We start from the raw sequence: 139447 nt of genomic DNA, 5'->3' as shown, positions 1-139447 counted from the left end.
GTATATGTGCCACATTTTCTTAATCCAGTCTGTCACTGATGGACATTTGGGTTGATTCCAAGTCTTTGCTATTGTGAATAGTGCTGCAATAAACATACGTGTGCATGTGTCTTTATAGCAGCATGATTTATAATCCTTTGGGTATATACCCAGTAATGGGAGGGGTGGGTCATATGGTACTTCTAGTTCTAGATCCTTGAGGAATCGCCATACTGTTTTCCATAATGGTAGAACTAGTTTACAATCCCACCAACAGTGTAAAAGGGTTCCTATTTCTCCACATCCTCTCCAGCACCTGTTGTTTCCTGACTTTTTAATGATTGCCATTCTAACTGGTGTGAGATGGTATCTCATTGTGGTTTTGATTTGCATTTCTCTGATGGCCAGTGATGATGAGCATTTTTTCATGTGTCTGTTGGCTGTATGAATGTCCTCTTTTGAGAAATGTCTATTCATATCCTTTGCCCACTTTTTGATGGGGTTGTTTGTTTTTTTCTTGTAAATTTGTTTGAGTTCTTTGTAGGTTCTGGATATTAGCCCTTTGTCTGCTGAGTAGATTGCAAAAATTTTCTCCCATTCTGTAGGTTGCCTGTTCACTCTGATGGTAGTTTCTTTTGCTGTGCAGAAGCTCTTTAGTTTAATTAGATCCCATTTGTCAATTTTGGCTTTTGTTGCCCTTGCTTTTGGTGTTTTAGACATGAAGTCCTTGCCCATGCCTATGTCCTAAATGGTATTACCTACGTTTTCTTCTAGGGTTTTTATGGTATTAGGTCTAACATTTAAGTCTCTAATCCATCTTGAATTAATTTTCGTATAAGGAGTAAGGAAAGGATCTAGTGTCAGCTTTCTACTTATGGCTAGCCAATTTTCCCAGCACCATTTGTTAAATAGGGAATCCTTTCCCCATTTCTTGTTTTTCTCAGGTTTATCAAAGCTCAGATGGCTGTAGATGTGTGGTATTATTTCTGAGGACTCTGTTCTGTTCCATTGGTCTATATCTCTGTTTTGGTACCAGTACCATGCTGTTTTGGTTACTGTAGCCTTGTAGTATAGTTTGAAGTCCAGTAGCGTGATGCCTCCAGCTTTGTTCTTTTGACTTAGGATTGTCTTGGAGATGTGGGCTCTTTTTTGGTTCCATGTGAACTTTAGAGCAGTTTTTTCCAATTCTGTGAAGAAACTCATTGGTAGCTTGATGGGGATGGCATTGAATCTATAAATTACCTTGGGCAGTATGGCCATTTTCATGATATTGATTCTTCCTATCCATGAGCATGGTATGTTCTTCCATTTGTTTGTGTCCTCTTTTATTTCACTGAGCAGTGGTTTGTAGTTCTCCTTGAAGAGGTCCTTGACATCCCTTGTAAGTTGGATTCCTAGGTATTTTATTCTCTTTGAAGCAATTGTGAATGGAAGTTCATTCATGATTTGGCTCTCTGTTTGTCTGTTACTGGTGTATAAGATTGCTTGTGATTTTTGCACATTAATTTTGTATCCTGAGACTTTGCTGAAGTTGCTTATCAGCTTAAGGAGATTTTGGACTGAGACAATGGGGTTTTCTAAATACACAATCATGTCATCTGCAAAGAAGGACAATTTGACTTCTTCTTTTCCTAACTGAATACCCTTTATTTCTTTCTCTGTCTGATTGCCCTAGCCAGAACTTCCAACACTATGTTGAATAGGAGTGGTGAGAGAGGGCATCCCTGTCTTGTGCCAGTTTTCAAAGGGAATTTTTCCAGTTTTTGCCCATTCAGTATGATATTGGCTGTGGGTTTGTCATAAATAGCTCTTATGATTTTGAGATACGTTCCATCAATACCGAATTTATTAAGAGTTTTTAGCATGAAGGGCTGTTGAATTTTGTCAAAGGCCTTTTCTGCATCTATTGGGATAATCATGTGGTTTTTGTCTTTGGTTCTGTTTATATGCTGGATTACGTTTATTGATTTGCATATGTTGAACCAGCCTTGCATCCCAGGGATGAAGCCCACTTGATCATGGTGGATAAGCTTTTTGATGTGCTGCTGGATCCGGTTTGCCAGTATTTTATTGAGGATTTTTGCATGGATGTTCATCAGGGATATTGGTCTAAAATTCTCTTTTTTTGTTGTGTCTCTGCCAGGCTTTGGTATCAGGATGATGTTGGCCTCATAAAATGAGTTAGGGAGGATTTCCTCTTTTTCTATTGATTGGAATAGTTTCAGAAGGAATGGTACCAGCTCCTCTTTGTACCTCTGGTAGAATTCAGCTGTGAATCAATCTGGTCCTGTACTTTTTTTGGTTGGTAGGCTATTAATTATTGCCTCAATTTCAGAGCCTGCTATTGGTCTATTCGGGGATTCAGCTTCTTCCTGGTTTTGTCTTGGGAGAGTGTAAGTGTCCAGGAAATTATCCATTTCTTCTAGATTTTCTAGTTTATTTGCGTAGAGGTGTTTATAGTATTTTCTGATGGTAGTTTGTATTTCTGTGGGGTCGGTGGTGATATCCCCTTTATCATTTTTTATTGCATCTGTTTGATTCTTCTCTCTTTTCTTCTTTATTAGTCTTGTTAGCGGTCTATCAATTTTGTTGATCTTTTCAAAAAACCAACTCCTGGATTCATTGATTTTTTGGAGGGTTTTTTGTGTCTCTATCTCCTTCAGTTCTGCTCTGATCTTAGTTATTTTTTGCCTTCTGCTCGCTTTTGAATGTGTTTGCTCTTGCTTCTCTAGTTCTTTTAATTGTGATGTTAGAATGTCAATTTTCGATCTTTCCAGCTTTCTCTTGTGGGCATTTAGTGCTATAAATTTCCCTCTACACACTGCTTTAAATGTGTCCCAGAGATTCTGATGTGTTGTATCTTTGTTCTCATTGGTTTCAAAGAACATCTTTATTTCTGCCTTCATTTCGTTGTATACCCAGTAGTCATTCAAGAGCAGGTTATTCAGTTTCCATGTAGTTGAGCAGTTTTGATTGAGTTTCTTAGTCCTGAGTTCTAGTTTGATTGCATTGTGGTCTGAGAGACAGTTTATTATAATTTCTGTTCTTGTACATTTGCTGAGGAATGCTTTACTTCCAATTATGTGGTCAATTTTGGAATAAGTGTGATGTGGTGCTGAGAAGAACGTATATTCTGTTGATTTGGGATGGAGAGTTCTGTAGATGTCTATTAGGTCTGCTTGCTGCAGAGATGAGTTCAAGTCCTGGATATCCTTGTTAACTTTCTGTCTCGTTGATCTGTCTAATGTCGACAGTGGGGTGTTGAAGTCTCCCATTATTATTGTATGGGAGTCTAAGTCTCTTTGTAAGTCTCTAAGGACTTGTTTTATGAATCTGAGTGCTCCTGTATTGGGTGCATATATATTTAGGATAGTTAGCTCTTCCTGTTGAATTGATCCCTTTACCATTATGTAATGGCCTTCTTTGTCTCTTTTGATCTTTGATGGTTTAAAGTCTGTTTTATCAGAGACTACTATTGCAACCCCTGCTTTTTTTGTTCTCCATTTGCTTGGTAGATCTTCCTCCATCCCTTTATTTTGAACCTATATATGTCTCTACATGTGAGATGGGTCTGCTGAATACAGCAGACTGATGGGTCTTGACTCTTTATCCAGTTTGCCAGTCTGTGTCTTTTAATGGAGCATTTAGTCCATTTACATTTAAGGTTAATATTGTTATGTGTGAACTTGATCCTGCCATTATGATACTAGCTGGTTATTTTGCTCGTTAGTTGATGCAGTTTCTTCCTAGCCTCGATGGTCTTTACATTTTGGCATGTTTTTGCAATGGCTGGTACCGGTTGTTCCTTTCCATGTTGAGTGCTTCCTTCAGGGTCTCTTGTAAGGCAGGCCTGGTGGTGACAAAATCTCTAAGCATTTGCTTATCTGTAAAGGATTTTATTTCTCCTTCACTTATGAAACTTAGTTTGGCTGGATATGAAATTCTGGGTTTAAAATTCTTTTCTTTAAGAATGTTGAATATTGGCCCCCACTCTCTTCTGGCTTGTAGAGTTTCTGTCGAGAGATCTGCTGTTAGTCTGATGGGCTTCCCTTTGTGGGTAACCCGACCTTTCTCTCTGGCTGCCCTTAAGATTTTTTCCTTCATATCAACTTTGGTGAATCTGGCAATTATGTGTCTTGGAGTTGCTCTTCTTGAGGAGTATCTTTGTGGCGTTCTCTGTATTTCCGGAATTTGAATGTTGGCCTGCCCTACTAGGTTGGGGAAGTTCTCCTGGATGATATTCTGAAGAGTGTTTTCCAGCTTTGTTCCATTTTCCCCCTCACTTTCAGGCACCCCAATCAGACGTAGATTTGGTCTTTTTACATAATCCCATACTTCTTGCAGGCTTTGTTCATTTCTTTTTCTTCTTTTTTCTTTAGATTTCTCTTCTCGCTTCATTTCATTCATTTGATCCTCAATCGTTGATACTCTTTCTTCCAGTTGATCGAGTCGGTTACTGAAGCTTGTGCATTTGTCACTTATTTCTCGTGTCATGGTTTTCATCTCTGTCCATTCGTTTATGGCCTTCTCTGCATTAATTATTCTGGTTATCAATTCTTCCACTCTTTTTTCAAGCTTTTTAGTTTCTTTGCGCTGGGTATGTAATTCCTCCTTTAGCTCTGAGAAGTTTGATGGACTGAAGCCTTCTTCTCTCATCTCATCAAAGTCATTCCCCGTCCAGCTTTGATCCGTTGCTGGCGATGAGCTGCGTTCCTTTGGAGGGGGAGATGCGCTCTTGTTTTTTGAATTTCCAGCTTTTCTGCCCTGCTTTTTCCCCATCTTTGTGGTTTTATCTGCCTCTGGTCTTTGATGATGGTGACGTACTGATGGGGTTTTGGTGTGGGTGTCCTTCCTGTTTGTTAGTTTTCCTTCTAACAGTCAGGACTCTCAGCTGTAGGTCTGTTGGAGATTGCTTGAGGTCCACTCCAGACCCTGTTTGCCTGGGTGTCAGCAGCAGAGGCTGCAGAAGATAGAATACTGCTGAACAGCGAGTGTACCTGTCTGATTCTTGCTTTGGAAGCTTCCTCTCAGGGGTGTACTCCACCGTGTGAGGTGTGGGGTGTTGGTCTGCCCCTAGTGGAGGATGTCTCCCAGTTAGGCTACTCAGGGGTCAGGGACTCACTTGAGCAGGCAGTCTGTCTGTTCTCAGATCTCAACCTCCGTGTTGGGAGATCCACCGCTCTCTTCAAAGCTGTCAGACAGAGTTGCTTGCGTCTGCAGAGGTTTCTGCTGCTTTTTTGTTGTTGTTGTTGTTGTTGTTGTTTAGCTGTGCCCTGTCCCCAGAGGTGGAGTCTACAGAGACTGGCAGGCCTCCTTGAGCTGCTGTGAGCTCCACCCAGTTCGATCTTCCCAGGACTTTGTTTACGTACTTAAGCCTCAGCAATGGCAGGCGCTCCTCCCCCAGCCTCGCTGCTGCCTTGCGGTTAGATGGCAGCCTGCTGTGCTAGCAATGAGGAAGGCTCCGTGGGCGTGGGACCCTCCCGGCCAGGTGTGGGATATAATCTCCTGGTGTGCCCGTTTGCTTAAAGCGTAGTATTGGGGTGGGAGTTACCCGATTTTCCAGGTGTTGTGTGTCTCAGTTCCCCTGGCTAGGAAAAGGGATTCCCTTCCCCCTTGCGCTTCCCAGGTGAGGCGATGCCTCGCCCTGCTTCAGCTCTCGCTGGTCGGGCTGCAACAGCTGACCAGCACTGATTGTCCGCACTCCCCAGTGAGATGAACCCAGTACCTCAGTTGATAATGCAGAAATCACCTGTCTTCTGTGTCGCTCGCGCTGGGAGCTGGAGACTGGAGCTGTTCCTATTCAGCCATCTTGCTCCACCCCCTCTGAATTCCCAAACAATATGCTTAGACATGTTATCCCTAAGAAAGATTTTCATTTTATAACTGTGTCATTTGAATTAATGACCTGACAAATCAAGTAGTCAGAAAAATTCTAAGATTACAATTTAAAAGATTAATATCTACCTACCAATTTATGTTTATGTATATCTTGAATGTTAGACCCTAAATGTGATTATTTCTTTTTGACAAAGATCTGTAGAATATGTGCTAAAATTGATAACATTAGGCCATTAAAAACTCAGCATTTAGAAAATAGTCTAAAACTTAGACCACATTCTCTAAAAATAATGAAATACAATAAAAATGAATAACAAATGATTAAACAAGAGGAAAAAAATCAGTCATTTAGAAATTTGGAAAGGAAATTATCCCAAATAAGTTATATGACAAAAAGGAAACAAAATGATAATTATTGCTCCTTTAGAAAAGAAGTATATAAAATAACAAAACAAACGGGATGCATGTGAAGACGAACTCAAACAAACTACATTACTTAAGGAAAAGGAAATAAGAAAAATAAAGACAAAAATTAAATAATTATTAAATAAAAGCCATTAGAGTTATAAGTAGACCAAAAGTTGTGTCTTTGGAGGAAAAAATAATACAAAAATGTCCTGAAGACTGAGGGCAGTGACTCATGCCTGTAATTCCAGCACTTTGTGAGGCCGAAGTGAGAAGTTGCCTGAGCCCAGGAGTTAGAGACCAGCCTAGGCAAAATACTGAGACCCTGTCTCTACAAAAAAAATAAAAATAAATTAGACAGGTATGATGGCGTGCACCTGTGGTCCCCCAGCTACTTGGGAGGCTGAGGTGGGAGGATTGCTTGGGCCTGGGAGGATGAGGCTGCAGTGAGCCATGATTGTGCCACTGCACTCCAGCCTGGATGACAGAGTGAGACCCTGTCTCAAAAGAAAAATGCCCTGGAGATTTCTAATTAAGAAACATACACACACACACACACACAAACACACATACCACAAATACACACACACACACACCACACAAATACCTAATACATTAGGAATGAAAAAGGGGATAGAAACACTTGGATATGCTTTTATAATTACAAAAGAAGACTTCAAAAAGCAACTCACAGACAAAAGTAACCAAGCACCACAAGGAAATAAGTCACTATGCACAAGACCCAGCAAACAACAACAAAGAGCAGAAACAAATATACAATTGATTTAGATATTGTAATATTCCAGTTACAGGAAATAAAATGACTATGCTTTGAAAATGAAAAACCAAGTATTTTCAGGGAATAGGAAACTATTTTTTTAAAAACTTGGGATGGGGGAGGGATTGCATTGGGAGTTATACCTGATGTAAATGACGAGTTGATGGGTGCTGACGAGTTGATGGGTGCAGCACGCCAACATGGTACAGGTATACATATGTAACAAACCTGCACGTTATCCACATGTACCCTAGAACTTAAAGTATAATAAAAAAAATAAAAATTAAAAAAAAAAATAAAAAAAGAAATAAAACAAAGCCAAAACACACACACACACACAAAACTTAGCGCATTTGAAAGAGAACTAAGCAAACTTCTAGAAACAAAAAACGTAACAATTGAAATATAAAGCTCAATGGATAGAAATAACACACAAGAAGCAGTTCAAAAGAGAATTAGTGAATTTGAAGATTGGTAAGAAAAGAACTATTCAGAATACAGAGACAAAAAGAAGTAGGAAGTATAAACCAGAGTTTATGTAACACAGAGCTTAGAGCTTCTTCATTTAAGAGTTTCTTAGGTTAAGAAGATTTATTACACATCTGATAAGAGTTCCAGTTGAAGAGAAAGAAAGATATGGAACAGAGATAATAGCTGAGAATTTTCCAGAACTAATGAAAGAAACCAAAAATAAGTATACATCTTGACACAAACTGAATTGCAGAAAAGCAAGGACTTAACACTTAAAAAGAAGCCATAGGAAAAAGACTGATTATTTTCAAAGGAACCTCACTTAGAGCAACGATAAACATTGGAAGCCAGTGAAATATCTTTAATATGTTGAAAGAAAATAACTACCAATTTAAATCTCATATTCAATAAAATTGTTTTTTAAGAATGAGGGTAGAGACATTTTCAGACCAAAAACATAAATAAATAAAATAGAGTTTACCAGCAGTACACATCTCAAAGAAGAAATGATAAAAGATGTAATTTGAACTGAAGAGAAGTGATTTGAAGGGGAGGGTCTAATATGTAATAGGAAATAAAGGGCAAAGGCCAAGGCGGGTGGGATCACTTGAGGTCAGGAGTTCGAGACCAACCTGGCCAAGATGGTGAAACCTCGTCTCTACTAATAATACAAAACCTAGCCAGGCATGGTGGCACACGCCTGTAATCCCAGCTACTCGGGAGACTGAGGCAGGAGAATCGCTTGAACCTGGGAGGCAGCTGTTGCAGTGAGCCAGGATCGCGCCATTGCACTCCAGCCTGAGCAACAAGAGTGAAACTCCATCTAAAAAAAAAAAAAAAAGAATGCCTGACTCAGAATACCAACAGCAAAAAATTATGAGAAATGTGGCGTCCTAAATAAATGGGGAAAGGAAGCATTATTTCATAAATAGTCTAGGGAAAATTGGTTGATTAGGTGGGGAAATAACAGCAAAGGCATGACATGAAGCTGGGATTGTGACGGAGGCATCTCTTTTCAGGTGCCTTGGTAGAGAATAGGGAAGACAGAAGATTTGAGGGTTTCCGACTTTCATTTTCAAATCTCCTAGTAATGTGATTCCTAGATCTACATCTATCTTTATTTATTTAGATGCTGGAGGAAATGCACAACATGTTAGCAGTGTCTGTCTCCTACTTTCATATTTTAGTTAAATATGCAAAGAGCACTTTTTAATTGTTATGAATAAAAAAACTAACATTTAAAAATGCCCCATGATCTTAATGTGCAAAGTTTAAAAAAGCTAATCATTGTTTTCAGTTGCTTAAGTATTCTCCATTTTACACAAAGCTCCATAAACTGAATACTATAAATTTCCAAAATAATTACCATAATCTAAGTTAATGTCTCTAAACACACTGTCTTAACAATAGTATATGCAATATAGCTAACATGACCACATCATTTTACCGTCAGCCTGTTTTTTTCCTTTTTGCTGCATTTTTTCTACAAATGTTCAAGCTTTCTTTCCTCTTATTCACTAGAAAAATAACCAAAGGTTGTGGTGTAAAAGCAAGCAACAGCTCTTCCCTAGGCTGAGACAAAAAGAAATACAATGTATTTTTAAAATCATATTTGGTAATGTACTTTAATTTCAAAGTAGAAGGAAAGAATTTTTTTAAAAAAAGCTTATATTAAATCTTTTAATATATTAAATATTTATAAATATTGAATTATGCTTCAGGGTAACTGCTCATGCAGGTTGAGACAAAAAGAAATACAATTTATTTTTTAAATCATATTTAGTAATGGACTTTAATTTCAAAGTAGAAGGAAAGAATTTTTTTTTTTAAAAAAAAAAGATTATGTTAAATCTTTTTTAAAAAAGATTTTTTTAAAAGAATTTTCCAGGACAAATGAAAGAAACCAAAAATAAGTATACATCTTGACACAAACTGAATTGCAGAAAAGCAAGGACTTAACACTTAAAAAGAAGCCATAGGAAAAGAGAAGACTGATTATTTTCAAAGGAACCTCACTTAGAGCAATGACAAACATTGGAAGCCAGGACGTAGTGAAATATCTTTAATATGTTGAAAGAAAATAACTGCCAATTAAAATCTTATATTCAATAAAATTGTTTGTTAAGAATGAGGGTAGAGACATTTTCAGACCAAAAAATAAATAAATAAATAAATAAATAAATAAATAAAGAGTTTACCAGCAGTGCAAATCTCAAAGAAGAAATGATAAAAGACGTAATTTGAACTGAAGAGAAGTTCAAGAAATTCTTGAAGTTGATGAAAATTCTTTAAAAAAATCTTTTTTTGAAAAAGATTTAATATAATCTTTTTTTAAAAAAAAAATTCTTTCCTTCTACTTTGAAATTAAAGTCCATTACCAAATACAGTTTTAAAAATACATTGTATTTCTTTTTGTCTCAACCTGCATGAGCATTGCCCTGAAGCATAATTCAATATTTATCAAATTCTTTGTGTATTTTTGCTGAACTGGAAACGAGTAGGTTTGGTCTCAGATGAGTAATATTCAACTGTCTATGATAAATATTCTTAGTCTCCTTTACATCAAATTCAAATGTGCTTATTTTGTTTCTTTTCAGTTTCATAAGAAAGGGAGACAAGACAGAACTGCTGAATGTTTGTTTTTGATCTTACACACTATTTCAGCTGTCAGAATAAAAGAAATGTCTGTGTATTTAATTTATTAATTTATTTGAAAAGAACCCTGTTTACTGCGTTATTCCATCTTCTTCCTTATAGAACAGCAACTGCATTTCTAAAAGGATAAAACGTTGTGAGTTCAATTGCTCCTACATTTTCTAGCCTATTTTGATAGCACTTGGGAATATCAGCCAATCTTTTAAAAATGGTTTTTTTTATGAAACCTTGAAATTACTATTCCTGTCTGACATTCTAAATCATTATTGTCTTTCTAGGGATAGTTAATGAAATATCTCGAAAATATCTCAAGATAATTGATTAATTCAAATTGCTGATTGGAGGGAAAAAAACCCAACCCTAAAGCCAGTAGTCTCAAGGGGAAAGCTGCTTGGCCACCCCAACACAGGCCCTAGGGGTACTACTTGGGGGTGATGGCACTGCACTGAATCCAGAGCCAGTTCCCGGCCTAGCAGGCTCACAGCTTAATTTATAGTCTCCTGAAGTAAAGATTCATGGTAAATACATTCCCAAACACTAATATATGTGACCAAAATGCCAGCAGCATATCCAATTCTTGTTAGTAATTCTCTCTACAGGCAAATTTCTATTTGAGGCCAAATTTCAATCAGAAGAGGAGTAAGGTGATAGTAATGGCTAGTGTCATCAATCTGTACATACCTACTACACCAGCTCCATGTGAGCCTTTATCTTCTACATTGCTGATCACCACTTCTGATTGATATAGGCCTTTTTAAAAAAACAGATTATTAAATATTCAATCTGGTTACAGTCAAGTGTTGTTGGACAAGAGTATATTTCTTTATCCTCACGGTGAACTTCATAAACTTTTTAAATAGTTTACTCCAGAGTTTAGTTATATTTTTCTCTTTCCATATTCTGAGGAGGAACATTTCACCTCTAGAACAAAATCTACATAAGCACAGAAATCTTATCTGTCTTACTCAGGCTGTGCCCCGTCCGCACCGCCCCCGCCCCCAAGTCTAGAACAATGTCTTAATATAGTAAGCACTAAAGAAAAAAGTAAATGAACGAAAAAAAAAAAACATCTTTTATTTCCAGACATTCCTATACTACACAAATGTTATTAGAAAAAGGACATATACTAAGTACCTGTGGATTATTCCTCCGGCGGAGGAGCTCAGAGAAAAGAGCTCACACAGTGCTTGCCTTTGACCCAACAATTTAAATTAGACACCCTTCTTCACTTGATTATTCTCTCTTATCTTTCTTTCCTTCAGCGCTTACTACAATTGGTAGTTTGCAGTTTATTAATGCTTATTTATTTAAGATCTGAATCATGGTCTGGGAAGGCAGGGACTATGTCTATTTTATATGTAGCTCATGTCTATAGTCTGCCTTTAATAGTATAGGCTCCATGATATTCATAAAAATTGCCTTGAGTATTTTTTTAAGACAGAGTTTTGCTATATGTCACCCAGTCTGGAAGGCAGTGGCTATTCATAGGCCCAATCACAGCTCACTGCAGCCCTGAACTCCTGGGCGCAAGTGATCCTCCTGCTTCAATCTCCAGAGTAGCTGGGACGAGTGACGCAATTGGTTCACACAGTACTTACGTGCCCTGAGTTTTATGAGCCAGATCTATCTTGCAGTCACAGGAAGAAAAAAATAACTTGGAGGCTTTAAATAATGAGCTATTTTGGAAGACAGGCAGCCATCCCAATACGCCAAAATCATACCCTATGGGGAAATGCTGATCCCAGGTAGACTATGAGTCATTGGTGTTTCCCAGGCTAGCTATAGGAGGAAATAGCAAGGAAACAATTTAGTTCATGTTTATTCTATAAACTTGAGAGTTAAGATTAACTTACTATGTTTTATAGAAAGCTAGTCACATGCTTAATAATCACTGTGTTTCTTCCTAAAAGTTGTTCATTTCAGCTCATAGTTAATGGTGCACTTTGCGTTGACTATTGAATTTTGTACATTTAAATGTCATTCACATCTGTCAGCTTTAGAATTTTTATTGTGTCATGATAGCCAATTCACAGAAATAAATCAGTTATTTAAAAGTAAAGGATAAAAACAGTGACGAAAATTGTAATAGAACAACACTGTAAATGTAAACAGTGAACAGGAATTCAATGTAAATATCAAATATGAAGCTGTATTTGCTGAAACAAGTGAATCTTGATGAATATGTGAAAATTGGATTTTATCAGACCAGCAATCAATTTGCCTCCAGTTTCTATTGCATTGTCTGTTACAAAACTTTGTTAAAGAATGGCAAGAAGCCACAGGAGCTTTTGCATTGCTTTCAGAGTTCTGTGACCTTTCTGATAAACCAATTGAATTTTTCCTGAACAAGCACAAAATAATGCTTTCTAATATAAAATTGATAAATTTCATCATTTAAAGATGGAGAAGAGACTAAAACTAAATAAACATTATTCAAAGTTATATATCAAAAACAGAAATATCGAAGTCACATTATCACCAACAAATTTCTAAAACCAGTTCTAAGGTTAATGATCATTACCATGCTCAGGAAGAAACTTTAATTAGCTACTGGCAATTTCATAACCCAAGTGAACTGCTGTACATCATATAATATTAATGGCATACAGCACAGAAGAACAATGTGTTATCAGGAGTACATGCTAGCAGATACTTGGCTTGCATGTGGAAAGAATCAGGTGTGCAGAGTATCAGTCAGTGCTTGACAGAAATGTGCAGATATATCTGAAAAAAGTGCTCAATGACTTATTGGCTAGTTTATGGCTCCAACTCCATGCTAGGGGAAGTTTTTCATGTAGTTAACAATTATTCCGTGAACTATGATTTAGGCTAGAAAGACATGAACAGCAGTATATGCTCAACAAGAAAATGTTTACATGGATAAAAATGAATGTCCTTTATGCATTGCTTTGTCCCCAGAAAATAGTTGGTAAAGTAACTAATACATTCAAACTGTGGCCCCAAGTGTTTATCTTTTAAGCATGCTTTGTGAACAAATTGGCAGCAAGCATAAGCCTCCTTTTCTACACAGAAGTAAACTATTTACTGAGGTGAAAAGTTTTTATACAAGTTTTTGAAACCAGGGTTTAGATAAAAACATTTCTTTTCTTCATGACACCAGTAATTCCATTTTTTTAAAAGTAGTTTTTTCAAGTGGCATATCTCAATGATATATTCTACCTTTTAGTAGCCTCATGTCAAAGCGTAAATGTAATCATTTTAAATATTGTGTCTGTCAGGGTTTCTTAAAACCAAACTATGGTATAAATATCCTAATTGACAAGTTCCATTTTAACACTTGATTGTCTCATTCATCATATAGATCAATGATATTACAGGACATATTTATACATCATAGTAAAAAAACAAGATAAATAAAAACAAACAAATCCAAATGCTGTTCACAAACCTTCAGAAACACCTTCCAGAGCCAGATGGAATCGAAGTGGAGCAGGACTGCATTCATCATCAACTCTGAGGCTATAACAGAAGACATTCCAGGTATTAAGTATGATGTTTTCCCCTCTAGTATCTGACTTACTGCTGAGAAAGAAATCATACCATACTTTCTGGGTACATGTTTAAACCATATATTTAGAATGATTAGACAGAGGTCCTGAACAATTCCACCAATCCCGATGACCAATAATTATGATCAGAGCTATTTCAGCAGAAATAGAGTCAAGAAAGAAATGGACTGCATGTGGGCTCTTTATCTTGGAAAAAAATTACAAAGAGCATCATCCCTTTCACTGATATGAAATAGTCATTATTAAGTGAAAAATACTATGTTTTGGATGAACCTTGAGGATATTATGCTAAGTGAAAAGAGTCAGACATAAAATGACACATACTGTATGATTCAAGTTATATGAATACCTAGAATAGCCAAATTCACACAGATAGAAACTAATATAAAGGCTACTAAAGGCTAGGGGGAGATCAGAATGGAGAGTTAATGTTTATTGGGTGCATAATTTCTATTTGGAGTAATGAAAAAGCTATGGTAATGGATGGTGGTGATGGCTGCATAATATGAATGTATATAGTGCCACTTAATTGTATACTTAAAAATGGTCAAAATGGCAAATTTTGTTATAGTTTGCCACATTAAAGTAATTGTTTACAGTTTGCCACATGAAAGTAATTGTGGAGGCATCACATTACCTGACTTCAAACTATACTACAAGGCTACAGTAACCAAAACAGCATGGTACTGGTACCAAAACAGAGATATAGACCAATGGAACAGAACAGCACCCTCAGAAATAATATCACACATCTACAACCATCTGATCTTTGACAAACCTGACAAAAACAAGAAATGGGGAAAGGATTCTCTATTTAATAAATGATGCTGGGAAAACTGGCTAGCCATAAGTAGAAGGCTGAAACTGGATCCCTTCCTTATACCTTATACAAAAATTAATTCAAGATAGATTAAAGACTTAAATGTTAGACGTAAAACCACAAACACCCTAGAAGAAAACCTAGGCAATACCATTCAGGATATAGGTATGGGCAAGGACTTCATGTCTAAAACGCCAAAAGCAGTGGCAGCAAAAACCATAATAGACAAACGGGATCTAATTAAACTAAAGAGCTTCTGCAAAGGGAAGAAACTACCATCAGAGTGAACAGGCAACCTACAGAATGGGAGAAAATTTTTGCAATCTGCTCATCTGACTAAGGGCTAATATCCAGAATCTATAAAGAACTCAAACAAATTTACAAGAAAAAAACAACCCCATCAAAAAGTGGTCAAAGGATATCAACAGACACTTCTCGAAAGAAGACATTTCTGCAGCCAACAGACACATGAAAAGAAGCTCATCATCACTGGCCATCAGAGAAATGCAAATCAAAACCACAATGAGATACCATCTCACACCAGTTAGAATGGCAATCATTAAAAAGTCAGGAAACAACAGATGCTGGAGAGGATGTGGAGAAATAGGAATACTTTTACACTGTTGGTGGGACTGTAAACTAGTTCAACCATTGTGGAAGACAGTGTGACGATTCCTCAAGGATCTAGAACTAGAAATACCATTTGATCCAGCCATTCCATTACTGGGTATATACTCAAAGGACTGTAAATCATGCTGCTATAAAGACACATGCACACGTATGTTTATTGTGGCACTATTCAGAATAGCGAAGACCTGGAACCAACCCAAATGTCCATCAGTGATAGACTGGATGAAGAAAATGTGGCACATATGCACCATGGAATACTATGCAGCCATAAAAAAGGATGAGTTCATGTCCTTTGTAGGGACATGAATGAAGCTGGAAACCATCATTCTCAGCAAACTATCGCAAGGACAGAAAACCAAACACCGCATGTTCTCACTCATAGGTGGGAATTGAACAATGAGAACACTTGGACACAGGAAGGGGAACATGACACACCAAGGCCTCTCGTGGGGTGGGGGGAGGGGGGAGGGATAGCATTAGGAGATATGTCTAATGTAAATGACAAGTTAATGGGTGCAGCACACCAACATGGCACATATAATACATATGTAACAAACCTGCACATTGTGCACATGTACCCTAGAACTTGAAGTATAATTTAAAAAGATAAAGTAATTGTTTTATTATGATTTTAAAATTGTGATTAAAATGTACTTAAAGCCGGGCATGGTTGCATGCACCTGTAGTCCCAGCTACTCAGGAGACTAAGATGAGAAGGTTGCTTGAGCCCAGGAGTTAAAGTCCAGCCTGGGCAACATAGTGAGACCCTATCTCTTAAAAAAAAAAGTACCCCAAATTGTTAGTCTTGTGGGTAACAAACACCCAGTTACTGGTCTGTGAATGCTGGAATCCAGCTCTGGAAATTCTCATTAGGACTTTTGAAGCATCATTTGTATCAACTGGAGAAAGTGAGAGTGGATTGGAAAAGAGCAGTAAGAGGGCTAACCCTGAGAAATTCGGGGTAGGAGGTGAAAATTGAAACTCCTTGTAGTTTGTTGCGGGGTGTCCACTTTTCTCTTGCCTGCAGAGACAGAAGCCAAAGAGAAATGTAATGCAGGGTTTTCTTCTCACCAAGGAAAATTCTGTGGTAGGCAGCAGAAGAACATTTGTTGCTGTTTGATAGTTCTGTAGTTATTTTTGCACTTTTACTCATTAGGTATATTAAAAAGAAAGCATTTGGCCATAGCATCCGTTCTTTAGGCAAAGTCGTCAAAATAACAAGCCTTTGGAACTTCAATGAAAGACAGAAATTCTTCTCAGACTGAAGATGGCGCTATGGTTTCAGTAGTGTCCCCCAAAGTCCATGTGCTGTAAACTAAATCCCCAATGCAACAGTGTTGGAAGGTGGGGCTTAATAAGAGGTAGTTAGGTCACAAGGACTCTGCCTTCATGACTGGATTGATCTTGCTATTGAGGGAGTGGGTCAGTTACCATGAGAGTGGGCTTGCTATAAAAGTGAGTTCAGGCCCCTCTGATCTTGCTTTCTCTGGAGCATCCTTTCTTGACCTTCCACCTTCCACTATGAAATGATGCAGCAGGAAGGCTCTCCCCAGATGCTGGCACTTTGATATTGGACTTTTCAACCTCCAAGACTTAAGAAAGAATTCTTTTTCTTTATAAATTACCTAGTCTGTGGTGATCTTTTATAACAACACAAAAATGAACTAGGATGGCATTTCCTAAAGTGGGGACCATGAAATATTAATAGGTGTTCCATGAAAAAAAATAAGTACAACTGTGGTCAAATAACTACAGTTGACTCTTCAACAACCTGAAAGTCAGAGGCACCAACTCCATAGAGGCAAAAATCTGCATGCAGCTTTTGACTCCCCCAAAACTTAACAACTAATACCCATGTTGTCGGAGGGTCAAAAACTGAAATTGCTGTGGAGGGTTCTCTACTGCAGAACTTTCCAGAGTGCCTTTTGAATTTACGAAAGATTTAGAGCCCTTTTTAAAATGTTGCCGACATAGCTATAGATCTTAAAAATCAACCCTGTTTATGCTTTTCACAGATAATTTTGTGAACGTATGTTCTCAGGAAAACACTTTGGGAAAAGTTGGCCCCAAGGAATTTACTGTTATTTATTTGCTTCTCATGCATGCTTCTGTGATCACTGCAAATATCAGTGGCTCAGTTGCTGACAAGTGATCATAACACATTTTGTTATACAGTATGTTTAATATTTATTTTTCTTATTAAAAAGACAATGCAACCTTATTGAAGAAAAATTGGGAAAAAGGTCAGCAAGAAGAGTAACATAAGATGCCCGTGACCCCACTGTCTAGGGGTAATCACTGTTAACAGCTTCTCTGTATCAACTCAGCTCTCTTCTTTCTAATAAATATGTATACACTTATCCACTACAGTGGCACCATTCACTACAAATTGTTATTTCATCTGACTTTTAAATTATCAGTCTACTACAAAGTTCTTCCCATGTCAGTAAATATTCATCCTCAATATAGTTTTCAATGCTAAAAATATTTTATATGTGTAACTATATATGTAGAATATTAAAATGCAGGTCTGAACTATCAGCACAGATGTTGTAGGTTTAGGAAATTCACACATGCTTTCATTCATTTTTTTTCTTCTGTGTTGCATTTTAATGCAATTTTTAAGAAAGGATTTAGTCAGCCCTTCCTTAATCCCTTCACAACTGCATTTTGACTAATATAGCCACAGCCGATCAAGGCTATGTGTATTGTTAATACATTTGCCTATAAGGTAATGTTGACATGAATACTTGAAAATGACTGTCTTTTTCTGAGACACTTATTAGCAGTTCATGGTATTTATTTATGCATTGACTGCCATCTCATTGCACATTCTGGACTGTAAATGTAAGTTAGCCACTATAACACAAAGTATAATACAGAAAACGGGAAAGACACAAAACTCCTTTTGAAAGGAATTTGGCCTTTGAATTGAAATTTGTTGAGAGCACAACCACTTTCCCAAAGATGATGCTAAGTATTTCCTTGTGCCACCCAACACCCTATTTGTAATTATGTTCATATTTCAAAAGCTCTTGGAGATCAACAGAGATGGACAATTACACTCTGCTGGTGGAACCACTGTTTCTCAGGAAGGAAAGAACATTGGTGAAAGACAGACATTTCTCCTTTAGTCTTTTTCAGTGACCCAGATGAGATTCCTCTCTCAATTGTTAGTCACATCTTACCTTTATTTTCTGTCTCAGTACCACCCAAAGAAATCTAGTGGAGTCAGGTTTTCTGTGAATTTAGCTAAATAAACCATACCTGAGTACCAACTCTTTGTCCACGGGAGAGGGACGTGGACTCACTTAGATTTGAGGACTGAGTGGATCACTGACTTGAAGCTCCTGAAGGTAGAGAGTTTACTCCATATTAGGAGTTAAAACTATGAGTATAATCAAGGATAATTCAAAAATAAATTAAAAGATGGAAGTGCAATTTTATTTCTAAAATACACGAGCATTTAATTCACTTAGAGATATTGTTTCCAAACTATAAACATTTTCAATCAAGCACAAGAATCAGCACAAACTGATAAACAAGGAGTTAAAGACAACATGCTTCAAGAAGCAGAGCTTGCCTAATTCTAAAAACTGTTTTGGGGTACTGACCACATATTACGTTCCTCTTTCAATCTGCCAAATCACTCAGGCAACCTAAAATGTGTTACCATTTCTAGGGACAGTTTCATAGACAAGAAAATCATCTTGTGTTTCCTCAAGGGGGATTTTATTGTCAATAAATACAAATACACACACATACATGCACACAAACTTCCACCCGATTTCATGAAGCATATTTTAAAAGCAATAGTTAACACTATTGCAAATTAACATTTTAGAAACTTTCACAATTTAAAATGAGCCCAGGAGCAAAAATCCCAAAGGAATACTTAATTAATACTCAAAAATAATTGTTGCTTAAAACCCTGTTCTTTAGCCAACACATCTCCCAAAAACAAGACCAATGTATATTTGTCAATATGATGTCGTTTTAAGTGCAAACACAAATATACAAAGATATGAGGTCATTTTATGTGAAAACACAAATATATTTCTGTGTCTTACTCATCATCTAACAGATTATTTTGTCTGATCTCTTCATTTTACAGATGAAAAAATCCTTCCGAAGGAAGCTGAGTTGAGTTGCCCAGGGTCATACAGTCATCTGTTGGCAAATCTGAAACTAAAATGTCTCCCAGGTCTCCTGATGCCTAGGCTGGATTTAACTATCTTTCATGGTTAAACCTATCTGTGCAATAAAAGTATACGTATATATTTATAAAATGTACAGTGGCCATTATTGAAAATTGTGCTCCTCATAAGTCAGATCCTCCCAAAAACCTTCACCTACCCTTCAGACTTGGTCAGCAAAACCCCTTATTCACTCTCACAGATGTATGTATTGTTTCTGGAAAGCAGTAACCACAGATGCAACTTTACATTTAATTATTGTATTAGTCTGTTTTCATGCTGCTGATAAAGACATACCTGAGACTGGGCAATTTACAAAACAAAGAGGTTTATTGGACTTACAGTTCTGCAGAACTGGTGAGGCCTCAAGATTATGGCAGGAGGCAAGGAGGAGCAAATCACATCTTACATGGATGGCAGCAGGCAAAGAGGGAGCTTGTGCATAGAAACTCTCCCTTATCAAACCATAAGATTTTGTGAGATTTATTCACCGTCACAAGAACAGCACGAAGAAGACCCTCCCCCACAATTCAATTACCTACCACCATGTCCCTCCCACAGCACATGGGAATTCAAGATGAGATTTGAGTGGCGACACAGCAAAACCATATTAATTATATAATCATAAGATTGTAAACTCTATGAAGCCAAGAAATATGTCTGATTTTGTTCACCATTATATCTCAAGCACTTGGCACAGTATCTGGCATGAAATAGATGCTTAATGAACTATTTATTGAATGGATGTTGATTATTGGTGTTGGTGACTGAAAAAACCATTTGTGCTAGGTTAACATCTTTTTCCATGTTGACGACATGGGCAAACTGTCCTGTGACTTGTGGCTGTGATGATGCATGTCAGCACTGGGGTGCTTCCAACTGGTCTGCTAAAGACTATTAATAATTTTTGTGTATCTGCCAATAGGAATCTTATGTTATTTTGTCTGTGGCTGTGTTTCCTGTCCTTCAGGGCACAGTCAAGCCCCATTTGCCTCAAGTTGTTTTTCTAATGATTTTCCTTTGCCCATATCCTGAACCAATTTCTGGTGTATCAAATTTCCATAGAAGACTGTACTCAAAATGGCAGACTGAAGCACACATGCTGATCTACAGCTCCAATTGAGAGTCTATTAATATTATAGTAATTTAAAATGTAAAAAAAAATTTACAACAACAATAATAATAATAAAATTATGGATGGCAAGGGACCCATCCACTGATAACAGAGCTCAACACAATTCTGAAATGTGTGAAGAGAATGGCGAGTGTTGGCCATTAAGCAGACAGGAGGCAGGAGCCACCTAGAACATAGGCAGTGAAGACTGCAGCTATGGGAAGGAGACTGGAAATGACAGACATCACAGTACAGAAATGAGAAGTGAGGCAGAGAACAGAAGGACTAATATGGAGTACAGTTCTCCCACCTCCCTCCCAACTCCAGCAGAATTGCTTGCAGAACTGTGACAACCCAGCAATTACTCCAAGACAAAGATTCTTCCCCAACAAACTCTCTGGGAAGAACTAGGGCAACCACCACCGAGCTTAGAACCCTGGAACAAAACCCTGCTCATTTTGGCCTTAGGGATTCCCTAACATAATGGCTGTGCAGGGAAACCTGATGGTCAAAAAGTCCCTCTGCCCATATTCAGAGCTTCTAATCCATCTTTCTATCCCTCATTCTTCAGGATGAATGAACAATTAGAACTCAACACATATTTGAGAAAAGCGAACACAAAGATGTAAAATGTTCAAATTAAAAATAAACAACAGGTTGGGCACAGCGGCTCACGCCTGTACTCCCAGCACTTTGGGAGGCTGCAACAGACAGATTGCTTGAGCCCAGGAGTTTGAGACCAGCCTGGGTCACAGAGCAAGACCCTGTCTCAAAAACAACAACAACAACAACTCAAAAAAATTTATGATGCAGGAAGAAAAATTTTTAAATAAAACATATTACTGGAAAACTTCTCAGAGTGATGATTCAAGAAGCTAGTCTATCCATAAAATAGTAATAGGATGCTATACAAAAAGAATCAAGGAAAATTGTTCTTGGAAATTGAAAACATAATACCTATAATAGTGAAAGGTTGATGATAAAGATGACTAAATCAGCCTGGCTCAGTGGCACAAGCCTCTGATCCCAGCACTTTGGGAGACCAAGGCGGGAAGACTGCTTGAGGCCAGGAGTTCCAGACTAGCTGGGCAACATAACAAGACCCTGTCTCTACAAAGAGTTAAAAAATTAGCTGGGTGTGGCACACACCTGTAGCCTCAGCTACTTGAGAAATTGACTCTAGAAACGTTTTTCCACTGAGGGGCTGAGTTGTTGTGATGTTGGAACCTTAGAGAATGAAGGGTAGTCAGATCTCACCACCTGGTTCCAGATAGACACAGTTAGGATAATGTAAATGGTTATTGGTTTGGAACATTTAGAATCAACCTGTGAACAAATCACAGGAGACTTGGCTATGTATAAGGAATGCAGTGTAAATGTCATATACAAATAAAGGTTCAGGTGACGAGGTTGGTAGGTAAAGTTGAAGCCAAGGTATGAACACTTACGTCTTCATCTCAGTGAGTGGGCAGCCATGGGAAACTGTCTACAATAGATGGAACACAAAATGGAGATTTAAGGTGTGAAGACATGAAGAAGGCCGGTGAAGGAGATGAGAACCATGAAGTTGCTACACTGGGAGGAGGCGGGAAAGGGACGTGGGAGTCATATAAGTTAGCTAAATTCTCTATCACTCGAGGAAATCAATAAATAAGGCCTAAAATCAGTAAATCAAGATATAAAAGTAGAAGCTAATTTTTTACCGCTGTGGAGATGTCAACCGAAAGAAAAACAGACGCCTCTAATCCCAGCACTTTGGGAGGCCAAGGTGGGTGGATCACCTGAGGTCAGGAGGTCGAGATCAGCCTGGCCAACATGGTGAAACCCCATCTCTACTAAAAATACAAACATTAGTTGGGCGTGGTGGTGGGCGCCTGTAATCTCAGCTACTCGGGAGACTGAGGCAGAAGAATCGCTTGAATCTGGGAGGTAGAGATTTCAGTGAGCCGAGATTGTGTCATTGCACTCCAGCCTAGGTGACAGAGCGAGACTCCGTCTCAAAAAAAACACAAAAAAACAAAAAAAAAAAACCAAAAAACTGGCCGGGCGCGGTGGCTCAAGTCTGTAATCCCAGCATTTTGGGAGTCTGAGACGGGCAGATCACGAGGTCAGGAGATCCAGACCATCCTGGCTAACACGGTGAAACCCCGTCTCGAGGTGGCGGGCGCCTGTAGTCCCAGCTACTGGGGAGGCTGATGCAGGAGAATGGCTTAAACCTGGGAGGCGGAGCTTGCAGTGAGCTGAGATCCGGCCACTGCACTCCAGCCTGGGCGACCGTCTCAAAAAAACAAAACAAAACAAACAAACAAAAAAACACAAAAACAAAAAACATTGCCTCAAGACAGCAAAATTAAGATAGGAAAGGGTAGAGTCCAAGATTGTTGCTTTGCAGTTCTAAGATTTTCTGTACTAATTTAACCATAGGCATGTAACATTTATAAAAATTTGAACAATTGTATTTGTAAAAAAAAATCTCAGAAACAAAGAGCTATGTGGGACATGTAAAGGGTGAAAGTGAGACAAAAGAGGACTATAGTAATTCTATTCATTACAAGGGAATCTGGGATTACCACCCACTGTGTGACTGCCTAATTATGGCTGCAGCTAAGCCCCCCAAGATTTGTGATTGAGGGCCAACGTGGCAGTTCAGCATGGAAACACGCAGAGCACACAGACTCTCTGGGAAGAACTAGGGCAGCCACCACGGAGCTCAGAACCCTAGAGCAAAACCCTGCCATTTTGGCCTTAGGGATCCCCTAACAATGGCTGTGCAGGGAAACCTCCTGGTCAGGAAGGCCCTTTGCCCATATTCAGAGCTTCTAATCCACCTTTCCTTTCCTCATTCTTCAGGCTGGCCTGGAGTCTGGGGCAGAATACTAGAGAACAAGTCAAGTGTAATGAGATAGTAACATAACAACCAATCCCTAACTAATGTCAGAGGGTGTATCTCCCACGGCCTGACATCTCAGGCCCCTGCCTCTTGCCCACTTCACCCACAGTCAGTGCACATAGAGCATCAACTTGACTGCTGTGTAAGGGAACCCGGGGAAAATGACCATTTTGCCAGTGACCCCAGTTCTGTTTGAGTGTAACCACACACTGCTGGGGATTGAGGCTGTTGTTGGAACTGTCCCAGGTTTTACTTCCTCACTGCAATTTCCTGGCAGCCCTGCTCCAAGGCTAGCTGAAATCTTTACTCTTGCCAGAGCCATTCTCAATAAAAATTTGCTGAAGAAATGCTCGCCACCTGAATGAATGATCAGAAGCTGGAAAAATCAGTTTTAAAGAGGAGCTTAGGAACAAGCAGGTCAGCAATTAGAGGTTGGGGGAAGACTGGGAACTTGAGGTGGGTACCTTGGGGAAATGGGGACGTACAGATAACAACTGCATTCTCCTCCCAGTCTTTTTCTTTCTTCTTCTCCTCCTCCTCTCTTTAATCCTGCTTCCCTACTTCCCCTTCTCCCCATTGCCTTCTCCTTCTTCTCCTTTTTCTTTTTTTTTTTCTTGTTGTCATTCCTTAACTCTCCTCATTTTTCCCTCCTTTCTTGTCTTCCTTTGCCCCTGGCCTGGGCTGTGAAGCCTCCTTCAAGATCACCCCTCCTGCTCCACTAGTTTTCCTCTGTGTTTGCAATTTACATGCATTTGCCCCTCCTGTGTACATAATGCTAATGCTTTACTGTATTTGCATAATGCTCCTAGACCTTCCTTCTGGTCGTTTCTCCTCCAGACTATCTTTTTTTTTTTTTCCCCGTTTTCTTTTAGGAATTCCCACAGAGGGAGAACTGGTTCCATCCTCCCTTCTCCCCACTAGCTGCTCCCCACAACTCCCTGAGGTTAGATGTTTCATAGTGATAGTAGCATGTGTCACTGAGCTCTTCCGCAACTGGAAGCTTTTTCCCCCTCCCTTACCCCATTTGAACACTCTGAGTGAGATTAGTTCAGCAATAATACCACACGTTAAGCGGAATCACTGTAGACAGTGTGCAACCTGGGAAGAACTTCCTGTTCTCCTTTAGTATTGTAGTTGAACCTCTGAACTATACATGGTTGAACTTCTTCTTAAAAATCTTACAAATAAGAAAACAATGTAGTGTATTTATTTTATAAATTTAAAAATACAGCATAACTATTTACATAGCATTTACATTGTAGTAGGTATATAATTAATCTAGAGATGATTTGGAGTACATAGGAGGATGTGCCTAGGTTATACACAAATACTATCCATTTTATATAAGGGACTTGAGCATCTGGGGATTTTGATGTCTGAGGGTGTCCTGCAACCAATCCTTCTGCTATATGCCTCAGATACGCAGAAATACTATGTTCAAAAGCCAAGAAAATGGTTACAGGAAAGAAAATGGTTACAGGACGATAGGCTGTTTTCATTGATACAGCAATTGCATCAAGGCAGTAACTCTAAAGGGGGGCATATTCCATGAGAAACAGAAACACATAACCTCTTTTTGTTATTCCGAATCAAAAAGCAATGATGTTTTTCTTTCCAAAAGCGTAAAAATGGAGTTGAAACAAGAATTTCCCTGGGGAACTTCTGATTGTCATTTTCTATAGAGAAAACCAAATATTGAAATGCATAGTTCCTTTTAAAGAGTTAAATAGCTTAGCTCGTGTATAAATAAAGCAAATCATCACTATTTTAGAAACTAAGAGCCTATGAAACTACAATTTTAAAAGCTCAAACACAACTCAGTAATTTTATTATAAAATTTGCATTCTGACCTGGTACAAATGTAAAAGGAATTTAAAAGCATCTTCAAATTGTAGAGAGCCAGGGAGAAGGGACAGGGAGATGTAAAGTATCATAGTATAGTTATATAATCTGGTGTCAAACGGAGATCAAACATGATAAGCCTAGTATTTACCCTTAATTTTAAAGTGCTACCCTTTGATATTATATTTAACTTAGGACAAATGGAAACACTGCCATCAATTTATGAAGACTTTCCAACAAAACTGCCAGAGCCTTCAGGCTTCTCTGATAGGACAACGACGTGGCCAAGAAGTGGAAAGATCCCTGGACATTGGGATCTAGACACAGATGTGACACTACAGTGAGTGTGCCATGAGGTCTGGGAGAAATCACCTAATTGCTCAGGCCTCAGTTTCCTCCATAGAGGTGTGAGGAGTGGATATTGTGCTAGATCTTAATGTTTTATCAGTCACAGATGGCTTTGGGAATTTAATGAAAGCTATGGGCCTATCCACCTCCACCCTTTTAGGGAAAATACACCTTGGTACATGCACAGAATATTTTACATGCAATTTCAGGATCTCATTTTCCGGCCATTAATGCCTCACAGGGACCATCAAGGGCTTGTAGAGCTACATCATCTGCCTGGTGCCTCATTCTTGCTCCTATGCTTGTATACTGGGCCTCCTCAGTTTAACTGTGACCCAGACTGGGCCACATCTTTCACTCTTTTGGGAACTCCATGATAGTGTTAAGGTTGAAAATATCCTTGATATAATCTTATGAAGTTTAAGGACCAGGAGTGGTGGTTCACACTTTTGGGAGGCCAAATGAGAGGATCACTTGAGGCAGAAGTTTGAGACCAGCCTGGGCAACATAGCAAGACCCTGTCTCCAAAAAAACAAAAATCTTGTTGAATTTAATGCACATAACTATTCACTTGCTTTCATGTATCTCCTGTTTTTGCTGAACTGTATTCTAAAGAGAGAGAATCTAAGAATCCCAAGGAAGGAAACTTCAGATCTTACATTCAGACTGAGTGAGGCTTCCTTGCAGACAAATTGAGTCATGTTTAACCCTAAAAAAATAAAAATCATATGTGTGTGTGTGTGTGTGTTTATATATATATATATATATTTTTTTTTTTTTTTTTGAGGTGGAATCTCGCTCTGTTGCCCAGGTTGGAGTGCAGTGGTGCGATTTTGGCTCACTGCAACCACCGCCCCCTGGGTTCAAGCAATTCTCGTGCCTCAGCCTCCTGAGTAGCTGGGATTACAGGTGTGTGCCAACATGCCTGGCTAATTTTTGTATTTTTAGTAGAGATGGGATTTCACCATGTTGGCCAGGCTGGTCTCAAGCTCCTGACCTCAAGTGATCCACCTGCCTCAGCCTCCCAAAGTGCTGGGATTACAGGCATGAGCCACTGTGCCCAGCCAAAAATCGTATTTATTTATTTATTTATTTATTTATTTTTATTTATTTTTTAATTAATTTATTATTATTATACTTTAAGTTGTAGGGTACATGTGCATAACGTGCAGGTTTGTTACATATGTATACTTGTGCCATGTTGGTGTGCTGCACCCATCAACTCGTTATTTACATCAGGTATAACTCCCAATGCAATCCCTCCCTCCTCCCCCCTCCCCATGATAGGCCCTGGTGTGTGATGTTCCCCTTCCTGAGTCCAAGTGATCTCATTGTTCAGTTCCCACCTATGAGTGAGAACATGCGGTGTTTGGTTTTCTGTTCTTGTGATAGTTTGCTGAGAATGATGGTTTCCAGCTGCATCCATGTCTCTACAAAGGACACAAACTCATCCTTTTTTATGGCTGCATAGTATTCCATGGTGTATATGTGCCACATTTTCTTAATCCAATCTGTCACTGATGGACATTTGGGTTGATTCCAAGTCTTTGCTATTGTGAATAGTGCTGCAATAAACATACGTGTGCATGTGTCTTTATAGCAGCATAATTTATAATCCTTTGGGTATATACCCAGTAATGGGATGGCTGGGTCATATGGTACATCTAGTTCTAGATCCTTGAGGAATCGCCATACTGTTTTCCATAATGGTTGAACTAGTTTACAATCCCACCAACAGTGTAAAAGTGTTCCTATTTCTCCACATCCTCTCCAGCACCTGTTGTTTCCTGACTTTTTAATGATCGCCATTCTAACGGGTGTGAGATGGTATCTCATTGTGGTTTTGATTTGCATTTCTCTGATGGCCAGTGATGATGAGCATTTTTTCATGTGTCTGTTGGCTGTATGAATGTCTTCTTTTGAGAAATGTCTGTTCATATCCTTTGCCCACTTTTTGATGGGGTTGTTTGTTTTTTTCTTGTAAATTTGTTTGAGTTCTTTGTAGGTTCTGGATATTAGCCCTTTGTCAGATGAGTAGATTGCAAAAATTTTCTCCCATTCTGTAAGTTGCCTGTTCACTCTGATGGTAGTTTCTTTTGCTGTGCAGAAGCTCTTTAGTTTAATTAGATCCCATTTGTCAATTTTGGCTTTTGCTGCTGTTCCTTTTGGTGTTTTAGACATGAAGTCTTTGCCCATGCCTATGTCCTGAATGGTACTACCTAGGTTTTCCTCTAGGATTTTTATGGTATTAGGTCTAACATTTAAGTCTCTAATCCATCTTGAATTAATTTTCATATAAGGAGTAAGGAAAGGATCCAGTTTCAGCTTTCTACTTATGGCTAGCCAATTTTCCCAGCACCATTTATTAAATAGGGAATCCTTTCCCCATTTCTTGTTTTTCTCAGGTTTGTCAAAGATCAGATGGCTGTAGATGTGTGGTATTATTTCTGAGGACTCTGTTCTGTTCCATTGGTCTGTATCTCTGTTTTGGTACCAGTACCATGCTGTTTTGGTTACTGTAGCCTTGTAGTATAGTTTGAAGTCAGGTAGCGTGATGCCTCCAGCTTTGTTCTTTTGCCTTAGGATTGTCTTGGAGATGCGGGCTCTTTTTTGGTTCCATATGAACTTTAAAGTAGTTTTTTCCAATTCTGTGAAGAAACTCATTGGTAGCTTGATGGGGATGGCATTGAATCTATAAATTACCTTGGGCAGTATGGCCATTTTCACGATATTGATTCTTCCTATCCATGAGCATGGTATGTTCTTCCATTTGTTTGTGTCCTCTTTTATTTCACTGAGCAGTGGTTTGTAGTTCTCCTTGAAGAGGTCCTTTACATCCCTTGTAAGTTGGATTCCTAGGTATTTTATTCTCTTTGAAGCAATTGTGAATGGAAGTTCATTCCTGATTTGGCTCTCTGTTTGTCTGTTACTGGTGTATACGAATGCTTGTGAGTTTTGCACATTAATTTTGTATCCTGAGACTTTGCTGAAGTTGCTTATCAGCTTAAGGAGATTTTGGGCTGAGACAATGGGGTTTTCTAAATATACAATCATGTCATCTGCAAAGAAGGACAATTTGACTTCTTCTTTTCCTAACTGAATACCCTTGATTTCTTTCTCTTGCCAATTGCCCTAGCCAGAACTTCCAACACTATGTGGAATAGGAATGGTGAGAGAGGGCATCCCTGTCTTGTGCCAGTTTTCAAAGGGAATTTTTCCAGTTTTTGCCCATTCAGTATGATATTGGCTGTGGGTTTGTCATAAATAGCTCTTATTATTTTGAGGTACGTTCCATCAATACCGAATTTATTGAGCGTTTTTAGCATGAAGGGCTGTTGAATTTTGTCAAAGGCCTTTTCTGCATCTATTGAGATAATCATGTGGTTCTTGTCTTTGGTTCTGTTTATATGCTGGATTATGTTTATTGATTTGTGAATGTTGAACCAGCCTTGCATCCCAGGGATGAAGCCCACTTGATCATGGTGGATAAGCTTTTTGATGTGTTGCTGAATCCGGTTTGCCAGTATTTTATTGAGGATTTTTGCATCGATGTTCATCAGGGATATTGGTCTAAAATTCTCTTTTTTTGTTGTGTCTCTGCCAGGCTTTGGTATCAGGATAATGTTGGCCTCATAAAATGAGTTAGGGAGGATTCCCTCTTTTTCTATTGATTGGAATAGTTTCAGAAGGAATGGTACCAACTCCTCCTTGTACCTCTGGTAGAATTCAGCTGTGAATCCATCTGGTCCTGGACTTTTTTTGGTTGGTAGGCTATTAATTATTGCCTCAATTTCAGAGCCTGCTATTGGTCTATTCAGGGATTCAACTTCTTCCTGGTTTAGTCTTGGAAGAGTGTAAGTGTCCAGGAAATTATCCATTTCTTCTAGATTTTCCAGTTTATTTGTGTAGAGGTGTTTATAGTATTCTCTGATGGTAGTTTGTATTTCTGTGGGGTCGGTGGTGATATCCCCTTTATCATTTTTAATTGCGTCTATTTGATTCTTCTCTCTTTTCTACTTTATTAGTTTTGCTAGTGGTCTATCAATTTTGTTGATCTTTTCAAAAAACCAACTCCTGGATTCATTGATTTTTTGGAGGGTTTTTTGTGTCTCTATCTCCTTCAGTTCTGCTCTGATTTTAGTTATTTCTTGCCTTCTGCTAGCTTTCGAATGTGTTTGCTCTTGCTTCTCTAGTTCTTTTAATTGCGATGTTAGAGTGTCAATTTTAGATCTTTCCAGCTTTCTCTTGTGGGCATTTAGTGCTATAAATTTCCCTCTACACACTGCTTTAAATGTGTCCCGGAGATTCTGGTATGTTGTATCTTTGTTCTCATTGGTTTCAAAGAACATCTTTATTTCTGCCTTCATTTCGTTATGTACCCAGTAGTCATTCAGGAGCAGGTTGTTCACTTTCCATGTAGTTGAGCAGTTTTGATTGAGTTTCTTAGTCCTGAGTTCTAGTTTGATTGCACTGTGGTCTGAGAGACAGTTTGTTATAATTTCTGTTCTTGTACATTTGCTGAGGAATGCTTTACTTCCAATTACGTGGTCAATTTTGGAGTAAGTACGACGTGGTGCTGAGAAGAATGTATATTCTGTTGATTTGGGGTGGAGAGTTCTATAGATGTCTATTAGGTCTGCTTGCTGCAGACCTTGCTGAGTTCAAGTCCTGGATATCCTTGTTAACTTTCTGTCTTGCTGATCTGTCTAATGTTGACAGTGGAGTGTTGAAGTCTCTCATTATTATTGTATGGGAGTCTAAGTCTCTTTGTAAGTCTCTAAGGACTTGTTTTATGAATCTGGGTGCTCCTGTATTGGGTGCATATATATTTAGGATAGTTAGCTCTTCCTGTTGAATTGATCCCTTTACCATTATGTAATGGCCTTCTTTGTCTCTTTTGATCTTTGATGGTTTAAAGTCTGTTTTATCAGAGACTAGTATTGCAACCCCCGCTTTTTTTTGTTCTCCATTTGCTTGGTAAATCTTCCTCCATCCCTTTATTTTGAGCCTATGTATGTCTCTGCGTGTGAGATGGGTCTCCTGAATACAGCAGACTGATGGGTCTTGACTCTTTATCCAGTTTGCCAGTCTGTGTCTTTTAATTGGAGCATTTAGTCCATTTACATTTAAGGTTAAGATTGTTATGTGTGAACTTGATCCTGCCATTATGATATTAGCTGGTTATTTTGCTCGTTAGTTGATGCAGTTTCTTCCTAGCCTCGATGGTCTTTACATTTTGGCATGTTTTTGCAATGGCTGGTACCGATTGTTCCTTTCCATGTTGAGTGCTTCCTTCAGGGTCTCTTGTAAGGCAGGCCTAGTGGTGACAAAATCTCTAAGCATTTGCTTATCTGTAAAGGATTTATTTCTCCTTCACTTATGAAACTTAGTTTGGCTGGATATGAAATTCTGGGTTTAAAATTCTTTTCTTTAAGAATGTTGAATATTGGCCCCCACTCTCTTCTGGCTTGTAGAGTTTCTGCTGAGAGATCTGCTGTTAGTCTGATGGGCTTCCCTTTGTGGGTAACCTGACCTTTCTCTCTGGCTGCCCTTAAGATTTTTTCCTTCATTTCAACTTTGGTGAATCTGGCAATTATGTGTCTTGGAGTTGCTCTTCTCGAGGAGTATCTTTGTGGCATTCTCTGTATTTCCTGGATTTGAATGTTGGCCTGCCCTACTAGGTTGGGGAAGTTCTCCTGGATGATATCCTGAAGAGTGTTTTCCAACTTGGTTCCATTTTCCCCCTCACTTTCAGGCACCCCAATCAGACGTAGATTTGGTCTTTTTACATAATCCCATACTTCTTGCAGGCTTTGTTCATTTCTTTTTCTTCTTTTTCTTTTGGTTTCTCTTCTTGCTTCATTTCATTCATTTGATCCTCAATCGCTGATACCCTTTCTTCCAGTTGATCGAGTCGGTTACTGAAGCTTGTGCATTTGTCACGTATTTCTCGTGTCATGGTTTTCATCTCTTTCATTTCATTTAGGACCTTCTCTGCATTAATTACTCTAGCCATCAATTCTTCCACTTTTTTTTCAAGATTTTTAGTTTATTTGCGCTGGGTACGTAATTCCTCCTTTAGCTCTGAGAAATTTGATGGACTGAAGCCTTCTTCTCTCATCTCGTCAAAGTCATTCTCCGTCCAGCTTTGATCGGTTGCTGGCGATGAGCTGCGCTCCTTTGCTGGGGGAGATGCGCTCTTATTTTTTGAATTTCCAGCTTTTCTGCCCTGCTTTTTCCCCATCTTTGTGGTTTTATCTGCCTCTGGTCTTTGATGATGGTGATGTACTGATGGGGTTTTGGTGTAGGTGTCCTTCCTGTTTGATAGTTTTCCTTCTAACAGTCAGGACCCTCAGCTGTAGGTCTGTTGGAGATTGCTTGAGGTCCACTCCAGACCCTGTTTGCCTGGGTATCAGCAGCAGAGGCTGCAGAAGATAGAATATTTCTGAACAGCGAGTGTACCTGTCTGATTCTTGCTTTGGAAGCTTCCTCTCAGGGGTGTACTCCACCCTGTGAGGTGTGGGGTGTCAGACTGCCCCTAGTGGGGGATGTCTCCCAGTTAGGCTACTCAGGGGTCAGGGATCCACTTGAGCAGGGAGTCTGTCCCTTCTCAGATCTCAACCTCCGTGTTGGGAGATCCACTGCTCTCTTCAAAGCTGTCAGACAGAGTCGTTTGCGTCTGCAGAGGTTTCTGCTGCGTTTGTTATTTTTTACTGTGCCCTGTCCCCAGTGGTGGAGTCTACAGAGACAGGCAGGTTTCCTTGAGCTGCTGTGAGCTCCACCCAGTTCGAGCTTCCCAGCAGCTTTGTTTACCTACTTAAGCCTCAGCAACGGCGGCGCCCCTCCCCCAGCCTTGCTGCTGCCTTGCCGGTAGATCACAGACTGCTGTGCTAGCAATGAGGGAGGCTCCGTGGGTGTGGGACCCTCCCGGCCAGGTGTGGGATATGATCTCCTGGTGTGCCTGTTTGCTTAAAGCACAGTATTGGGGTGGGAGTTACCCGATTTTCCAGGTGTTGTGTGTCTCAGTTCCCCTAGCTAGGAAAAGGGATTCCCTTCCCCCTTGCGCTTCCCAGGTGAGGCAATGCCTCGCCCTGCTTCAGCTCTCGCTGGTCGGGCTGCAGCAGCTGACCAGCACCGATCGTCCGGCACTCCCCAGTGAGATGAACCCAGTACCTCAGTTGAAAATGCAGAAATCACCTGTCTTCTGTGTCGCTCGCACTGGGAGTTGGAGACTGGAGGTGTTCCTATTCGGCCATCTTGCTCCGCCCCCTCCAAAAATCGTATTTATAATAGCTATTTCTGAGAGGCCTGTCTACTCCTGCACAAAGAGTTTATATAGCTTCAGGTGAGTCCACTTTTTCATTCAGATAAGCATTTATTGAGTGCTTATCATATTCTGAGCCCCGGTGCAGCACTGGGAATCCTAAGATAAATGAGATACAGTCCTGGATTCAAACAGCAGCTAGTGGAGTGGGAGAATATGATTAGAAAATTACACAAGGAGTGTTTATTGCTTGAAATGGTGCGTGTGCAACAGAGAGCACCCACCACTGCCTGAGACAGGCATCAGGGAGGCCTCAAATATTTTTTAAAGGATGAGTTAGAATTTTCCAGGCAGCAGGAGAAGCTCTCGGACAGATGGCTGTGTAAGAGCAAGCAGTTGTTAGTACAGAATGGGGGAGGTGTGGCTAGAGCTTAGCCATGTGTGGGGTCGTGCTAGGAGGATGGGAGGACTATAAAGCGTCCTTACATATTTTGCAAGTAAATGGCATTTTTAAAATCTCATTACACATGTCATATAGGGGGACAATAACTTACTGAAGGATTTTCACCAGAGTAGAGTGATCTAATTGGCATTTTGGAAAGATGGTGTGAAGGATGGACTGGAGATGGAGAGGCTGGAGCAGGTTAACACACTTTACACACATCTCTTTGTAGATTCCCTTGAGGAAAATATCCACTTGCCTGAGAACTATGCTTATACTTCAATTTTTGATGCTAACAAGTCTTTTTGTGGTAACTGGTAATCAGGGTTTGCTGGGAGGCATCTGACCTCATATCCATCCACTATGATTGGATGGTTTTTATCCCTGGTTTTGATAAGATATTACATAAGCTTTTATACCCAACATTTGTGGCCATAAATATGTTTTAACTAATTGGAATAAAAGAGCTTGCAAATATATTGTGAATGTCAGCTTCGGTTAGCCTTAATTTGCCACCTCTGAAATGGTGGCCTGGGTGCCACAGATGCTACAGGTTGGCTCAAATGTTTTAACACTGTAAACACTTTATTTCACTGGGCAAAACTTGACAGTTTTCTATCTTATGTAATTGGAAATGCTATTTATATATTACCAAGAGGATGCTCACTACTTTGCCTCACCTTATTTGTTCTTTCATTCCACAAGTATGCACTGGGCCCCTACTATATTCCAGGAAATGTTCAAGGCACAGTGGACACACTGTTGTGTAAGACAAAAAAGGTCCTTTATCAGGTGATAAGTGCCAAAGAGAATTCAAGTAGGTGATGGGATGGAGAGTGCCTCAGGGTGATACTCAAAAAGGAGCCATCCATGCAAACTGTCAGGAGGAGCACTGTAGGAAGAGGGAATAAATAGCTGGTGCAAAGATTTAGACTGCTCCCTTGTGGCTTGCATTCATTCCTGCTTATTTTGTCTTAAGATTGTTATGACAACCATACTCTATGCATCGGGAAATAATCTGTGGCTTCATATAGAAATACATTCATCCCTCAATGGATGAGTATAACTAGTCCAAAATTTTTGCTCATAAGCCTGGACTGGTATTGTCAATCAATCATTAATTATTGTTAAAGGAGTAATTTCATAAAGAAATTTATAATAAAGTGCTTCGTATTGCCACATATCAATGCTCAGACATGTCTCTACTAGAAAGAATGAGAAGCCATTAAATGATTGCCTGTTTAGGTGGAATCACTGTGCACGTGCAGGAACGTTGCAATAGTGGCTCAGATACAGCCAGTAGCTCCTCTAAGGGTGAGGTGATTTTCTGAAATAGTAAACATTTCTAGACAAATTTTGAAACAAAACAAAGCACATCCTTTTCTACATTGACACAGTCATTGCATTCCTGGAAAATTCCGTGTAAGTACTTTGTATTTAATATATAATATTGCATAATGATCCAGGCTCAGATAATAATTGACAGGCAAAATGAAGGACCTTCTCACTATAGTGGGATATCTAGCATTCCTGACTCTGCCTGCTAGATGCCTGTTGCAGTCCCTCTTTCCAACCATATCAACAATAAAAATTTCTTCCATGAAGTTCCAAGCACTCCCCAGGAATGTGAACCACTGAGCCGTTGGAAGGAGTTTGGATTTATTCAAAGTACTATGGGAATCCGCTGAAAGATTTTATTCTGGGAAGTAACAAACTGATGTGCATTTTTCAGAGTGCTCTGGATACCTTGTGAAGAAGTGGTAGCAGGGGCAAGAGTGGTGGCAGGGAGACTTTGGCAACAGATAACTAGCCTCAGGCAAGGCAGCAGGGAAGGAGCAGAGATGGAAAGAAATGCATAGACTATGGATGTTTTCAGGGTGAAGGCAACAGGTTTTACTGATGGTATTGATGTAAGATGAGAAAAGATTTTTGGCTTTAGCAACTGAGTGAATGATACATACCTTTGTGGAACCTAGGAGAAATCTGTGGCTTTTGTCTTCTTAATGTTTTTAAATTTAATGTGGTCTGAACTCATGATCCCCGTGCCACTCCCAAGTTTGAGATGACAGCCGTGTGGAGATGTCAAGTTAGATATATGAGTTCCTGTGAGATGCTCTGGTTGGAGACACATCTGGGAGTCAATGGTACACAGAAGGCATCCAAAGCCCTGGGACTGGAGACGTGAGGTCACCTTGGGAGAGTGGGTGGATGGAGGAGAGAAAGGCGGCCAGGATAGAGCCTTGGGGACCTTCAGCACTATTAAATGAGGCACTCTCTTCTATTAATTACTCCATTAAGAGAAAGACTGAGGTTTTTTAACATTAATTGTAATGGGAATACTCAATGATTGATGACACCAGTTTGGGCTTATGAACAGAAATTTTGAAACGAATGATACTCATTTATCAAAGCATGAGGATGGACTTCTTCATGAATTTCAAATTATTTCCCAATGCATACAGAATGGATATCATAATAATCTTATGATACCAAAGTAGTAATTAGTGTTTGGATTAAGAGCAGGCTACATAAGGGAGGTCTTGGACTTACGTTCTCATGAAAAATTACAGATGAAGTCCATTAATCAGTATTTATTGGTCACCCACAGAATAGGCCGTGACATTTTTCAGTTTAAAAATTACTTTCACATTTTCTAAGGGAATTTGATAGATTCAATTTTCTAAATTAAAAAAATGTAAGAGGCTTATTGAGGTATAACTCTTATACCATACAATTTTCATCTTTAATTTGAAGTGGTTACAGTGCATTTTCAAATAGACATATATAAGTTAGAAACTAAATTACTCTGCCAGGTTAACAAAACATAAAACAGCAATTACTGTTTATTGGGCATCAACTTAGGTGACAGGTATGATAAGCAGCATTTGATTGATCCTAATCATCCCAGCATCCCTGAAGAGTATATCTTCCATTTTACAGAGCGAACATCCCACCTCAAAGGATCTGGAGAACTGGCCAGAGATCACCCCAGAAGAGAGTACAGGAGCCAGGATTTGGACGCAGGTCGCTGGAACTCAAATCCTTTATCTTTCCCTTACTTCATCCTCCCCTTCATCCCCTGAAAAGTGGAAGCTGGAGTCTGGAATACACACAGAAAACCCTCCACCCATTTTAAGGATACATCAAGATCAAAACGCATTGATATTGGAATCTTACTAGTTTGAACTTTAAAGCATTTTACTGCCATATAGGGATTGGCTTCAAAGAAATGTTTTAGTGGTGTTACGTTTAATGCCTTGTGTTTATGTAGAATTACATATCCTATAAATGTTAGGTTGGCTTATCTTGTCTCCCCCCTCTCAAAAGGACCTACGCCAATTTAATTTTCTAAATATATTTAGGCAAGTGTTGGAGGGTGGGTAGGAAAATTAGTAGGGACATGAGTTAATGGATTTTACTAGGTTCAAGTGAGTTAATATATGCTGACTGGTAAGGGTAGAATCTGCTGTGTACTTAGGCAGACATCCAGGGCAAAGTGGCTGCCAGTTCACCCAGTTATGAGTCATACACTTCCAGAAGTGGAAGAGGAGACTTTGATGTCTTGACCAAAGGAGACAAAATTACACTACCAAAATAAATCCTTGCCTGCGAAGGACTAAAGAAGTATATGGGATGTGGAACACTACAGAAAGAGAATGTCCAAAGTCATGGTGAATCCACATACTGACTGAATTCCTGGTGGGGTGAAAGAATGACTGGGATGTGGTTTCAGCAGCAACAGTGGGATGTGGGTGACAGTAAGAACTGAAGAGTAGCTAGAATCTTTTGAGGTCAGCAGTGCTCTGAGGCTGAGGATGGGAGTCACAGGTCTGAGATCAGATGTGGAAATCATTCAAGGTAGTGTAACTGGATGGAAACAAGGATAAAGAAATTATTTTAATATTGGGAATGACAAGGGTAAGGGATGCCCTAAAAAGCAGCTGACTAGTCTATAAATTAAAGGTGTGGTAGGGAATGAAATATATGAAAATTTACATTTGTAAGTACCCTGAGAGTACAATTATCAGCAAATAGGATAAAACTTGCAAAATAGTCACATCATTATCTTCAAGTCAGGAATCTACGGATGAGATTCCTGTTGGAAGCATTAGGGGAAAATTGGCAGGGTCTATTTTATTAACATCAGCTATACACGTACTGAGCACCGCTTTTTTTTTTAATCTAAATTTTTTATTTTTTTTATACTTTAAGTTCTAGGGTACATGTGCACAACGTGCGGGTTTGTTACATAGGTATACATGTGTCATCTTGGTTTGCTGCACCCATCAACTTATCATTAGAAATACATTAGGTATTTCTTCTAATGCTATCCCTCCCACAGCCCTCTACCCCCCAACAGGCCCTGGTGTGTGATGTTCCCCGCCCTGTGTCCAGGTGTTCTCATTGTTCAATTCCCACCTGTGAGTCAGAACATGCAGTGTTTGGTTTTCTGTCCTTGTGATAGTTTGCTGAGAATGATGGTTTCCAGCTTCGTTCATGTCCCTGCAAAGGACATGAACTCATATTTTTTATGGCTGCATACTATTCCATGGTGTACATGTGCTATATTTTGTTAATCCAGTCTATCATTGATGGGCATTTGGGTTGGTTCCAAGTCTTTGCTATTGTGAATAGTGCCACAATAAACATACATGTGCCTGTGTCTTTATAGTAGCATGATTTATAATCCTTTGGGTATATACCCAGTATTGGGATTACTGGGTCAAATAGTATTTCTAGCTCTAGATCCTTGAGGAATCACCACACTGTCTTCCATAATGGTTGAACTAATTTATACTCCCACCAAGAGGGTAAAATCATTTCTACTTCTCCACATCCTCTCCAGCATCTGTTGTTTCCCGACTTTTTAATGATGGCCATTCTAACTGGTATGAGATGGTATCTCATTGTGGTATTGATTTGCATTTCTCTGATGACCAGTGATGATGAGCATTTTTTCATGTGTCTGTTGGCTGTATGAATGTCTTCCTTTGAGAACTGTCTGTTGATATCCTTTGCCCACTTTTTGATGGGGTTGTTTGGTTTTTTTTCTTGTAAATTTGTTTGAGTTCTTTATAGATTCTGGATATTAGCCCTTTGTCAGATGAGCAGATTGCAAAAATTTTCTCCCATTCTGTAGGTTGCTTGTTCACTCTGATGGTAGTTTCTTTCCTGTGCAGAAGCTCTTTAGTTTAGTTAGATCTTGTTTGTCAATTTTGGCTTTTGCTGCCACTGCTTTTGGTGTTTTAGTCATGAAGTCCTTGGCCATGCCTATGTCCTGAGTGGTATTGCCTAGGTTTTCTTCCAGTGTTTTTATGGTTTTAGATCTAACATTTAAATCTTTAAGGCATCCTGAACTAATTTTTGTTTAAGGTGTTAGGAAGGGATCCAGTTTCAACTTTCTACATATGGCTGGCCAGTTTTCCCAGCACCATTTATTAAATAGGGAATCTTTTCCCCATTTCTTGTTTTTGTCAGGTTTGTCAAAGATCAGATGGCTGTAGATGTGTGGTGTTATTTCTGGGACCTCTGTTCTGTTCCATTGTTCTATATCTCTGTTTTGGTACCAGTACCATGCTGTTTTGGTTACTGTAGCCTTGTAGTATAGTTTGAAGTCAGGTAGCATGATGCCTCCAGCTTTGTTCTTTTTGCTTAGGATGGTCTTGGCAATGCGGGCTCTTTTTTGGTTCCATATGAACTTTAAAGTAGTTTTTTTCCAATTCTGTGAAGAAAGTCATTGTTAACTTGGTGGGGATGGCGGTGAATCAATAAATTACCTTGGGCACTATGGCCATTTTCACGATATTGATTCTTCCTATCCATGAGCATGGAATGTTCTTCCATTTGTTTGTGTCCTCTTTTATTTCCTTGAGCAATGGTTTGTAGTTCTCCTTGAAGAGGTCCTTTACATCCCTTGTAAGTTGGATTCCTAGGTATTTTATTCTCTTTGTAGCAATTGTGAACGGCAGTTCACTCATGATTTGACTCTCTGTTTGTCTGTTATTGGTATATAGGAATGCTTGTGATCTTTGCACATTGATTTTGTATCCTGAGACTTTGCTGAAGTTACTTATTAGCTTAAGGAGATTTTGGGCTGAGATGATGGGGTTTTCTGAATATATAATCATGTCATCTGCAAACAGGGACAATTTGACTTCCTCTTTTCCTGATTGAATACCCTTTATTTCTTTCTCTTGCCTGTTGCCCTGGCCAGAACTTCAAACACTGTGTTGAATAGGAGTGCTGAGAGAGGGCATCCTTGTCTTGTACGGGTTTTCAAAGGGAATGCTTCCAGTTTTTACCTGTTCAGTATGATATTGGCTGTTGGTTTGTTGTAAATAGCTCTTATTATTTTGAGATACGTTCCATCAATACCTAGTTTATTGAGAGTTTTTAGCATGAAGGACTGTTGAATTTTGTTGAAGGCCTTTTCTGCATCTATTGAGATAATCATGTGGTTTTTGTCATTGTTTCCATTTATTTGATGGATTATGTTTATTGATTTGCGTATGTTGAAGCAGCCTTGCATCCCAGGGATGAAGCCAACTTGATCATGGTGGATAAGCTTTTTGTTGTGCTGCTGGATTCAGTCTGCCAGTATTTTATTGAGGATTTTCACATTAATGTTCATCAGGGATATTGGTCTAAAATTCTCTTTTTTTGTTGTGCCTCTGCCAGGCTTTGGTACCAGGATGATGCTGGCCTCATCAAATGAGTTAGGGAGGATTCCCTCTTTTTCTATTGATTGGAATAGTTTCAGAAGGAATGCTACCAGCTCCTCTTTGTACCTCTGGTAGAATTCGCTGTGAATCCATCTGGTCCTGGATTTTTTTTGGTTGGTAGTCTGTTAATTATTGCCTCAATTTCAGAGTCTCTTATTGATCTATTCAGAGATTCAACTTCTTCCTAGTTTAGTTTTGGGAGGGTGTATGTGTCCAGGAATGTATCCATTTCTTCCATATTTTCTAGTTTATTTGTGTAAAGGTGTTTATAGTATTCTCTGGTGGTAGTTTGTATTTCTGTGGGATTGGTGGTGATATCCCCTTTATCATTTTTTATTGCATCTATTTGATTCTTCTCTCTTTTCTTCTTTATTAGTCTTGCTAGCAGTCTATTAATTTTGTTGATCATTTCAAAAAACCAGCTCCTGGATTCATTGATTTTTTGAAGGGTTATTGTGTCTCTGTCTCCTTCAGTTCTGCTCTAATCTTAGTTATTTTTTGCCTTCTGCTAGCTTTTGAATGTGTTTGCTCTTGCTTCTCTAGTTCTTTTAATTGTGATGTTAGGGTGTCGATTTTAGGTGTTTCCTGCATTCTCTTGTGGGCATTTAGTGCTATAAATTTCCCTCTACACACTGCTTTAAATGTGTCCCAGAGATTCTGGTGCATTGTGTCTTTGTTCTCATTAGTTTCAAAGAACATCTTTATTTCTGCCTTCTTTTTGTTATTTACCCAGTAGTCATTCAGGAGCAAGTTGTTCAGTTTCCATGTAGTTGTGTGGTTTTGAGTTAGTTTCTTAATCCCGAATTCTAATTTGATTGCACTGTGGTCTGAGAGACAGTTTGTTATAATTTCTGTTCTTATACATTTGCTGAGGAGTGCTTTACTTTCAATTATATGGTCAATTTTAGAATAAGTGCGATGTGGTGCTGAGAGGAATGTATATACTGTTGATTTGGGGTGGAGAGCTCTATAGATGTCTATTAGGTCTGCTTGGTGCAGAGCTGAGTTCAAGTCCTGGATATCCTTGTTAACCTTCTGTCTTATTGATCTGTCTAATATTGACAGTGGGGTGTTAAAGTCTCCCAGTATTATTGTTTGGGAGTCTAAGTCTCTTTATAGGTCTCTAAGGACTTGCTTTATGAATCTGGGTGCTCCTGTATTGCGTGCATATATATTTAGGTTAGTTAGCTCTTCTTGTTGAATTGATCCCTTTACCATTATGTAATGGCCTTCTTTGTCTCTTTTGATTTGTGTTGGTTTAAAGTCTGTTTTATCAGAGACTAGGATTGCAACCCCTGCTTTTTTTTAGTTTTCCATATGCTTGGTAGATCTTCCTCCAACCCTTTATTTTTAGCCTATGTATCTCTGCACTCGAGATGGTTCTCCTGAATACAGCATACTGATGGGTTTTTACTCTTGATCCAATTTGCCAGTCTGTATCTTTTAATTGGAGCATTTAGCCCATTTACATTTAAGGTTAATATTGTTATGTGTGAATTTGATCCTGTCATTATGATGTTAGCTGGTTATTTTGCTCGTTAGTTGATGCAGTTTCTTCCTAGCATTAATGGTCTTTACAATTTGGCATGTTTTTGCAGTGGCTGGTACCAGTTGTTCCTTTCCATATTTAGTGCTTCCTTCAGGAGCTCTTGTAAGGCCTGGTGGTGACAAAATCTCTCAACATTTGCTTGTCTGTAAAGGATTTTATTTCTCCTTCACTTAGGAAACTTAGTTTGGCTGGATATGAAATTCTGGGTTGAAAATTCTTGTCTTTAAGAATGTTGAATATTGGCCCCCACTCTCTTCTGGCTTGTAGGGTTTCTGCCTAGAGATCTGCTGTTAGTCTGATGGGCTTCCCTTTGTGGGTACCCTGACCATTTCCTCTGGCTGCCCTTACCATTTTTTCCTTGATTTCAACCTTGGTAAATCTGACAATTAAGTGTTTTGGGGTTGCTCTTCTCGATGAGTATCTTTGTGGTGATCTCTGTATTTCCTGAATTGAATGTTGGCCTGCCTTGCTAGGTTGGGGAAGTTCTCCTGAATAATATCCTGAAGAGTGTTTTAAAACTTGGTTCCAGTCTCCTTATCACTTTCAGGTATACAAATCAAACATAGATTTTGTCCTTTCACACAGTCACATATTTCCTGGAAGCTTTGTTCATCTATTTTTACTCTTTTTTCTCTAAACCTGTCTTCTCGATGTATTTCATTAATTTGATCTTCAATCACTGATACCCTTTCTTCCATCTGATTGACTCAGCTATTGAAGATTGTGCATGCATCTCAAAGTTCTCGTGCCCTAGTTTTCAGCTCCATCAAGTCATTTAAGGTCTTCTCTACAATGTTTATTCTAATTAGCCATTCGTCTAACCTTTTTTCAAGGTTTTTCGCTTCCTTGTGATGAGTTAGAACATGCTCCTTTAGCTCGGAGAAGTTTGTTACTACCGACCTTCTGAAGCCTCTTTCTGTCAACTCATCAAAGCCATTCTCCGTCCAGCTTTGTTCTGTTGCTTGCAAGGAGCTGCGATCCTTTGGAGGAGAAGAGGCACTCTGGTTTTTAGAATTTTCAGCTTTTCTGCTCTGGTTTCTCCCCATCTTTGTGGTTTTATCTGCCTTTGGTCTTTGATGTTGGTGACCTACAGATGGGGTTTTGGTGTGGATGTCTTTTTTTGTTGATGTTGATACTATTCTTTTCTATTTGTTAGTTTTCCTTCTAACAGTCAGGTCCCTCCACTGCCAGTCCATTGGGGTTTGCTGGAGGTCCACTCCAGATCCTGTTTGCCTGGGTATCACCAGCATAGGCTGCAGAACTGCAAATATTGCAGAACAGCAAATATTGCTGCCTATTTCTTCCTCTGGAAGTTCTATCCTGAGGGGCACCCACTTATATGAGGTGTCTGTCAGCCTCTACTGTGAAGTGTCTCCCAGGTAGGACCCACTTGAAGACACAGTCTGTCTGTTCTCAGAGCTCAAACACCATGCTGGGAGAACCATTGCCCTCTACAGAGCTGTCAGACAGGGCTGTGTAAGTCTGCAGAAGTTGTCTGCTGCCATTTGTTCAGTTATGCCCTGCCAACAGAGGTGGAGTCTACAGAGGCAGTAGGCCTGACTTAGCTGAGGTGGGCTGCACCTGGGCCGCTTTGATTACCTACTCAAGTCTCAGCAATGGCGGATGCCCCTCCCCCCAGCCAGGCTGCTGCCTTGCAGTTCGATCTTACATTGCTGCACTAGCAGTGAGAAAGGCTCCATGGGTGTAGGACCCACCGAGCCAGGCACAGAAGAGAATCTCCTTGTCTGCCGGTTGCTAAGACCTTGGGAAAAGTGCAGTTATTTGGGCGGAAGTGTCCTGATTTTCCAGGTACAGTCTGTTGTCGCTTCCCTTGGCTAGGAAAGGGAAATCCCCCAACTCCTTGCACTTCCTGGGTGAGGCACCGCCCTGCCCTGTTTTGGCTCACCCTCCATGGGCTGCACCCACTGTCCAACCAGTCCCAAAGAGATGAACAATGTACCTCAATTGCAAATGCAGAAATCACCCATTTTCTGCATCAATCATGCTGGGAGTTGAAGACCAGAGCTGTTCCTATTTGGTCATCTTGGATCAGACCTCTTTTTTTCTTCTTTTCTTTACCGTAACGCTTATTATTGTTATGGGGATTTAAAAAATTCTTACTGGGTTTCAAGTCAACTCTCATATCTCAGGAATACTGAAAACCCTACCACCTCCACTTATTTTGTATACACTAGACCTGTATTAATGAACCCCTCTAGGTCACCATGACCATTGCAGCGAAGCCACTATTAAGCACTTACTGTGTGGCTCTGTGCAAGTATTTAATGTGCATCACACCATTACGACCTCACTTATGAGAGAGTGACTGTTATTTTTCCATTTTACAGATAATGAGACTAAAGCTCAGGGATTAATTCACTTGTCTGAGATGACCTAGCTAGAAAATGGTAGAGCTGGGAAGTCTATATAACTCAGTACCCACTCCTAGCCATTATATCTGCAGTATAATTCAAAATCCATGGGATGAAAATTAGGTGTAGGTGACTCTTCTGTAGTCTCTGTCAGACACAAGACCAAAGCAAAGATGAAAATGTTCTCTCTCCAGCTAGGTGTGGTAGCTCACGCCTATAATCCCAGCACTTTGGGAGGCCGAGGCCGGTGGGTCATTTGAGGTCAGGAGTTTGAGACCAGCCTGGGCAACATGGCGAAACCCCATCTCTACTGAGTAATAATAATAATAATAATAATACAAAAATTAGCCGAGCATGGTGGTGCATGCCTGTAATCCTATCTACTCAGGAGGCTGAGGCAGGAAAATCACCTGAACCCAGAAGGTGGAGGCTGTAGTGAGCTGAGATCATGCCACTGCACTGCAGCCTGGGTGACAATGAGACTCCATCTCAAAAATAAATAAATAAATAAATAAATAAATAAGAGGTGTTTTTTGTTTGTTTTTAAAAAGAAAATGTTCTCTCTCATGTTCTCACAGGGTTTGTGATCCTAGAGTAACAAGGAGCACTGTTGAAATTTCTTTTCTTTCTTTCCACTCCATTTAAAAAATTGTCTACGTTTATAGATAAAGAGAGCCATGTTATTTCGATATACTTGTTTTTTGGATCAAGGGGAAATTTACAAATTCTCAGGTTTTCACAAAGTTTTTCTTAAAGACAATGCTCCTAAGCTTTAATTTTATTTTTTTATTTGTATTATTTTCTCTTACTTGTTTTTTTTTTTTTTTTTTTTTTTTTTTTTGAGACGGAATCTCGCTCTGTCACTCAGGCTGGAGTGCAGTGGCATGATCTTGGCTCACTGCAAGCTCCACCTCTTGGGTTCACACCATTCTCCTGCCTCAGCCTCCCGAGTAGCTGGGACTACAGGCACACACCACAACGCCCACCTAATTTTGTCTTTGTATTTTTGGTAAAGACGGAGTTTCACCGTGTTAGCCAGGAAAGGATGGTCTCAATCTCCTGACCTCGTGATCCGCCTGCCTCGGCCTCCCAGAGTGCTGGGATTACAGGCATGAGCCACCGTGCCCAACCTCTCTTACTGTTTTTTAAAAATTTTTGTTTTAGGTTCAGGGTACATGTCCAGGTTTGTTATATGGGTAAACTCATGTCACAGGGGTTTGTTGTACAGATTATTTCATCACCCAGGTACTAAGTCTAATACCCAATAATTATTTTTTCTAATCCTCTTCCTCATCCCCCCTCCACTCAGGTAGGCCCCAGTGTCTGTTGTTCCCCTCTTTGTGTCCATGTGTTCTCATCATTTAGCTTCCACTTATAAGTGAAGACATGTGGTCTTTGGTTTTCTGTTCCTGAGTTATTTTGCTAAGGATAGTGGTCTCCAGCTTCATCCATGTTCCTGAAGAGGATGTGATCTTGTTCTTTTTTATGGCTGCATAGTATTCCATGGGTTATGTAACACATTTTCTTTATCCAGTGATATGGTTTGGCTGTGTCCCCATCCAAATCTTATCTTGACTTCTGGCTCCCATAATTCCCACGTATTGTGGGAGGGACCTGGTGGGAGATAACTGAATCACAAGGGGCGGTTTCCCCCATACTGTTCTCATGGTAGTTAATAAGTTTCACAAGATCTGATGGTTTTATAAGGGGAGACCCATTTTGCTTGGCTTTCATTCTCTCCTGCCTGCCACCATGTAAGACATGCCTTTTGCCTTCTGCCATGATTATGAGGCTTCCCCAGTCACATGGAACTATGAGTCCGTTAATCTCTTTTTCTTTATAAATTACCCATTATTGAGTATGTCTTTATCAGCAGCATGAAAACAGACTAATAACTCCAGTCTATCATTGATGTACATTTAGGCTGATTCTGTGTCTTTGCTATTGTGAATAGTGATGCAGTGAACATATGCATGCATGTCTCTTTATGATAAAATAGTTTATATACTTTTGGATATATACCCCGCAGTAGGATTGCTGGGTTAAATGAGAGTTCTGTTTTTAGCTTTTTGAGGAATTGCCACACTACTTTCCACAATGTTTGAAACTAATTTATAGCCCCACCAATAGTGTATAAGCATTTCATCTTCTCTGTAACCTCACCAGTATCTGTTATTTTTTTTATTTTCTAATAATAGCCATTGTGACTGGTGTGAGATGGTATCTCATTATGGTTTTGATTTGTATTTCTCTAATAATCAGTGATATTGAACTTTTTAAAATATGCTTGTTGGTGGCATGCATGCCTTCTTTTTGAGAAGTGTCTGTTCATGTCCTTTGCCCCACTTTTTAATAGGGTTGTTTGTTATTTTCCCTTGTAAATTTGCTTGTAAAGTTCCACATAGATGCTGGATGTTAGACCATTGTCAGGTGCATAGTTTGCAAATATTTTCTCCCATTCTATAGGTGTCTATTTACTCTGTTGATAGTTTCTTTTGCTATGCAGAAGCATTTTAGTTTAATTAGATCCCATTTGTCAATGCTGTTGTTGCAATTGCTTTTGGCATCTTCATCATGAAATCTTTTCCAGTTCCTATGTTCAGTATTGCCTAGATTGTCTTCCAGCGTTTTTATAGCTTTGAGTTTTGCATTTAAGTTTTTGATCCATCTTGAGTTGATTTTTTTATGGTATAAGAAAGAGCTCCAGTTTCAGTCTTCTGCATATAGCTAGCCAGTTATCCCAGCACCATTTATTGAATCAGAAATCCTTTCCCCATTGCTTATTTTCATCAGCTTTGTCAAAGATCAGATGGTTGTAGGTGTGTGGCTTTATTTCTGGGCCGTTCATTCTGTTCCATTGGTCTATGTGTGTACTTTAGGACCAGTACCATGCTGTTTTGGTTACTGTGGTCCTGTAGTATAGTTTGAAGTTGGGTAATGTGATGCCTCCAGCTTTGTCCTTTTGTTTAGGATTGCCTTGGCTATTCAGGCTCTTTTTTGGTTCCATATGAATTTTAAAATAGGTTTTTCTAGCTCTGTGAACAATGTCATTGGTAGTTTGATAGGAATAATATTGAATCTGTAAATTGCTTTGGGCAGTATGGCCATTTTAACAATATTGATTCTTCTTACCCATGTGCATAGAATGTTTTTCCATTTGTTTGTGTCTTCTCTGATGTCCTTGAGTAGTGTTTTGTAATCCTCACTGTAGGGATCTTTCTCCTTCCTGGCTGGCTGTATTCCTAGGTATTTTATTCTTTTTGTTGTAATTGTAAATGGGATCAGTTCCTGATTTGGATCTCAGCTTGGCTATTGTTGGTATATAGGAATGCTAATGATTTTTTGTATATTGATTTTGTCTATGGAAACTTTGCTGAAGTTGTTTATCAGCTTAAGGAACTTTTGGGCTGAGACTATGTGGTGTTCTAGGTAGAATCATGTTACCTGCAAACAGGGATAGTTTGACTTTCCCTCTTCCTATTTAGATGCACTTTATTTCTTTTCTTGCTTGACTGCTCTGACCAGGACTTCCAATACTATGCTGAATAGGAGTGGTAGAGTGGCTATGGGCATCATTGTCATATGCCAATTTTCAAGGTGAATTTTTCCCAGTTTTTGCCCAATTCAGTATGATGTTGGTTGTGGGTTTGTCATAGATGGCTTTTATTATATTGAGGTATGTTCCTTCAATACCTAGTTTATTGAGATAATCATGTGGTTTTGTCTTTAGTTCTGTTTATGTGATCAATCGTATTTATTGATTTGCATATGTTGAACCAACCTTGCATCTTAGGGATAAAGCCTACTTTATTGTGGTGGTTAAGCTTTTTTGATGTGCCATTAGATTCGGTTTGCTAGTATTTCATTGAGGAATTTTGCATCTATTTTCAAGAATATTGGCCTGAAATTTTCTTTTGTTGTGTCTCTGTCAGGTTTTGCCATCAAGATGGCACCAACTCATAGAATGAGTTGGGGAAGAGTCCCTCCTCCTCAATTTTTTGGAGTAGTTTCAGTAGGAATAGTACTAGCTCTTCTTTATACAGCTGGTAGAATTTTGCTGTGAATCCATCTGGTCCTGGGCTTTTTGGTTGGTAGGCTATTCATTACTGATTCAATTTTGAAGCCCATTATATTCTTTTCAAGGATTCCATTTCTTCCTATTTCAGTCTTGGGAGGGTGTATGTGTCCAGAAATTTATCAATTTCTTCTAGATTTTCTAGTTTGTGTGCATGGTTATTTGTATTTTTGTGGGGTCAATGGTAACATCCCCTTTGCCATTTCTTATTCTGTTTATTTGGATTGTCTCTTTTTTTCTTTTTTATTAGTCCAGCTAGCAGTCTATCTACCTTATTATTATTATTATTATTTTCAAAAAATCAGCTCCTGGATTCATTGATCTTTTGAATGATTTTTCTTGTCTCAATCTCCTTCAGTCCAGCTCTGATTTTGGTTGTTTCTTGTCTTCTGCTAGCTTTGGGGTTGGTGTGCTCTTGCTTCTCTAATTATTTTAATTGTAATGTCAGTTTGTTAATTTGAGATATTTCTAACTTTTTTATGTGGGCATTTAGTGCTACAGATTTTCTGTAGCTATGTCCCAAAGTCTGATATATTGTGTGTTTGTTCTCATTAGTTTGGAAGAACTTCTTGATTTCTGCCTTAATTTCATTATTTACCCAAAAGTCATTCAGGAACAGCTTGTTTAATTTCTAGGTAATAGTATAGTTTTGAACGATTTTCTTAGTCTTGACTTCTTTTTTTATTGCACTGTGGTCCAAAAGAGTAGTCGGTATAACATCAGTGCTTTGCATTTGCTGAGGAGTGTTTTGTGTCCGACTGTGTGATTGATTTTAGAGTAGGTACCATGCGGCAATGAGAAGAATCTATATTCTGTTGTTTTGGGGTAAAGAGTTCTGTAGGTGTCTATCAGGTCCATTTGTTCCAGTGTTGAGTTTACGTCCTGAATATCTTTGTTAAATTTCTATCTTGATTATCTGTCTACTACTGTTAGTGAGGTGTTGAAGTCTCCCACAGTTTTTGTGTGGGAGTCTAAGTCTCTTTGAAGGTCTCTAAGAACGTGCTTTATGAATCTGGGTGCTCCTGTGTTGGATGCATATACATTTAGCATAGTTAGGTCTTGTTGAATTGAACCCTTTACCATTATGCAATGCCATTCTTTGTCTTTGTAAATCATTTGTTGGTTTTAAATGTTTTGTTTGAAATTAGGATCACAATCCCCACTTTTTTCTGTTTACTTGTTAGATTTTTCTCCATCCCTTTATTTTGAACCTACGGATGTCATTGCATATCTTCTCCTGAAGATGGCATATCATTGGGTCTTGTTTCTTTATCCAGCTTGCCACTCTGTGTCTTTTAATTGGGATATTTAATCCATTTATGTTCAAGGTTAGCATTAATACATCTGGATTTGATCTTGTCATTGTGTTGTCAGCTGGTTTTTTTGCAGACTTGTTTGTCTGGTTGCTTTATAGTGTTCCTGGTAAGTGTACTTCCAGTACGTGTTTGTAGTGGTTGGTAATAGTCTTTCATTTCCATATTTAGTGCTTCTTTCAGGAGCTCTTGTAACACAGGTCTGGTGGTAAGGAATTCCATCAGCATTTGCTTGTCTAAAAAGGCTCTTATTTCTCCTTCACTTATGAAGCTTATTTTTGCCAGATATGAAGTTCTTGGTTGGAATTGCTTCTCTTTAATAATGTTGTGTAGTGGCCCCCCAATCTCTTCTGGCTTAGAGGGTTTCTGCTGAGAGGTCCATTGTTAGTCTGATGGGCTTCCCTTTGTAGGTGACCTGACCTTTCTCTCTAACTGCCTTTAACATTTTTCTTTCATTTTGACCTTGGGGAATCTGATGATTATGTGTCTTGGGGATGATCTTCTTGTGAAGTATCACGAGGGAATTCTCTGCATTTCTTGTATTTGAATATTCGCCTCTCTAGCTAGGTTGAGGAAGTTCTCATGGATGATATCCTGAAATATGTTTTCTAAGTTGCTTCCATTCTCCACATCTCTTTCAGTGATGCCAGTGAATCATAGACTTTGTCTCTTTATATAATTCCATGTTTCTTGGAGGTTTTGTTTATTTTCTTTCTTTTTTCTTTATTTTTGTCTGACTGTCTTATTTCAGAAAGCCAGTCTTCAAGCTCTGAGATTCTTTCCTCATCTTTCATCTTGATCTATTCTGCTCTGAATACTTGTGATCACATCATGAAATTCTTGTAGTGTGTTTCTCCAGCTGTCTTGGGTTGGTTACATTCTTTTCTATATAGGTCATTTTGTCTGCCAGCTCCTGTATCGTTTTGTTGTGATTCTTGGCTTCCTTCAATTAGGTTTCAATGTTTTCGGGAATCTCAATCATCTTTGTTCCTATCCATATTCTGAATTCCATTTCTGTCATCTCAGCCAAGTTAGGAACCCTTGCTAGAGAACTAGTGCAGTCATTTGAGGAAAGAAGGCACTCTGGCTTTTTGAACTGTCAGAGTTCTTGTGCTGTTTCTTCCTCATCTTTGTGGGCTGATGTTCCTCAGTATTTAAAGTTGCTGTCCTTTGGATGATCTTTATTTTATTTTATTTATTATTATTTATTTATTTTATGGTATTTTTATTTTATTTTATTTTATTTATCCTATTTAATGACCTTGGGGGTTTGACTGTGGTATAAGGTGGATTCATTTGACTGGCTTCATTCCTGGAAGCTTTTAGGGAGCCAGGCCTCAGCTCAGGACTCCTAGACTGCATGCTGTGACTCTGGGGGATTGGTATTGGGTCCTGGCTTTGTTCTTTGGCTCCTTGAGGTTAGAAACGTGCTGCACTGGAGGGGCTGACATGTTCTCTGGCTGCTAGTCACAAGCTAGTCACAACACTCCAATGGATAGTGCCAGCCAAAGCACTTTGTAGGGCAGTAGCAGTGGTATCTATCCTTGTTTGCACAAGCCAGCAGCAGCAGCAGCAGCATGGCGGGGTACACGCTCATTGGTTGCAGAAGGTTGCTAGTGGATACCAAAGTGCCTGTCTCTGTGTGGGCATTTGCAACATCAGTGGTGGCAGCATGGCTGAGAGGTGCTGGTGTGGGGGACGTGAGGGATTCTGCTGGTGACTGTGCATACATTCCTGCCAGTGGTGGTGGTAGCATGGGGGCAGGACACTGTTGGGCACAGTACTATGTGCCCTCTGTACACGTTCACACCAGCAGTGGTGGCTACCCAGGGTGGGGGCACGTCCACTGTTTTCTGTGCCTAGTTTTGCACCAGTGGCAGTGACAGTGCAGGGATGAGGCACTGGTTGGGGCATGGCTGGCAGGCTGCATGTCTGCCAACACTCTGACAGCAGTGGCCATGTGGTGGGGGAAAGGGGCAGGGTGCATTTGTGCCAGCAGCAGTGGCATGACAGGGTGCACATGCACATGCCTGCTGGTGAGGAAAAGGAAGCAAGGTCTGCTGATGCACACGTGCACTGGCATAGTGATGTTGGGGGTGGCTGTGTGTGAATGCATGCAGGCAAAGCAGTGCAGGGGAGGCTGCAGTGAGGAAAGGGTGTGAATGGGCTGGTGCGTGTCTGTGGGAGCTGCTCTGCTGGAGCTCTCTTCCAGTCAGGTGTGGTCTTCCAGCAAAGGAACCATGATGTGGGTCCCCAGGCTCCCTGGGTACCCAAGGCTGCACTGCAAGTGGGCATGGGCAGGCTGGGGTACCAGGAGAGGCCACCAGACTAAGGGGTGCTCAGGTCAGACTGGCCCCATTTTATGGGGAGGATCACCCTACAGAGTTCAGGCCTGACAGTTCTGTTGGGGTTAAAGTCCCATGTGGGAATGAGTGGAGCCTAGGGTCATGGGCATCCCTGGCTATGCTCAACTACATGTGCTCCTGCACAAAACCCTGTGGGCTCTGCATCAGCTGGAGTTCTGCCCCTACCACTTCTCTGAGCAGCTCTCCTTGTCAATTCAAGTGTCCATGGTGGTCATGGAGTCTCCTGCTGTCAGGATTCTGGAGGCCTATGGTAAGAGTGGGTTGCTCCTTGCCTGTTCAACTCACCCTTTCCCCAGGAGTCACTGGGGGCTAGGACAAAGTCCCAATGTATGGTGGTCCCATGCAGGGTTCCCAGCTTCCTCCCCCTTTAGCCCAGCATCTGTGTCTTCTCATCATTCACTCTCAATGCCTTCCTTCTGAAGATCTGTTAGAAATATGCCAGTCTTCCCAATGTCCTGGTTTCTCAGTGGCAGATATACCTCCTGATTGTGTCTAGTCAACCATCTTGCCATCTTTCCTCAAGCTTTAAATATGGAAATTCCCTGCCTTTTAATTATCAGCCAACATTTAGTCTGAATAGATCATGTCCTTTCAGTTGCAAACACTGAGCTTCCAAATCTGTTGAGGTGGTTTTACAGTCCCAGTGCTTGAAAACTGCAGGCCTGAGGTTTCCCTACAGCACTCTTTGGGGTACCATTGCTTTAGAAACTACTTAAGAATTATGAAACTACACATGGTACACAGTTACCAGACTCAATAAAAAGTAGACTTTTCAGTAAATTGCCTACAATATGTGCAATCCCAATTATCTCAGAAAAAGTTAAAACAAACACATGCACATGTAACAAAGAAACCAATTATTGTGGCCTATAGCCCATCTTTTATGTTGGGTGAAACCTGAATCTGGCTCTTTTCTTTTCTTTTCTTTTTTTTTGGACAGAGTCTTGCTCTGTCGCCCAGGCTGGAGTGCAGTGGCGCAATCTTGGCTCACTGAAACGTCTGCCACCTGGATTCAAGCAATTTTCCTGCTTCAGCCTCCCAAGTAGCTGGGATTACAGGCATGTGCCACCATGCTCAGCTAATGTTTTTTAGTACAGACAGGGTCTCACCACGTTGGCCAAGCTGGTCTTGAACTCCGGGCCTCAAGTGATCCACCTGCCTTGGGTTACAAGTACTGGGATTACAGGCATGAGCCACTATGCTTGGCCAAATCTGGCACACTTTTAAGACACCCAGCAAATTATTTCTTTTTAATAAGTCCTGGTAGTATACAAAAATGCAGGCATAAAATGAAACATTCTTTTAAGAAATATCTGCTGTTTTAAATGATTATATCAGCCCAGGAAATACCAAATGTCCTATGCCCATGGTCCCTAGAGTTGGCAATAGACAATGAGCTTTTCAGAGATTCACTATTGTTTCACTTGTGGCTAGAAATACAGTGTGCTTTGGGAAGAAGAGAGGTTTGGCTGAGATGAAAAGATCTTATATCCCCATCACCATATTCCTTTCCTGCTATTCTCTCTATGACCTTCTCACTACATTCCATTCATTCCACTTGCTGGGTGTGCTCTTAATCTGCATATTATTACTGACATAGTAACACATGGGGAAGCAACTAGTACATACCTGAAATATGAGAAAGAAGGAGACTCTCAAGAGCCTGGGAATTCTCAGCCAGTGTGCTTCACCAACCTAATTTTCTTCACCCCACACTTGTTTCCTCTTTCTTGAGTTCCTACTTTATTTAACAGTACCACAACCTCTGTGACGTCAGTTAGAAATTCTTCAGAAATGCTTCTACAACCTCAGGTATAGGGAATCTTTAAAAGATACACAAGACAGAAGATGAATGTCTGCTGAGCTCTGGTATAATACCTGCCTCTGCCAAGCATGGGGAAGACCATTCTGATCCCAGGATGACAGATGTTGCTGATTTGCCCTGGTTTTCTTTCTCATTTATCTTCCTTTTCAGACCCTTGTTCTGAATTGTTGATGGTTTAACTTTTGTTTCTTTACTACAGTGGCTCTGCCCCTCCCTTTCCCTAATTCACTGTAACCTTCACAGTGCCTCCTGTATCACCATAGATAACTCAAAAGTCTATGAGGCTAGACAATATCATTCACTCATTCTTTACTGAAAGCCTACTGTGAGTTAGGCACTACCTGGTGATGCAAGGAGGAGCAAAAACACTTCACTCCTCTCAGTCTACTTCTTGGTTCCTTGATTTTCCTCTCCTCCAATGACTTTCACAACTCTGATCTATATTAGCAACCCTTGTGAAATGGCCTTGGTTCAGGATTCATTATTTCTGAGAATTTCAAGATGCTTGTCTTCTCAAATTTCTCTGGGAGGAAGTAATGACTGAAGACTGTGGACACTCACACTGAATGCACTCTTTGCTGTCATCTCAGCTTCCCAGCAACTCCCTTTGGCTTCTTGTTCCTAGTTTGATTCTTAGCCTGCTCCACATAGGCCATCACTCCAATGATGGTCATTAGTCTGACAGAATTTCCCCAGGACCGCTTTGCCGATCCTCAACTCTAAGCACTTTACCATTCTTTTTCTCTGATTTAGTCCCCAAATTCCAGAGACTTTGTATGATTATGTGGACTGAATGCACCTCAAGGTCCTATCATCCAACCTTTGCCATGCACACTGATACTTCTTGACAGTGCTTTGGTTTATTACTAGTGGACTCCTCTCTTCATAGTGGCTGCTCTGACCTTTCTGTTCTTCAACCAGTCTTAGTCCCCTTTGAGTGGATGACCTCACCAAGGAGGCAGACATCATCGAACAGGCACGTCCATAGCTCCTTGTTCTAACAGAGTCTCTCTCCACAACTACTTATCTCTCCAGTCACCTCATTCTATTCTCTTTGCGTCCTTCTTACCAATAAACTTTTCTAGAATCAAAATGCTTTTGAGCTGGGCACAGTGGCTCATGCCTGTAATCTCACCACTTTGGGAGGCTGAGGTGGGAGGATCACTTGAGCCTAGGAATTTGAGACCAGCCTGGGCAACATAGTGAGACCTCATCTTCACAAAAGAAAAAAACTCTTTCCTTCTTTTTTTTTTTTTATTATACTTTAAGTTCTAGGGTACATGTGCACAACGTGTAGGTTTGTTACATATATATACATGTACCATGTTGGTGTGCTGCACCCATTAACTCATCATTTACATTAGGTATATCTCCTAATGCTATCCCTTCCCCCCCTACCCCCTCCCCACAATAGGACCCGGTGTGTGATGCTCCCTTTCCTTTTAGTCCTTTGTAATTTGGCTTTGTGCCCCACTCCTACAAAACTTTAAGGTTATCAAAGACTTCCTAGTTACTAAGTGTAAACTTCTTCTAAGTTCCATCCTTCTCTATATTGTAAATCAAGCCCTGCTTGTTGAAATGCCTCCCTTGGCTTCTATGATTATTTCCCACTCTTTGTTAGCTCCTTTCTCCTCCTTACGTGTATGGTTGGCTGTTGGTTTTCTCCTGGCCCCTGTTCTATTTGATCCTTGGGTTGAGATCCCGAGGAACTAAAATCTTTGGGGAACATCCCATTTCTTAGCAGAACATACACAAGATTGTTAATGGCTTGGCCCCTTCCTACCTCTCCATTCTCTTACTTAACATTGCATAGAATTGTCCTACATTCCAGCTACCCAGAATTACTGGTGGTTCCCAACAGTCTTGCCTTATTTTCTGCCTGGTACACATTTCCCTCTTCCCATCCCTTGCTGTGTAATACCTATTAGCACAGCAAGACTCAGCTCTGAGGCACTGTCTCCTCTGAGAATTTCCCCCTTACTCCTGTCTGGGTTATGTACCGTTCTGTGCTCCTTGCTATCATGGCACTGTGCCATCAGTCTATTTATTTGTCTGTCTTTCCCAATAGAGTTCAGGCCCCTTGAGGGCAGGGCTGAGATTTGTTCACTTTTATCACCCACCACAGTGGCTGACACAGGATTGGTACTCAGTAACTGCTTAAAAAATGGAGTCAATCATCATCTCTTTACTAAGCAGGTGATCCAACTAACCTCTAGATTTGCATTTCCTATAGCGTGCTACCTCTATGACCTCGTTCAAGGATAAACTAATTTAATTATCATGGGTTAATACAGGTGATTTTAGGTTTCTTCTTTTTGTTCATCCCTTACTTTATGGGTCCAGCACGCTTCCGCTGCGTGACTCCGCTTTTTTATCCCATACTTTAAAAATCTTTTGTGAACAAGTATTATTTTGGTTAAAAGAAAATGATCTATTTAAAAAAGGATCTTTTTTTTTTTTTTTAAACAATCAAATAGTTACATACAGTATTACTTAATCCTCATTTGCTTCTAAGGAACAAAAATCCAAATGAAACCACATTAAGCAAAAGGGAGGTGGGGTAGGATAGCAAAGAACAGAAATGTGGCAGGTCTTGGTAAATCCTAGACCCAGGACGCTGGATGCCCTGAGAATTCTCTCTTCTTTCTTGTCTCCAGCCCATATAGCAGGTGAGAGGACAGGGGACAATTCACAAGGTTTACTGTATCTTCAGCCACACAGAGACTTTATTTCCAGCTCCAGAATTCCCAAAGAGCAGGTTCCATCCAACACTGGCCAGAGGTGATATGTCATGCAGTATGATAAATCCCAGTCACCCTGAGGCTGGAAGGCACATCTTTAAAAACTGGGGGGTAGATGCTGGGGCATGGCAAACAACAGGTATCTATCTTGGAGTCTTCTCCTGCCCACGAGTTCCTCCAATTATCAAAATGCTTCCCATGATTAAAGCTCAATCTTAAATGACACTTCCGCTGTAAAAACTCCACTGATCTCCAGCTAACCAAGTCTTAACTACTTCGTCCCTCTGTGCTCTTCATTCTACTTTATTTTATAGTAAGTACATATGACTGTAAACTCACAAGAAAAAGAATATAGTATTTAATAGAATTAACTCTAGATTTTAAAGTCAGATCTGAATTGAAGCTCTGATTTCCACACCAACTAGCTAGGTGACTTTGGGCAACTTCCTTAGCTTCTGAGTTAAATTTCCTCATTTGTAAGAAAAATGGTGGCCGGGTGCAGTGGCTCACACCTGTAATCTCAGCACTTTGGGAGGCTGAGGCGGCCTGATCACCTGAGGTCAGGAATTCAAGACCAGCCTGACCAACATGGGAAAATCCCATCTCTACTAAAAATACAAAATTAACTGGGCATAGTGGCACATGCCTGTAATCCCAGCCACTTGGGAGGCTGAGGCAGGAGAATCACTTGAATCTGGGAGGTGGAGGTTGCGGTGAGCTGAGATCGCACCATTGCAACCCAGCCAGAGCAGCAAGAGTGAAACTCCATCTCGAAAGAAAGAAAGAAAAATGCCATAAGGAGTTGGGGACAGAGTAGTATCTCATATGTCCTTGGGAGGATGACAGACAATGTTTGGGAACCCCTTGCAGAGTCCTGGAAAACAACAGGCTAGGCACTCAAGCATTGCTAGTTTTCTCCAGGTTTCTCTCTCTAGACTCTGAGTTCCTCAAAGATAAATCTTCCACTGTGTTTATTAAATACTTCAAAGGTAAGTAGGTCTTCATCAAACGCTCTTGAATAAAATTCCTTTCAGGTGTCTTCCCAGCCAGATTTAGCTGGCTGTATTAACACTTATTGAGAGGTTCTAACTGCTTTGCATGTATCAGCTTAATCTTCATGATAATCCCAGGAGGTAGGCTTGTCTCCATTTTACAGATAAGGAAACAGGTGAAGAAAAACTAAAAAACTTGATGGAAGTCAAATACTATTAAATGAAGAATGACGCAAGAGCTCTAGGGCCCCCCACTTCTAATAGTTGATTTTTTTCATTCCTTTAATATAAACCTTTCCAAGAGACTTATAGCCTCCTATGGCTGATGACAATGGTCTTCCTAAGATTTCACCAAAAATACATAGAGTTGCACTTAACCATGAAGGACCTACTTATGCACCATGTTGCAAACACCACAGGTCCCAACCAGGAGATTTCAATCTACTGGATGATCCTGATGTTTTATCTGATAGAACTTCAAGCTGGCTACCAGCATTGCTACACCCAACTAACAACTTGCATAACTGTCCCACCAGGCAACCATGGGAACTCAAAAATGGCTTTTCACTAGGAAAAGGATGAGGAATCCTAGCCTGAGCTCTTTATCTCTTTACTTCATTGTTAAGGCTAATAGTTTAAATATCAACTTTGATTTTATCTCACCAATCACTATTATCTAGATCGCCTGTGCTTGAAATGACTTAGGTAAGTGGAAAATAGAGCGTATGGGAGAGTTCAACTGATTCCCACACTTGCATGGCAGATGCGTTTTTAAGGCATCTGCACCTCAATTTTGTGACAAGTCACAACTATATTATTTGACAAATGAAGAAACAGAGATTCACAGAAGTTAAGTGACCCAGCAAAGATGTGCGTGAATTTGTGTTACAATGTAGGACTTCTGTCTGGGGATTTCTCTACTTGTATCATTGTTTTTTGGACACAAAAAGCAGCTGTAGAAATTTTTGCTTGGTCATAGTTTAGGGAATAAATGTTGTATTTTGGGGGTGAAAAAGGCATTCTTTTCTTTGAAACCAGGTTTAAAAAGGGAGGGTCCTTAAATTTCAGGTCTCATAAACACACTCCAGGAAAGATACACAAAAATGTAAAGGAGAAAGAATGGCATCTATTGGGGCAGGAAATAATCTAAGTGTCCTTCAATCTGTGTCCCTCATTGGGAAACTTTTTTGTGGGGGAATGGGTAGTATTGGGATCATCCCAGCCTTAAGTAGACTGACTGCAAAGGTAGTCGTCATCTGCTGCACTGTGAGTTCTTATCCCTCCCCCTTTATTACCTCCTCCCAGTCACGCTTGTATCTTCATCTGAAGTTTAGAAATTGCTGCTTTGGTTGACTGCCTGGTACTAACCAACAAGTGCTGTTGCTGTAATTTCTAAAATTAAAAAGTTCATACACGTAAGATTTTTGTAGTTTTTCTTAATTTTTAAAGGTGTACATCTCCTGTGTTTTGTGACTGAAATTGGCTCCAGTCTCTTCATGCTGCTGTGTCCAGTCTCTGAAATAGTAATTTCACTCATGTTTGGTGGAGGATATTTAAGAAAAAAACTCTCAGAAGGGTAGCAAACTTTACTGATCCTAAAATCTAGTAGGTGAACAAAGGAAATGACAAATTTTTAATCAAAGTAAGCAATAATGACAGGTTTATTGAAAATTTCCAGTAGAGAAAACCCACTAGTTTTGGAATAAAAGTACTCAATGTACGAGAGCATAAGTGAATACAAAAGATTAACAGAAGAAAGATAAAACCAAACATAGTACAAAAAAATTTAAAAAGTTTGAAATGAATTCAAACTGGGATGTTCTTTAAATCTTCCAAATATTTAACAGAGGTACTAAGTTTGGCAAAAAATTCACCTGAAAATTAAAGCCTATTTCTGTACTGTAAACTCCGTAAAAACTGCTTATGAAATTCAAGCACTCCATATAACTGGTATTGAAACAGGTAAGCAATTTCAGAATAGCAGGAATTATTCATTTGTTCTCACAGTTACATGAATTAACCAGCTGCAGAACTGCCTTCTGAAGAGCATGAGATAAAAGAATGCCAAAAGAGAGAGAAAAAAATGATAAAAATCTCTAAAAAATGGAAACACAGCAAAATTCAGATATCAGTTTGTTTCTTTAAAGCAACAAACTGAATTTTTACAGTATAGTCTACATTTGCAGTTGTCATTTCCCTCTTCCCCCCACCCACCTCAAATACTCCTAAATTCACTAGTCTAATCAATTCTTAACTTCCAAATACTCTGTACATACATATTTAGCAAAGAGCATATGCCTAGCATTATTCTGACAGCAAGTATGGTCAGTATACAATTTTAGAAAGATTATTATGTATATCATCAAGACTAACCTTTACTTAAAACAAACAAACAAAACCATCGCTAAACAAATAGTTTTAAAATATTACAAAAACCCATGAAAAGAAGACTCAACATGGGCTCTAAACCTGATAAAACACGTTTCAGAACAACTATTAATGCTAAACTTCTGCCCAACGATGACCTTAAAGTGCCAAACACCAAAGAATCTCTTAGGACCATTTTCTAATAGACAATTTGTCCCTGGCTTGGCCATTTCTCCTTTAACTATACACAAAGTCCTGCTAAAAGTCTGCATTTTAGTTTGATTTTACAATAGAATGTTACCATGTAAACTAAACAGGTTCTTGATATCAACAGTATGTTACCAAGGTGGTTTTTTTTGTTTTGTTTTGTTGTTTAAATTTCTGAATCCAACAGTTGGTCACAGAGGTCAAGTATTATCAAGGCTCCTTTGTCAGTTCTCAATCGTGTCTGACTTATCCATCCTTCAAGTACATGCAAGGCTCAATAGTTTTCAAGAGGCAGATGCCTGGGGCCATTTAAGACACAGATGAAATAGGATTATGAGGTGAACCCATTTGAGTAAGAACTTTATCCAGCCACTGGAGGGGGCCGTGCAGATGTATCTCAATCCAGCAGGGGGTGCTGGTAACATCCTGGCGGTGGTATTCTGCTCCCCAGCCCTAGGAAAAACATACTGGAGGTCATTTAACTTGTTTTAACTCAGTGGTTAAACTTATTAAGTAAGAAGGGTTCACATAACCAAGACTCTGATTAAAGCTATGCATCTTTCCTCCCTGCCCCCCGCCGCCGGGGAGAAAAAAACACACATATACAAACACACATATAATTTGGCAGGCAATTTCAAAGGATGGATGTTAGCTCCCCAGGGTCCATCCATGGATTCCAATAAGAATTACCAGTCTTGAGGAATGAAGATTTTAAAATACATTATAAAGTTGTCTTAATAAAGGCACTGTAAAACTTTTATTTTAATTGCCCATTTCTGATAGTAATGTAATAGCTATTATTAAATTCTCATTTTATCAATAAAATAAAACAAAAAAGCTATGCTAAACAGACTGACATTCAATTTCTTCCTTATTCGGCCACTGAATCAGCCTCCTATCAATACACAGCTCTTGATCTTTCAATCTCTAAGCAAAACGGGCAGGAGTACATTTAAGTATCCAAAAAGCTATTATTGACACCTAGCCATTGCCATGAATCAATACATTCTATCATTCATTTGTACAAGAAGGTAGCTTGTCAGACCTACTGCATTAAGACAGTAGAGTTCCACAGAATAAAGTCACTATGAAAAAGAGAAAAGTAACTGCTACTGCAAAGATCAAAAACTCACTGGTGGGGATGGACAATGATTAATCCTTTAGTCACTGTTTCATGAGGAGTATCAGAGAAGGTTGGGTTCCATTTATTTCTGCTACCTATCTACTCCAGTAGTTTTAAGAAATAGATCTGGGGCCAGGTGCGGTGGCTCACACCTGTAATCCCAGCACTTTGGGAGTCCGAGACGGGCAGATCACCTGAGGTCGGGAGCTCCAGACCAGCCTGGCCAACATGGTGAAACCCCATCTCTACTAAAAATATAAAAAGTAGCCAGGTGTGGTGGTGTATCCCTGTAATCCCCGCTACTTGGGAAGCTTAGGCATGAGAATCACTTGAATCCAGGAGGCGGAGGTTACCATGAGTCAAGATCACACCACTGCACTCCGGCCTGGGTGACAGAGCAAGACTCTGTCTTAAAAAAAAAAAAAAAAAAAAGAAAGAAAGAAAAGGAAATGTATCCGAACATCAAAACTTGTATAAACTACATCTATATAGATATATGTATCTACATAGATGTACGTACACTTATGCGTTTGTAAATATAAGCAAACTCCTAAATTTAATTTACAGGCTTATGTGCAGGTTTCCTCCATCAGATATCAACATCTTTGAAGGCAGGAATTTATCTTTACCTCCGATATATAGCATAACGACAGAAGGCAGAAGCTCTATAAATATGTGTTCAGCTGAGCTGACTTGGACTTTTCAGACATAGAGTTTAAAGTACAAATAATTTATAAAATATGTTTTATGTTAACATCCAAAAATGATCATTTTGAAAACAGCTCAAGATTGGCTACTGTTAGTAAAATGTTCTGTTATAATTTCTTTAAAATGTTGAGTGGGAGAGGATAAAGTGTGCAGTCCATATTAATAAAGAACAGTTCTGTAAAAACAGTGTGCACATATTTTGTTGCTAATATATGATAAACAGTTTCTCTTTAACATTCAGCAGGATTTTAAAATATTATTTACCTTCGGCTCTCTAAATCCAACTTCCAGGCTAAGTTCATTATATCTTGTATAATTCTCCATTCTAATGCTTATCAGATTATAATTAAAGATATACTAGAGCATAAGGATCTTGATAATAGAGACTTTAGGTGCTTTTTCATCTTTGTATTACTTCTCTGAAATAGTGCTAAAATATCTGCTGAACGAATAAAATCTAATAAATTTTGAATGCATAACTTTGCATTATAAATACTTTTATTAGTGTAAAAGTTGTTTTTACTTGTGTAAAAGTAAATTATTAAAACTGTACAAAAGTAAAATAATGAACATTGATTGGATAAACAATAAGAAATGAGTTTCAGCAGGAAGCTAATTGGAACATTAAAGTCATAAATTCTCCTAGAGTGGTCCTTCAATAATAGACTCACTAAGGGACCTAATAATAATTACCACAGTTCTCAACTCCATCCACCCCCATTTCAAAGATAATAAACATGAGAACCAGAGAAGAAATCTGCCTTAATCACACAGTTAAAATGGCAGAAAAAAACTGGAAACTGCACCTCGACTCTCAAGAGTTGTTCTTTCCTCCATACCAATAAAAACAATAAACGAAAACACTTCTGGCAGGTCACTAATGACCTGCCATTTTTAAAATTTTAAAATTTTAAATTTAAAAATTTTAAAAACCATTTGAGCCAAATGCTAAGTCAAAAATTAAACAGCACATGTTAATAATGAATAAGATAGGTCTTTGTAGCCCCATATGTACATAGCATATAGGTCAACCTCTTCAAAGGGTAAAAAAATTTTCTTAATACTAACAAGGTACCAGACTCAGCTACAAATAACTGTTGAGGTACACTGCAAAAAGGAAGCAAGCAAGCAAACAAACAAAAACAAACACTAAGGGAACACACTGAAAATCGAAGATGCTTTAAATAAGTAGGAAAAGTAATTATATTCAGGAAAAGGTATCTTTGATCTAAGGGATGATTAACAAGTAAGGCTCCAAAATTATCCTCAGTAATAAATACATTACAAAACAGGTTAAGCAACAAGTTTGGTGAGCTTCTGAACAGAAGACATAAAAGGTAATTGCCTCACTCAAATATATAATTAGTTCAGTTTCTCAAACTACAAGAGGATGAAACTTATTTTTGAGAATTCAGAGACAGGTCAGTTACTAGAATAAGTCACTGACTCATGAAATCTAATCAGACATTTAAGGTTTTTTAGATTTCAATGGCATCCTAAAAATTTTTATTTCTCAGAGGCAGAAGATGAGACAGCAAAAAGATCAATTATTATGAGCAATGTGTTTAACCTTCTCCCTCATCAAACCTTACAATGCAATCTTTGAGCTAAGGCATCTATTTATCTTGGGCAAGGGCCTTATTAACTTTTGAATTGTTAAGAAAATCATGAGGCTTACTGAAACCACTAAAAAAACCTGACCAAACACAATTTCCAATGTGATGAACTTTAATTTTTACAAAAAGATCACTTCCTTACTCTTGAAACAAAAACAAGCATTACCATCATAAAAGTACTAAAAACAAAGAACGAAAAGTAAGGAAGGTATGTTTACTCAACTGATCTTGTAAAACAACCATGTATTTAAATTATATTTTAAATATGTAACATAACATATTCTACTGGTAATACAATAGCTAAAGCGGTGCTATCTGAATAAGGAAAAGGCTATTAAAACCCACAGCTATTGATATTTAATACAAGTACTCCTATATTCCTATGATATTTTCCTAATAATTGACACTCTTGTTACAGTTTAAAAATGCCTAGATAATAAGTCAGCTAATATGAACATATTAGCAAGAAGATATAGATTCACATATTGCCAAAAAAAAAAAAAAGCACAGCAAAAGTATATGAGACCCTAAATGGAGGAGTCAGAGTTCACTTACCTTCACAAAGCTCATACGTATAGTACACATTTTTGTAAGCTCATAGACTGTCTCAAATCCATGGTTCACAGACTGTGCCAATAACTGAGCAAATTCTTGGTTGTTAAAAATTTTCAGACTACACCCACTAGGGATCTTGCAAACAGTAGTAGGATGAAATCCATGATGGTAGTTGCAGTTCCGACTTTGCACAAAGATGCTACTGTCACTAAGGCATTCAGCATATACCTCCCCTCCAACATAATAAAGATGAACTCCTATGGGAAGACAAAGCATATAATTTAGTTATTATTAATTTTTATAGCTCAAAGGCACCTGTGCAGCTTCAACACAGAAACTTAAATTTACATGGATTTAAACTTTGGCTAGTTAGATAGCTATTCTCTAAGTCCTGTACAACAGGGGTCCCCAACCCCCGAGGCCATGGACCCGTATCAGTCCGTGGCCTGTTACACAGCAGGAGGTGAGTGAGCAAGCATTACAGCCCGAGCTCCACCTCCTGTCAGATCAGTGGCAGCATTAGATGCTCATAGAAGCATGAACCCTATTGTGAACTGTGCATGTGAGGGATCTAGGTTGCGTGCTCCTTATGAGAATCTAATGCCTGATGATCTGAGTGGAACAGTTTCATCCTGAAACTATCCCTTCCCCATCCCCTGTGGAAAAATTGTCTTCCATGAAATTGGTCCCTGGTGCCAAAAGATTGGGGATGGCTGATGTATGATTGATAAAATCTTAGTTAACTGTATTAGTTAACACAGTATCTAGGAGGTTTCTAGAAAAATAACAAAATGTTTAAAAAAATACTAATAGGCCAGGCACAGTGGTTCAGACGTGTAATCTCGGCACTTTGGGAAGCCAAGGTGGACAGATTGCTTGAGTTCAGGAGTTCAAGACTAGCCTGGGCAGCACGGCGAAACCCCATCTCCACCAAAAAAAAAAAAAAAAAAAAAAGAAAGAAAGAAAAAAAAGAAAAAACATCAGCTAGGCACAGTGGTGCATGCCTGTAGTCCCAATTACACAGAGGCTGAGGTGGCAGGATTGCCTGAGGCAAGGAGGTCAAGGCTGCAGTGAGCTGTGATCAAGCCACTGCACTCCAGATTGGGTGACAGAGTGAGACCCTGTCTCAAATAACAACAACAACAACAACAAAATGAAGCAATTTCATTTTGGTAAGTAATTAATGTCCTACTTGGCCAGACATGGAAAGTATATTTTCACTCTAAAAATACAACATAATAAAACCTGGATGCTATGTATTTACTATAAAGCACTCTTGCATTTATTGTACAGCTAAGATGTTTGGAAAATTTTAGAAAGGGAAGAGAGGAGAAAGAGAAGAGAGGAACTGTAAAGTCACAGGTGGAAGAAGTATTGCCAAGAGCTGTAAGATATAAGATCCAGTAAAAAAACCATGAAAATGAAACTAGAAAAGTCGTACGGTGTATGTAAAATTAGATCTCACTAAACTATCACCTGCTCCGAACTTCTTCCTTTGAGACCCAGACTGCTTAAAGTGTAGCAAATTGGTCTTACCCTGCCTTTAAAAAAAGGAAAGTAGGGGTAAAAAACTCATTCTCACAAAGCCCCACACCACTGTGGGAGATGACTTTATATAGGTCCCCCAGCAGCGTTAGATCCTATGTGGGTTTAAATGATCCACCTTGTAGGTAACTCTGGTATGGCTTAGTCAAGGCTATACTGTGTCTCATAGAAAATGTTACATGTTGTGTTTATATGTATACACAACAGTTAGGATTTCTGTAACAATTAAATAGCTGCTGGAGCAGAAGCCCATTTGTTTGGCCTGATGTAGATAAAACAATTTAAGAGTGTGTGTGCTACTAATTTTTCCTGATAAAAATGACAAATTTTCATCCTGAAAAATCAGAAAGTAAATCAAAATATAAAGAGGTAGAAAATATTATCACTCTTTTAGTGACTCAGAGGCAATAATTATTAATAGTTTGATACACTGTATTTGGTTTTGGCTATCATTAAAATGTCTTTGCAAACATTTAAAATATCTGTATGATTGTATGAGTGTTTTTAAAATGATTTTCCCATTAGTGGACCACTGGGCTGATAGCAATTTTCTGCTTTTATAGTAATGCCATGATAAATGTCTCTGGACAATTTTTGATAATATCCTTAGGAGAGATTCCTGGAAGTTAAATTATTGGATCGAAGGCTGCTGATTAACTCTGCCAAATGACTTTCCAGAATGCATCAATTTACACTGTCACCAGCAGTGTAGGAATGCTTTTCTCATTTCACCCGTGCCAGTACTGAATCTGCGTGTAGAGCAAAAATAAAATTTCCCTAATTTATAGTTGACAAATAATTGTTTAATTTGCCTGTGAGGCTGGATATGTTCTCAAAGTTTATCAGCCATCTGTGTTTCTCTTGTGAATTCACTGTTCATATTTCTTACCTATTTATCTCACTGGGGTCCTATTTTTACTTTTTTTTTTATGAACTGTTCATGTAAGAAGGATATAAATACTTTCTTATTTGTTTCCCTGTTAGTCCTTTGTCTTTTATTTGTGACATATTTTTAGCCTACAGAAGTATGCAATCTCTTAGTCAAACCTTTTACAATCCTTTGTTGCTTTTTATGCTTAGAAAATTTCTACTTCTCTGATCAAGCATATTTTCTTCTAGCTTTTTAATTGTTTGCCTTTTGAAAAACATTCAACTCATTAATCTGTTTGCATATATAGTATGAGGTCAGGGTTTCTCTTTTCCAGCCTCACCCAAAAGTTAACTTGGTTTTGTAGAACCATTAGAAGACTCTACTGATTTGCTATGCTTCACTTAACATACATTATATTTTTATGTACAGAATAGTCTGAGTTTAACTCATTCTACTGTTTTGTCTACACACTGGTTTACTTATAGTTTTACAATGTTTTATTAACCCTAATGCCAATAATTTTTTTCTTTATTTTTCCATTTACAAAGTTAGCTAGCCTTACTTGCTTATTCTTCCAGGTAATATTCAGAATACATTTTCCAATTTTCAAAAAAATCACACTGTGATTCTGAAAAGAGTTGCTTTGACCTATAAGTTAAATTAGATGGAATTAATACGCTTAAAATGTTCTCACAATATTAAGCCTTCCCTTTAAGGAACACGGACTGCCTATTTATTCAAATTTTCCTTCTCTCAGTTAAATTTGGTTTCTTCATGTAATTCTCACATATTGCAGGTTCAGATTATTTCGAAGAAACTGATGTGGCTATTGGGAAGGGGATTTCCCCTTTCATTATATTTTCTAACTGGTTATTACCAGATTAAAGGAAACTGACTTACATAATTTTTAAAAGATAGATTCTTTGGAGGTTTCTAGATAAATAATCATATCATTTGAATAGGCACAATGCCCAACCATAATACTGGCATGGATGAAGGGAGAAAGGCACTCATATATTTCTGGTAGGAATGCAAATTCCTTTTATGTATGTATGTATGTATTTATTTATTTTATTTTAATTAATTTATTTATTTTGAGACAGTCTCCCTCTGTCACCCAGGCTAGAGAGCAGTGACTTGATCTCAGCTCACGGCAACCTCCGCCTCCCAAATTCAAGTGATAACTTTTCCTCTGCCTCCCAAGTAGCTGGGATTAGAGGCATGTGCCACCACATCTGGCTAATTTCTGTATTTTTAGTAGAGACCCGGTTTCACCATGTTGCCCAGGCTGGTCTCGAACTCCTGACCTCAACTGATCCACCTGCCTTAGCCTCCCAAAGTGCTGGAATTTCTTTTTGGAAAGTAATTGGGTGAAATATATCAATAGATTTTGATCTACTAATTTCACTTCAAGAATCTATTCTGAGAATATTGTCAATCACACATATCATCTACACATAATAATCTGGCCTTATTTCCATTATCTATAATTGTATATTTGAGTACACTATTCAGGGCATCTGGAACAATTTTAAATAACAGCATTCCAAGAATCCTTATTTTCTTAATAATGTTTTAGGAGGAAATGTCCCATAGTACAATTTTTTTTTTTTTTTTTTTTGCTACTTTGGGATAAGAGTCATCTTTAGAATTTAATGAAAAGTATGTCCTTTCCTCCCAAATGTATGCAAAATGTTGTTTATATACAATTTCAGAGGTTTACAGACCATAGAGAGATATCTATGTATGTTATGAACCTAGGTTCTAGCATTTCATTATTAAATTTATAGTCAGAGTTTTTTCCTTTAGTTATATAAGAAAGTATCTACCAATTCCTGATTTAAGAGTTGGAGTTTTCTTCCTGTCAGGATTAAATGTTACACTTTATCTTGAGTGCTTTTAAAGCATCTAATAAATAACCTTTTAATCTGGTCCACTGTTCTAAATTTCACAGGTCACTGTTTCATACTTTTACCCCGGAAATAATTTCAGATTTGTAGAAAAGTTTGAAAGGGAACACAGAAAAACAGAACAAAGAATACCCGTATAACCATTATCCAGATGCATCTACTGTGACAATTTACTCCATTTGCTTGATTGCTTGGGCCCTCTCTCCCCACTGCTGCTGCACACGCACCATGCATGTGTGTGTGTGTGTCTGTCTGTCTGTATTGTAACACAGGTTTTAGGTAGATAGATGGTGAGTAGACAGGTATCTTTATATACTAATTTATTCCTGAACCACTTCCTTACTTAAGTATTTCCTAAGAATAGGGATAGTCTCTTATATAGCCATAGTATAGTTGGCAATGCTAATACATTTAACATTGGTCTAATCCACCATTCATATTTCGGTTTTGCCTGCTGACCTCAACAATGTCCTTTACAACATTAATATTTTTCTCCGGTTCAGTACAGGATCATATCCAGGGCTAGATACTGCATGCAGGTGTCATATCTCTTTAACTACTTTTAATCTGGAACATTTCCATACCTTTGTCTTTTGACACTGATATCTTGGAAAAATTAGTCCCCCTTCTTCACCCTTTTTAATAGAATGTTTTGAGTCTGTCTGATATTTCCTCAGGATTAGATTAGGATTTGCATTCTCAGCTGGAATCCTGCGTAGGTGATGTTATGGCCTTCTCAGGGTATGACATCTGGAGGTATATGATACCCATCTGTCTCTCATTGGTGATGATAATTTGATCTCCCAGTCAAAACTGGGCATCCATCAATTATACAATTACAATTAAAATACAAATGATACAGTTTCTCCACTGTTTAGTTAATGCTTTTTATTCTCCCTCATACTAAAAGGCAGTTTGAGGGTAAACACTCTTAAGACCATGCAAATATACTGATTCTCATACACATTTTCTTTATATTTAGCATCCATTGATGATTCTTGCCTGATCATTACTATGATGGTTGCAAAATGATGATATTCGAACTTTAGCACTCACTCTGTATTTATCAACCAGCCTTCCCCATTCACTTATTTATCTATTTATTATGAGTATGGACTTACAAATTCATATTGTTTTTCAATGGTGTAAAATTCAATGCCATACTGAGGCCAGGCACAGTGGCTCACAACCTGTAACTCCAGAACTTTGGGAGGCCAAGGCAGGCTGATCATTTGAGGTTAGGAGTTCGAGACCAGCCTAGCCAATAAGGTAAAACTCAACGACTCTACTAAATATACAAAAATTAGCCGAGCATGGTGGTGCACACCTGTAATCTCCCAGTTACTGAGGAGGCTGAGACACAAGAATCACTCGAACCTGGGAGGTGGAGGTTGCAGTGAGCCAAGATCACACCACTGGACTCCAGCCTGGGTGACAGGGGGAGACTCCATTTCAAAAAAATATAAATAAATAAAATGAAGTAAAATTCATCACTGTAATTATTTTGGGGCTCAAATTGTCTGAGAGTTGGCTCCTGAGGCATGCCCCATGATTTCCATCAGCATTTCTTTACTTTCTGCCATAACAAGATGCTCTAGGGTCCTCCTGTGCCTACCTATCCCAGCCTAGGGGTCAGCCATTTCTTCAAGGAGCCCTAGCTCCTTTTAGTGGGACATAGTATTAGTGATGATGATCTGAACACTAGACATGCTTATTGCTACTGGGTATGGAAGCTTCTGGGCCCTTTCAGCAGGCAGATCAGAAACCATACGCACGTAAAAACGCATATACATACGCATACACACGCACATATGTAATACATGAGAACATAAACATACATACACACACACACATAAGTATTATTAAAATCAGAATTTTGCATTGATACCTCTATTCTCCTTCATAGGGTTTAGTTTTTGCTCCCCTCTGCATTTATATGTCTGTCTTCCACAGTGGAAACCCAGGCTCCCAACAATATCCACACATTTAGTCATTTGCTTCATCTTTACATATGAAAGTTTCAGAATGGTTTCACTCATACTGCTATGAAATAATCAAGTTTACTAAAAAGAATTTGGGATTTATTTGAAATCCTACCCCTACTCTATCTATTCCACTCAGCCTAGGCTGAGGATATGGACAGTTGTTCTTATATGGACAGTTGTTCAATTTGGTGTCCCTGTGAAGGTACATTCACTGCAGGGTTCTATTGTGCCACCTTGCACGATGTTTGTGCTAGAATCTAGTTCTTTCTTTTCTATTTACTGAGTTATGGTATTCATCTGAAATATAATTAAGCAATTAATTTAATTTGCTTTTAATTTTAGGTTGTAATTCATTTTTTAACAGCCAATTTATTCTGTAGCAAAATATCATACAGAATAGTGTCTTAAAATGGCAAATCATAATTTCAAGTAATAGAGTTGATCGACCACAAAAATCACTGACTGCAAGAGCTTCCAGATAGCAGAAACTGGAAAAATATTTACAAACTGCAGCAAGTGAACATTACCTGGTCTTTGCTACACTAGTTTGTTACAGGAATGATTTTAAGTCAGCTCTGGAGGAACAGGGATACAACAGATAAACATCCGAAAGAGGTTAAAGCAAAAACTCACCTTTTCCAATATGCCGCCTGGTGTTTTCAATAGTGGAATTCCGGTTAACATTGGAGAGCAGCCCAAGGCAGAAACGGTTCTTATTGTTGGAAGGATCAGTGAAACCATCCACCAACACACTTGTGGAGGAGGCATGGAAAGCTTCACCCACACGATTGTTGAGCTCATAGTAGACAATAGAGCACCAGTGTTTTGGTTCCTCATAAGCAACTGCCTGAACATCTATAGGAAAGAAAACATTATATCAACCAAGGTTAGTGCCTCAGGCTCTCAAAAACTGAAACCGTGTGGTTGAATTGGCTTAGGATCATGGAATGAAGACATTGGAAAAGCAATTGCTATTATAATGTATACAGTTTTTCTATGATGTTTAAAGCAGGTACTTCTTAACTAAATATGACATTCTCCTTACTCTAATTGGAGAAAATTGGAAAACCATTTTCTCCAGTTACTATCAGATAACCAAAACACCAGCTAAGGAAGCACAGCAAAAACTTTTGTTGAATATTAACAATATGCTAATTGCTTTGTAATATGCAGAAATGGAAATCGCCCCTACCACAGACTTTGGCTCACCATCTAAAGAAACACAACAAATGACAAGTGAAAAAATAAGTGGGAAGAGAACAATAGAAGATAGGAAATATGCCAAAGGTATTGGCATAAAAATGAATTACTTTTGGCAAGGCTAAGTATGCCTATGCTAATTCAAAGCAATGAAAATCAGTTTCTAATTATTGATAAAAAGTTACTTTACCTCATATTAAGTTGCCAATAACTATCACAGCTACAGTGTTGCTCCAGTTCTCAAACTCAGGAAGAAATCTTGCCAGCTGGCCATTCTTACAGAATGAATCATATCTTTCTCATCCAGATTTCATGCTAACTTCCTTATATTTGCTTTAAGTCATGCAGAGCAGGTGTGTTTTGTCTCTCCATTCCCAGAATGGGCCAACAATGGAAATTACCCAACTTTACTGACAGGATGCAGCTTGTTAAGTCAAATCTCTTAAGACTAACAAATCTCCAAACAGAACATGGTTCTAAACATTTGCAACTAAAAGGCTTTAAAGATGAATTCCTTCTGTAGTAAAACCTCTAGTACCACTGCTTTAGAGATTCCAGGAATACAAACCATATATTTCCAGCATACCAATAATATAATGATCTGAGGTTTTGAAGTCTTGGGTGTACAATAATAAGAGAAAGAAAAGAAAGAAAGTCCACATCAGAAGCCCAGACTATAACTGCTACGGGAGAAACACCTCTGTGTTCTTAACATCAAATTCCACAAATACTAAAATGGACTTTTAGAAATTGGTAAAAAACAAAACAAAACAAAAACAACAACACACACCACACACACACAAGAAAAAAAAAAAAAACCAAGGAAAATACTCATTAAAAAACCCACACGTAAGTTAGCTGCTTTATATATGTAAGTAGTTAGCTAAAAACATACACTATCTTCCCTGCTTGCTAAGCAACTCTACCACGTCAATTTGCCATAATCCAAAGAGCAAAACTTTAGTGATTTAAAAGTGCCAAATCTTAAAGCAGACTGCAACATTATTAACAGAAGGCTTTTATCAGCTATCAGGATACTTCAAAATACTATTCATCTAGGTCAGAGGTTGATACATTTTTTCTGTGAAAGGCCAGAAAGATTTTGTGGGCTGTATAATCTTTATCACAACTATCCAGTTCTCCCCTTGTAACACAGAAGCATAGACAATATGTAATGAATGAATACAGCTGTGGCCCGATAACGCTTTATTCACAAAAACAGATAGCAGGCCGAACTGGCCTGTGGGCTGTAGTTTGTTGATCCCTGCTCTAGGAAAATCACCAAAGGTTAAAAAGAAGTAAAAAAAAAAAAAAAAAAAAAGGCAGGGAAGAAAAAAAATGGCCAACATTCCTTCCTCGTGAAAATATTGACTATAAACTATAAAGAAAAAAATATTTAAAGCTATTTAAATGAAAAAAATCTTAAAGCAATTTAAAGATCTGTTTCCTGAAATCAGACATTTTGGGTTTAGCAATAATAGTTACTGGGTCCACATGCTCCTAATAGTGTGGTACTGTGCCTATTCTCCCCTGGTATCCTGGTCTCCAAATATAAATTCCACAGATGTGTGAAATAAGGGTTATTTCCCCCAACCAGAGTGTTCATTGACAAAGAATTATGTTTGATAAGATGTTTAAGAGATAATCAGGAACCATAAAACACAGAGGTAATAAAAAAGATTTAAAAATCATATTGATTAAAACGGTGTACATTCCAATTGATGACACTGTATATCCAAGAAAGGTCCTTTGAGTTCATCACCAATTTTTTTTTTTTTTTGGGTGGGGGGGACTGAGTTTTACTCTTGTTGCCCAGGCTGGAGTGTAACGGTGTGATCTCGGCTCACTGCAACCTCTGCCTCCTGGGTTCACGTGATTCTCCTGCCTCAGCCTCCCAAGTAGCTAGGACAACAGGCACCCGCCACCACACCCAGCTAATTTTTGTATCTGTAGTAGAGATAGGGTTTCACCATGTTGGCCAGGCTGGTCTCAAACTCCTGACCTCAGGTGATCCACCTGCCTCAGCCTCTCAAAGTGCTAGGGATTACAGGCGTGAGCCACCACACCCAGCCTTCATCACCAATTTTTAAATCGATGTTTAGAGCAGTTTTACATTCACAGCAAAATTGAGTATATGATAGAGTGATTTTCCATATGTCCCCCACCCCCACACCTTCCTAGCCTCCCCCATTATTAATATCCCCCACCAGAGTGGCACATTTGTTGTAACTGATGAACCAACATTCATGCTACAGACCTACACCCGAAGTCTACAGTTTACATCAGGGTTCACTCACAGTGGTGTACATCCTATGGGTTTGGATAAATGTATAATGACAGGCAGTTACCACTGTATAATGTATCATAGAGACAAAATCAATTTTAAGTACTTAAAAATATAAGCAACTCCTATTTTAATAAGTATCTCCTATTTTAATAAAAAAGCACTAAGAATGAAGTAAGACATACCTAGTAACCAAACTGCACTTTAACTTCAATTTGCATAAACATTATATAAACTGCATGACCCATGCCATGTGTTGAGTGCAGCAGTGAAGCACTTTCCTTCATGAGATGTTACTTAGGAACAGTTTTATTTGCTAGTGTGGCTGTGGATTCTAACAGATTCTCAGAGAGTCTACCAAACTCATTTACCTGAGTTCTCTGCTCACTTAAGTCTATGCCACTTGCCTATGCAGGGCTGAAAGAGTGACGGTGTCCTCCACCCTGTCACTGCTAAGGACAATACAGTGCTGGAATCAAAGACCCGCCTGTTACTAGAGGGGGAAGAAATTTTCATTTCTGCCTGCAAGTTCTTCAGGCTGAGAAGGGGAAAAACTTGTGCCTCAATTTCTTTCAGTAACAAAGTTAGAAACAAACAGCAAGAAAGAAATTCTATTAGTTTGTTCCAGTTGTAGTTACAGACATAAAAGGGCTGAAAAATAGATGGGGTTTATGAGTATCTATCCTAATTACAGAAGAAGGCCTTTGGACAGCCCAGTTATACCAACTTCCAACTTTGGAAATCACCAGTGAAAACTCTACTTTAGTTCTGTTATACTTATGGTTTCTAAATACCATTTTGTTCATTTAAAAATACTCTTTTTGGCTAGGTGTGGTGGCTCACGCCTATAATCACATCACTTTGGGAGGCCAAGGTGGGCGGATCACCTGAGGTCAGGAGTTCATGACCAGCCTGGCCAACATGGTGAAACCCCATCTCTACTAAAAATACAAAAATTAGCTGGGTGTGGTGGTGTGCACCTGTAATCCCAGCAACTCAGGAGGCTGAGGCAGGAGAATCATTTGAACCCAGAGGTGGAGGTTGCAGTGAGCCAAGATTGCGCCATTACACTCCAGCCTGAGCGACCTGAACAAAACTCCATCTCAAAAAAAAAAAAAAAAAAAATTCATCATCAGTTAAAAATGATTAAGTATTAAAGATCTAAACAGATAACTGCAAAATTATTCTCAGGTCTTCATTAGTTAAGTCAGTATATTTTTGTTCTTTAAATGAAAGACTTACTTGTTATCCAGGAATTCTACTGAGCTTCTCTTATCATTGGGCTCTATTTTTCTCAAATAGCTCTCTTTTTAAAGACTAACAACAATTTGTGAGAGAAACAAACTTTAGACTCTAAGAAAGGGAACAGGTAGCAATCAGTTTTACCTCCTCTGTTGATTTCTGAGGGCAGGGGAGGCGCCATCATGTTTGTGTCCATCGGCTGGGAGCCATCCTGGGTCATGGGGTCTTCAGGAGGCAGGTAAGCAGGTGGGGGCGTATCAGCTACGAAGTTTTTAAAGAAGTTATTTCTTAACCCTTAGTAAACATACACGCTCAAAACACATATCCTCTTCTGTACTGAAATTCTTAAGAGATCAAGTTGCCATTTCAATCTCCCCATTAAAAGGCTAACAGCTACAGGCACTGGCCTTGATGTACAATTTCTGAAAAGTATTAACCATGCCACAATCATACACATTTTTGTCAAAATTCAGTGGGAGGAAAAGTATTATACTATATGCCAGTTCTAGAAGCTGTTTGCCTATCCAGGATCATGCTTTTTAAAAGCAATCAGAAGAGTATTTTAAGCATACTTTAATATAATCTGCTTTGAGAGAACCTCTGCATTTCAGTTTCACTGGTAGATGGAAAACCTCTGAAAGCTTCAATGGACTTCTTAAGAAAAGGAGCTTCAGGGTCTTTTGCATTAAATCTCTAGACTTTTAGAAAATTTACCAACTGAGTTTCATTACAGCCTACTGATTTGAACTGTTAATTTTCCAGGACTTTAGGGAATCTGTTAGGACCACATTCTCCCTACCCATTTAAATGATCACTAGCTTTAAAACCTCTAGCAACAGAGTAATAGAAAATGAATCAGTTTGTCACAGCTATCTTCTATTTCAGAATTTACATATATGTTTCTTCTGGTAAATAAGAGGCAAACATGATTTTTTAATTTAAACAAAGAACACTAACACAAGTCTTGTATTTTCTTAATATAAAACAAAGGGTATAGGCTTCTCACAAATAATCCTCTTCCATCCAAAAGCAAGTTCCTCACTAGCTATCACGAGACCGTCTAGCATACGTGACAGTCTTGGAGACAAAATTTTACCTGAGGGAATCGCGAATGCTTGGATAAGTAATTGAGACCACTCAGAGCAACTGTCAAATACACGTAACTCATGCTGTTCCTTCAGAAAGCCCCAGTGATTTCCAAGACTCACTCTCCAGCTGAATCATAACCCAGTAACTTCACATCCAGCTGCTAACAAGTAACGACTCATAGTACTGAGACAGGACCACTGGGATCTTCTCTGGATGCCTCTTTTGCCCTTTCTCCAGCTTCTTTTAATTCAGCCTCTTCCCTGCAGCTGTAAGCCTGACTCGGCTTTATCTCAAGCCAGGAACAAAGACAAAGAGCCTCCTCTGAGCCCAAGTCAATGAATTTCTGCCAAGAAGCTGGTGAAAATTTCACTGGCAACCTGTGGCATCAGCACAACCAAGAGGGACCCGATAATTCTTGATACTATTCTTCTATTCCTACAAACACCTCCTCCCGTCCCTTGCAACTGTTTTCCATATTTCTGTTACTTGGCCTGTGCCTTAATCTCTGACATCTAGGGACAAAGTGTAAATTCAAGCAATAACCTTTAATTCAATCTTGTGGCCACTCTGGGCTGCCGTCACTGCTCAAAAGTCTTCTGAAATGTATCTCTTCGCCACTAACCTGCCCATCATACAGGTTAGTGGTGAGGGGGAAGGGAGTGAGGTAGACGGGAAGTCACCAGTTACTTTAATTTTTAAACTAGTCTATCTCCCAACTCTCATCCCAAACAGCTTTGGAGTGAAAACCAGACAAAGCAATGTGAAATAAACAAGATTTAAATAAAAGAAAGTAATAAATACATAAATAAAAGGAAGCAATATAAATGTGGACTACTTTTCAATTTTTGAAGGCCTAGCACTGATGCTGAATTCAAATTTACTTAAAAACATTTCAAGGAGCCCAATAAATACACTTGCCCAGTCCTTTTCCCTTCCAAAAACATTAATAGATATTAAGTATATTTTTGTTTAGGGTATCCTTCTTAAGGTCTACTGGCAAGAAATCTGCCACTCTTTTTTTTTTTTTTTTTTTTGGAGATGCTTGCTCATTAACCTGCAACTTCAAAATATATAACGTCCTTATTAATCACGTATTTTGATAACTATTACACCATCAGTTATGTCTAAAAAAAGAGGATAATTGTTTTTTGTCTTTGCTAAGTTGAACAAGCAGATGGTTTCCAGTACTTCTGTCGTAATTCCTTTGTTGTTAAAGTATACATTTCTTGGGATTACATCATCATTTAAATGAATTTAATTAAGTAGGGGGTGGGATCATCCTTCAGGAAATACTTTTTCTGAGGTTGCACTTACAACAGGAATTTTTTCCATGTATGAAAACGATGCTAATTGAACTTGTGCTCTCATAACAGCAAATGTGTGTAACACACTATTTTTCTTTTTATCAAGAGTAAAGACTGTAACAATTATGCCACTCCCAGAAGGATGCAGCTGTTTCAAAACCTTTTAAAAAACAAGGGAAAAATATAGCTTATTCAAGCATCTGTGCCTGACAAATATAAAATAAGACATTTGCTTACTTGGCTATGTCGTCTCCTTTCTCCAAAAGTTGTATCCTAAAAGTGCGAGAGCACTATGTCATATACCGGGACTGAAAACCTCCCTCCACTGCAGGTTGACCCAGTTTTTCCATGACACTGTGATAACACTGATGTGACCACAGAACATCACTGAACATTCCAACCTACCTGGCATCTGGAAAGGACTTCCTGGGTCTGAGCTGGTGGGAGAGTGAGGGTAGGTGCTGCTGCTGCTCCCAGGAGAGTTTGGGTAACTGCTATTGGGAGAGTGAGGAAACGGGTGGCTGTTGGGTTGCTGGAAAGAATCTGGAAAAGTGGCGTTGAGTGGCATGTGAGGCTCATTTTGTCCTAAGTTACGGAACTGAGCTAAGAGGCTGTGCTGAGGATTATATTCGCTGTGTCTTGGAACCAGCACAGGAGGAAGTACTAGAAAAAGGAAGGGAAAAAAGAGAAGGACAAAAATGAGAATGATGATCTATAATTACATCACAATAAAGTAAAACATAATCTGTAAGCAACAACAAATTATCTGTTCCATGCCCTGCTGCCAACTCAAAAGCATCATTCAAATGAAAAGCTATTTTACCCTCAAGAACAAATGCAGGAACAAATACAATGCCTTTAGAATCACTGATGACCTACGCCTGAGATTTGCAGTATTCACAAATTGCCCAAGGTAAGTTGGCAAAATACAATCTTTTAGGTTACAAATGTTAAGGTTCTCTCATTCTTAATTTTTTCATTCACTAAAAACCAAAGCATAATTGTTTATCACCATTGACACTTACACTTCACAGCCCCAGCTGGTAAGACTTCACATTTGAGTTAATGCTTATTGAATGATATGAATTATTCACCACAAGTGTTTTAAGCTGACACACTAGTTCACTTTAACACAAAAAAAGCAGCATAGTAAATAGAGCTGAAGAGGTAAAATCAGTGAACTGTAGAAAACTCAAATGCCATGAAGATAATTATACAAAATATGAGGTGTTTTGTGGGACAGAATTTATCTTGAATCCTGTCCTAGGAGTCACACTTTATGAACATCTTTTTTCTAAGGATCTTACCCACTTTTCAAGAATCCTTACCACCACCTGTGAGGTCAAGAAAGAAATAGGTCATACAATTCACATTTTGCCAACTGAAAACTCAAGGTACAAAGGTGGCCCAACAGGCAGGCACCTGTTGAGAAGCAAAGAAAACAACTCCTGTCACTCCTAAATGCTCTATATTAGGAACCTAAGCAGTTAATAATTGGCATGGTCATCAACCTCCAGAAACCTCCTGAAGCAAAGCCACTATAAATATAATTATCCTAGAAAGGTAGGGCTGGCTAACAGTCAGTTACAGAGCCCAGCCAGATCCTAGGGTTAGATCCTAAGTTTCCCTACCAGGGTCACCAGATGGATGCTCTAACAAAGGCCTTTGCAATCCCTCCAGCTCCCGTGGCCTCAGCTGCAAAGAGAAAAGCAACCCATTTTATAAACTGCATGAGAGGAGAGATTTAAAGCTTATGATTATTGTTGGTTGTTAGGAATCTCCCCAAAGAAACAATATTTGGTGGCAATAGGAATTTAGCAGACTTTTGAGGGCTTTCCAGGGAATCTATGCATAATTTATATCATTTCTACAGTAAAAAGTGCTCTTAACACTTGGATTATCACTTTTTTATGAACTGAACATTGCTTTTTAGATAAAAATAGGTATTTTAAAAAGTATTAAAATTTCTCATGTGCTACATTTTATACTCCTACATAATCCCATAGCATCAGATTTGTTATTTCCCTATTTGATCCTTTAGGAACAAATCTTTTGAGTATATAATAAATGTATTTTCTTTTTAGTACAGTGATGGAATCTTCCCAAACCAAACCATTAAAAGCATAATTTCTTCTTCTACCTTTCAATAGTCATCTGAACTATAAAATGCTTTTGTTTTGTTGAAGAAACATTCCTGATAAGGGATCCCCAATGCCAATAAAAATTTATATTCCCGAACAGTCCAATTCCTTTCAATTACCTTTGCAACGATAAACGTTCCCTTTTCTTTTAGCTGCTGTGACTTGAGCTTGCCTTTTACAGGCATCTAGCTATGGTCTCAATTACGATTTTTACCCGTAAAAGGGGGAAACATTGGCCCCTAAACCCCTCCCCACAAATGCAGCACCATACAGCAACTAGAATCAATCTGTCATGTCCTCTATCCTTCAGAGGACCCCTCCCTCCCAAAACACACTCACAGAGTCCATTAAGGTTGGTGCAAAAATAATTGTGCTTTTTGCATTTAATGGCAAAGACTGCAGTAACTTTGCACTACCCTAACACTTAGTGGAGCATCTGTTTTAGCAGTTCCTGTTTCCTAACAGTTTTAGAACTGGAGACTTACTTGTTCCTACTACTTGCAGATGGGGGTTGTCAGGGAGGAAGAACTAGCCTTTGCAATAGCCACAGCAAAGGGCAATGTATTTCTGCTCCCCAAGTTGATAATCTGCATATGTGTTCCTCAAAATGTGAGATTCATCCAATGTTGTGTGTGTAGCATCTTGTTATGTGTATAAACTACAATTTATTTGATGATACAATTTTGTCTTCTGCTGATAAATACTTGGGTTGGGGAAAAGAAAAACAACCCAATGCTTGGGTTGTTTCCAGCTTGAGGAAGTTATAAAAACTTCCATGAACTTTAAAAAATGTAACTTATTTTGAAATAATTTCAAACTTACAGAAAACTGCAAGAGTACAAAGAACACTCAAATATCCTTTACCCAGATTCACCAATTTTTAACATCTTGCCACATTAACTTACTCATTCTCTCTCCTCCCTTCCCCGGCCCCAGAACACAAATACACTTCTGAATTATCTGAGAGCAGGTAACATACATATCCCTTTTTCCTAAAGCATTTCAGAGTAACTCCCAAAAGGAACATTAACTTACATATACACATTTGTTATCAAACTTGGGAAATTTAACATTGCTGATTTTATCTAATATAAAATCATATTCCAACTCTGTCAACTGTCTCAACCATGTCCTATGTAGCAACTTCCTGATACAGGACCTAAGGTAGAATCACACATTGTACTTTGTTGTCATTATTTCTTTAGTCTCCTGTAATCTAGAATAGTTCTTCAGCATCTTTTTTCCTTCCTGCTTTCATGCTACTGACATTTTTGAATACAGGCAGTTATTTTACAGACTGTTTCTCAATTTGGGTCCCTCCAATGCTTCACCGTGATTAAACTCTCAGATTTTTGGTTAGACTACGAGGTAAGTGGTATTATTCCCTTCTCAGTTCATACACACAAAAGCACACGATGTGTCTGCCTGTTTGAGTTTTAATCCTGATCCCTTGGTTAAGGTATTGTGCATTTCTTCCACTGCAGACAGTTACTGTCTTTCCTTTTGTAATTAATAAGTAGTGAGACACTAGACTGTGTAAATATCCTGTTCCTCATCAAGCTTTATTCCCTATATTTAGCATCCATTTTGCTTGAATAAATTTTTGCTATAATGGTTGTGAACTGGTGAATTTTAACACCATTATTCCTTAATTATTAGTCAGAATTCTAATATGAGGACGTGCTTTTCTATCTCGTGTCTATACACCTATATATAATAGTCATCAGTATGGCTTCATGGATTCTTAATCAATGAGCTATAATCTATACCTGTCTTTATTTTGATGGTGATATTGTCTTAGATTTGGCCATTGGATGCCTGTTCAAGCTAGTCCTTGTGCCTTTGTAACATGTTCCAATTATTTGAATATTTCTTAATTTCTGGAACAAGACATTCCAGGCTTATCTCTTACCTTCCCTTTCCACCAGTCTAGCAATCTCTGGTTCCCTTTAGTGAGGAATAGTATTTAGAAACCAAAATCTGGGATGTGGCTGTGTTCTGTATGTCTACTGGAGCCACACCGATTCTAAGCCGTGTGTGTGTGCGTGTGTGTTAGAAATTGGGTTATGCTGTTACATTCAAGTGTAAGCCAACTCCACAGCGTTTTCATTTGCCTTTCTCTATTTCCTATCTGTATGTCCTTACTTCAACAGTGAGAACCTTGGCTACCAACATCAAAGTATTTATGAATGTGCTTAATTCTACAATACACTGAAAAAGTTTCAGAAATTATAAAATAAACCTACTAAGTTTTGGGTTTATTTTCTTTAATTTTTTTTTTTTTTTTTTTTTGGTATACAAAGTACTTGGATTCATTCAAATTCATTTAAAATCTACTTGGATTCATCCCCCTCTTCAGTGTTATTTTATTATTTTGAAATTTTATTCAATTTCTCCCTTTCACAGTTAGTTTATCTGAATACATCTGTTGCTGTTTGCACTTAGTTTTAGGAATTTCCCTCTCTCATTCTTGTTGACTTAATTTTACTTTGTAAATACAGACAATATTAACATGATTTGAAAGTCAAAATAATACACTCCCTACCCTGTCCCTTCTAACTTAGTCCTCCAATTTTAACGTCCTCATAGGGTCACCAATTTCCTTTTCTGGTTTATCCTGTGTTTCTTCTTGAAAAAAGCAAGCAGATAAATGGATGCTTTCTTATTTCGTCTTCACTGCTAAAAAGAAAGGTAGCCTGCTATACATGCTCTTTTGCACTTTGCTTTTTTCACCTATATAAGAGAAATAACTTTCTATTAGTGCACAGAGGTCTTCCTCATGTGGTTTGACAGATAATAACACCAAAGTTCATTTAACAATCTCCCATATCTGGCCATTTAGGTATTGCACAGTATTTTGCCATAAAATGTAATACTGCAATGACTGTGCATATATATGGTAGCATTGTCAAAGGTGTATCTTCAGGGCACATTCCTAGATGTGGAAATGCTGGGTGAATGGGTAAATGCATATATAACTTTGTTATTGTCAAGCACCCCTTCCCAATGGTTGCACCATTTTGCACTGTCACACAGGAGTGCCTTTTTCCCACATCTTCCAGAATAGAGTCTGTCAAGCTTTTGAATCCTGACAACCTGATAGGTGAGAAATGGCATTTTGGTGTAATTTTAATTTACATTTCTCTTATAAAGAAAGTTGATCATCTTTTCATGTATTTCAGAAAGTGCTTTTCCATCTTTTTCTGTGAACTGCTGACTTATGCCTTTTGCCCATTTTTGGTATTTTCACCCTTCATTAAAAACAACATACTAGAGATACTAGCCTGTGATATACGTTGTGGATATTTTACGATTATCATTTGTCTTTTCACTTTGCTTATGTATATTTTTTGGTAGTCACATTTATCAACATTTTATTTTATTGTATATGGATTTCTGAGTCCTAGAAAGTCTTCTCCTATACCCAGGTTATAAGGAGGAATTCATCCATGCATACTTCTAGTGCATATAAAGTTTCATAATTTATTCAGATCTGTGATCCCTTTGGAGTTTAGTTTTATTTGTGGTATGAGGAATGGATCTAATTTTATCTTTCCCCAAATGGTTAGACCGTTAACCCCAACACCATTCATTAAAAGCCCATCTTTCACCCAGTGATTGCAGTTGTCACTTAAAAAAAAAAAAAAGTTCCATAAATGTTTGAGTCTACTTTCAGACATTTAATTCCACTACATTTCATCCTGTTCTAGTCTGTGCCCCAGTACCACTCTGTTTTAATTATAAAGGCTTTATAGAGATTTTAATAGCTGATAGGGCCAGCCCCTCTCACAGTTCTTCCTTTTCAGTGTTTTGTTTGCATGCTTAAGCTTTCCATATGACTTCAGTTATGACCTTGTTTACTTCCAGAAAAAAAAAGTTATTAACACTTTTATTGAGGTCACATTATATTCATAAATTAAGATTAATATCTTGATGATACTGAAATGCCCTTCTGAAGATGTAGGAAGGTCTGTTCAAGCCTACTTTTGTGTTCTACAAGTACTGTCTGTATTAGTTGCTAGCACTGCTGTACACAATACCACAGACTGGTGGCTTAAACAACAGAAATTTATTTTCTCACTGTTGCTGTGAAGGCTGGAAATCCAAAATCAAAGTGTTGGCAGGTTGGTTTCCCTGAGGCTTCTCTTCTTGGCTTGCAGACAGCTGCCTTCTCAGGGTGTACTCACACAGTCTTTTCTCCTGATGTCTCTGCATGTTTCATCCCTCTTATAAAGACCCCAGCCAGACTGCATTAGGGCCCATGCCCACAGTCTCATTTTAATTTAATTACCTCTTTTAAAGGCCCTATCTCCAAAAACAGTCATATTCTATGGTGTTTGGGGTTAGGGCTTCAATATATCAATTTTGGGGCACGCAACTCAGCTCCTAACACTACATACAGGATTTGTACATTTCTTGTTAAATTTATCAAGTTGTTGCTACTTTCAATGAGATTAAATGAGGCTTCTTCTCCAATGTATCTTCTAGCTGGTAATTACTACCACATGGTCCACAGCAGCACTTACAAAAACTTCTTTCTTTTTTTTTTTTAAAACAACTTTATTATTATTTTTAGAGCTGGGGTCTTGCTATGTTGCCCAGGCCGGAGTGCTGTGGCTATTCACAGGCATGATCATAGAGCAATTCAGCCTCTAACTCCTGGGTTCAAGCGATCCTCCTGACTCAGCCTCCTGAGCAGCTAGGACTACAGGTGCCCACCACCATGCACAGTTAATTTTTGTTTTTTGTAGAGACAAGGTCTTGCTATGTTACCCAGGCTGGTCTCAAACTCCTAGTCTCACGCTATCCTCCTGCCTCAGCCCCTCAAAGCACTGGGATTACAGGCATGAGCCACCACACCCACACCGGAGACTGTATAAGTAGGGTGTCTGTAAGTTCTGGCTTGCCTGAGACAGTCCCAATTTGTACCTGTTGTCCAATTAGTAATTAGTAATAGGTGACTCTTGTCAATTTCAAGCCTCCTGGCTTGGACAATAAATGTTCACACTAACTATAAGCAATGACTAATTAAATTCAGGAAAGTAAAGAGATAGGTCTGGAACAGCTGCCAGCCCTAGAAAGAAGTATTAATGTAGCAGAGAGGAGACACATGGAAGTTAGTCAGGCTGGGTTAAGCCTACACACACGTGCTGCTCTAAAATAACAAGGCCCAGGCCTCTCTCCCTGTGTGGAATCCTGAAGGACAATGCTGTGGGGTTCTCTCCCAGATGTCTCACTCTACCCCCACTTCATGCTCCTTTCATTTCAGCAAGATTTCAGTAAAGAATAATTAAAATATGTTTTCTATTAGGAGAAAAGGAAAGAAGAAACACTCAATTATTCATGCTTAAGCACACTTTCTTTGTGCAATTCTCATTTCTTGGGTGAGAGATTTACCAGCCTAAAGAATAAGGATTTGCAAACTGTAGGCCCAACTCAGGTCACCAATAGGAAGGGAGAGAGGGTGAGCAATGTTTCCCTCTGACTTGTTCTATGTCTCGGACTGTTCCTATTTTATGGAAAACAAATATGGGAACATAGACTTTTCTGGGGAACCATTTTCTTAGTGCACTAAGGTGACCCTGCTTGGTAACTTCAAAATATGGCTAAAGTGTGGGACTTCCCTCTTTAAGGGCTGCTCCTATTGGTTAATTTGAATAAGAATCTGCTTTCAAAGAGGAGTCCAACGTTAAAACATCGTTCTTTGTACACATGAATTTCTTCTGAGTTATTTAAAAATCAGACCATGTATGGCCTTCTTGTATCCTAGGAGCTCTAACCCTAGTAAAAACCCAGATCGTGTTTCCTACCCCAACCCCTCAAATGTATTCTGAAAAAAGGCCCCTAGGTGATTTCACTAATCCTCTCCACCCATTTGAAAATCTCTAATTGTGTTATATCTTTAAAAGGCTGAAGCTATCTTCTTTTCCTGATCTATTTTCCTTTTATCTCAGGGGAAAAAAATCTTCAGATTTCTGCCTTTTCTCAGTGACATTAATTCTGCTTTTCAAACTGTGCATCTCTGTTAAAAATAAAATCCCTTTTCCAGTCAACAGGGAAACCCAACTAAGAATGTTTCAGGAAGCAAAAGTTTCAGAGATATTTGTGATTCTGCTATTACACTCAGCTTTTCTGCGTTGCTAAGGTACAAGGAAAAGAATGAAAAAGAACAGTTAAAATTGTAGAGAGGAGCTGAGCTCTGGAAAGGATTCCTGTAAACTCTAGATGTGAGAGCTTTTTTAAGATTTTGAAGTACTGCTTGAAATTCTATCACCAAGTTGTCAGTGGTAAAGTAGTCTAGTAATGAGACTAAGTCTGACAAATCCCCACCCACCAAATGTTTGTGAGAAAGCAGCTTTCTTCTTTTTTAAACACACAAGAGAGTTCTGATATATGTTTGCCCAAACAGAAGTAATGGACACAAGCTACCTGTTACCTGGCAGTACGGAAATGCTTTCCAGTTTTGACAAGCTGGAGAAGGCATTTATAAGGTTAGAGTCAAGACACCTGAGTTCTACTCCTGACTCTCATAACTACCTTTGTGCCTTTGAGCCAATCATTTAATGTCTCAGGGACTCAGTTTTCTCACACAAAAGAGCAAGAAACTTGCTCTCCACAGGGTCTTCCTGCTCTAAATTCTGCAAGTCTTCTGATTGATAAGAATGCTGCTCATGTACACCTGGAGCTTCCTAATGTTCAAAGCTCAGCACCAGATGGCATCTAAGTTGAATCTCAGGACATTTCAGTGAGGCCACCTACAAGCAGAAAGAAGGCCCAGGGTTAGCGCAAGAATGGCCCCAGAGCCAGTCAGTTGCAGCAATTCTCGTGAGAAAGGGAGGGCAAGCTGCCAGAGCAGCTGTGCCCAATATGATGCCTACACGAAACAGATGTTCCCAATAGAGTGTGTTCAGTGACCTTCTAAACAGAGACACTTCACGTAGGAAGTGCCGGAAAGGGTAAGAGTAAGAACACTTAAAATTAATAGTAGACACATTTATGAAATAGAATTCCTTACCTCAGGATATGTCAGGGAAACTCTACGCTGAAGAAATGATTCTGGGAACCTCAATAGAGGTTAAATTTTAATGAAAATATATAACAGCCTAAATCCCTCAGTGGTGGCACTTTTTTGGTCTGCTTATTGGTGATGAGGTGTTAGTACGGAGGGTCTATAATATAAGGTTCGCTGGGTACCATATATGCCTCCATCATGCAGAGCACTGCCGGTATGAGTCAACAGGACAGACACTGTCCTTGCCCATTGGGAAAAGTGTCTATCACTAAATCCTCACAGTAGCTATCTCCGTTTTACAGGTGAAGGATCAGGCTCAGCCTAGCTAAGTAACCCATCCAAGGTCACACAGCTGCTAATTGAGGGTCAGGTTGTGAATCAAGGTCTGCTCACAACCACTAGACAATCACTCAGTACTATAAGACTGGAAAGAGATTGTGGAAGTTGTTTTTTAAATTCTCTTTCCATCTTTCTGTTTTTTGGGGGCCAAGATCTTTTTAAAAGGTATGACAGTTTTGCCTAAAGGTAGCAACACTGTAGTATTTACTTTCTGGGAGTATAATTACTCAAGTACAAATATATTAAAGGACAAACATATGAACATAATTTGACATAGAGACATGAATTTCATTCAATAATATCATCAAGCATTAAAAGCCACTAAATTTACCTAAAAATCACCTAAATCTAACTCAACTTCTGAGAATCCAACTTCCTAGCTAATGCCAGGCCAATGATTCTTTTTGTATACCACAGATAATTTTCTTGAAAAATACCTTTTCTGGGCACCCACAGAACATCTGGTATGACTCCATGACCTAGTTCAGATTCCTGCTCCAACCTATCTTTGGGGCTTTTTGCAGTTTTCCTCTGCTAGTTTCATACTTCTGCACCTTTGCTCACTTGGCCGTATTTCCAAGTCTCAGTTCTAACAGCACTCCCGTGGTGCCTTTCCTGGTCTTTCTACCTACCCCTGGTAGAAAAGAATTCCTCCCTGTGCCTCAGGGTGCCCCACACAGTAGCATCTGAAACATTTTATTGCTAATTTGACTTTACTTCACCTGGACTGTAATGCCTTTGTGGGTAGAACTGACTTTCTTTTGAAAGAAAATAGGTGCCAGTGTCTGGCACCTAATAAGTCCTGAGTGAATGTTTTTTCAGTTATTGTATGTTTGTAAATTGTATTGCTATTCCTGACCTGTCTAGTATAAGTGTTCATATAAACCAGTCTTTCTCAAAGTTCGGCCCTCAGACTCCTTGCGCCTGAATTAGATACTTATTTAAAAAGGCAGATTCTGTTTTTTTTTTTTTTTTTTTTTTTTTTGAGACGGAGTCTCGCTCTGTCACCCAGGCTGGAGTGCAGTAGCCGGATCTCAGCTCACTGCAAGCTCCGCCTCCCGGGTTTATGTAAAAAGGCAGATTCTTATACCTTATCCCAGATATAACAAGTCAAAACCTTCAGCAATTTTGGGTGAATAGAGCCTAGGTACAGGAAGACAAACGGTTACTACATGCACTGGCAAGAGAGCTAGGTGTCTGGCCCTATCTATGTCTCTAAGTAGCTGTGGGACTTGAACTTCAATTTTTCTCATCTTAAGTCAAATTTCTAGAGATCATCCCTTTCACTTATAAAAAACTCTACACAGTGTTGGTCCTGGTTCTTTGATAGTATACAGACACAAATCCAAATGACATGGAAAAGGCTGGCATGGCCTTATAGTAAGCTTACAGAAAATTTATAGGGTCCAGTTTGTTTGGTCAAGAGGCATAGTGTCATGGAAAAAGCACTGGGTTGGGATCAAGATAGCCCAGGGTCTTAGCTGTATGAATTTAGGTGACATAAATTCTTACCTCAGTTTCCCCAAAGGGATAGCAAGCCCTTAATAGCACTCTGAGAATTAAGAATGGTGGCACACAGCAGTTTGTCAAACCTAGTTCCCTCTCTTTTCTCTTCCTACTTTCACCCCAGTAGCTTCCTTTCCTTTGCCAAGTACTTATTTGCTTTACTTCCACAGAAGGAAGGTGCTATGTTATTAGAGACTTCAAAAGTTGTTAGAGGTAGGAAAAAACTTCAGGGTATAACCTAAAAACATCAGGAGAAAAAAAATACCTTCAAAAGCTACACACGAAGTATAATAACAGTCAAAAGCAGGTTTTAGTTTTTCAGTTCCAAAATTGGAAATTCTGCTTATTTACTAGTCGATTAACTAGGGCAATTTACTATTTAAACCTCACTTTTAATCGTAAAATAGGAATAATAGTACTTCTCAGATTTTCTTTTAATATGGTGCTTATACATGTGTGTACCAAGTGCCATACACCAAGTTGTACCAGATATTAACCCATTTAATCCTCATAACAACTCTGATCCTAGGCACTACATTACCCCTACTTTATAAAAGTGGAAAATGAGATACAGAGAATGAGATAGAGAATATGTCACCAATAACCAGGGGAGACAGGATTCAAACCTAGGCAGCCTGGCCCTGCAATCCAAGTTCTTAGCCACTATGCTATGGTGTCTCTCAATGTTGCACACGTTAGTTTTAACAAAGTTCCATAAGCACTCAGTGACAGTCATCACTACATATAAAGCAGTTAGCTTATGGTGTGTAATCATCTATTGCACTATCAATATGTAAATGACTAACCCAGGTGTCACCCAGGCATCTTTGTTTAATTTGTAACTGCAGCTGAATTAATTATATTCAGCTCATTCTGAGTTTGTATTTGATGCAATTAAATACATTCCATGAAAATGAGATACTTGGTATCTAATAAAGAACATTATGGTCAGGCGCAGTAGCTCACGCCTGTAATCCTAGCACTCTGGGAGGCCGAGGTGGGTGGATCACTTGAGGTCAGGAGTTTAAGACCAGCCTGGGCAACACAGCGAAACCCTCATCTCTTCTAAAAAATACAAAAGTTAGGCTGGGCGCAGTGGCTTACGCCTGTAATCCCAGCACTTTGGGAGGCTGAGGCAGGCAAATCACGAGATTAGGAGTTCAAGACCACCCTGGCCAACATGGTGAATCCCCATCTCTACTAAAAATACAAAAAATTAGCTATGCGTAGTGGCGGGTGCCTTTAATCCCAGCTACTCAGGAGGCTGAGGCAGGAGAATCGCTTAAACCCAGGAGGTAGAGGTTGCAGTGGGCCAAGATTCTGCCACTGCACTCCAGCCCTGGTGACAGAGTGAGACTCCATTTAAAAAAAATATGTGTGTATGTCTGTGTGTACACACACACACACACACACATTAGCCAGGCGTGGTGGTGCATGCCTGTAGTCCCAGATACTTGGGAGGCTGAGGCAGGAGAATCACTTGAACCCAGGGCAGGGGCAGGGGTGGGGGGGGGGGTGGAAGTTGCAGTGAGCCGAGATTGCACCACTGCACTCCAGTCAGGCTGACAGGGTGGGATTCTGTCTCAAAAACAAAAAAATTACTGATCAACGGGAAATAAACACAAGCCTCCATAAACACTTCAAGGGCAGATGTGGACTTGCAGCCCAAAACTCATGCAGCTGGTGCACATATGATCATTCTCTACTACCAAAATCTCTGGATGCCCCTCCTTTTTGTTGAGAGAAAACTGATTAAAGAAAAGACTTCTTTTGGGAAGCAGTACAGTGGTTAGCAGCATGCATTTTGCAGTTAGGCTTTAATTTGAATCCTGCCTCTCCAGATAAAAGTTATGTGAAAAATCTACTCAAATTCTACATCTCAGTAGTCACGCTGGTACCATCTTCCTGCAGTCGTGGTTAGGATTAAATGAGAATAGATGGTAAGTGATAAGCAGTGTCCAGTACACAGGAAGCATAAAAAGTCATTAACTTTGTTACTATTTTTATTCTAATAATATTATTCGTTTTCTGAATATTTGTTTAATGAAAAGTTGCTTACATTACTAATTTTGTTTCTATTCTAAGAAAGATACACAAAAGTGATGTTCCTTGTATCACTATTTCAGTCATATTGTTTCAAGAATGTATTAGTACATAAAGCCTTTTCACATGCATTAATTTTATCCTCAACCTGAAAAGTGGATGTAACCATTCCCCCATTTTATGAGTTAGCAAACACAAGCTCAAAGAGGGCAAATGACTAACACAAGGTCAAAGTTATCAAGTGCCAAAATTCAGTCCAGGCTTTCTAACCCTAGATTCTTCCCCACCATATTTTAACTACTAAAGAGAAATAAGTATCTCCTTTAAATGGCCTTATTGTCCAGAATATCCTAAAGAACTCCACATTTACTGGTCGGCAACGGCATTCTACTGTGAGCAAGAGCCTTTTCCTTCTCTCCCATTCATCATTGGCATGGATTACTGTTTTTCTCCCAGTAGTTTATAATTCACTTCTGTCCTTAATTACTCTGTTGATCAAATTGTCTCAGATTTGTCACAAGCTGGCCTCTGGGTCTTTGTGACATGCTCCTATCAGTTTTCTCTTAAATAACATTTTAAGATTAGCTATTATTTTTCCTATTTAAAAGCTGTAAATTATATGTGAATAGACATTTATCCACGACTTTTCTCCCAACTTGATCATCTTACTTAAATACCTGTCAGGCACACCACCATATCCTGGGTAAATTTCTCATGTGCTCAAAGGAAGATATTGTCACACATGAAAAATACTGCAAAATCTGCCACAAAGCTAGCGAGCTAGAACTGATAGGGGAACTACAGGGAAACAAAGGCAAAAACATACAAGGCAATTTCACTCTGTTATCATTTATATGTTTATTTTTAGTTTATAATAAGCTGTCCAAATACTCCTTATACAATCACTCTTCTTTTACTTTATTCTCAGTGAACATCCCAGTCAGGCAACTGGGCAATTAGTCAAGTGAAGGTGATGTGCGACCACATAAGCCAGACCACGCCAGGCCACTATTTAGATAAGAAATGGCTTTTTTTCATGCGAAAGAGTAAAGAACTAAGAACAGCAGCATCTCTTGGAGAGCTGTTTTAGAACCAGGGTAGTGATATAGCAGAATATAAATCCGGTTTTCCATTTTTAAAACCTGCTAAGATTCCAGAGCATGAACATTACAATTTAGAGAACTGGAGGAAAATTGCCAAACACTCCTTTGCTGACCTAAATCTTGATTTAAGCCACAGAACGTGTTTCCAAGACCCTAGATCTTTTATCAAGGAAATTACATTTACCTCTAGTTACATAGTTTTATGTGGAGCAGACCTGCAATTGAGTATTATGGTCAGGCTTCAATGCTAGAGAAATCCTGCTGAGGACTGAGGGCAATGATAATTAGGAAAGTGGAGTGGGTAAGCAGCAAGTGATTATCTCTCTTTCTTCTGGGGAGATATCTACACCAGGAGGCCTAGCCCAGCTCAGCCGAGCCCAGCCCAGCCCAGCTTAGCTCAGCTCAGCCCAGCTCAGCCCAGCTCAGCCCAGCTCAGCCCAGCCCAGCCCAGCCCAGCCCAGCTTAGCCCAGCCCAGCCCAAACCCAGGGGAAAGGAGTCTGCATGCAGACATTCAAACTAGATTCAGCACCAGTATCAAACAACTACACCAATCCCCAGCCAAACTGGCAAATTAACAAAATGTGGGGGTTTTAGCTCTACTGCTCTGCAAGCCCTCAGATTTTTACCACAGTGCTCATGGTATCCACCCTACAGCTGCTCCAAATCCTCCAGCTCTGCTTCTTCAAAACAAATAAACCCTTGTTGCTTCCCCATCTCCTCCCCAAACAAATCTCATTTTTTCAAATATCAGGGCAGAGGTTTGATGATCTGGCTAATTCACGCTTATTAGTCATGATGCTTAGTCTTTCCAGAGAATATTTTCATTTTAAGGGGAAAATGGCAAGGGGATGGAACATATATTTGAGAGAAAGCAATCTCTGGTCTGTTCTCTGGCCTTTTGATATCTGGCACCAAAGAAGCTGAAAGTAAAACCAAATTAATCAGCCTGAGATCATTACATAAGCTGACCATCCCGTTCTATTTCTCTCCCTTTTCCAAGTGTCCAGCAAGGCCATAGGGCACTCCCACATGGGGCAAATCACCTGTGACTCCTCCCAACCCCAACCACATATAAAACGTCCTCAAACCTACAAGAAGTCATTGTTTCAGGATGATTCACATGTGGGAATAATAAGCCAAAAAGCACAATTCAGAAGGTCTCAATTATTATTTCACCCAAAGCTAGTCCTGGAAATATTATTCTGGTTTTTTTCTTTTAATTTAAAATATTATGACAAATGTTTTTGTATGGTTTTCAAAATTGCTGTTTTTTTTCAGTCACTTTTTTTTTCCGTTTTCTTTTTAACAGTTGCTGGCTGGCCGGTGTTCTTTCTGCTCTATGAACTAGCAATGGAGGGTGGAAGACAGCTGCACTTTAAATGAATCTGAAAGATCTGAAAATATCTTCTCCTGCCCACCTAATATTGAAGAAATAAAATAAGAAGAAAAATAAAGCAGAAGATAAACATCAGGAAAGAAAAAGTATGAGAAAGGTACTTTGTATGATCTATAGACTACTGTCTTAAAATTTCAAATTAAAGTAGATTTGGCGATAGAAAAATTCTGCCCAGAAACAAATAACATTGTAGTTGTCTAGTTGTCTGCTTCCATCCATGTATAATAATTTATGTACTTTTACACTTTATGTAAAAGTAACATAAAGTAATGGCTGAAACAGTATCTATTCATCTATTAATAACCGAAAACAAATGCCACAAATAATGCATTTAAGAACAGTTGCTCAGAAAAGAAAAAAATTAAAATAACAAGCTTCACATTTTGCCTAGGATTTAACACGAATCCACTAAAAGATCTGGGTATAAAATCCTACTCATGACTATATTATTTCATCTGTTTCTAGTAATATTATAGATGAAAATGATAAAATTAACCATAAGCCAATGCCAATGATAAAATCCTGGAGAGGGTTCACTGTCTTATCTCCATGTCTACTTGGCTGTGGGGATAGAAACCTAAGTAGTGACCTTGTCCTTTTTCAAAAAAGAACTTCCAGGCTGAGCATGGTAGTTCATGCCTGTAATCCCAGAACTTTGAGAAGCTGAAGTGGGAGGATCCCTTGAAGTCAGGAGTTCAAGGCTGCAGTGAGCTATGACTGCACGACTGCACTCCAGCCTGAGCAACAGGGCCAGATCTTGTCTCAAAAAACCAAACCAAAACAAAAAGCCAAAAACTAACTTCCATGTAAACTGAAGACTGGAGCCCTGAGAGGACTGTGGAAGAGAAACTGCAAAAGCCAGGGGGCACCCACTCCACCCTAAGGCACCCCTCCTGCTGGAAGCCTCTGCAACGGCCTCAGTGGCTCTGCCCAGAACCCAACCTTCTAGTTTAAAGCTGATTTGTATCTCCTAACTCTTAAAACTTTCTTCCTTCATCTCCAAGCTATTAATAGCTACACCTCTCTCCCACACCAAAACTATTACAAAACACATGCAGACTAGGATTACAAACATATAACTATACATAGTAATATATATGTATTATAGTAACTCCTATGGAACACCTTTGTGCTAGTTTTTCTTAGTCTTGATCTTTCATTGTGTTTTCCCTGGTCTATTTTATCAGTAATTCTTTTCTGTTTTATTGTATGTCTACCTGTAAACTGATTTAAGTCCTTTCTACACTGAAACATACACATACATTCCATCACCACACAGGTTGAAACACCATGTGTTGTATGTGTCAGAGTTGAGTGAGTAAGCTTTTCTGTGGTTATTCCTGGGTGTGTAAGAGTTAGCTGTAGCCTCTATCCAGTGTGTAAGAGTTAGTGGCAGTCTCTGTCCACACCTCTATTCAATTTAGTATACAGTGCTGTAATTACATGCTAACCTTCTGGGGCAGGCACAGTTCCTGAGGAGTTTATCATGTGCTTTAAATGTCTGAATGAAAACAAATTTAGACACACAGGAACACAAGGCATAATGCCTTATTTTTATAGTAAATATTATTGCTAATTAATCCCATATATTTAAAAACTTAAAAAAAAACTTCAATTAGACTGAAAGTTTTTGTTAACACAGACATGTCATAAAAACACATTCACCACCGGGCACGGTGGCTGATGCCTGTAATCCCAGCATTTTGGGGGGCTGAGGCAGGCGGATCACGAGGTCAGGAGTTCGAGACCAGCCTGGCCAACAAGGTGAAACCCCCGTCTCTACTAAAAATACAAAAATTAGCTGGGCATGGTGGCAGGCATCTGTAATCACAGCTACTCAGAAGGCTGAGGCAGGAGAACCGTTTGAACCTGGAAGGCAGAGGTTGCAGTGAGCTGAGATTGTGCCATTACACTCCAGCCTGGGCGACAGGGTGAGACTCCATCTCAAAAAACAAAAACAAAAACACATTCACAATGTGGTGAAGCAAGACATTTTTTAAAGCTTTCCACTTTTTTTTTGGAGACGGAGTTTCGCTCTTGTTGCCCAGGCTGGAGTACAATGACGTGATCTTGGCTCACCACAACCTCTGCCTCCCAAGTTCAAGTGATTCTCCTGCCTCAACCTCCCGAGTAGCTGGGATTACAGGCATGTACCACCACGCCCACCTAATTTTGTATTTTTAGTAGAGATGGGGTTTCTCCATGTTCATCAGGCTGGTCTCGAACTCCCAACCTAAGGTGATCCACCCACCTCAGCCTCCCGAAGTGCTGGGATTACAGGCGTGAGCCACTGCGCCTGGCCCATTTCTGTTTTTTAAAAATATTAATCTTATTACATCTCCACTCTTGTCTTTTTAATATTCTGTGTGACAAAATGAAAAGCGCACAAAAAGCACCAGTGTGAGCTGTGAGCTGAACTAGCTGCTTTTTTTTTTACGCAAAACTATTTGTTAAATCAAGATAATTGTAGACTCACATGCGGTTTTAAGGATAACAGAGAAATCCTACTTAACAGAATCAGAATATTACAGACTATCACAGAATATTACAAAATTATCACAATCAGAACATTGACATTGATACACTCAAGATACAGAAAATTTTCATTACCTCAAGGATCCCTCATTTTGCTCTTTCATGGCTACACCCACTCCCCTTCCCCTCTTTCCTCTTCTTGGCTCCTGGTGGGAACTAATATGTCATTCATTTCTATAATTTTAAGACTTTCTCTTCAAGGTAAAATTTACCAAGACATGAATTACACAGTGACTGAGGCAGCCAAAGCGTGAAAACATGCATTCAGTCAACAGGTGAAGAGGACTTTACGTGAATTTTAAACAGCTGGCAGCCATCATGTTGAAAATGAAAGCACCTGGAAGGTAATGCTAGGGTGTTACCTTAAAGATCAAAACTGAAATATCAGAATTTCAAGCTCAGATTTAATATGCCCTTTTAAGCTGATGAAGTTCAAAGTGCAAAAGATAATTTTCAAGAACCATGTGAAAAACACTAAAAAAAAAAAAAAAAAGGCCAATGGCAGGTAATCTCCATTAAGGCATTTTTAATAGCAGAAGATAGCAACTGAATGGTCTTCTCAATATCACAGTTAGACGACTTGCTTAACCACTGTCAGCATTTACCCTGGTAAGAAAAAAATAAACCCTACATTTAATTCAACCACTAATAAGTAGCCTTGACTCTGAAGACTAGTAAAAGTCCAAGTAAATAGTCCACCTGTTAAATCATCAGCAGGGTCATAGTCTTCAGAAGCTCCAGGAACTTTCTCTTTCCTGTAAGTATTCACACATTTGCAGAAAAAGAAATTCCTAACATTTTCTACTTTCCCAAAGATCTATTTTTCAGCAATGGTCAAAGTAGCAAATTTCAACAAAAGGAAGGTTTTACTCCTTGCACATTTGTCACTGTTAACTATAATAAACACCAGTTGTAGCAAATGTTTCCATAAGTTTGGTTTTCCTCACTACCATTTTTTCACACTGTTTTACGCTGTTTTATTTATAAGAAAATAAATGACATAGGTTAAGGAAAAACAACAATTACTCCAGTCCGTAATATTATTTTTGTCAAAGAAATAGAGACAGTACACTCTAAAGAACAATTCCAAAACTTGCACTGAGCCGAATAACAAAAAGCATGGACTTCTCTCCAACTTTCCCACCCACTTAAAGACACCTTATCCCATTCTGTCAGAGGGCTAATCTTAACGAATACCAGAAGGAAAATTTTGGAAACAGCAATTTTCTATCTGTATCCAAACATGTAAAATTAAAAATGCTGGAAGATTTAAAGGACTAGCTCATTAGCATCTCTTCTGAATTCAAGACAACTTCATCTAGACAATTGGACTTGATGACTTGCCTGGATACCTTAAACCAGTGGTTCTCAAACTTTTGCAGTATCAGTTTCACTTGGAGAACTTGTTACAACAAAGATGGCTGGTCCCATCTCCAGAGTCTGATTCAGTACTGTAGGTCTGTGGAAGGGTTTAAGAATTTGTATTTCTACACATTCATCCATTGAAAAGCACTTAGGTTAATTTCATACCTTGGCTATTGTAAATAATGCTACAGTGAACATAGTAGTGCAGACGTCTCTTTGACACACTGATTTGACCTCCTTTGGACATATACCCAGTTGTGAGACTGCTGGATCATATGGTAGTCCTATTTTTAATTTTTTGAGGAACCTCCATACTGTCTTCCACAATGGCTGTCCCCTTTCTCTACATCCTTGCCAACACTTGATATCTTTCATCTTTTTGATAACAGCTATTAGGTGAAAGGTATATCTTACTGCAGTTTTTGCATTTCCTGATGATTACTGATGTTGAACATTTCTTTTTCAAATTAAATACTATTCAGCCTTAAAAAAGGAAATTGTCACTTGTGACACCTGGTGGACATTACTGTTAAGTGAAATAAGCCAGGCACAGAAAGATGAATACTGCACAATCTCACTTACATGTGGAATCTAAAATAGTCAGACTCATAAAAGTAGAGTGTAGAATTAGAATGGTGGTTACCAGAGGCTGCAGGGAGGGGTGAACATGGAAAGAGGAAATGTTGGTCAAAGCGTACAAACCTTAAGCTAGGAGTAGTGAGTTTTGGTGATCTATTGCACAGCATGGTGACTATAGCTAATAAAACATTGTGTATTTCAAAATTGCTAAGAGTGGGTTCTTTTTTTTCTTCTGAGACAGGGTCTCTCTCTTACCCAGGCTGGAGTACAGCGACATGGTGATAGCTCACTACAGGCTTGACCTCCTAGACTCAAGTGATCCTCCTGACTTAGCTTCTGAATAGGTAGGACTATAGGTACATGCCACCATGCCTAGATAATTAAAAAAAAAAAAAAAAATTAAGACAGGGTCTTGCTATGTTGCCTAGGCTAGGGGTGGATTTTAAATGTACTCACCAAAAAGAAATTAGTATGGTGGGGAAAAAAAAAAAAGGTTCAGCTGGGCTCGATGGCTCACGCCTGTAATCCCAGCACTTTGGGAAGCCGAGGCAGGTGGATCACCTGAGGTCAGGAGTTTGAGACCAGCGTGGCTGACATTCCGTCTTTACTAAAAATACATAAATTAGCTGGGCGTGGTGAAGCACATCTGTAATCCCAGCTACTCGGGAGGCTGAGGCAGGAGAGTCTCTTGATCCCAGGAGGCGGAGGTTGCAGTGAGCCGAGATTGTGCCACTGCACTCCAGCCTGGGCAACAGAGCAAGACTCCACCTCAATTAAAAAAAGGTTCAGAGAATAGGCAGTAAAAAAGAAATTAAAAACAACAAACAAAAACAAGAAATAAGCAAATACACATGGGAAGTGACAGGTGTGTTAATTAGCCTCATTTGATCATTCCACAATGTATACTCATACCAAAACATAACACTGTACTTCACAAATATATACAATTACTTGTCAATTTTAAAATAATAATTAGCTTTTCTAAAACAAGTTCAAGGTGGTGCTGATGCTACTAGTCTGTGGATGACACTTTGAAAACCACTACTCTAAACCTAAATATTCTGAATTTTTGAGTTTTTTTCAAGAGTCATTGGGACCTCAGCAGAAAATACCAAGTTTGGGAGACTTAAATATGTTAAACGGCTAAACTGTTCTTTGAGATACTTCATCAGAGGTAAAATAGTGACAAAGTTCAAAATCATTCAGTGTTGAGCTGTGTATACATGCAGCTTAAAATTCCAGACCCCCTTTTCCTGATTGCACAGAAATAATACCCAGGTGTACTCTATAGGGGTTTACAGGGGGAAATGACTTTTCAATTCTGGCAGTATGAGGGGCTAGAGCCCCTTGCGCTTTTTTTTTTTTCAGATGGAGTTTCACTCTTGTCCCCCAGGCTGGAGTGCAATGGCATGATCTCAGCTCACTACAACCTGCGCCTCTTGGGTTCAAGTGATTTTTCTTCCTCAGCCTCCTGAGTAGCTGGGATTACAGGCGCCCCCACCTCGCCAGGCTTATTTTTATATTTTTAGTGGAGATGGGCTTTCACTATGTTGCATTTTTTTTAACCTTATTTTTCTAAGACAGGGTCTCACTACACTGCCCAGGCTAGAACGTAATGGCTATTTACAGGCACAATCATAGTGTGCTGCAGCCTTCAACTCTGGGGCTCAAGTGATCTTCCCACCTCAGCCTCCTGAGGAGCTGAGACTACAGGCATGTACCACTACATCTGGCTGCTTCTTGCACTTTGATTTAGTAGAGTTTCTCTTCAGAAGGTACAGGGACTGCTTCATAGTGGTCTCTGGAAAAAGTCCTTTGTTCCAATTCCCACATCAGTCACTTCACAATGTGAAAAATATACATAAAATCTTGATATGTTCAAATTAAGTAGATCTTAGCCTCAGCCTCCATGTTTTCCAGAATTGTTCTATTCTAGCTATGACTCACAAGATTCCTGGGTAAAGGGGAGGCTGAAATGGCATTTGCGGAGTCTCAAAATGCTTATGTAGGCCAGTTTTCCACCTCTTCCCCATTATTTTATTAGCACATATGTTATTAAGAGTAACAAATTCATCTCAGTATTGGTTTTAACTTTTCACCTTGTATCAGAGGTGTAATAGCCATAAAATGACCAAAGAAGGGAAGAAGATGGTCAAAAGGTATAGACAAACTGAAAATTCAGCTCTAAAAAAATGGCCAAATGATGATATTAAATTAAAAGTCAGCCTTATCATTTAACAGCAAACATTTACCAAATTATGCTTGTTGCTAAAAATAGAGATGTTAATAATATGCACAGTGCCTGCCCTCATCGAGCTTCATTTACTATCTTGCAGAGAAGACCAACAGAACAATCATTACAAGTGTGAAGAACATTCTAAAGAAATTCAGGTTGCTAAGGGAAATGAGACCTAACCTCCCCAAGTGGAATAGGGAGATATGTGTGGAGAAGGAGGTATCAAGAAAGGTTTCCCAATGAAACTGACCTCCATCACACAACTACTTAGTTTATTAAGTAATGACCATGTGCTAGACACAAATGATAAATAAGAGTGGACTAGACAAAAAGGGAGGAGAAACAGGCACAGATAGAGGAAACGTGCATGGAATGTTTCCACAGAACTCAAGCACACAAAGCATGCAAGAGTACAAAGGACTAGAATGTGCAGACCTCTCTAGAGGACTTCCCAAGAGCAGTGAAAAGCAGGACAACAAGAGGATCATGTCTGCATCTTAAAAAATCCCTCTCTGTTGCATATGCAGTAGAATTAAAATCTTCCCTATGTATTAATACTTTTTAAGGTTACTACGAGGATCGGAAAAATCATGTGCCTAAATAATAATGCTGGTACCTATTACTTATCCACTACATTTCACTCTCCAAAACTCTCAGCTCCATTTCCATTTCCGGCTAGAAGAGGGACATGTACCTCTGTGTTGAGTTTAGAAAAAAGAACACTGCATCACAGCTGATATAACAAGCAGTAAAGAATGTCTATATTGGAACTGGTAAGGAGAATTGAGCACAGTTGTTAGAAAAAAGGCAATGCTCTCTTAGCCAAGAGTAACTGTAACAAAATGTAACTTTTAGAAGGATACAGTAAAAACCAGTTATCTAGAAATAAATCTAATATGTGCAAGGGCTGTATGGAGAAACTTAAAAGTGCACTAAATAATATTATGCTTAAGAGCATACTATGCCAGTCTTCCCCAAATGAAATCAATGAAATGCCAATAAATTCCCAAAGTGTTTTTCACAGGACTTAACAAGGTAATCCTAAAGTATATAATCTAGAAATCACAAAAACGTAATGTTGGATGAACATAAACAAGTTGTACAAAGAAACTCCAATATTATATAACATTTTTAAATATATAAAATATTACATATTGTCATGGACTCATACGTATGTAATAATAGTATAAAAACATGCATGCAAATGATAAGCATCAGATTCAGAACAGTGGTTACCAAAGGGAGCAGGATCAGAAGAGCAAAAGCAGGGATTCCAGTTTACACGTAATCTTTTATTGCTTAAAATGAGTAGTGGATACAAAGATGTTTGTTATACTATTCGTCTTTAAAATCTTTTTAAAAAATATGTCTTAAATATTCCACAAAAATACAGAATGCCTTTTATTTGAAAACCATGTTATTACACGATCTAGTTTAGTAATTCCCAAACACCAATCCAATAGCTACATCAGTAACACCTGAAGTACTTGTTAAAAACACAGATTACCAGGCTATCCCAGGATCAGGATTTCTGGGAGGAGAGCCATGTGATTCTAATGTACAGCCTTAGTACCCCAATAACTATTAACAGCCAATCCATTAACGAAATTGGTCCCAATCTGACGATGAGACATGTAAGTGCTTGACTATCTAATCACTTTCCAATGATCCAACTGTCTAGAATGTAGATTCTAACTTGAGGGCAAAACCATACAAATTTTAAAATATATCCTTTACTGTACCTTTCCAAAAGACTATACATGTTAAAAACTAGGTATATTTATAAAGTAATAGTATCAAATAATTCCATAGAAGAACATAATTCTTTCATATTTACCACAGGAAACATGCCACAGCAAAAGTCACAGAGACGATAAAAAGTGCTGTTCTTTAGTTCAAAATGGTTTAAGTCACTGGCAACTATCCTCATGATATACTTCCTTCAAGCATATAGACAGCAATACTGTATTTCTTTCCTAATTTTCTTCCCTTAGAATACAATTCATAGCTAATTTTATCTAGAGAAATGCAGAGAACCATGTGAGACATAAAAAATAAATTTAGAAAGAAAATTTATTAAAAATTAGAGGTATTAGTACTGCAATGACAATTGTCATAGCCTGCTCCCAAGACATAATGTTAACTAGAGATGATTAAGCTGTTAAAATGTATGAAACACTCAAGGGCCTTCTCTCTTACATACACACAGACACACACATACAGTTTCCCTGAATATTTTTAAATTACAACTAAAAACAAGGAAAGGGATTCTTTTGATGTTCTAAACAACACAAATCCAGTACCGGGCACACAAACCGTATCAACATAAAATAACTCACTTACCAGGGCTTTCTACTCGCTTATAGTGGTAGGGATTAATGCAGACCTCCTTCTGCTTGGAACCAAAAGGAAACTCACAGCATTCCAGTGGTTTTAGTTCATGGTGGCTCTGAAGATCGGGCCAGCGCCATACACGGCAGTAAATGACATGAGGCAGTCCCTTCCGGTGGGAGACTTGCAGCCTGCCATCCAAAGAGCGGGGAATGGTGACACAGTTACTTGGTTGCCCTGGGCAGCTCAAGGCCTTCTCCAGTTCCTCCATGGCACCTTTCTTTTTCTTCAGTTTTTTCACCAAAGCATCAACAGCTTTCTCTGCCCATTTTTCTTCTTCATCGCCCTGTTTCCACCCAAGAAGTCTTTTCACAGCTGGACTTGTAAAGGAAAATAAACTTGTCACATTCATAATGACAGCACTAGTTATATAGTCCTTGGATACGGTGAAATAAAGGCGTCTTCAAACGCAAAAGGACAGCAGAAGAGATCTGTTTATTTACAGAGAAGTCTCTTTAATTTCTTAGTTTGAAGTCCAGAAAAGTAGAAATTACCATTCCTAGTGTTTAAAAAAGTAACCCAGTCAGCACCTACAAAAGAAAAAAAAAAAAAAAGGTTAGAATCATCTCTACCATACAACCAAATTTATTAAGTAATCAGCACGTGCTAGGTACTATTTTAAATGCTTTTATGTAATACGGTATGCTGTGCACCGAATTGTGACCCCTTAAATTCATATGCGGAAGCCCTAACTCTCAGTATGACTATATTTAGAGATGGAGCCTCTAAGAAAGTAATTAAAGTTAAATAAGGTCATCAGGGTGGGGCCCTAATCTGATAGGACTGGTGGTCTTAAGATTGCTATCTCCCTCCTCCAGCCTCTATGCCCACACACTGAGGGCACTGCAAGAAGGCGATCATCTGCAAGCCAGGAAGAGAGCCCTCACAAGAGCCTGGATTGTCCAGAACCTTGATCTTGGACTTTCCAGACTCCAGAATGAAGATAAAATCTATTTCTGTTATTTAAGCCACCCAGTCTATGATATTTTATTATGGCAACCAAAGCAGACTGATATATAGCATTTAATGCTTTTCACAATTCTTTGAGCCAGGTAATACAGTTGCTGCCACTTTTCAGATGAGTAAACTGAGAAGCAGTTTAAAAAGTAAGCCACTGCCAACAAAAGCTCTGGGATAAAAGCAACAAAGTTAAAAAGTCCAAGTTCTCCAAAGACACTGTAATATTTTAGATTTAGATTCACTTATAACCTCTAAAAATATATTTCAAAACACCTCAATCAACAAAAACTGAAAGCAACAGGGAGTAAAAAAAAAAAATTAGCCTAGTATCTCTATTTTTTGGTTTGTTCTACAAATATTTCTTATGCTAAAAGAAAATTCCTATTATATAAATGTAGTAATATTTTAGGGTATTTCTTCAGTGAACAAACCTGTGTCTATGGGTTACAGGGCAAATAGGACAGGAAATACATCTCCTGCTTTAAAAATTTTGCTATTTATTGACATAAAAGGAATAAAGTACATGGACACATACTGTACCAAATTCTTCAGCCAAGTTGCTTCATTTAAACTTTCTATTTACCCTTCAGCACATGAAAACATAAAATGTGAAAAAGGTTAAGGAGGCTAACTTTGTACAAACCCTGGCTAAACTGGAGTAGCACATATCAGACCAACCTCCTTCCAAACAAACAAGCCAGAAAACAAACAAAAGCCCAGCTTTTTAAAGGCATCAAAGAGGAACCAAGGCACGCAGGACTTGAGGGGGCCAAGATCCTGGAGAGAGGGGAAATGCAATGAAGTGAGCTGAATGTTTGTCACCACTCTTGCTTTCCAGGGATTTGCCAATAGCTATGCTATCAGCAGCAAAAGCTCTAGGAGCCAAGCAGAAAGAGGTAACTAAGAGGCTTACAAACTAAGCAGAGCTTCTAGTAGCCTCATAGTGCTGAAGAACCCCAAAATAACAACACAACAACAAATGGAGTTGAGGGCCTGCTGAGGAGAAACCCTGGTAAATAGTCTAGGCTTTCAATGGAGTCTCCTGGAGGAATATGCCCCAGTCTAAGGGCAAAAATGAAATGGAGCAGTCTTTACAACAAACCTAGAGTCATCTTAATCCTAGCCTTGGTCTAGGTGATGTGTACCGCTCTCTAACAGCTTGCCAGAAGAAAAACAATTTCGCTATAGAGGAAGACATCAACCTTAGTCACTACAATTTTAAATTCACAGTGTATGGCAATGAACCAAAAGTTATCAAGCATACCAAAAACAGGACCAAATGACCAAAACAAAACAGAATAGAAACAGACCTAAGGGGTGACCCAGGTAATGGAGTTACCAGAAACAGACTTTAAAGTATTAATGATTACTACTTTGTATGTCAAGGAAAGAGAAGACAAGGTTGAAGATTTTAACAGAGAACTAGAATCCATAAAGAAGAATGAAAAATTCTAGAACTGAAAAATATAGTAACTAATGAGACTTTAAATAGGATGAACTTAACAACAGGCTAGATACAGTAGAATAAAAGATTAGTGAGCAGGAAGATTGGTAAAAAATGCTCATACTAATGCAAAGAGAGGGAAAAAAATGAAAAATAAAGAACTGAGGAGACATAATGGATCTAGTGAAAGGTCTAGCACCACGTAAGTAGAGTCTTAAAGGAAAAGAAGAAAGACTGTAACAGAACAATATTTTTAGATACTAGCCAGGGATTTTTCCAAAACTGTCAATAGACATCTAACCATACATTCATGAAGCCCTACAGCTTCCAAGGATACACACAGAGAAATCCACAAATTTCAATGTGTCATATTACAGTAGAATTCCTGAAAACCTAAGACAAAACTCTTTAAAAAGGTACATTACCTTCAGGTAAGTACAATCAGGTTGACAGCTGACATTTCAGCATAAACAATGGAAACCAGAAGACAATGAAATGACATCGCTAGTGCCAAATGTAAATAGCTGGTAACTTAAAACTCTACATTTAGAGGAAAAACACATTCAAAAAATGATTGTGAAATAAAGATGCTTTCCAACAATCAAAATCTGAGAGAACTGGTTTACAGTAGATTGTCACTAAAAGAAATACTAACAGGAATTCTTCAGGCAGAAGGAAAAAGATTCTAGAAATAAGCAAAGAACTGCAGGAAATGAGGAAGAGCTCCTGAAGAGGAAATAAGGGTAAGTTTAAATGAATACTGACTTCACAAAACAACAATAGGAATGTCTCATGATGTTTAAAATATATGTAGAATTAAAATGCATGGCAACAGCAAAAAGAGATAAATGAAGTTAGCATTCTAAGGTCCTTGTGTTATCCAGTCCGTGGTAAAGTATAATTTATTATTAGTACAATAAGTTATAAATTCACGTCATAATAAAGCAACAACTGAGAGAATACATTAAAAATTATAACAAGCTAATAGATGGGTTAAAAATATGGAACTAAAAAAATACATATGATTGGCCCAGTATGGTGGATCATGCCTGTAATCCCAGCACTCTGGGAAGCCAAAGTAGGGGGATAGCTTCAGGAGTTCCAGAGTAGCCTGGGCAGCACAGGAAAACCCTATCTCCACAAAAAGTAAAAAAGTAGTTTGGCAAGGTGGCATGTGCCTGTAGTCTCAGCCACCCAGGGGGCAGAGGCAGGAGGACTGCTTGAGCTTAGGAGTTATGATAGGCACTATGATCATGCCACTGCACTCCAACCTGAGTGACAGAGTGAGAGCTGTCTCTAAAAATCAAATACAAATTTTAAAAATGATTAATGCAAAACATATGAAAAGGAGACAACAGATGAGACAAATAGAAAATAGTAAGATTTAGATATAATCCCAAAGTATAGGCAATTACTTAAATATAAATAGGCTAAAATATGACAACTAAGAGGTAGAGTTAGGGGGAACACTATATAACTATATTGTACTTAAAAGAGACACACATTAAATATAAGAACACAAGATTGAAAGCAAAAGAGTGGAAAAATATACACTATGCATATTCTACCCAAAAAGCTGGCATAGCTATCCATTCAGATAAAATAGACTTTAAAGTAAGAGGTATCATCAGAGATTTTTAAGGAGAAAAAAGAAAAAAAGGACATTTTATACTGATGAGTTGAGCCACCATGTAGATTTTTAAATTCCAAATTTTATGTAAATAGTAACAGCCTCAAAATTCATAGAGCAAAAGACTAACAATTACAATGACAGGCAAACCCACAATCCCAGTGGGAAATTAACATAGTAAATGATAAAACAAGCAAACAAAAATCAATTGATACAGGAAAAAAAGTGTTTAAAAACTTGATCCAATTTATATACATATTATCACAGCACTCAACAACTGTACAATTCATAACACTTTCAAATACACATGGAATACTTACTGAAATTGACCATATAATGAACAAACCAAATCTCAATCTGTATCAAAAGACTAAAATCATACAGAATATATTCTTTGATCTCAGTATAAATAAGAAATCAATAAAAACATTGTTATTGAAGAGAACCAAACTTTAAAATAACCCAAGGGTCAAAGAAGAAATTACAGCAGAAATAGAAAATATTTTTAACTAAATGATTGTAAAAATAACACAGCCAAAATGTAGGATGTGGCTCAAGGCACAGAGAGAAATTTATAGTCTTAAATGCATATATTAGAAAATGAAAAAAGCTGAAAACTAACACTCTAATACCCACCAAAGATTTTTTAAAAGGAAAAATAAACCCAAAGAAAGTAGAAGAAAATGAAAGCAGAAATTTAAAGCATACTAAAGAAAACCTATAAAATCAAAGTTGATTCTTTGAAAATACTAATAAAACTGGATAAATCCCTAGCAAAACTGATACATAAAAAAGAGAAGGCACAAATTACCAATAAATGGATTAGAATGGGGGAAACCATTAGTGAGCCTCAGAAATTAAAAAAATATAATTATTATAAATAGCTGTCATGGCAAATTGTGCATGTCAATAGCTACACTGCGATAATCTTCACATCTGTCATCTTCACTACAGGAAATGAAAATGATGTGGGACTCCAACTTATTATTTTCTTACCTTTGGAACTTGGCATAGTACCTGGCACATAGCTGATTCTCACTAAATGCCTGATGAATAATTTAGCTCCCTGAAGAATTTAGAAAGCCAAATATGGAATGTCAACTTTATCTGGGAGGCTATAGGGAGTCTGCCGTTTTCCTTCTTAAAGTAAAGAGTTCACCCAAATTTACTAGTTTTTTTGATTTTCATTTAACATTAAAGGAAAGAAAACAAAACTATGCTATTATCAAGAGTCACACCTGGTCAGAGTGTACCTATTGATATGATAATTTCCTTTTTACTAAAAGGTTAGTTTTGCAAAAGAACAAGAACTTTTTTCTAGGCTTCTAGGAACAATTTATACAGGGAGTGTATTTCTTCATATTCTATATGTCCGTTTCTTCTACTTCAAAAACAGCTTTTTAACATTTTAACCAATACTTTTTAAACAGAATGGCTGTTTGTATCAAAATAACTTGGGGCTATTTAAAAATATATAACAAATACATTTAAATACCCCCAAAATCACTTGTTATATAAAGCAAGAGTGTTAGGCAATGTAGTATGTAAGAACCACCATTTCAGATTTTCGTTTTAACTATTCAAATCGGCATTCATTCAACAAAGCTGTATTAAGTGTCTCCTAAGTGCCTAGCATGGTGCTAGACACAGGAGACACAGAGGCAAACATGTCTAACATCCTGGAGGAGCTCACAATCCATTGGGAAAGCCAGTGTGTAAACAACTAACTCCCATAAAGCAAATTGCTAACCTGCATGCTAATTCTAAAGGACTTTACTGAGATGTTTTATTAGGTGACCTTCCAGGGACTCAGTCAGAAGAAATGCTATGATTATACCGTTGCCCAAGGGCACAATAATAATAGAAGAGGAGGCCCACGTGCTGTGCATTTACCTACTATTAACTAACTCTAATACCATGTGATAAAGGCTATAAAACAAGTATCAACACCACTCTGGTCTGAATATTTGTATCCCCTCCCTAAATTCACATGCTGAAATCCTAACCCCAAAGGTGATAGAATTAGGAGGTGAGCCCTCTGGGAGGTGATTAGGTCATGAGGATGGTGCCCTTGTGAATGGAATTAGTGCCCTTATAAAAGAGATCCCAGAGAGATCTCTCCTCCCTTCCACCATGTGAGGTTACAGTGAGAAGAGGCCATCCAGGTACCCTGATCTTGGATTTCCCAATTACTATAACTTTGAGAAATAAATTTCTGTTGTTTATAAGCCACTCAGTCTATATGGTACTTTGTTATAGCAGCCTACAAACAATAATATATAAAAACGGAAAGGGAAAGAACAATTCCAGAGATTTCAGAACTTCTTTTTCCAAGAGAAAACATCAGACTTAAAGGATAAGCAGAATTTTGCAAAACAATAGAGCAGACATTTTGTGTGTTCATTACTTGACAAACACTGTTCACTGCTGTTTATATATTAACCAGTTTAATCTCAGCAACAATGCTTTAGTATTTACTGTGAAGTAAATACTATCATTTTCTTTATTTTACATGTAAGGAAAATAAAATATAGAAAAGTTAAGCATCTTGTCCAAAGCTATGTAGACAGCTATAAGTGGCAGAACCTGGATCTGAACCTATTTTGCCTGGCTCTAAAGCCAGAATTTTTAAACCACTTTTCCAAATGGCTTGTTTTAACAGACACATGATAGAAATGCTAGGGTTTAATCCAGCTGGAGATGACACAGGCTGATACGAAGGCAGGGGCAAGACTGAAGAATCTCATCATGTGGACAAGTGGAAGGTTTTACATCTGAGAATTAGCATGATTAGATCTACATTTTAGAAAGACAACTAGGGTAATATCTTCAATACAGAAAAATTTCTTCATACTGGGAGCAAAAAAAAAAAAAAAAAAAAAAATCTAAACGAAGGGTATCCAAACATTATAGTAGCCAGTTTGGTGGTAAATGTCATGAGGCCACTCACAAAAATTAAAGTGAAAGGATCACAGTACTTTGCATATAAACATGCACAGACAAAACAAAATGCAGGCTGATGACTAATTTTTACCTGAGTTAAGCATTTTTTAATATACAAGTCAAACAGGTGACCTACCTCCTATAAGGAACTCAAATGAGTCCATGATATTATGGCCTTGGCAAGACAACTACTTTTTTTCTGCCCCTTTTTGTACTTCCTGCCTTAGTTTATGTCAAAAGCTAAGTGGCCTTATCAGTTTAAAGTGCAAAATAAAAACATGAGTCAGCAAACAGAGATTTCCTTCCCTCTTGTCCAAATATAAACATTTCACACTGACAAAAAAGTATTCATCTAGAAAAAAAAAAAAAAAAAAAAAACAACCCAGCAGCCTTAAAAATATTGAGATCTTTATTCCAGCAACTTTACCTTCAGAAATTTACTCTAAGGAAATATTCTGAACCGGAAAGGGAAAATAGTTTTCGCACAAAGATTTTCATCAGAGCATTATCTATAACAGGGAAAAAAGGAGAAACATCTAATAATTGAAAAATAGCTAAGTAAACTGCATACATCCACTCAATGGAATATTATATAGCCCTTAAAAATTATGTTCATAAAGACTACATAATAATTTGGGGAAAACTGTAATCAGAACATAAAATGGCTGGTTATATGTACCATGAACAACTATGTAAATATATGAAAATATTAACCATGACTGGGTTTGGAAGATTAGTAATGTGTCTCTCTCCTCCTTTTCTAAACTTTTCAAACACTCTTTAAAGAAAAAATGTAACTTTTGATTTTTTTAAAAAAGCCTTTCTATGCAAATACTTGTTAATTACAAAAAAAAAAAAAAAAAAACCCACAAAAATCAATTCATTAGCTCAAGCCACATCTATACTCTACTTAGAAATCAGGTTGGATTTATAGTGTGATCTGGTTGGAGAAGTAAAAAATATATAATGTAGTTTAAAGCAGTGTTCCAAATTCAGAACGTTTTCCTAAGGAGTCTCACCCATGGGAAGGATTTCTATCAGAATTGCCGGAAGTGAAATTAGAAAGATACTCTTATACTACTCGACATGGCTATTTAATTTTCCAACTTATGTGTTATTCCTTAATATTAAAAGAAAAAAATGTTAAAGTACTCTTAACTGCTGTGTAACTTGCTTTATATTTAAAGTAAACCTAATCAGCCAATTGCAGAACAAATGAGCATTTTCTTCATCTTGGCCTCATCTAGTAAAGCAACAAGTAAATGATCCAACTCTTGTGAATATCAACAAAATACACTCTCTTCCATTTAATATGTTACAGATCACAAACTCCCATAGAAAGTTTTTTTAAATTACTCTAATTTGTACATGAAGATATAATTTGTTTATTAAAGGAAGGAGTAACCACCAAATGTTACAACCCAAGTACCTTTAATAAAAAGATGACGAAACAAAAAATGTCCAACCACTCTCTGTATCAGCTTCAGACTAGAGGCTGTTTTATAATTCTTGCACCAGCATGGAATTCAACAGACTAAACAAATGCTCCCATTAAATATTGAGGGAATAATTATATTATTCAATAAAATAAACAAAAAAATACAGGCTACAAAAAGTGACTAGGGGAAAAATATCCAAAAACTGTCAGTACTTTAAGAAAGGCAAACGACAGAAGATAAATGGTCTATTGTCAAATGAAGCAGGCAACTATTTTCTCCTCCTACTTCTTGTTCTTTGGTTCATTACTCTTTCTTAACTAATAGTAAAAAATCATGGCACAAAGATCAAAAGAATTAAGGAACTAAAAGTACAGGGTACTGATTAACTTCCCTTTGAAAATGTTTAACAGCTGGATACTTTTTTTTTTTTAAAGACAACTTTATAAAAATTCTGTTTGATCGGCCGGGCGTGGTGGCTCACGCCTGTAATCCCAGCACTTTGGGAGGCCGAGGAGGGCGGATCATGGGTCAGGAGTTCAAGATCAGCCTGGCCAACATGGCGAAACACTGTATCTACTAAAAATACAAAAATAAGCTGGGCATGGTGGTGTACGCCTGTACATCCAGCTACTTGGGAGGCTGAGGCAAGAGAATCACTTGAACAGGGAGGTGGAGGTTGCAGTGAACCAAGATTGTGCCACTGCACTACAGCCTGGGTGACAGATTGAAACTCGCCTCAAAAAAAAAAAAAAAAAAAAAAATTCTGTTTGATCCATTTTTTTTTTCTTTTGGAAACAAATGTTTCCAAGTAACAAAACTACATATGTGTGTTTCCAGACTTACATCACCAGATATCTTCTTAATCAGATAGACTGGTCTTGTAAATACACAGAAAAAGTAGGACTTGAGCTCCCAAAGTAGACCTATGGTGGGCTTCAGAGTGATCATGAGCAAACTGCACAAATTTTGTAGTTCAGTATTTTTAATATATGAAACCATTTCACAATACACTTCATTAGATGCCATGGACATGTAAGATCTCTCAGAGACATGTTGTAGAAAGTGATCAAAATTAACTGGCAATATTAATTAATGTTACAGAAATGTATGTGTCATCTATCCTAACATCCAATTTTGGATAGGATTCAAGGCCTGGTGAGATTAACTCCTGCCTTGTTTGAGGTGCTTAAATTAAAACATCAAAAAAGGTCAAAGGGGAACATGGCAGGGGACCTGTAATGTAATTCTCATTACTCTAAAATAAACTACTTTTTTCTAACCTGCTCCATTTCACTTAGGTATTCAAGTCAACTGTATAGTCCGAACAAAGATGGAATTGTCCAAATAGATCATGATTCCAAAGGATAATAAATTGAAAATTTTATTTTCAATTTATTGAAAAATTCCTGACACTTATAGACACCACAGACTCACAGAAGATTATACACTAAAGATGCAGGGTTAAAAATGCATAAAAACACAAAGGTTGCAAAAACTATATTATTTCAGAAATTTAATGCCAATAAATATTTTAAAACGTAAAGAGCAATCCATCATTGCTTGCATCTTTCAAGCCATCTTGTAAGCAAAGAATTACAATGACATTTATTGGTAAAAGATGGAAAAATTCACAAAACGGGAGGGGGATCATAATCATACTCAATCGCCCTAAATAAAATCAGGCTGAATTAATCAGAAGTCCAGAAGAATTGGGAACTTACAAACTTTGATAAAGCTGAAATAACTATTAGTTAAATGTGGAACAGCAGACAACCCACGAGACAATGGCCCACCTGCTCACATTTCCAAACAGAGAAATAGTACCCCTAAAAAACAGTACCCCTAAAAATGAAGACAGGTGGAGACAGAACTCTGGAATAAGTAGAACACAATGATGAGTAGTGGACAGTAGGAATTGTAAATGGTTCCTAACAAAAAGAATGAAAGATTACTGTACAACTCCTTAAGAAAAATGATAAATCTCTATCCACCCTTAAGGCAGACAGGCAAAAGACAAGTTAAAATTTGCTATACAATTCCAATGACATTACAGTGAATATAAAAACAGAAATGGATCTAGTCATTTCAGTTCCAGAAAATACCCTAAAGTACTAATGTTCTTTGATCTGGTTCAACAAATAATATCTTCAAACGCTTCTTTAACCCAGTTACTCCAATTAGGAGCTAACCAGGTTTTCAGACACAGTTAAGTCCTTACTGGTTCTTGGAAACCGTGGCTTTAAGTGAAACAATGTAAAACAAAATTGATTTTAGCATCGGCTAATTTACATAAACAAGAGTTAAGTTCCTACAGGACATTTCTGGTCACAAAAACATCACCAAACTTCTAAGACCCAAAACACTTCTAAAATTAACACTGAAATAAATGTGAGCCATATATACATTTAAGAAAGATTAACAGAAACAAGATAATTATTTACCCAATTATTCCAATTCAGGGTTGCAGTGGCCCGAGCCGATCCAGCAGCTGAGGGTACAAGTGGGAATCATCCATGAACAGGACACTATTTAATGGCAGGGCGCACTCACACACACACCTACATTCACTACAATGGGGACAATGTAGACATACTAATTCACCTAACGTGCACACCTTTGGGATATGGGAGGAAACTAGAGTAGCCAGAGAAAACCCAAGCAGACATGGGGAGAATATGCAAACTCCACACTGGCAGTGGCCTAAGCTGGCAATGTTTTTTCTCATCAATGTTATAAGGAAATGGCATTGAACGAAATGAGGTTGTTTGAGGACCTGCTGTATTTGTCTGTATTTGTATTGGAGGAGGAAACAGGTGAAGTGCTTGCATTCCCTTTTCCTGTTTTAAAACAGCAGTTAGCCCTCACCTTTCAACATTTGTCTCAATCTCAAATGAGTCAAATTTAGCTAAATAAAACTCACCACTAAGCAAAATAAGGGAGGAAAAAAAAAAAAAAAACCCTAGAACAGAAAAATGAAAATGGATAAAACCTTGCTCTTTACTGATTCTAATGTACTTCATAAAGTACAGCGCTTAACTTCATAGCTAAAAAGGCTAAAATGAACTCTATTTCGATTTAGTCCGTAGGGGAAAAAATTTATTTAAACAAAATTCCTACACAAGAAAGCCATATGGAGACCCACAGAGAACACAGAACTCTGCTGGTCTCAGTTCACAGCAGCAGGAGAGTCCTACTGTCACAAACACCCACAAGTAAAGTTCCATCTTACTGAGCCTCTTACTATTCAGCCTTGATCTGGTTACTTCCAAACACCTCCCAACCTTCCATACATGGGACTGACAATGCAGAATAGCTAGTTTGACATTTTTCCCATTGAAAAGTTATTTTTGTCAGAGATTGATTTTCTAAATCTGGAGAAATTGGGGGTTGGAAATAGGAGAGAGGTTTGGCTCATGAAAACCCATTTATAGTCATGCAATAATGCAGGTACTGTTGCCTTTAAAGCACAGACACTGACAGCAAGTCTTCCAGTCTCTCCAGTAAGACTTAAGTGACATGCTAGCAAGAGATGCAACGTGGTCCCTCAACAGAGTTAAGCAGAAATCTTAGGAATCAAAAACAAAAGGAATAACATGTAGACTGAATTCCAGCTTACTACTTACCACTTGTAAGTTCACTGAAGTTGTGAAATTTCAGCCAAACAATTTCAAAAGTAGCATCTCCTTGATGAAAAGGAATCAAGGAACTTATGGATGTCACAATGACAAGAGTCTCTAAGGATATAACTGTAGTTTATGTATTTTAGGTGTGCCAAGTATGCTATTAACATATCTTCATTGTATCAGAAAATTATTTAAGAGTTCTTTCTGGTTCTGTTCTGCATACACAAATCCTTCCATCCTGACAAATCTAGGCTGCTAATAGAGTACCTGGTTAATTTTTCTTAATCATAGAATTCCCTATAAAATAGCAGCTGTCACATCTGTTTTCTCATTAGATGATTACTTGAAGAGTTAAGGCAATTAAAAGTTTTCTCATTGTCCCCAACTTCAACAAATAAAGTTGGCTTTTGAATATCTTCTTGCCATTTCCTCTAAAAGCTGTACAACATTCCTTAATCCTATTGAATCCCCATTCCCAAATTCATGCTTGTAATGGCATACTGTCCTTCAGGACATGGTAGCCTTTCAAGATACCCAGCTCCCCATAAGCTTACCCTGATAAAGTCCATTCACATTCATGTCAACTCAAACACTGTAAAGACTGGCCTAAAATGCTCACTCCTGAAACACAGGAAAGATTGAAGACCACAGACATTTTAAGATTTAATTTTATTGACTACCCCAGAAAAAAGTCTACGGTAGTTGTCTCTTAGAAAAAAACTATTCTCTTTGAGTCAGTTATCCTAAAATAGCAATTTTAGACTACAAAGAATGCTAAATGTGGTAGATTTCCAGAAGTGGCTAGTTATGAATGATTCATCAGTAGCTAATAAACGAAATTATTTGAGTTACCACCTTATACAAGCATTATACTGGTTGTTTTTTACAAACATTACATTGACTCCTCACACCAATCCTTCAAAGTAGAAATCATTATCTCAATTTTACTAATAAACTTGAGGCTCAGAGGTTAAAGTAACTTTCTCCAGACCATATTCTGGTAAGTAGTAGGTCTACATTTTAAACCAGTACTGACTAATACTAAAGTCCCTCAGTCAAGTTTTTTTTTAAAAAGTAATCCAAATATCAAATTCACACATGAAAATAGAATCAACTACAGGAGGAAAAAACTATCCCTTTAAAAAAAAAAAAAAGAGAGAAACAAAAAACCTGTTGTATTTCATGTTTTGGAACATATTTCTCTCTCTCCACTGATCTCACAGGTGCTGTTTATGACAACAAACATGCACATCTGTAGGGGTGAACCGACAGACACAAAGCAGGACGGCCTGAACTCTCTTCCTATATTTAGATCCTTCAGCTCAGCTCTTAATTGCATAATTTAATCAGGACCCTCTAGAAGGGAAACACATCTATATTCATCACAGGCATCAAAGGAAACATCTTTACAAGTTATATCCTTTTACAAACCAACATATGGTCTCACGCCACTTTCCCAATTGTTGAACTCCTCCTCTGGGAAGAGCATGGAATTTTATTTCTTTTTATCACTTGAAAAAATCACTTCCCTCCTAATTCAGTAAAACTGGGTGGAGGCCACTTCCTTCACAGGTGAGAGAAATAAAACTTGTTGATCTGTCATTGTCAGGAATTTTAAAGTTAACCATTTATTTTACACATTTTCAAAATGGAAACAAAAGGCAGACAAAACCCAGAATGAGAAATTGGGGCACATTCTCCATGCTTTCAAATAAAACCTCTACCTATTTTTTTGTCATTTTAAGATGGTTTCTAAATTAGAAAACAAGTGTCTTTAACTTGAATAGGTTTGAACTGCAGCTTTCCACTTAGTAGCTGTACTTTGAAGAAAACAACTCTGAGCCTCAATTTGCTTTTCCACAAAATTGTGATACCATCACCCAATCCACCAGGTTATGCAGATTAAACATAAATATGAAAGGCTTACTTCAAAATTATAATATGCTGAAAAACAAAGTGATTTATTAACAAAGCAAGTTCATGAATAAAGCTAATTTTAATATTTTGCATATCCAAAAAAATGAAGTTTACAGTCTAGTTTTTGTCTGTTTAATGAAGCTCTAACTTCACACAAAAAGAGAAAAACTGATAACCACTACAGTCATACAATTCACTCAATAAACAGCTATCACAAGCCAGGCACTATTCTAAGCACTAGAAACACAGCACTGAAAGAGACACAAAAAGTTTTTCAAAGTCTGTGCCTGTGCCTTGGTGGGGCCTACATTCTGGAGGTCAAGGAAAGCCTCATTGCGAATGTGATATCTGAATAGCCCCCTGAAAAGGAATTATCTGGGGAAGTGCATTCCAAGCAGAGAGAAGGGCAATTGCAAAAGCCATTTAAGCCATTTGGCAAGGATGATCCTGAGATGTTCAAGGAATGGCAAGGAGTCCTCACCGAGGCTGGAATGGAGTAAGTGAGGGGACAGAAATGAGAGATGAGGCCAGAGAGGTCACAGGGGAAGGTATGTGCGGGACCCGCAGAGACTTAAGAGCTTTTGATCCAAATTGAGATGGAAACACTGGGAGATCTGAGCAGAGGAGAGCCATCATCCAACTTACAGTTTAATAGAATTACTATGGCTTGCTGGGTTGAGAACATATTGAAAGATGCAGGGATGGAAGTAGGGAGTGGTGGGTAGGGAGACCATTTAGAAAGCTATGCCAATTGTTAAGGTACAAGATGATACAGACTTCAACCAGCGTGGCAGAAGTCATCAGATTCTGGATATATTCTCAAAGCACAGATGTGAACAAATAATACTTTACTGCTTATATAAATAAAGAAAATAATTAACTGTAAGGTTGGAGAATTGTTTAATTTTTAGAAGTACAAAATCCCATATTACGGGGACTATGAGACTGAGTGAGATTTTTTTTTTCTTTTATTATGGAATCTTTCTACCCAGAGACTGAGCATCTGAGACAGGACCAAAGACAAGGCCACTGGAGGAAAAATAGTCCAAGAATTATGGACTAAATGTCCATAATTCCTGTACAGGAATACAGGTTGAGTATCTCCCTTATCTGAAATGCTTGGGACCAGATGGTGTTTCAGATTCCAGATATTTCTGAAGGTTGGAATATTGTGAATATACATAATGGACATCTTGGGGATGGGACCCAAGTCTAAACATAAAATTCATGTATGTTTCATCTATACCTTATGCACATAGGCTGAAGAGTAATTTTTCTTTTTTTCTTGAGACATGGTCTTGCTCTGTCACCCAGGCTGGAGTGCAGTGGCATGGCTCACTGCAGCCTAGACCTCCCAGGTTCAAGAGATCCTCCCACCTCAGCCTCCTGAATAGTTGAGACTACGGGCAAGTGCCATCTCGCCTGGCTAAGTTTTGGATTTTTATTAGTGACAGGGTTTTGCCACATTGCCCAAGCTGGTCTCAAACTTCTGGGCTAAATGATCCACTGCTTCAGCCTCCCAAAGGGTTGCGATTACTGGCATGAGCCACCATGTCTGGCCAATTTTATATAATAATTTTGTGCACAAAACAAGTTTTGACTATGACCTGTCACATGAAGTCAGGCGCAGAATTTTCCACTTGTAATGCCATATCAGTCCTCAAAAAGTTTTGGATCTTGGAGCATTCTGAATTTTCGGATTAGGGTTGGTCAACCTATAGTATAAAGGGAATAACAACTAGGAGTTAAATCTTGTAGGAATTAGGGTGAACGATATGGGCAGTGGGGCAGAAAATGACTAACAAGGAAGGGTAATGAGTGGTATAATTTTATGTGATAGTCGAAGCTGGGTGTTTTTTATAGAGGATGGTAGAAGAATGGTCTGAAGGTGGCAATAAGAGGTAAGAGGTTTATGGGAGAAACTAGCCACGGCTTGAGAGAGCCACAGGGGAAATAGCTCCCTCAGATGAGCACACACAAAGATCTATGTTCAAGTATATTTGTGTTCTAAATAACCCAGGTGCCTAACAATAATGGAATGATTAAATAAATTATGGTACATTCGACTATGATGTAACTGTTAACAAAATAAGAAAAAACAGATAGACTTTCATGTACAATACTACCATGAAAAGAAAACCATACCACAGCTGTTCAGTAAGAAGTGGTAAAAGAGACCTATAGTATGGTCTCTTTCTAAAAACACAAATAGAAACAAAAACTGTCTATGTATATACATGAGCATTTTTAAAGGCCTGGAAAAAAACGAAACGGAACAAGTAGTTACCTTTAGGAGAAAGTTGGGTACAAGGGAGTGCAGGAAAGCCAACTACTTTTACTTTTAACCAATTGCTGCTTTCAAATTTAAAACCCCAATAATAAAAATAAATAAAAACTGACAGTAGATAAGACAGTTATTTCTACATGGCTCTAGAAGACAGCATTATGACCAACAGGTGGCAAGATATATCCTCTTATAAAGGAAAAAAATAATTGAAAGTGTATCTGCACAGGATTTTCAGAGAAATGTATTCTGGTAAAATACATCACCCTATTCTGGATTAACATGATATGGATAGGAATGGAATGTTCTCTTTTATTAAGGATTCAGGCACATAATCAAAAAATTCCATTTCACAAAATGGCATATTATAGCAAAAAAGTAAGTTTCCCTCCCATTTTAGACCCTTACTCCCCTTTCTATTAATTATTCACATCAAATTTTTCAATGCATGAATTTCTTACCAAATAAAAATGTTCGATGTTATTCAAATATCTTCACAAGCAATTTGGTCCTGTACTTTTTGCATTACAGAAATCTGTTATTTGAAAGAATAACTTCTAAAAATAAAAGTTTATCTAACCACTGAAACAAACATTGACATCGGCCAGATTTCACTCTCCTTCATATGACAATTAATGACAGACTTTTTCAATCTGCCAAACTGGACTGGAATTGCAAACATTCACTTGGCCACCTCAGAGGAGAAACTGAACAAACAGCAGCAACCCCCTCTTCCAGAATGTGAGAGCTCCCTCCACCTAAGAGCTAAAAGAAGCATATGCAAAGTTTTTCACTGGTTTTAGAGAAATAATGCTTTAGATATATGCAAGCATCACCTATAGAATTAGGTGAGACCTGTACCCATGAATCTAGTCCTTTCTACCTCTGATCACTCGTTCAGTAGTTTTATCTGCTAACTTCCCCAAAGTAACTTATTTACCAATTACAATGGAAAAACCTAAGACAGTATTCTCAGAAGACTTCAGAACCCAAGTTCTCCTCCTTTACACGCTCAGCTACTAAGAAGGCTTTCATTTCCATCAATCCAGCATTTAACTGAACAAATTTTTAAGCCCTTATCACCAACATAAACGTGCAGTAGAAAGAAAACAAGTTATAACACAGTTCCCATCACCATCAAGCTTATGGTAATGAAGTGTGTATGGGAGAGATGGGAGAACTATATCATATGGTAGACAGTGATAACAGTCACAGGACTGCCTGTTCAGGCTCTTCATCCAAGGAGAAACATACATGCAGACAGAGCGGCCTACAGTCTGTGCTACAATGACATCTTCCACGCATGCTGAGCTCTGTGTTACTTATCCTACAATGGAAATCCAAATGGTCCAAATATCAACCAGCTGTTTCAGTGGGTGTGAAAAATGGAACGGATAATCCAAAGCAGCCTTACTAGTAATTAACTATTGCTTTGACAATCTATTATGATTCAACAAAGAAAGATTTTAAGCATTTATATTTTGCTTACACTATTAATAAAGCTACAATATGCCCTGAGAACACACTAAATTCTAGAGAAATGCCTCTTTAAGATTCAAAAATTGCTGTGGAAAATCTGTAAATGGATGACAGTTAACTCTAGTGTTTCAGTATATTACAAAAACATAAAGACAAACATTTTATGTCATATAAATCACTCTTTCTCTTGGAATTCAGAGTACAGGCAAAAAAAACAGACTTTTACAGAACACCTGAAACATATTAGTTTGAAAACTCAAGAAACTTTTATCACTATCACCACCAACTTCAAAGGGAGAAAGTGGTAGGTGGTTTTATGGGAAACACTGTAAAAAAGTACATCCATGGTCTCCATCAAATTTCAACAGAAGTATAGTCATCCCTCAGTATACCTGGGGCACTGGTTCCCAGACCCCACCACCCAATGCCAAAATCCTTGCATACAGGTCTCAGTGGGCCCTGTGGAACTCGCGCATAAACAAAAAGCTGGCCCTCTGCATATTCAGGTTTCACATTCTGCAAATACTGTATTTCCTATCCACTTTTGGTTGAGAAAAAAATGAGTACAAGTGGACTCCTGTGGTTCAAGCCCCTGTTGGTCAAGGGTCAACTATATTCAAAAACAACCCAAAATCATCCTTATATCATCCTCATCACCACAACCACCACCATAATGAATCAACACGTACTGTTTTGAGCACTTTAAATTTAATTAAATAGCTCTCTTAATCCTTACACGAGTCCTACAAAATAAGTACTATTTTATAGATGACAAAACTGAGGCACGAAAAAAGTTAAGGAACCTGCCAAGGTAACCTCTCTACTGCTTCTCCTCAGTAGCCCCCTCCTTGGTCTGATGCATAAGGCAGAATAACAGGCAAGGATTTGCTTATAGTTAAAAAAAATTCCCTCCATCTCCTATCCCTTTCTAATTTATTCTTGTTTTTGCTATTGCTTTCCTTCTTGATATCTTCCCACTTACCCAGAACATGAAAAAAAACAAGAGTTTTATCAGGGCAGCAGTGACAAAATTAAATTCACTTTAATCTAAAGAGCTTAGAATAAGACATTATAAGCTATCATTCAACAAGGCATCAGAAAATTGGCACCATTAGCTCTTGTATATGTTCAAATCTTAATAATCCTTTTCTCATGATGAATTTGTGGAACATTAAAATTAAACTCCTTTTAAGAAATTCATTTTCTTGACCCAGGTACAGTGGCTCACACCTGTAATCCCAGCACTTTGGAAGGCCAAGGTGGAAAGATTGCTTGAGGCTGGGAGTTTGAGATCAGCCTGGGCAACATAGCCTTTATTTAAAAAAAAAAAAAAAAAAAAAAAAGTCAGGCGCTGTGGTGCATGCCTATAGTCCAAGCTGCTTGGGAGGCAGAGGCAGGAGGATCACTTGGGCCCAAGAGTTCGAAGTTACAGTAAGCTATGATCACACCACTAGACTCCAGCCTCCAGCCTGGGTAACAAAGCAAGACCCTGTCTAGTAAATTTAAAAAAAAAAAAAAAAAAAAAAAGGGAAATTAATTTTCTTTACACTCCCACTGATTATTTTAGATCCTCTATTGAAAACAAAAAACAAAAACAAAAATTGCTAGCTCTCTTTATCTTGAGGTTAATAGTTTTCCAATCAAGTAGATGTAAAGAAAATTTAAAGGAATCTTTCAGGTATATTTTAACATAGATAAGATACTAAGATATTAATTTCAACACCTAATACACAGTTGTAAGTCACAATGCTACTTATAGATAATGGCAAAAATAGTGCTCTGCACTCTGAAGGGGGGGTAAGGAAAGTGGGAAGACAAATCACACAAACTGTGTGCTGGTGTGGCAGAAATGGTCATGACACTACCACTTCAGTTATCCCATCTGTCTCCCGATCCCCTTTTTTATCCTCTATTTCAGGGTTTCTCAACTTTAGCATTACAGGATGTTTGGTTGCATCCCTGGCCTCTACCCACTAGAAGCTATTTGCAACCCTCCAGCCTCTCCCTCCGATTTGTGACAACCAAAAATTTTTCTGACATAGCCAGATGAGCCACAGCTCTATTGCCACTTTTCTTCTCCTTTTCTCTTTGCAATCTAAGCACCTCAGGCCTCAATAGCTTCCTATAACTCAATTCTAGACTTCAGGATTCACAGAACTGCTGATTCTTCCACAAAGGGAAAAGGGAGAAATGTCAAACACACATACCCTTTCTATCTCTGTTCTCCTCAATGAAAAAAAGGGGAAGCAAAGCAATCAATCCTCAGAACTTAACTGGTACGTCTGAGCACCCACAACCAGCATCACACAGTACTGAGTGCTACAAAGTATAAAAGATATGGTTCATAACCACAATGAACTCACAACATACCATATTTCCTGACGTATTTCTAAAAACAACAAAATGAAAAAATTCATTCATCAAGTACCTAGTGTGTGTCAGCCCAACCATTCTTAATATTGCTGGATATTAACAATATTAATATTTTTAAGAGCTTCCTTACCATAACCCTTCGATAGGATGGGCCCAGGCATTTTTGCGGCAGTAGTTGTTCATATGATTTTGATGAGTAGACAAGGGAGAACCACTGCGCTAGGCACTGTGCTAACACAAAGATCACAAAGACACTGGCCATACCCTCAAGGAACTCCAGTCTGAAGAGTTAATAAGGTAACTGTAATAAAAGGTATGACAACAGATGCTAGACTAGACAAGCAGGTTTGTATTGTTTCTCAAAGTTAGAAGATCCTCAGTGCAGGTCCTATACTTACAATCCCTTATCCCAACTTTATCAAGCTGTCTAAGAGATACACTATGAACGTAAGCATAAATAGAAATACGGACACTCAAAATCTTGCTGAAAGAATTAACTGGGGCTGGGCACGGTGGCTCACGCCTGCAATCCCAGCACTTTGGGAGGGTGAGGCAGGTGGATCACGAGGTCAGGAGTTTGAGACCAGCCTGGCCAACATGGTGAAACCCCATCTCTACTAAAAACACAAAAACCAGCTGGATTTGGTGGTGGGCACCTGTAATCCCAGCTACTCAGGAGGCTGAGGCAGGAGAATCGCTATAGTCTGGGAGGCGGAGGTTGCAGTGAGCCGAGATCGCGCCACTGCACTCCAGCCTGGGTGACAGGGCGAGGCTCCGTCTCAAAAAAAGAAAAAAGAATAAACTAAGGTAGAAGTGAGCCAGAGGCAAAAGCTCTACCAAACGCATCAGACTTTTCCCCCCAATCCCTTGATTTTGAAGTGAAACAGCTTCAAATGTATAATCTCCTCTTACCAATTAGATTGCTTCTTCAGGGCAGAAAATGACTTACACTTTTCTCTATCCCACCCAAAACATAGTCCAGTGCTGGATGCACAGCAGGAATGCAAAAAATACTTGCTGAATTAATTAGTATCAGCTTAACAAAAAAGCAGAACTCCACAGTGAGGATACACCCCTTTTAAAGGAGCCTTTTCTAGAATACAGACCATCTCAGCCCACACAAATTGACAAAACTCTTCAGTAAATATGCTACAAATAAATGCAAATAAATGCTATAAATGCAGTTTTTGTGCCAACATTTAAATGATAATCTAGTTAATTTTGTTCACAGTTAACAGAAAAACATTTAAAACTAATCATTCCCTCAAGCTTGAATAAACTAAATAGAAGTCCTGAGCACACAAACATAAACACATGAAAAATAAAGACGTTGTTATTAACTATGTTGGACTGCAAAGCCAGCAATGGGCAAAAAGCAAAACAGGAAGCTGTAATAGATGAGATGGCAAGCTATACACAACCAGCTGTATAATTTCTACAGCAATATTCACTGCATCATTATTCTCTTTCATTAAAAACTACTGTCTCTGATAAAATTAAGACCGATTTTCCTGGCATTTCTCCTCCCTCTACCACTTAGCTCAAAGAGTTTAAGTGACAAGTCTCACCAATGCGTATCACTTCAGGGCCCGTATTCCCAGTCACACCTCACTCAGAAACGACTTACGGATGGGCAGGGGATGCTGGTGGGCCAAGCTGTGAGCCTTAAGGTGAGATTTAAAAGCCTTTTTTATCCAACTTTAAAATGTTTGCAGGTCATTTAAAAGAAAGGAGATGATAAGAGAAGACACAGACAAATTCTGATTCTGTCTAGGGCAAGGTAAGAACCCACTTAAGACGGAATGTAATTCAGTTAGGTAAGGATCCTACCAATAACCAGCAGACTCATTCCCTTATGGGCAGCATATGAATAGCCTTTTAAACCTGCGGTACTGTAAAATACATATTTGGGCTTCAACCTTGTTTCTGGCATACAGCTCCTAAAATCCTTGGAGACTCCAAAGTGATGTCTTTTTGTATGCTAATGATTGACTGCTGGCTGGCAGCCCCTAACTAGCTTTAGGATGGTGGCAGGATTAGAGGATTGGGACTTTCAGCCCCACCCTCCAACCTCAAGGGAGTGGGCAAGGGGCTGAAGGTTAAGTTGATCACCAGTGGCCAATGGTATAATCAATCATGCCTATAAAATGAAGCCCCATAAAATACTAGGAGGACAAGGTTCAGAGAGTTTCTGGACAGTTGAACACGCAGAGGTTCCTGAAGCGTGGCACGCCCAGGTTAGGCATGGAAGCTCCATGCCCCTTCCTCCATACCTTGCCCTATGCATCTCTTCATCTGTATCCTTTTTAATATCCTTTATAATAAATCAGTAAATGTAAGTTCCCCCAAACTCTGTGAGCCATTCTAGCAAATTAATTGAATCCAAATAGTGGGGTCATAGGAGCCCCAACTTGAAGCTGGTCAGCCAGAAGTTCCAGAGTCCTGGACTTACGTCAGAAGTGGGTGGGACTGAACCCTCAATCTGTGGGATCTGAGGCTATCTCCAGGTAGTGTCAAAATTGAATTGGAAGACACCCAGCCAGTGTTTGGTGTGTAGGGAAAAAACCCACACACATTTAGTCACAAAAGTATTTTGTGTTGACTGCTGTAATGTGAGAGCAGAGGGAAAAACAGTTTGAGTTTTCTACTGACAGAAAACCCATGACCACTATTATCCTTTAAAAAAATTTTGGAAAATTAAACACTGACGCCTAAGTTTTTAAAAAAACATTATAAGGTTTTACTACAAGGGGAACTTTTCTCACTTTATTTAATACCTCATCAACTCGTCCATCTCAATAATCAAAACCACACTCCAAGATAATCACTGCGTCTCACATCAATGAGTAAATGCCACTATAAAATCTAATACTGCAATTCAGGTAGGAGAGAAAGGGGCCTATTTCAATATGATCTAGGAAGCACTGGTGTCTTCAAGGTTCATCATCTATGCCAGGTGACTGAGTAACTGTGTATAACTGATAGCCCCTCACAGTGTAATAAGGAAACTCCTGGACGAAAACCATGTCATGGAGGGAAGCAGGGTGCTTGCCTCTTACAACTCCACTTTATATATATCTTGTACCTCCCTGAAACTCCAGATTCTCTTAGAAGGCTGGGAAATTCGGACTTCCTTTCCTTAAATGAGAAAAGCCTAGTTTTCTCAGACTGATACTTCCTAGTATACAAAGAATGACAAAATACAGGAAAAAGGAAGACATCATCCCCATTTCAATCAAGAGTCTGATCGAGGACATAACCAAAACATTTTATGTTCATTAGTCGTTTGTATTTCTTTTTTCCTTTTTCTTGAGATAGTCTCGCTCTGTTGCCCAGACTGGAGTGCAGTGACACAATCATAACTCACTGTAGCCTTGAACTGCTGGGTTTAAGTGATCCTTTTGCCTCAGCCTCCAGAGTAGCTGGGATTATAGGCGCAGAACCTTCCTGTCAGCAGTTGGCATCTCATTTGTTTGTGAAATGCTTGTTCAGGTCCATTACCAATTTTTCTATTGGGGTGGTGCTTCCTATTGACACAAGTCTTTCTTACAAAGAACGGTATTTGTTGCAAATCTCTTTATTTGTCTTTCAGGTTTTGTTTTTGAGTATGTTTGGTCACATAATAAACGCTATCAAATCTATAAAAAGTTTCCTTTATTGTTTCTGCCTTTGGAGTCACATTTAGAAGGGCTCTGTGGCTGGCTATTAATAACCCTCCCCCCAATGGCATAAATCAATCTCCCCTTTCCTTCTAAAGCTATGACAAGAATCCACTGCAGAATCTTTCTGCATTAAGCATGTACTGGTTTAATGAAAAAGAAATGTTTTTAACCGTAATGAATGCTGTAAGAAAAGCCATAGAAAAATTCAGAATACTTATTTTTTAAAGTTCTAATCAACTTAAATAACCTTTAAAATCATTAAAGGGACTCTTCTGTTAGTTCAATTTCTATACTTTTCTTAGAAACCTCTGTCTAGAAATTGTTAGGGAAATGCTCTATCAAATTCCCAAACTTGATATTTCACTACCTCATTACCAGGATTCTCATTGCTTACCTCTTCTCAATTCATTTAGTTCATCAGGCTCCTTATAAAACAAGTTAAGTGTTGGGGCTTGGTCTTACACCCAGGCAATCTGACTCCAGAGCCTTATCTCTGAACCCATTTGCTATCCCTAAGCCTATCAGGCCACAAAGTGATACCGAAAAGTAACAATTAACCTAGTCTCCTATATAACAGCCTCACCACACATCACCCTAGGCTTCCCCCCAGTTGTTTAGAATTTGACTTCTCTATAGATGGCCCGGCATACTACCTCCGGTGGTTCTTCTTCCCTTACCATGTGCTGATCTTCCTCCTCACCATCCCAGTGAAAGGACTTACCTCCAACAATACAGGAAAATCAACAAAAGTGGGCAGGAGCTCTGCCACATGCTTCCCTCTCACTTGGACCCCATTCTGTTTCTTTCTCAGACAACTCTCTCTCCTTACCATGGTCAATATTTTGTCATTTGTGCTCCAGATGGCTAACTCCATCACCTCCAATTGCTCTCTGTCCACTGACTTCTTCCCCTCAACCTTCAAATATGAAGAGATCTCATCTATCTTAAAATGCAAGTCACTTAAGGCAGTATAAGACTCTATTTCTCGCTTCTTAATGTATTCAGTCTTCTCTGAAACTGCATTCACGTGATTATCTGACTTCTCCTTCACCCTGAACTGTACATTTTCCCCTCCAAACCTACTTCTAGAATCTCTCTTCCAGTGGCTTCCTGGTTTCCCCACTCCTCCGACCCCATGCCTTTCTTTCAGTTTCTTCTTTGGTCTAGGTCAAACAGCCTCTCAGACAGTCTACTTCAAATTAGTCTCTTCCTTCTATTAATTCCTAACCGTGGGCTCCAATAAAGATTCAGTCCACCAGTTCTTTCTCTCTCTGTGGTTCTCTCAGAATACCCAGTAGATGACTGCAGAGAGTCCAACGTAAAGCTTTCAAGTCCTCCCAAACCTTATCTCTGACTTGCCTGTAGCATACTCTGACTTAGATATCGCACCTTAAATTTAACACATCAAGTCCAATTTATCATTTGCACAATTTTTATTCCTTCTACAACCAGCTCTTCCCTATTCTTAAGTAACACCTTTATTAGTTTTCCAGCCACCAAGGTTAGAAACTTAAGGATATATCTCCGACATCTCTTTCTCATTACTTTATAGCCACGTGGTCACCAAGCCTTCATTTTCTTTTTTTTTTAAATCTTTCTCTTTCCATGTTTACCTTTATCAGAGATTTATCATCTCATACATAACTCAATAGCTTTCTTATTGATCTCCTGGCACTGGGCTCTATTGCTCCAGTGCAAACTGCATGTTCAAACATTTTCAGTGACTTCCCAATGTTTCCTTATTCTTGCAGTTTAAGGCCCTAAAATTCTCACTGGAACTCAACTTTTCTGAAAATCCCCTCCACACCACCATACTAGGCTCCATGAAGAACACCCACTGAGGTCAGGCAGGGCTGTTCACTACCTCTGGATCCATGCTATTTGATATGATAACCACATGTGGCTACTGAAACATAAATTAATTTATTAAAAAATGCTGTTCCATGTGTGGCTACAGCTACTGTATTAGCACAGATGTGGAATATTTCCATCACTGTAGAAATTCTATTGGACGGTGCTGCTCTACAGATACTCAACACTCATGCTTATCTCCCAGGTTTTCCATGCCATTACTCTGCCTATAATGTCCCTCTTCCTTCTACCTATGCAAACTCAGGCCACAGTGGTCCTTATGTGAGCTGTCTGTACAATTTCCTCCTACACTACCTTGTAAGAGTTCTTATAATGTTGCTGCATTTAATTTTTCATTTTTATGTATCCTCTAATTATTGAGCCTCAGAACTAATAAATATTCAAGGAATAAATGAAGCACATACTTATTATAATACTGCAGCAAAATTATCAAATAAGGGCCCATTTACTATCCCTCCTTCATTAAAAAGATACGCTTCTTTTCAATCTAAACAAGCAAAAGATCGTGCATTTAGTTAACTGAATAATGATTCAATTTAATGCCTAATTATAACAGCTGACAGACAGTCTCCCCCCACTTTTCTTGCAGTGTTTGAACCTAAAAGAAGAAAAGCTATAAAGGTCTGGAATACATCTACTTTGCATAAGCACACCACAAAGAAACCACAAAAAAAGAAAAAAAAGACAGGGGAGGATAATAAATGAATAGTTTGAGTAACTATACCCTAACAATCTCAGATTGTAGAGCAAAATATCCACAGTACAGCAGCCCTACAATTAAGGGGAAACTACAAATAAAGCATTAAAACTTATGTATAAAAATATATTCTGAATAAACAGAGAGATCCCTCTCTCCTCCTCTTCCCAAACAGGACCTAGTGAATATTCATTTACATCCTGAACTCAAAAGCATATACATGCATAATTAACAATTCTATGTTCTTTCTTCAGATCCAGGCTTATTGCCTCAAAAAAAAAAATTGTTAAGAAACCAATCTATACTGCAAACCTAGGGGTGTATATATATGCTCCTTTTTCAAACACTAAAAACAGAGAAGAGATTTGGGAGAATCACCAGGTAAGGACTTCCTCACATCTTAGAGGATTTAATGCTTTATTTTCAAGAGTCTTCTCTAAAGTTAGATTTTAGCTTATAACAAAAATTATAAAGATGCTAAACTGTTCAAATACTGTAGTTCCCAGTATTTACTAAAACTCTGATGTCACTGGAGTGAAAATGCTTATGAAACTTTTGGCTTTTCTTTTCTGAAAGACAGTTTCCTTTATGCAAATGAATGTTCTAGAGAAGTCGCTCATTTCTGCAAGTCAGCCCGCAATAGCTATAGACATTACTGTTTTGCATATAGGACTAGCCCTGCACCTCTAGAACTGACACTGTCTTATAACGCACACCAAGATGAGTATTTTAATTTAGATTTTAAGCAATTACATTAATACTATTTGGCTCTGCCTTTTTCTTTTTAAAGGTGGCTACACCGGAGTGATGAAAATGCGTCAGGTATTTTTGCTGCAAATCAGATGACAGATCAACAGATTAGACTGAATATCTGTACTACCAGATAATAGCAGGAAAGGAAAATAAAGGGTCAAGAGGTTTCAGGTTGGGGCAAAGAGGAGACACCCCTATTTGTAATAAAAGTGCATTCTAAAATCTTGGTAACCAAAGAGTAAAACCACATATATAAGAAGCAGAACATTTCATCAACCTCAAAGACATGCTATGACTTAAAACCGATTTTCTCCACTTTTTTATATTTAAATTATCCTTTTTCTCCTCAGACCTGTCCAACTCTCTCCCTAGGACTCCCTTGCTCCCTAGTATCCCCTAAATACCCCAAACTTTAGCTTTTGGTTAGGAATGTGATTTGTTTTTGAGAGTCAAGAGGAGACTCGTATATTTTGCTAGATATCAGAGTTGCCTGCTTTCATTCGAACTTTGTACAATCTTGGATTTCCCGTTTTCTAATAAGGTCCCGTTAATTACATTAGATATAGGGCTTTTCTTTTCCCTCTCCAGAATGAAAAAGAATCAATTTTAATATGTAGAAAATAAGCATTTCTCACTGTTTGTCAGATTTGATTCCTACTAAGCTCAAACAATGTTAGGTATAAGAAGTTGCTACAATGCCAAAAAATTCTCTCCTCCCTTCCCTAAATTATGTTGGATATGCTCACACCAAAGCCTCAGAAATATAGTGACCATGGTTGGGGGGGGGAGAAAAGGGCACTTAATGCTAAGAGGAATCCAGATCCTGGCTTTCCCTTTTTCCAGTCACTAGACAGGTAACTTTGGATGTCAGTTACCTTCTCTGGACTTCAGATTGTTCACCTTGATATGAATCAACCAGATTAGAAAATCTTTAAAGCAACTTTGAATACTAAATATCTCTATTCTCTGTAAAAGAAATTACAAACCTTAATGTTTATGAAAGCACTTGGCAGGGCAGTCCCATGGACCTACCTCACCCAAAAGACCATGAGATTTAGGGAGTTAAGTGTATACATTAACTCACCATGGCATATAAGCATTTTGGGATAGGAAGGTGGGAATAAGAAGATACAAGATCCATAGTTTCATCAGATTCTTAAACAGCCCTGACCTTGTAAAACATTTATAAAAATAGATGCTAAATGTTTTTTTAAAAAGCCCCAAAGAATTAGCAATTACTATTCTTACAGTGTTTAACAGCTCAGGAAAGACAGACTAATTTTGATAAGACAGACAAACTGAATTACTACAACTTTCCTCCTAACTTAATACCAATTTGTGATTATGTAAGAAAATGCAAGAGGAAAGTGACAAGAATTATGCAGAAAAGCAGAGATAAAACTAATTTGGCTTTGAAATCCGTTACTTTCAAGTCAGATTTACTCTTCAAATTATGTGCTGCTTAGATAAGCATTATTTTTCCTTTCTTAAACACTTACAAAAGGACGACAGAAGATAGCCCAGAAAGGCACAACAGAAGGTAAATGTATTTAAAGACCTAAAAAAACACAAGCCAAGTCATGTCTATACTGGCATAGCAAAGCACAGCAGAACGACGATGATTTGGGTCTTCTGAACAAAAGACCAAAAACATAGTTAAGATGGAGTTTCTAGAGTTTGACTGCCTCGATCATATCCCAGGTAAGATTAGAAATCATAATCGTTCACTACACAGCCTGAAGCAAGATTTTGAATCATTCTGGCCTCAGTTTCTTTACCTGTAATATGTGACAACAACAGTACTTATGGAAGTTTTGAGGCTTAAATGAGATATGGGTATTATAAACAATGCCTGGCATACATACGTAAACATTCAGAAAAAAAAGGTTAGCTACAATTATTTCTCCTCTCTAAGGCTCTAAACCAAATTAGAATTGATGACACTAATAATAATAATATCTACAGAAAAGTCAAACTCCTTTTATCCAGTAGCTTCAACTGTCCCTCCCAAACTGTTTTATTTTTAAAAAACCAGCTAGTTAGTGATAAGATTAGTTTATATGTCTTTCCATCTTTGACTCCACAAACTCATTAGTAGAGGTAACAAGTGAGAAGAGTAAAGGTCCTGGGGCGGCACTGGCTAGCAGAACCTTCTGTGATGATGGAACTATTCTATACACACACTGTCCAGTGTGGCAGCCACTAGCCACAAGCAGCTACTAAGCGCTTGAAATGTAGCTGGTGCTGAGAAAGTGAATTTTTATTTAATTTTAATTTAAACTTAAATAGCTATACGTAGCAGAGTGCAGTGGCTCACGCCTGTAATTCCAACACTTTGGGAGGCCGAGGCGGGAGAACAGCTTGAGCCCAGGAGTTCGAGACCAGCCTGGGCAACATGACGAAACCCTGTCTCTACAAGAAATACAAAAACAAATTAGTCAGGCAGACATGGTGGCAGTGTCTGCAGTCCCAGCAACTTGGGAGGCTGAAGTGGGAGGATTGACTGGGCCTGGGAGGTTGAGGCTGCAGTGAGCCATGATCGTGCCACTGCACTCCAGCCTGGGTAACAGAGCGAGACCCTGTCTCAAAAAAACAGAATAAAATTAAATTTCAAAAAAGCTACATGTGACTATGGCTACCTTAGTGGATAGCAGAGCCCTAGAAAATCCATAAGCTAAATAAGGATTGTCAGAAATTTAAGCAAAACAAGGATCTTCTTTTCCTGAATTTTTATATGTTCAATTCAAATATCTTTGTTTCTGGTATAGGCCTGGTAAGTTAGACTAGTTAAAGAAACATGTCAGTTGATACATCAATACAGTGCAAATTCAGTGGTAATAAAAGGATCATAGTTAAGTATGCGGTCCTCTGATATTTTAGAAGGTCCCTAAGGCCAAGTTAAATTCAAACTCACATGAAGCATTCAGTACACATATCAGAGCTGCAAAGGTCCTTATCAGCATCCCTAAAGCATCTGTTCTGCCTCTACCAAATGAAAAGCTACTTATACAATTCAGACTGAATATCTCTGCATTTATCTTAAATCTCTCTCTAGAAATTCATAGTTCTGTAAGCCTTTTCCTTCTTTCAGGCACACTGGTGTTCCTGGCCATCTCAGCCCTTCCACTATAAACAAAACCCATGTACCACCCATATCTGAAGTATAACGCCAGACTCCTGCTTAGCTACCCCTGTAATATGGTTTAATTATGATGACTGAACTAATAGGCTGACATCACAGACTTTTACAGGCTGACCCCATGTCATCCTGATGTATCATTTTGCACCAGTTCAGTGCTGTAAATCAATTTAAGATCTCAAGCAGGTTGAAAAGGCTGGTAATGATGCTTTCTCTGCTGTCTCTGGAGACTCTACATTATACCCAACTTACATTATTTATAAAGCCTCAGTGATGCCTCCATTAGCCTTGTAAGACTACACAAATGAGATCTTTTATACACATACACACTTGGCCTTGATTATGTAGGCTACTGCAGCTTAAACATGCTTGTCTAATTACACCCAAGTTACTTCTTTTTCCAATCCACTAAGTTATTAGATTTTATCTTTAACCCAGAATTGCTAGAAATCAAAATTACAAAGTGAAATTTAGTTTTTAACTAATAAATGTAATCAACGTAGTTGAGAAAATGTGACTTACTTCCTCTTAATGCCTTAATGAACTTAGTAGAAATAAAATTAAATTCCAAGAAGTGTAAGATGTCAATGTCTCTAATTGCCTAAAAATTGTCATTTCTCTAAAACACAAAGGTCATCAGCTCTTCAAGGATATGAAATCAAAGGATACTGCAAGGGGTAAAATGTATTTGGTTACATACCTATGGTTGTAGGGGTCAAAACTAAATCAAGGACAAATCCCTACCCTCAGAAGAAACCTGATCCTGCCTGGATCCTCTAGAGGCTCTGGCATCACCCATCTCCAGAAAAATCATCTCTCACGACCCTAGTTACACTTTCCTAAGAACTGCAGTATTACACCAATGATACACCACCTGCACAGAAATATCAAATAACTGCAAATAGGAAAGAGAGTGGGAGAGGGCAGAACAAACACTTTAATCAGTACAGCAGATTTAGATCTGGCACCTACATCAGAATAACACTGATGCAACAATATTTACACCAATTGAAAATGCTGGGGCAGTGAACACTTCTGCCCCGATTCTTCCGCTCACCCACCTTCAGTACAATTTAAAGTAATTACAAACAAGATGAAAAATCAACATGGGCAGGGAACAGTTTTCTCACTGTGTTACCGAGGTGTGGGCAAGTTATCCACGACAGACAATTAGACCCAGAGATGTTCTGAAATAAAGGCATTCTTTAGCCGCTGAGAGTTGCAGCAACAGGAAGACATAACAGAAATCACGCAACTTCTTTTTCATTCCACGTACTTTGAAACTTCAGATACAATGGAAAGAAAAGAGGGGGGAGGGCAGAGAAAAAGGACATTTGTCTCAGCACTCACGAAAACGATGCCTTCTCAGGAGATGGTTGAGACCGGCCTCAATTTTCAGAAGGAACGCGCCTTTACTGGTTATCTTGCACCGTGTATTTAAAAATTGCATGCGCTTCAAAATAAACAAAAGCTCAGCTACTGTAGTTGTGAGATCTGGCAGGCATTTGTTCCTCCTCCTCTCCTAAAGCACATCAAGGAAACGTTCTCCCTTTAAAGCCTTCATACAGCTTCAGCAACTAGAAAAACAAGCCCAAGTCTGTCTCTCACGCCCACCACCCCCACCTTCCTACAGAAACAACCCCGAGAAACACTAACAAAGACAGGGAGCAGAGTAAAGGAACAGTTGTTCAACCGCGAACTCACGAATACACATGCAGTGAGGCAATCGACTCCGGTAAAGGGAAAGGAATGAGACACCAGGAGACGCAGCGGGTGTAGGCGGAAGAAGGGGAAAAAATTACGCGCCGCCGCCAAACCTTTGAATAAATTAGAGGGGATTTCGGTGCGAACTTTCCTTGACCTCGACCCCAAAGAGGCTCGCTGGGGCCGAGAAGGAAACCCGTGCGGGATGTGGAGGGGCCCGGGCCGCCGGGGTCCCCCGCCCGCGAGACCCGCTCCACCAGGCGCCTTGGAGGGCAGCGCCGGCGGTCGTCCTCCGGCTCCCTCAGGAGTCGCCCCGCCGGCGCGGGGGACACAATGGGTCCGCGGGCCGCGCGAACGGGCCTCGGCCCGGCTGCCGCACGGGAGAGATGTGAGGAGCGCGCGGAGGGGGAGCGCGGCCGGGGAGGTCCCAGCGCGGTCGGGCCCGAGGGCCGAGGCTTGGGGGCCCGGGAACTGGGCTTCCCACGGCAGACGACCCAACAAAGACACCAGGGGTGCCCGGCGGGCTGGGCACGAGGAGAAGACGCGGTGGCAGGTTCGCTCCTCAGAGCGGCAGGGAGGCGCCATCATGGGGGGTGGGGGGTTCGCGGCCCGCCCCGCCCAGAAAGAGCCCCCTCCCCGCCGCCGCCCGCGCCCCCAGCCCAGCACGACCGCGGTAGCCCCACGCGTGCAGAGGCGACGGCGGCAGCGCTGGAAAGCCTGGGGCGCCGAGGGGAGGGCGGCGACGCGGCATGAAGGGAAAGTTGGGTTTGGGTCTGTTTCGTTTTACCGGGTTAGCGGCGCGCCAGTCCGCGCGGGCGCACGAGTGGCCGGGCGAGCGGGGTCCCGCGGCCCGGGTCTGGCCGGCCGGGCGCTGCGCCGCGCTCCGCTCCCAGGGTCCCTCCCCGAGCCTCGGCCCCGGTTGAGCCGCTCGGCCTCTCCTTTCTCCGCCCGCCCGCCTGCTCTCTCCTGGAGCCTGGATTGATCTGGTCGCGCTGGCGTCAGGGAGTCGGAGCCGCCCAGCCTCCACTCCTCGGCTGCCAATACCCGGCGCACTCGCCTGCCCGCCCGCTCGCTCACAGGCTCACACGCTCACCCGCTCACCCGCGCGCCGCCGCCGCTGCCGCGCGACCAGGGATCCTCTCCAAATTCCCGGCCCGACCGGCGTGAGCGCAGCACTGCCGGGGCCGGAGGACGGCGCGGGGGAGCGGCCGGAGCCACCCCCTTCTACCCGCAGCCCCACGTCCCGTTTATTCCTGGAGAAAAAACAGTGTCGCGGCGTTCAGGCTTTCCTAACCCTGCCTTTTTAGTCCCGGTGGAGCGGACTTGGTCCATTATCTGCAAGTGAATTTCGATACTCCATGTTTTTATTTTCTGAAATGTTCATTAATGCTTCCACCGCGCCCACCGAATCGTTCTATAAACGTGGAGTGCATGTTGACAGTTATCTTTGGAGACGCGCCCTTTTATGTCTAGTTTTCGTTGCCCCTCACGCACTCTCCAATAATTTGCACGCCCCAGGAGTTGTACGTACCCAGAATTGGATAGCCTAGTAACTACTGCACGTGCTTATACAAACCCTGAGTCAACAGATGCGTTTTATGTCAACTCAGGATCCAGTGATTCGAGTAGGTAACCTTGTTGCTCTAAATGACATGCCACAAGGAGATACTGCTTTAAAACTCCACATTTTTGGTCCAATTTCTACAGTCTTTTAGATGATGCCAACTCCTTCGCACTTAACTCTTACCTACCTGATCTGCATAGACACTGAAAATATCTTCTAAGAGTCAACTTTTCTCTTGGCTAACTCTTGAAACTGCATAAAATCTTGGATAATTACTATAATGTTGAGTTACAGTTAGACAAGAATGATTTTTTTGAGGAATAAATTTCACATGAAGCAAAAAAAAAAAAAAAAAATCACTCCCAGCAGTCAGGATATGCCTTCTAATTAAATTCCTTTTTCCCTTAACCTATTTGAGCACTTACTGGTCAATTCGTGGGCCTCATCTTATTTTCCCTAAAAGCAGCGTTTGACGCAGTTGATCATCCTTTGCTCCTTAGAACAACAGGAAAGTGAACCTTGTTAAATGCCACTCAGATCAGGCCACTCCCCTATTGAAAACCCTCCCTTGATAAATAGTATAAAGTATCCCATACAAGAGAACATTATTCAGCCATAAAAAGAAATGAAGTACTGATACTGATGCATGCTACATGGATAACCTTTCAAAACATGTGAAGTGGAAGAAGACAGACCACACATTGTATTCTTCCACATATGTGAAATGCTCAGCGTAGGCAAGGCTATGGAGACAGAAAGTAGTTTGGTGGTTTGCATAGGGTTGGGGAAATGAGGAACCTGAGGAGTGACTGCTAAAGGTTATGGGGTGACAAAATTGTTCTAAAACTAGTTTCTGGTGATGGTTGCGCAACTCTGTGGATATATCAAAAACCTTTAAATTGTACACTTTAAATGGGTCAATCATTTGGTATGTGAATTTCACCTCAAGCTATTAAAAAAAAGCATGACAATGAAATGCAGTATATGACCTTGATTGGATCCTGAATGGGGAGGGGGAGCTATAAACTGTCATTTTAAAGCTGTTAATTTTTTTAAAAATCTATAGATGGCATTTATTTATTTAATTTTGAGACGGAGTCTCGCTCAGTCGCCCAGGCTGGAGTGCTGTGGTGCAATCTCGGCTCACTGCAACCTCTGCCTCTGGGGTTCAAGCAATTCTCCTGCCTCAGTCTCTCGAGTAACTAGGAATACAGATACCAACCACCATGCCTATCTAAATTTTGTATTTTTAGTAGAGACAGGGTTTCACCATTTTGGCCAGGCTGGTCTCGAACTCCTGGCCTCAAGAGATCCGCCCATCTCAGCCTCCCAAAGTTCTGGGATTTCAGGCGTGACTCACTGCGCCCAGCCTAGATGGCCTTTCTTAGTGCAGTCCTAGTAGTCTTAAATAACTATTAATATTATTATGTATGCAATAAAATTTGATTTTGCCCATTATGCAAGTTACTTCTTTAAATGATAATAAAAATTTGGATATTCTTTTTAAAAGGACATTGATGAGACCATTGTAAAAGCCTAAATATGGCCAGTATATTAATAGCATTGTATTAAATTTTTAAAAAATCCTCCCTTGGGTCCTCGTTTCACTCAGAATAAAAGTTCCTCTAATAAGCACAAGACTCTACATAATCTTTCCTTCCCCCTCCTTTACCACTCTGACCTGCACTTCTACTCTTCCCTTTGCTCACTTCCCCAAGTCACATTGACATTCTCAGTCTTCTGGAACAATCTGGGCACATTCTCACCTCAGTATTTATGTGCTAGCTATTCCCTCCCTTTCTAAGCTCATTTTGTATTGCTATATTAGAATACCACTGATAGAGTTTGGCTATGTGTCCCCACCCAAATCTCATCTTGAATTGTAGCTTCTGTAACCTCCATGTGTCATAGAAGGGACCTGGTGGGAGGTAATGGAATCATGGGGGTGGGTTCTTCTCATGCTGTTCTCATGATAGTGAATAAGTCTTGCGAGAATCTGATGGTATTACAAAGGGCAGTTTCCCTGCACACGCCTTCTTGCCTGCCACCATGGGTAGATGTGCCTTTGCTGCTCTTTCACCTTCTGCCATGATTGTGAGGCTTCCTCAGCCAAGTGAAACTGTGAGTCCATTAAACCTTTTTTTTTTTTTTTTGGAGACAGAATCTCACTCTGTCACCTAGGCTGGAGTGCAGTGATGCAACCTTGGCTCACTGCAACCTCCACCTCCAAGGTTCAAGCAATTCTCCTGCCTTGGCCTCCTGAGTAGCTAGGAGTACAGGCATGCACCACCACACCTGGCTAATCTTTTTTTGTATTTTTTAGTAGAGACAGGGTTTTGCCATGTTAGCCAGGCTGGTCTCAAACTCCTGAGCTCAGGTGATCCACCTGCCTTGGCCTCCCAAAGTGCTGGGATTACAGGCGTGAGCCACTGTGCCCAGCCCTAAACCACGTTTTCTTTATAAATTACCCAGTCCCGTGTATTTCTTCATAGCAGTATGAAAATGGACTAATACAACCACCGCTAATACAAACTATTGTGTAGTTTATACACAATAGAAGTTAATTTAGCTGGGGCTGGGAAATCCAAAATCAAGAGGCTGCATCTGGTGAGGGCCTTCTTCCTTCATCACAACATAGCAAAAGGCATCACATAGCAAGAGAGAGAACATGAGAGGGAGGGTAGAAAAGGGCCAAACTCATGCTTGTATCAGTAATCCACTCCTAAGATACCAAACCGCACTCCCATAGTGCCATTAATCTATTCATGAGGGCAGATCCCTGTTAAAAGAAAAACTTTTACGCAAATTAAATTTAACAGAGTTTAATTGAACAAAGAGCAATTTGAGAACTGAGCAGCCCCCAGAACCAGAATCGTTTCAGAGCAACTTTGGGGCTGCCACAGGGTCAGATGATATTTATGGGCAGAGAAGGAAAAGAGACAGAAAATGGAGTGAGGTACAGAAAAAAACTGGATTGGTTAGAGCTAAATTTTTGCCTTATTTTAACACAGGTTGAACAGTTGGCTGCCTGTGATTGACCAAAACTCTGTGGTTGGTACAAGAGGTGGTTATAACCTGTTTGCATATCCAATTAGGTTACAGTTTGCTGTGTCCAGAGAAACCTTTAGGCTTAACTTAAAATATGTATGGGCCGGGCGTGGTAGCTCACGCCTGTAATCCCAGCACTTTGGGAGGCCAAGGTGGGCGGATCACCTGCGATCAAGAGTTTGAGACCAGCCTGACCAACATGGAGAAGCCCCGTCTCTACTAAAAATACAAAATTAGTTGGACGTGGTGGCGCATGCCTGTAATCCCAGATTCTCAGGTGGCTGAGGCAGGAGAATCAGTTGAACCCGGGAAGTGGAGTCTGCAGTGAGCTGAGATTGCGCCATTTTACTCCAGCCTGGGCAACAAGAGCAAAACTCTATGACATATATATATATATATATATATATATATATATATATATATATATGGAGGCAACTTTAGTCTAAACTTAATTTAACAGCCCTCATGACATCATCACTTCTTAAAGTTCTTACCTCTCAACACTGCTGCATTGGGGATTAAGTTTACAATATATAAACTTTGGGGGATGCATTCAAACCATAGCACTCCCTAGACAGCTCTTCCCACAGATGTCCACATGGCTCACTCCTTCATCTCCCTCAAGTCCTCACTTAAATGTCTCCATGTTATTTAGCCAAAAGAGCAGGATTTTTGGTCTACTGTGTTCATTGCTATAATTTCAGTGCCTAAGCAGTGCCTGGTATTTAATAGGAGCATATTAAATATCTGTTGAATGAATGAATGAGTAAATGAAGCACTGTTCTAGCAGGGGATATGGTGGCAAGCAGAAAAAAATCCCTGCCCTCATCAAGGAAGACAGATAATAAATAAATAAACACGTGGCTGGACATGGTGGCTCACGCCTGTAATCCCAGCACTTTGGGAGGCCAAGGCGGTGGATTATGAGGTCAGGAGTTCAAAACCAGCCTGGCCAGCATGGTGAAACCCCGGCTCTACTAAAAAAAAAAAAAAAAGCCGGTCATGGTGGCGTATGCCTGTAGTCCCAGCTACTTGGGAGACCGAGGCAGGAGAATTACTTGAACCCGGGAGGCAGAGGTTGCAGTGAGCTGAGATCGTGCCACTGC

The 139447-nt window shown here is 39.0% G+C and overlaps 1 protein-coding gene and 1 long non-coding RNA gene across 8 annotated transcripts; one reads left to right on the top strand and one right to left on the bottom strand.

Annotated features, from left to right (window-relative positions):
* The first annotated feature begins 23464 nt into the window (after positions 1-23464).
* On the top strand, positions 23465-36496 carry LOC112624261. Its single transcript, XR_003119381.1, has 3 exons — positions 23465-23723; positions 25344-25553; positions 33908-36496. It is a non-coding gene; the product is annotated as an uncharacterized LOC112624261 (long non-coding RNA).
* A 22304-nt stretch (positions 36497-58800) lies between these two features.
* Positions 58801-136137, bottom strand: SMAD1 (SMAD family member 1). 7 transcript variants are annotated; one of them, XM_025385879.1, is made up of 7 exons: positions 134823-136137; positions 101763-102340; positions 77569-77826; positions 74915-75031; positions 70678-70899; positions 63734-63990; positions 58801-60184 (listed from the first exon to the last, which is right to left on the bottom strand). In XM_025385879.1, exons 2-7 carry the CDS (start codon positions 102160-102162, stop codon positions 60041-60043), a joined length of 1398 nt encoding a protein of 465 aa, XP_025241664.1. In that variant the 5' UTR covers positions 102163-102340; positions 134823-136137; the 3' UTR covers positions 58801-60040. The 7 variants fall into 7 exon arrangements, with proteins under 7 accessions (XP_025241664.1, XP_025241665.1, XP_025241661.1 ...); XM_025385880.1 differs by having other exon boundaries at positions 134831-136137; XM_025385876.1 differs by having other exon boundaries at positions 134517-134826.
* Between the last annotated feature and the right edge of the window lie 3310 nt (positions 136138-139447).

The sequence above is a fragment of the Theropithecus gelada genome, chromosome 5, assembly GCF_003255815.1.
Source record: "Theropithecus gelada isolate Dixy chromosome 5, Tgel_1.0, whole genome shotgun sequence".
Taxonomy (NCBI): Eukaryota; Metazoa; Chordata; class Mammalia; order Primates; family Cercopithecidae; genus Theropithecus; species Theropithecus gelada.
Note: the sequence above shows the minus strand (reverse complement) of the source record. Positions and strands in the feature narration are given on the sequence as shown.

Coding starts and splice junctions, on each gene's coding strand:
- SMAD1 (XM_025385879.1), bottom strand. CDS start 102,162: ATGAATGTGACAAGTTTATTTTCCTTTACAAGTCCAGCTGTGAAAAGA. Junction 77,827..101,762: donor TAAGCGAGTAGAAAGCCCTG/GTAAGTGAGTTA, acceptor TCCTTTTTCTAG/TACTTCCTCCTGTGCTGGTT. Junction 75,032..77,568: donor AAGTCCTTTCCAGATGCCAG/GTAGGTTGGAAT, acceptor AAAACTTCGTAG/CTGATACGCCCCCACCTGCT.